Here is a 114684-nt window from a genome sequence, read left to right as displayed (position 1 = left end):
TGTTCCACAGCCTCTGGGTCAGGTTTAGGACATCCTCCCACAGCTTTAGCAGAACATGAAAATCCCAGGCACAGGGTGTGAAGTGTACATACCAGGCAAGCAGAAAAGAGACTTTTCTATCACTCCAGGCAGGTCTGCTCTTTAAGTACTGACACAGCCAGAAACTGCTGATATCTGCCAACATTTCTATTAGTGCATAATGTGCTCACATTAGTTCCTCCTCTCATAAGCTTTCTATTAATGTTTGCACCTGCTCTTTCTTGTCTCCTGCTCCTTTTTGTCCTAGTAAACTCCTAGTCCTCTTCTCTGGAGCATCACCCCTGTCCCCTCTTCACTAAAAGTTATCATTATCCTAGTGTCCTGCTATCCCCTCTATACCCCACATAGTGATGTGTTCCCAAAGCCTTTTAAGAGCAAAGAACCCATTCCTTCGTAGTTCACACAATGCAAAACACAACCATTTCAGAGCAACAGAAAAAGCGTGCAAGCTGACACATAACCTGCAGTGTCTTCATCCAGCACTGTGGTCCTCAAGCTTTGCAAAGCCACCCTTCCTCTTCTTTTAAAAAGTTTCGCTTCCCCTTCTCATCTTCCCAGTTTCTACCTGACAAAAGCACTATTCACTCTCTAACTTACCTCAAGCCCACAGAGCTCAAACATCAGGGTTGTTTTTTTCTGCGCTATGAAACAGTTTGTACTACCTATTTTCTTCTCCCAAGATTTACATTTTAATTTTCAGTAAAACTGAACCTCAAACTCTACCTGTGTTGTTTCAAAGGATATACTACACTCATCTTGGAGCTGAAGAGGTTGGACAGCTTTTGGGTGGGATAGTCAGAGACCAGCACATCCAAACACAACGGCTGGGGAAGTTTTTTTCTGTGGCTCCCATCTCTAGTCCTCCAGGTACAGGATGTATTCTGACAATCCCCAGAGAGAAAGACACTGCTCTTGTAGAGAAAGGAAAAAAATGAACAAGACAACAATCTGATTCTCAAAGTCATTACATCATCCAAATAGCAAACTTAGTTTATTTCTAAAACAGCTGGAATCCCATATTTGACAAACTTGTAGAAAGATGGGAGCTTTCAGAACCAGGTTGACACTGAAGGAAAGTTAAAACACTTTTGCTGGCAGAGATACAGTAGTGAGGTGCCAAAGTCCCTGCCAGACAGAGCTGGTGATACCAGCAAAATCTGTGCTTTTCTTAGTAGACGTTTCACAAGGAGGATGTGGGGATAGTGAGAAAGATTTGGCAGCAGAGATGTCAGTCTTCCAGCCTGAGAGTATCCTGCATTAAGAGCATCTGGCGGGTCTATGGACCCAGCACTGTCATAACAGCAAAAGCTGCAGGCATACCTTAGACCTGTCAATAGGCACAAAAACCAAAAGGGAACTTGTAATTTACTTCTCTTGATCCAGTATAAACAAGTGCACTTGCAGCAAAACATATTCTTTGGACACAGATCATAGTTCAGAAATTCTTTGGTTGTCAGACTGCATGAAATTCCCTCTATGTTTTTTTTTTTTTTTCCCCACATGGTGACAAGTGACAGAGTTATGTGGGAACCTGGAAAAAAGATGCTAGTGTAGTGCCAGGAGAAGGGGCATGATTCCAGCAGAGTAGAAACAGCCTTTTTCCAGAGAAAGCTCAGGCTCCAGCCCCAGTCCTTAGCAGGTGCTTCTCCCCCCTGCCACCGCAGCGCTGAGGTCTCACACTGTGTGCAGCAGAACACTGGTTTCCCACAGGATTGCCAAGAGGCATTAAAGCTTGTAGGAAGGTGCCTACTATTTATCAGAGGTGGTATCTCAGGAGGTGAAGGAGAAATAGAGCACTTCTCTTTCCTCCAGGGGAACAGAAGAGGTTGTATCCTTAAATATCTACTCTATCAGTCCAAATTAAAGTCAGAGTGCTGGTTTCCAAAAACCATAGTTAAGTCAGTCTTAGCAGGAGAACTGGTGATCAAGTACCCCCGTTGCAAAAAACCACATACATACATATATATATGTGTGCATGAGTGTGTGTGTACCTTCTTCTGCAGGTATTTTTCACTCAAAGTGCCCAGAATCAAGTCCCTTGTCATGTATGTCCTTTGGACTGGTATTGTGCTGGCAGGGCAAGCAAGCCTGAACCATTGCTGACTCTGCAGACAGTGGATTGCTAGCCAAGAAGGAGGTCTGTTCTCTTGAGGCATGCTTAATTCAGGTCACTAAAAAGAAAAAAAGTGACCTGGAGGAAAGAGGGGCCCAAGAAAGCTGGTTGATATTCAAGGATCACCGAGTGATGCATCCCAACAAAGATTAAGTCAGGTAAGAACACCAGGAGGCAAGCACGGATGAACAAGGAGCTTCTAGATAAGCTCAAACACAAAAAGGAAGCCTACAGAGGGTGGAAGCAAGGACAGAAAGCCTGGGAGGAATACAGAGAAATTGTCCAAGCAGCCAAAGATCAGGTTAGGAAGGCCGAAGCCCTGATAGAATTAAATCTGGCCAGGGACATCAAGGGCAACAAAAAAAGCTTTTACAGGTACACCAGTGATAAAAGGAAGACTAGGGGGAAATGTGGGCCCTCTCTGGAAGGAAAAGGGAGACTTGGTCACCTGGGATATGGAAAAGGCTGAGGTACTCAACGATTTTTTTGCTGCAGTCTTCACTGGCAAGGGCTCCAGCCACACCACCCAAGACACAGAAGGCAAAGGTGGGGACTGGGGGAAGGAAGAACCACCCACTGTAGGAGAAGATCAGGTTTGAGACCATCTAATGAACCTGAAGGTGCACAAGTCCATGGGACCTGATGACATGCATCCATGGGTCCTGAGGGAACTGGTGGATGAGGTGTCCAAGCCACTATCCAGCCTATTTGAGAAGTCGTGGCAGTCCAATGAAGTTCCTGCTGACTGGAAAAGGTGAAACATAACCCCAGTTTTTAAAAAGGGAAATAAAGAAGACCCAGGGAACTACAGGCCAGTCAGTCTCACCTCTGTGCCTGGTAAGATCATGGAGCAGATCCTCCTGGAAACTATAGGGCACATGGGAAATAAGGAGGTGATTGGTGACAGCCAACATGGCTTCACTAAGGGCAAACTGTGCCTGACAAATCTGCTGGCCTTCTATGACGGGGTTACAGCGCCAGTGGATAAGGGAAGAGCAACTGATGTAATCTACCTGGACTTGTGCAAAGCTTTTCACAGTGTCCCACACATCTTTGTCTCCAAACTGGAAAGGCATGGGATTTGACAGATGGACCACTCGGTGGATAAGGAATTGGCTGGATGGTCGCACTCAAAGAGTTGTGGTCAACGGCTCAATGTCCAAGTGGAGAGCAGTGACGAGTGTCGTTCCTCAGGGGTCAGTGTTGGGACCGGCGCTGTTCAACATCTTTGTTGGTGACATGGACAGTGGGATTGAGGGCACCCTCAGCAAGTCTGTTGAGCACACCAAGCTGTGTGGTGCGGTCGACACGCTGGAGGGAAGGGATGTGCCATCCAGAGGGACCTGGACAGGATTGAGAAGTGGGACTGTGCAAATCTCATGAAGTTCAACAAGGCCAAGTGCAAGGTTCTGCACATGGGTCGGGGCAATCCCAAGCACAAATACAGGCTGGGCGATGAGTGGATTGAGAGCAGCCCTGTGGAGAAGGACCTGGGAGTAGTAGTGGATGGAAAACTAATGTGTGCTCACAAAGCCAACTGTATCCTGGGCTGCATCAAGAGAAGTGTGGCCAACAGGTCGAGGGAGGGGATTCTCCTCATCTACTCTGCTCTCGTGAGACCCCACCTGCAGCACTGTGTTCAGCCTTGGGGCCCACAACATAAGAAGGAGATAGACCTGCTCGAGCAGGTCCAGAGGAGGCCACGAAGATGATCAAGGGGCTGGAGCACCTCCCTTATGAGGACAGGCTGAGAGAGTTGGGGTTGTTCAGCCTGGAGAAGGGAAGATTCCAGGGAGACCTTATAGAGGCCTTCCAGTACTTAAAGGAGGCCTAGAGGAAAGATGGAGAGGGACTCTGTATCAGGGCATGTAGGGATAGGATGAGAGGTAATGGTTTTAAACTTAGAAGAGCATAGATTTAGATTAGATATAAGGAAGAAATTGTTTACTGTGAGGGTGGTGAGACACTGGAACAGGTTTCCCAGAGAAGCTGTGGCTGCCCCCTCCCTGGCAGTGTTCAAGGCCAGGTTGGACGGGCCTTTGAGCAACCTGGTCTAGTGGAAGGTGTCCCTGCCCATGGCAGGGGGTTGGAACTAGATGGTTGTTAAGGTCCCTTCCAACCCAAACCATTCTGTGATTCTATGATTTCTGACCAAACACAAAATATATCATCTGAAGATACAGGGCAAAAAGCAGGCCAAAGTGGGACAGTGTGAAGAAATAAAAATTAGTCAATATGAAATTAATAGCATTATAACTGCCTGTTATATAGTTTTATTTGAATAATCCTCTATAGTAATGTCAAAGCAGTTCATCTTGGAGTGAATATATATATATCTTCACTCACAAACAGCAGACTTTTGCACTTTCAAATTGTTTCCTGCTCTATATTGCTGTAAATAGGGCACTTATGAAAAGGAACAGCAAGAAGAATCACAGAAACTGTGCACCATGAGGAAGGGGATTTCTACCTTTCCAGGTTATCTGCTCAGTTATTTTCATCTACTTAGTCAAAATTTTTGACACTTCAACAATGGGCCAATTTCTCTTGTCAGAGGAAAAAAAAAAAAAATAAAAGTGAAGACAGATATATTAGGATGGGAGAAAAAAAAAAAGGTGGCAACAAATGGCAATGTATAATGACCTGCTATGAAGTACAAAAAGAATTTTCTGAGAGGACCATTAAATTACTTAGCAGTATTGATGCAGAATTTCAGACAAATAGAAAAATGCACAGCAGGCCAGAAAATGCTGGTAAACTGTATAAATGCTACTTTTTGCAGAAACCAGCTGCACCATCATGCAGTTGTCCTGACAGAAGAGACCAGCTTATAAGTACAAGTTCTACTTTACAGCTAGACATGAAAGGGGAAGTACCAAGGAGGAAGGGCCTGCACTTCCCTTTTTCCTGCAATGAGTTTCCAGCTCACCAGAGATGGACTGCAAAAGGAAAGAAAGACAAAAGGGCCCAAGAAGGCACTGGCTCAGCTGCAAAGTTACATACAACTTCATGACAATACCAGTTTTGGACAGAACTGTTCTGCCTGTCCAGGCTCTGAGCAGTCTCCAAAAGCATGGATCCCAGCAGAGGCAGAGGAAGGGACAAACCACATGTAAGAGAAAGTGCATTGTTTCTTTCACAATGGGCTTTCCATAAACACTGTTAGATTCCAAAGAGAATAATTTATACGAAATGCACAGAAATTTTCTACAGAAGGTCTTATAAATACCCATTTTACAAATGACTATTTGTGAAAAGGAAAAAAAAAATCCCACAAAACATTAAACACATACTCTTGGGTATGTATTTTCCTGTATTTGGCAAAGAGAAGGTTTAAAGAATAATCTTTCATTGCTAATAACCTGTAAAAATTCACAGAGAAAAAACCTGATTTCATCATGTACTGTTGGGGCTAGGAGGGAGTGTTTGTACTGATATATTCAAGTTGCATTTCATAATTTTTGATGCTGGCTGAGCTGATGTTAGAAAAAGTCCACAGTTCTGATAGAAAGAAGTAACAAAGACTTGGGCCAGCTTATGCAGGCACAAATCAGTTTGTAACAGTTCCTTCATTAAACAAATCATCCTTGGAAGTTAAGAATCAGGTAGGAATTTGCAGGATTTCCCTTCTGTAAACAGATGGAGGAAATCAGAAACAATTTTTCCATCCCTCTGAAAGAAGAACCAAATGACTCTCCAAATGAGTTTTAAATGCTCTTATTGCAAATAGCTGGAAATGACCACAGCCCAGCTTGTGAGACAGAAGTTGTCTTTCTCTGTAAAGCTCATAAAAAGCAGGTTCTCCATTATAAACTTCTTGGGTAGGGGGAAGTGGGGGGAAAAAACTTTGGTTCACAACATTGTTTTGCATAGGCATTCAAGTACATCTTCAAAAGGTACTGGCTGCCCAGGCTAGTTACAAAATACCCATGCTCTCTCCTCAGTAGTGGACGCTCCTCTTTGGTATCCTATTTTGTAAGGCAGATGTCTTGCAGAGGTGAAGAAGTCATACGGATGCATCTTTGAAAAGGAAGACAGTGTCAATTGTGTTGCCACAAACAGATTTACCTACTTGATTAAGGAACACATAGGAAACGTTCTTTTGGTAGGGGGTGGGGGAGGGAGAAAACACTGATACATTCACTACTTGCTACAAGCAAGTTATTTTGCTCTTGTAGTTGTTAACAGCTGGCAGTAGCTGTGATATGTCTGTCTTGACAGAAAATACGGATTTATTGCTTTGTGAGTAATTTTGAGTAATAAGGAACAGAATGTTAATAAATCCTTCCAGGTAGACACAGCCCTGTGGCAGAAAATATAAATATTCATTTTGAGAAGCATTCTGGCAGTTGCTAAGCATGATACTTACTTGTTGACTGTGTGATGCACGAAACCTTGTAGGATGACCATATGCTTAAAACACAGAGGATCGTAGCTAGGAACCCGAAAGTCTGGATGAGAAAACAAACAAACCACAAATACTTACAGAGCATTAGATGACACATATTCCATGAATTATGGACACACTTGTATATCCAGCTACATATTTTATGATGTTAACAGACACAAAAAAGTTTTTTTTTTTTTTACTCCATTCTGCCAATATACTAAAAAATTGTTTCCATACTATAATAGCAGCTTATGTCTGGTCAAAGCAATGACTAAAAGATAGACTGAGTGTCATATACAAGTAGGGAGAAAAAGCTGGACAGCAGCATAGAGTCTCGCCTTCTAGACTTCTCACTAGGGTTCTGCAACAAAGAAAAGACTTTTTCTAACACCTCTGATTACAGCTTTTACTGCCCCATTCAAACAAGTCTTTCCCTGCAGTCTGCCAAATAAACAAGTCAGGTAAGTCTTCTAGTCCATTTGAATCATCTGGACTAAGTTTCTGAAAGTAATTCTTTATTCTGGAAGAGTTGTATTTCAGGTCCTGCTACTATGAAAATACTGTTGCCCACACTCAGAAGTCATGCCTGTCTCTATAAAGCCCTCCAGCCAACAGAGGCAGAGAGTATCTTCCAGTAAGTCAGCCCAGGACCCCAGTGGGTTTTAGCTCAGGAGAAACTACCTATCTTGAACAGGGCTATGTTCCGGAGCAGGCAGCATCAAAGGCTGAAGACTGGGGTGAAATCCTTTAGGTAACTTCTAGATGCTAGAACAGCCATTTGTCAAAACTGAATTGTCTTAATTCTTCCTCAAACACATTAGTTCCAATGAGTTAAAGCAGGAGCTTTTGGTTTCAACTCTCTGACAGGGCAATTACCCACTTTAGTGGTGAGTCTGGAGTCTCACAACAAAATTTTTTTGTTGTTATTGTGTTACAGAACATTCACTGAAATGAGCTAGAAGGTCACACAAGCAAGGCAAGTCTGTAAGAAAATAAAATTACAAGTAATAGATTTCCAATGCCCTACTTAATATATATTGCAAATAAAAAAGTGTCAAGACTAATAAACACAGTCTTACCGCTCCAGCCACAAGTCCAGACAAATTATAACTCTTGGATGCTGCTACAATTGATGCAATGAGAAGCAGAATTGTACCGATTAAATAATGAAGAAACTCCTGTAAAGACAAGCACAGCCTGCATCAGAAGGGGAAACTTATCAGGAAAGCATTTCAGTATGCCTCAGAATGAGAAAAAGTTGGCAGAGGTTACTCAAACCCAGAGGACAAAACACTGGTCAAAAGAAAAAAAAAGTTAAAAAAAACCCCAGAGCAGAAAAAAACCCACCTTGTGAGGAGAGGACCAATCTTCAGGCCTACTAACATCACTGAAATAAGATCTACTTACTGGGTATGGATGCAATCCTTTCAATTCAACATGGTACTGAAGGTGAAACGTATCTTTATTGCATCAAGTATGCACCTTACTTAGAGACAGTTGTGGAGGAAGGAAGAAGCCTTAAAGATGTATTTCTGTAGCCTATATGAAATGGCAATAAATGGCAGCACATGGCGTCAGTGGAAAACCAAATGCTCCTACTTCTGATAATCTTAGAAAGTAAGCAATGGATCTACTGCTGGATTTACTTACATCAACCAAGACTGGAAACAGGAGGGAAGCCATGAAAAGCACAACTATGCAGACACTCAGAACCAACACCCAGGCTCCTAAGTCTGTAAGAGTGACTGCAGCTGTTTTGCAGTAAAACACGGTGCCACGGGTTTTTCTGAGCGAGCACTGAGGCACCACATTTAAGCTCTTTTCTAGTGTGATGAGTATCGGTCCATTTTACCTTGTTATGAGCAGGGGTTATCTGTGGATTTAGATTTTGAATCCTCACAAAGTTTATGGCAACTAACATGGATGTTTGCAAACTGATCATGGGTTGTTTCTTTTGCACAGTGCAGTGGGCAGGAGAGTATCTGCTTATTTTATCTGCATTGCACTACCAGCATGAGCCAAGCAAATGCCATGTATAAGGGAGAGGAGAGATTCTGTCTCAAACCAAGGGAGAGAGAATATAGTCCCCAAAGGAAATTGTTCAAGGCAATCCCAGAAGAGAAATAGTGTATCGTACGATAACACAGTTTCCCTCTGCTCAGATGTTTTTTATAAACAGCTAAGGAGGATCTTTGCCATAAAGTAGGCTCTGAGCATGCAACTTGCTTTCCTCATTTGTAACCTTGTTTCAGGTAATTGCAATCTCAACCCTTACTTTTGCTAGAATAAATTATTTCCATAAGGAGGCTTCTCTGGCTAGTTCGTGATGCAGCAGGCTAACCAGGCATGCCATTGCCTCCATAGAGGCACCAAATAAAACAGTGTACACAGGCCACTACTTCAGAGGAATCTGAGGGATGGGCAAAGGTGCAAACAAGTCATCAAAGGCTAAATGAGGTGGAGAACCAACCCCTGGCAGGGCCAGGAGAGTGCCCCTCTGGAGAAATACTTCCCAGCTTTAAAAGGTGTCAGTGCTGAACAACTTCTTGAGCTGCTGCAGCTTTACTGACTGCAAACCACACCCCTGACTGCCATGCAGAGATCTTGCCAGCAAACTCAGCCAAACACTAGCTGTAGTTTCCCAGAGTCTCTTACAGGTTTTCCTATTCTGTGCTAAAGATACTTAAATATATGACTGAAAAGGAGGTTGGTTGTAAAAGAGCAGCAATGTTCAAGCATCACATCCCATAAAGCTTCCTGAAGCTGAGCAGCAACAAACTGCAGTGCCTTAAACTCACTGGTGACTCTGGAACATTTAGGAACGATTAAGCACACAACAAAAAACAAAAGCAGCCTATGCAGAGGTCAGAATGGCACAGTCCTGTTACAGCAATGCATACATTAAACACTGCTTTGTAAAACTGTCATTTACTAGCTTATTTCAGTCCCTGCATCTGTATTATCTCTAGATAAAGAAGTACTTTCTAGAGACAGATAGAGGTGGTACACATTTGAAAAAACAAAAAGGGGCACAAGTCTAACCATATTCTTCAGCTAAAAAGAAAAAGAAAATTAAATTTTTCTCTCTGGTTAGAATGGATGGATGGAAAAATGTTATCCTAAATCTGTAAACTACTTACATAGCTTCCATTAAACACCAACCACTTCCTGGACTTCAAAATCCCTCTATATCTCTCCAAGCTGGCTGTCCCCATCCCTCTGGTCCTTCCTCTGTGGAACTAAAATGTCACTATGCATAAGGGAGACATGTTCTAAGAGGTTATTAAAACCTGTCATCCCACACTAGGATGCCGGACTCTTCTGTTAGCTGACCTGACCCAAAGCTACTGAGGAAGTTCAGGTCTCGCATTTTCTGTGCTGCTTGTTAGTTCTCTGCGAGGATATGAGAGATGGATGTGCAGCGGAAATGTGGGAATGAGGCAGGAACATCCTGCAGGATATCCCAGGAATGGCCAGGCTATGGCAATCAAGCTGATGCTCCTATTTCTTGCTATTGTTTAAGTTACCTAAAACCATACCAAAAAGAGACACATATGACTTAAATAGCACTCATAAACTTTATTTTGGGACAGGATGTAGTACATGAATTCTAATGCTATGATTTGGTACTCTAGCGATCCCTTAGCTGCTATAAATGACCTGAGTTAGGACCCATCTGCTGAAGGCTTGACAATCGGTAGCTTCTTTTCATTTGTCTCAGAATAACACTATTGCCTTCCCTGGAGTAAATCTGGATTTATACCTGTATAAAGGAGGGCAGAATCACATCCAAATAAACTAAAAAACTTACAGCATCTGCTGAACTGAGTACTAATAATAAAAGCAACAAAAGGATTTGTATACAAAGCAAAAAACAATTATGTGAAAGATGGCCTATCACTGTGTGATAGCACAAGAAAATGGGCTAAGTAATGGAGACATCAACCAACAAGAGAGGCAAGGAACCCAGACCATCTAACAGACTTACTGCAAGTGGCCAGCTAACGCAAGTGAGCTTCCTGTAGATTCTGAAAATGTGGATAATGTAGAAGAACAAAATCATAACCAAGTCGCACATGGTGACAATCTGAAAGTAGCTGTATGCACTGTAATCCGTCCACGGAGAATTATTTACACTGATGAATCCAATCAGCAGTGAGATCTGAAAGAAAAAAGGGACATTACATTTTTACAATGGTGCTCAGAGGGCCGTGGAGATTATTTTAAACACAACAAAATGGCACTTAAAAAGGGAAGACAAATACCTAATGTTAAACTGGAGGATCCCAACGAAATGAAGAACAAAGTAACGAGCATGGTAACAATGTTTTAAAATTTGTGGTTAAATGAGCATTGGGAGTGGGGCAAGAGCCAACTGCAAGAAGGAAAGCAGAGTTTCAGCCTGAAGAGTACAACCTGAAGAAGTCTCTATGTACAAGAGGTCTCAAACAGAGAAGAGGCATTGGAGTGGCACCAGCAACTGAAGCATCTAAATCCCACTGACTTTCAGAAGAAAATCACTGAAAGCTGTAAAAATTAAGGTGCCCATGAACACATGCATCTTTACTTCCATTTAGTGAGATTTCTCACATGCAAAACTGGAGAATCTGGCTGCAACTGAGCTAACAGTTCTACCCTTCCTTTTCTACCACCCACAGAGCAGAAGTAGTAGCAGACTACAAGGTAGTATCATAGTAAATAATATAAACATTTGGAAGAATTGATTAATTCACCCCACCCCCAATACAATATTTATAAAGCTTTAAATGTTAACATTGTCACATAAAACTATAAAGCATTATTGTACAATTTCTTTCAGTTGTAGGCTTGCAAAGGATGAAAGCGATTTTATTTTTTTAATCTAAAACTACTTGTTTATTTTACTAATCTTGCTGCTTCTACCAGCCTGGTTAGTCTGGGTGACAAAAATAAATCCACCTAGGATATACCCAAATATTTTCTTATTACAGACTTTGTCAATGCATGCTTTCAGCCTCTGTAATTTTTAGTTCATCCAAAGTCAGCCAGAAGCAGTAATGATTCACATTTTAAGTGTTTCTCCAAGAAAAAAAAAGCCAGAACTTCAAGACTGCACTATCCTTTCCTGCACACTCATCTTCCAAACTCCTAACCAACTGTATCCATTATCAGAATAATTTCCTTAAGATTAAAAGGGGAAAAAAAAAACCAACACCCAAACAACATAGCTTAGATTCTCCCTGCTGTAATTTTAACTGAGTTTCACCTGCGCAGTTCTAAGCAGACAGGCTAAACATGCATCCTCAAGGGCAACCAAAATATCTATACACACATAAGAACTTCACAAGAAGTTCAGGAGAACCTGTCACCTTGGCCAAACTCCACCCAAACAGCCACATCAATGTCGTGACAGTGAACCACTTCAAAAAGAAAAGTCAATGCTCCAGGATCCTTTCCCACACAAGTGCTAAGTTATTGTTAGATCTAGTACAGCTCTATTATTTTCACTGTGGTAATCCAAGTAGTTGATATTAGCATTGTAAGTGATGCTCAGTCCAAGCCAGTGACAGGCTTCTGCACTAGAGTAAGCCTACATCTCCTCCCACCTTTGAAATAGATACAGGGTAGGAAAGACTGAGGTGCAGGGCTGGATCATGATCAGTGTGATTCATGTGCCTTTGAAAATGCATAGTATTGCCCAGTCCCCATCTCCCCAAATATGTTCCTGCCCTCTGGTGTGGGAGTGTAACATCATAGCAGCATCCTGCATGTTTAGTGCTTCTGCTGTACCACGCCTGTTCTCTGGGTCTCACGGCCTAGCCACTGAGGAATCCTAAATGCACAGTCTTGCATCTTCTGCATGGCAGAACTTTCTGAGGTGCTACATTTCTTAGAAGACAACAAAGCAATGTTCTCTACAATTCAGCATTTAAAGACTTCTGGCCCATTTCTCTAATTCTGAGGTAATTAATGAAGTTTTGTCCAAACTATGTCTACATACTCCAGGTCTACATTAAGCTGTGGTTTCATGAGGGGCCATGGCCTTTGTTGTCTTCTCCTTCCCACCCTGATTTCACTCTGTCACGTACTGGCTCCTCCACTCATCTGTGCCGAGCCACCTCAGTGTACCAAGCCAGCAAAAAAAAAAGCAAGCAGCTTTACTCTGACTCTGCAGTCACACAAAGCAGGATCAGGTGAGCAAGGGAGTGTTAGGGAGAAGCTTGGACTGAAACGGAAGGACTGAGAAGGCAGGGTGGCAGCAGCCAGTAATCACGCTGGCTCAGGCTGCCGCAGACCATCCATCTTGGTTCCTGGAATCTTACTGTCAGTTAAGCGAAGAGTCATCTGACTTTGCTGTTGAATAACTTGAACAATTAGAAGGAGATCAACAGGTCATTTACCCTATAATCTAGGACAACACCTGAAGTGATGCAAGACACACAGCTATTATTTTCATGAGAAAATGAAAACTAAATTTAATGAAATTTCATTCTATAGGAAGACTCAACAGCAAGTGCTGAATCTTGCCTTGGATAAAGGTGGGATGAGGACAACACTTCTCAACCACCAAAGGCTAAAAGAGGTCTCCCTTATTCAGATATCTTCACAATAATCAGCTCTCAGTTTCAGTTACATTGTACAAATCAAGAAAGAAGCGTTAATTCACAGAAATATTAAATCACACATTGGCTCATTTCATGCTTGAATCATTAACTTCAGCAACTTTTTTACTGTGTACAAAAGATAAGGAGGACTGGATCCTTAAAGTACAAGCACCATCCAAATAATAAGAAGTACTAGTAAAAAAACCTCAGTTTAAACTAGAGCAAGTTCTTTCAACTTCATGTAAACAAAAAAGGTGGGTTTTTTTTCAGTTAAAAGGTATAAAAAAAAATTGAGAAGCATAAAGAACATGAGCCATCCAAGGACAAGGTCAGAAAATTCATCTGAGGTGTTATATTCCTCAGAAATAAGAAGATACAAGGTATCAAGTAGTCAGTGAAGAATCTGCTCAGCTCCTAAGAACAGGGTAGAAATGCGGATTTGAACAAACATGCTTTCCATTTCAAGCATACTTCACAATTAAAATAATTCCAAAACCAATTAGTAAAGATACTCCCTTCTTTGATTTTAGATGTGCCTCAGCACACAGGTAGAAAGAAATCACTGTGTCACAAGAGGTATTTCTTTCAATGATTTCCCTTCTTAGCATAAATTTCACAACATGAGATTTACATGCAATTTCTAAAGGGGGTTCTCTGATTGGAGGCACATAATGCTATTTCACAGGACAGTTACAAAGGGGACCATGTCAACAACTTTATTTAAACCTATGCCACGTTTGCCACACTATATGTACTCACCACACTACATGCATTTGCCCGAAATGTCAGAAATGGAGCCACATAATATTATTTGTACTTTAAGAATGACAAATACCAAAGTTCCTACATCAGATATTGGTTTATTGTGATATACTGGGTGATGACTGTACTTTTTCCCCCCCTGGAATTCCTGTTTTCAAGGAACTTGAAATCAAGCAATAAAATGATTAATATGTAACTGTCTGTGATACAGTTCAACATGTATATTAGAAGTCAGTTTGTGGCAGAGAGAGAGAGAGAAATGAATGGCAAAGCACTAAAATGATCAAATGTTATGAATGTTCTTTATGCATCTGTGCTCAGGGGAGCAGCTTAATACATACTGAAAATAAAACCTAGAGGCACAAAAAAATTAGGACACTGCCATTTCCATTTCGATATAGTATTTCACAGATTGTGAAAGCAGCAGACATGTGACCCATAGCCAGCAAGCCAGTTAGACCAGAAGTACAGGTCAAATGATGGTCAGTCTCATTAGAAGATTTCAATGTGCTCCACAAAATACACCCAGGCTTCAGACCTGCATTAAAAAAGGGGTGAGGGACACATTGCAGGACACTACTATTTAAGTGCTTTCCAGTTCCTGAAAAGCAAAACAAAGAACATATGCATCAATCAATTCCAAGGAGGGATTTTTGGATTTAAATGAAGTTCCGTATTTACTCTCACAGAAGTTTATCGGCTTAAACTAATCCACTTCTTGACTTTCTATTGGACCAGATATTTGAAGTGAGTCATGAAATGTGCTTAGGAACACTGGCATATATCAGGAACTCTCTCACAGTGAAGCCAACATGAGCTAAAGGCAGTCAGCAATTGCCAGGAGGCACTCAACACCTTACCAGACAGAACAGACAACATAAAAGAAAGATGGTAAGAGTCTGATTTCTCTTCTCTATTTTGAGCTGGAGACGAGGCAACCACATCCTCTGCAATGTGCCTGTGGAAAATGTTGGCTCTTGAATAGCACTAACATAAGCTCCCAAGCCTAAACTCCATTCTGATTTGAAGTGAGCACAGCTCTACTGAAAATGAAACATAATTTGCTCTTTCCTGATACGGTCTTCCTTCAAAAGCCAACCCATGGTCCCTAAAATAGGGTGAACAAGCACAGAACTTTCAAGGCTGTTAATGGGAGATGGGACATGGGCTGGGAGATCTGATCCTCACAACAAAGAAGGGCCAGGTGTTACAGCACTGCTGCCTTTAAGTGATGAGGGAAAGGCTCAAGACCCTTTTTCCCCTGTTTTATGACATCCCTGGCTCAAGGTGCCAGGCATAGGCCAGGCCAACCAGCCACACCCAGGGCTGGGGGGTGAGAGTGGGGCTGCAGCAGCACAATGTGTGTCCCAGTCATGTGGGAAATGTAAGGTGTGATCCAGTTATGTGTCTCGTGCACACAGCAAGGATCACTGAATTGGAGAACGGTTGAGGTTGGAAGGGGCTTCTGGAGGTCATCTTGCCCAATCCCCCTACTCAAGCAGGGACATCTAGAGTTGGTTGCCCAGGACTGTGTCCAGCTAGGTTTTGAATATCACCAAGGATGGAGGGTTCACAACCTTTCTAGGCAGTGTTTGACCATCCTCATGGTGAAAAAAGCACTTTCAGATGTTCACATTGACTTTCCTGTGCCCATTGCCTCTTGTCCTGTCACTGGGCACTACTGAGAAGACTCTGGCTCCCTGTTCTTCACTCCCTCCCATCAGGTATTTATACACATTGGTGGACTCCCCCGAGCCTCCTCTTCTCCAGGCTGAACAGCCCCAGCCCTCGCAGCCTCTCCTCACGGGAAGGATGCTCCAGAGCCTTCATCATCTTTGGGGACCTGTGCTGGACTCACTCCAGTAAGTCCATGTCTCTCTTGTACTGGGGAGCCCAGAACTGCACACACCACTGCAGATGTGGCCTCACCTGTGCCATGTAAAGGGGAGGGATCTCGACCCGCTGGCAACACTCTTCCTAAAGCAGCCCAGGATGCTGTTGGCCGCCTTTGCCACAGGAGTGCATTGCCGGCTCACGGTCACTTGCTGTCCACCAACATCCCGAGGTCTTCTCTGCAAAACTGCTCTCCAGCCAGTTGGCCCCAGCCTACCCACAGACGCAGGACTTTGCATTTTCCTGTGTTGAACTTAATGAGATTCCTCTCTGTCCAGCCTGCCAAGGTCCCTCTCAACGGCAGCACAACCCTCTGTCTCATCACCCACTCCTCCCAGGTTTTTTGGCATCTACAAACTTGCCGAGGGTGTGCACTCTGCCCCGTCGTCCAGGTCATTAATGAAGGTGTCGAACAGTACTGGCCCCAGTGTTGACCCCTGGGGTACACCACTAGTGACTGGCCTTCAACTGGACCTTGTACCACTGATCACAGCCCTCTGGGCCTGGCCATTCAGAAGGTTTTTAATCCACCTCACAGCCACTTAGCTAACCCGCGACCTGTCATCTTATCTATGAGGATGTTATGGGAGACCATAACCTTACTAAGATCAAGGTAGACAACATCCACTGCTCTCCCCTTGTCCACCAAACTAGTCACCTCATTACAGAAGGTCAAGCTGTAAATCCATGCTGACTACTCCTGATCACCTTCTTGTCCTTTATGCGTTTGGAAATGCTTTCCAGGAGGATTTTCTTCATCACATTCTGAGGGACTGAGGTGAGGCTGACCAACCTGTAGTTCCCTGGATCCTTCTTTCTGCCCACAGAGATGATATCAACCTGTTCAGAATGGCACCCTTTCCTTCTGTACCTCTCAGGCTAGAGAGGATAAGGAAGGACTGGACAAGAGCGATAAATTCTCTTTCCCTGTGCTATAAAACGCTACTCGAAGTGTTCCCTGAAAATGCTGTTCCTTTTTAAAAATCAGCTGTTTTCCTCCCTGTTTCTTCTTGTTCCTGTCAAAGAGTGAGCATCTGAAGTCCACTGGTCATTGATCACACTCAGTAAAAACCAAGCAAAATGTGAATCAAGACTTCAAGGAAGTCAATCTTCCACTGCAGGAAAATTCAACACCTTCTTAGGGAAAGGAGAGGAATCACACCTTTGTATTATGAAGAGATTATATACAGGAGGCAGATCCAACTTCCAATTACTCCTGAGGCAAATGCACACTGGAGAAAAGGCTTGTGGCATTAAACTTAGATGCCATTGTACTCCTGATTTCAGATGGTTTGAATTCCACCTAACTCCCTGCGATTACTCTTGGCTGGCTGTAGTCCTGCAGATGCAATTAGGTTACAGAGAACGCTCAGCTCCAAACATCCTAGTTTTACAGGAGTGGACTGGGCATGAAGCTGGGACCAAGAGGAAGCAAGCAACACAATCCTCGGCCTCTCTGGTGGCCAGATCCTCCTGTGGTTTCCAGACCTGTCATTAGTCACATGGGCCACCATGAAACTGCCCAAGAGCTGCCTGCATCTCAGGACTAATAGGCTGGACTCCCCTTCGCTAACACAATCGTGCTGGAGTGTACCAGCAAAAATGGAAGAACCTGGACCAAGCTGGCAAGTTCAAAGCAGCTTAACACAGAATCACCTGCTCCAAGGAAGGGGCAAGCACAAGTGCATGTCCACCAGTCAAGAGATTACAGATACAATTTTCCTCACTAGTGCCCTGACGGTAATGAAGGAACCATAACATAAGAAAGGACTAGTTTTGCTCTCCATGTACCCACAGGCCAGCTGGCACCGCTAAGCATTTTCTGATCAGGTGGCAGAAGACTGTAGTTTATCTGACCACAGAACAATTTTATAACCCAGGAATCAATCTGTGCAAGTGCCTTGTATGATCTTTTTCTACTGTCCTGCTTTAATGGATGTAATAAATAAAGCTCTGGCTTTATTACCAATACTTAATTCTTTTATAACGTTTGGAGAGAACTAAATTTTCCTCAGACACAGCTACCTGCACAACCTACTCTAAAGGAAAGCCTAATGTTCTGAGCATTAGAGACACATTTACACAGTCAAACACTGATACAAGGGAGGAATTGAACGTCACTGTCTCCTGAATACTGACCCCAGTTTTGTAACCATCTTACTGTCTGAACTTCAGTAAATTATGTATTTCGCTGCTTCAGCTCCCCCATTCACCAAATGAGGACTAATAAAGACTTCACATGTGTTGTGCTAAAGTTTTTCACCTTCAAAACACTTTAGACATGCAAAATAAGGCAAAAATGTGGAGCACTGCTAATAAACCTCTAGGTCAAGATGACTGTTTTTCTTTAGTGTGAATGACAATAATGCCCACTAAGAAAAAGAACAACTTGCAACCCCCAAAAAGCCCAAAACAACAACAGACCACAGATGTAACAGACAAGCATGGGTGAAAATATGTGTGGGAATGACCCTAAAACATCCAAGGAGGAAGCCACAGAACAAGTAAATGATAGGAAAAGTTTGGTCTATTGGGGGTTGCTTTTTGGTTGATTTGTTGCCATTACACCACACAAGATAAACAAAAATTAGAGTCCTAGCTCACTGCAAAATGGGAATTAGTATTTATTTCCTGTCACTTATTTACTTACAGTAGACTTTGTTAACATGTGTTGTAAAAAAACCACCACACACGAGACACTGCAAATAAACGTAGCGTAATCTTTAATGCTAAGGCTACTTTACTATTCATCCTCTTGACCATTCCTGACTGTTCTGTACCACACATTATCACTTGCCCGTATCCAGCTGTTCTTTCTCAATTCTATTAGGATTACCCTTTCCCACTGTGCCTGTACAGTGGTGATGTACCGGGTGTGACTGGGATAGGCTTAACTGCCATCACAGCAGTTCGTATGGTGCTGTGCTTTGCATCACTGTTAAAACAGTGTTGATAACACATCAGTCTTTTGGCTGCTGCTGAACACTGCTTGCAGGGCAGCAAGGCTTTCTTTCTCTCTTCTCCCTCCCCTCACCCCAAAGCAAGTAGGGTTGCAAGTGGGCAAGACACTGGGAAGGGACAGAGCCAGGACAGCTGGCTCCAACTGACCACAGGGATACTCCAGACCATATGATGTCACATTCAGCAATAAAAGCTCAAGAAAAAGGGAAACATTGGAGGCTATGGTGTTTGTCTTCACAAGCAACCGTTACACATGCTGAGGTCCTGCTTTCCAGGAAGTGGCTAAACACTGGCCTGCCGATGGGGTGTAGTGAATTAATTCCTCTTTTTGCTTTGCTTGTGTGTGAGCTTTTGCTTTCCTTATAAAACTGTCATTATCTCAACCCATAGGTCTTTTTGCCTTCCTTCTATCTTCTCCCCATCCTGCAGGAGAGGGGAGTGAGTGAGATGCTGGGTGGGTGTCTGGCTGCTGACTGGGGTCAACCCACTGAAGGTGGCCTACTCCTTGTCTGGGACTTTTAGCTGCTGCGGTAGTACAAAGAATAATATTAAAAATCTTCATTGCAGAAAGGAACTGGACGTGGTTTTTGCAAATCCCAAGATCATATACTGAACTGACAGGCTAAAACCGCTGTCTTACTGTGTAACTTTTAACTATGGATAATAATTTTCTTTTTCTATATAGAAATAAGACATGAAATGCCAGCTAAACTGCAGGGAGGAAAGATAATGTCAATAAGAAGCAAAATTGCCTCAAGGTGCCCAGTTCTAGAGAAACACTATAACTCTCATCTCAAAGATTTACCATAATACTGTGACACACACGTTGTCATGTATAATCCACCCAGCACTGCATTATCTTTTCATTGAATTATTTTGCCATGCAGTGTACAACCACATTCTTGCTTTTCTCAGAATACTTTTTTCTGGATTGTACTCCCCTCTGCTACACTCTCCTGTAAGAAGTTGTACTATCACTTTTGTCTCCAGTGTTCCCTTTACTTTTTTTCTGCTCTTTATTCCCCTTTCCTTTTCTTTGCCTTCATGACACTCCATATTTCTTCTTTATATTTCTCATTCTCTCCCATCCAAATTTCCCTCGATACATGCAAACACACCATAATTCCGTCTTTTAATGTTTCCTAGCTATCTTCCCCACTCCCTTGAATCATGACAGGGACTGCAATTAGCTAAGTAAAAAATAGTACCACTCAGGGGAAACAGGTCAGGGGACAGGATTCAGCATAGTACTACACCTGTAGAAAGATGATAGGCAGCAGCTCTGGTTTACCAGTCTCCAGTTGGTAGTTGGCAATACCTGAAAGTGCTTTTCCTTTCCATCCTTCTCTGGCAATTTAACCTTCTAGAAGACAGAAACAACTTCCCCCCCCCCCCCCCCCCCCCCGGATGCTGTAAAACAGCACTGAGAGGAGAGCTTCTCCACTGAGCTTGCTGGAGCACTGTTGAACCTTTGTACTGCTTTAACATCCCTCCTCCTGAATCTAAAAAGAGGAGGACCCTGAGAACTGTCCTTGAAATTGATAAACACTGCTTTCCACTCTCTTAAAACTTGCCCAAGTTCTAGTACAAGCAATAGGACAGAAACTGTCTGTCTACAGATTTGGAGCAGGGGACAGCACTGACTCATACCCAGTTTTATCACAGCCTTTCCAAAAAAGCAATATAATAAGAGCTAAATGCTTTTTGTATTTGAACGAAAAAAAGTCAAAGTTTCCAGCTTGTGACACCAGCCTAGATAGTAAGTGGAATTTTCCATCCCTAACCGAGCCAATCAGGATAACCATGCCCTGGAGAAATGTCACCAACTGCAGCTGTACGTTTCTGAATATTACACCTCAACACAGTGAAGCAACACCCACATATTATTAAGTACATATTTCTGGACAGAATAAAACAATTTTTTTAACAGCCTCCCAAAACAGAAAGATGAGCAAAGTGCAGGCCAAGGTTACCATTGTAGTTCATGCAAGACTGGTTCAGCTAATTTAAGCAACAATGTTGACTGCTGCTGTAATCGAGATTTTCTTCTTCCAGGGCGGTGTTTGAAATGCGAGCTGTAACAGCCAAACCCCTACTAGAATAAGAAGATAAAAACCCCAGTCCATTTAAAACTTCACTAATGACAGATGAAATCAGCTGCCTTCAAGTGCATGGTTCTGTGAAGCAGTCAGTCTTTGGTTGCACAATAATCTCGCAGCCCCTGCGTCTGGGCAGATTTCCTTCTTGTCTGGCTGCTTTACTAAAATAAGGAGGCTGCCTGGCCTCTGATAAGTGACTTCTCTTGTGCACCACCATCCATAGCCTATTTATTGAAGATAAAAATGGCGGGAGGGTGAGAAAAGGCAGAATAATCTTATTCAGACCCTCTACGACTCAGATAAGAGGACAATCCTAAGTACAAGCAAGTGGTATTCTTTATCTATTAGTAAGAAGTTATATATCTGCTCAGGCACAGGCCTCAGCGGTAGAAAAGGATGTGGGGTAATCACAGAACCAGCATAGGAATGACATTATTAAAAAGCCCTTGTTACAGGGCTGCCATAATCATTAAAAAGGCAATTCTTTGTAATGACTAGCTACAATTAAGTCCTGTCTACCACTGATCACAGTGTTTGCAATACTTCCATCCCACCACTGAGAGTTTAACTAGCTGCCTGCCTCAATCCCCACAGCTGCCTCCACCACCACGCTGAAAGACACCACACAATCCTGTACGTTATTAACTGAGAGCTGAGAACTTCAGTTATATGGCAAAGAATATGCTGTATTTTCATCAGGCAGTGAATTAATTAAAAAAACCAGCCACAATCCAAATTTGTTACCAACAACAACCTCATAATTTTATTTCTTTTCTCTCCAATCCAATATTAAGAGATTTGTTTTAGAAACCAACTTAAATTTAAAACATTTCAACTGTTAAAGCATCATCAGTAAGTTTTTCCAATCTACAGAAAAGATGCACACCTAACACTCAAAATACTGCAGCAATGTAAGTAATAATTGAGTAACATTGCACAAGTGCCACATTCAAGTCACAAACAATTCCCAAAACACATAAAACTCATTGCAAAACAGTATTAATGGCACAGCTGACTGTTAGCATGTCTGCAAAGGAACAGGATTTTAAATACCTAGCAGGGTTTTAACTCTTGAGAAAAACATCTGCTTTCCCTCTAACTCTCAAAGAGGTGCTTATGTCTTTCTAGACACCTGTAATGACTGAACGTACTATTCCGGACAAAGCCAGGAGACCCCTATACTTTGTGAGCACTCAGCTTGTCCATCTATTAATAAGGAATTACTTCCCCATGCAGGCAATAGCCCCCACCTAATAGCTAGCCTGCCACCCACTCCAGTGGTCTCTCCCATCTCAACTCAAGGCAGAATCCCCAAATCATAGATGAAACTAATGTTTTATGTAAGAGCAGGGACACATCCTCTATAATTGGTTTTCCCTGCAGATACAACCACTGGCTCAGCCTGTGCTCTCTGCGCTCCTCCCAGGCAAGGTACTGGCTGTGGTACTTGCTGGGAACCTGTGTCCCACACCACCAAGCCAATTGCCCGTTTAGAAGAATACTACCTGATTGCTGCAAAAAGTATGAATGCATGTGGCTCCTGCTGTAATTCACTCCACTGTAGAAGACCATCTATCCTGCATGGTAGGGAGAATCCCTATATCACAACCCAGGAGATTATAGGAAGTAAAAAACATTGTAAGAGACTTGAATCTCCAGAGTCCTCTAGTAAAAAGGGGAGGATCTGGTGACAGCAACCAAAAATGTAGGGATTAATATAACCAAATCTCAGCAGATTCAAAAAATTGCACAGCAAGCTGTGATTGTTACCTCTCTCCCCTGCAAGGCAAGCACTTTCAACATCTTAGATCCTCCTGGAGAGCCATGTTAACCGTTCTCTCAGTCTGGTAAACCTGAGAGTCAGACAGAATGACAGAAGATGGTCCACAGTGTGGGTAGGTTTGTGTAAACGGAGAAAGACTGCCTTAATCACACAAAGTGTTTCTGAGTCAAGAAAAAGAAAAGGACCGGGAGGAGAAGAGAACTGTAGGCCAACAAAAGTGGGTTTGGCAGAACCTAAAAATTAAGAGGTTTGACCTGTCTTAAGGAATGGCAGAAAAGTGGCTCTCAATGGCAGAAAGGAATCCAACAATGATGTACAGGAATACATATGCTCATGGAGGTACAAAGACACCTAAGGTATGTAAACACTGATGGAGAACTTTGTCCTTTGAGGCTGTTGCTGCAAAAGCAGCAACAGAATTCACCAACCCTGGTCCAGAGAGGGAGCCCTCCTTGAGGGCAGGAGATGGCCCACCTCACCTGCCATACTTCCTTTTAGTCAGCTGGGAAGAAGAGCTCCTTGTAGGAGCAAGACACCTCTGAAACCACTGCTCTGAACTGTTCTCAGGTATATTGTTTGGGTTGTTTGCCCTCTAAATAGTCAATAAAGTCCCATATTGTCAGTGATATACAATATAGAAAGAGCTTAATCTTTACTTGTGAGCTATAGAGCTCTTGTAGATAAAGTTCACAGCTGTCTAAAAATGGATTTACCAACCACGCATGGCAATACCACCTACAGAGAAGGAGCCCACGTTGGCTGACCAGCCAAGCTTGGCTCAGACTGGCTGGCTGCTTGAAGCCCAGGGTACACAGTTATTATTATTAATAAACACCCACAAAATCTGCACAGCAAGCTGCAAAGTTTCCCCCTTGACCTGGATATCCAATACATATCTAACAGCACACAGCTACTTAAAACTCAAATAGGAACATATAACGCAAAACCAGTACCTCATGGCAACGATCACTCTAGGAACCTATCAAACTAGATGCACAAAAAAGCATATGCAATCTCATCTTCCTGAAAGTTGTTAGTGAGATAAGGAATACCTTGCAAACTGCTCAGTAGAGTCTCAGTGCCTATGCCTGCTAACCCTCAGCAAGCAATCCGTTCATCACTCGCCCTTACAGATGCTGCTCACAACACAACCCGTTCTCATTGTCTGAGGCATTTATTGCTTGACTGATTCAAATTTTCAGTTAACACCTGCCGTATCTCTCCCTGCCCCAGAGAACACCACACTGACATCTGGCAGTCGCACAGACAGCAGTTTAAAAGTTTGTATCTGTCAACTCCAGCAAAGGCTTTGTTAGCCATGGCAACAGAGCCTTGAGCGAGCAAGGGCTCCCCGAATAAGAGGAGGACTTGTTTACATCACCGAAGCCCAGGTTGTTAGCTGTGCTGGCACGTCATAATTTTTATCAGGAAAAAAACAGTGAGAATTCCCAAAAATGCTAATGTCTTGACAATTTCCAGACCAACTGGCATCACCACAACTCGGCTGCTGGATCAGAGTGGGCCTTAGCACACAGAAGAACGACCTTTCCTAAGTGCCAGCACCTGATACTTGGCAAGGTGCCAGAGAAGTGAAGGGTGACAAATGAGGGGGAAAAATGAGAATAGATGAGATTCCCCAGTGGCACTGTCACAGCTGACAGCTTTCAGTGACCGCCTGGAGACTGGCTGGCCTCTCAGACACGCTGGGACAGCATTCCTGTGTCTACTAGGAAGCTTCACTCAAGCAATTGATAAAAGGCTCAATTAGCCATCAGGTGACAAGCAGCAACTGGGGACTGTGTTTTTCCCAAACAGATAAAAGAGCTCTCAAAGTGGCCTTCCCAGGGTGTGATTACAGACTTGCAGCAAAGTATGCTAAGTCGTTCTGTAGTTCTGCAGCTGCTGCTGGTCATCTCAGGTTAACAGCATACTTCTCTCCCAGCAGTCAGTACTTATTTCTTGAACTCACTGATGGCATTTTTCTTAAAAAAAAACCCCCAACAAATCACCAAAAACATTCTAAGAAAATTCCCCCTCGAAACAGCTTCTCAATCTTGTCATCCTCGCATTGCCGTTTCCCTTAAGGGTAGCTGTGAACAGGAGAGGAAGCCCTAAGTGTTGCAGCTGCTGCTATTGTTGCAAGAACAGAAGCCAAATTTGCTTTGGCTTTGAAAGCTGCAGTCACCTAGCTTTGACCAGACACATCTGTATTCGCCATTACATTCATCAAATTACCAGCGTCGCAGTGCAGGGAGTTGCTTCAGCTGTGATGATCCCTTAAGAATCCGAGTTATGCAAAAAAGAGGAAGCTCAGAGGTGGGTGAAAAGAAATCACAGCAATTTTAGAGCTTGATTTCTGTGTACAGAAAGTAGCAATTTCTGGCTGCTATATACTTTACATCTCACCACAAAATAGGATGACCAGGCCACAGTGCACATGATGTGACAATAGCGCAGAGGAGACAACACAACCGCGTACTGAGCAAATACCTCGCAAGGACTCCCCAGGGAGGGGAGCAGAGGAAACACTTACTCATAGTAAGCAAACACTGTCTGGCTTTTGGGGGACAATACTCCATTACCCCAGTAATGCAGAGCAGGTCCCTAACAGGGCCATAGGGTCAGGTATACTGCTCTCACCGGGGTACGGCCACAGCTCTACTGGATCACAATGAGACATAACAGATCATTCCAGCATCTGCAGCCCTGGAACCCAGTGAAGGATGCTTGGCACAATGTCCTTTACCATTTATAGGCTCTTTGCAGACAGAGATCACACTTGAGAAGAACTGATCCCCTGGTTTCTGTTTCTCCGTGGCAAGAGAGGATGTTCAGAGGGACAGCATCTCCAAAGACAGCAAAGACAGGGGATACACTGCCCTTGGATGTCTTAAAGGAAAGTCACAGAGCAGTAAGAATCCATGCTTTTCACCACATCTTCTTATCCACAGACACCATGTACACCTGATTAAGTTTTTTAAATGGCATTTGCAAATCTAACTTCCTGTAAAACAAATGTGCCAGGAAACCACTGCCAATACTTCACTCTGCTCTTTCAAGCATACTAAACACATCTCAGGTGATGTGGTCAATTTCTAGGCTTCATTTCCTTTTTTTTTTTGTTGTTTCAGAAAATGTATTTGCTAACCCTTGTTCAATCGCCTCTATACAAAGAGCGCTACACACACTCAGGTTGCTAATGAATGTACTGCAACAAATCCTAACGGATAGGTCAAATAAGCAATGAAAGATAGCTCAAACTTTGTGCTTTTAGGAAGCCTCTTTTAAGATACAAATAAAACATTCACTGACACATTCAGAACAGAGATTCCATAGTGTTTAACAATGACAATAATTGTCCTTTTACAAAACATACTGGAGTTGATTTTTTAGCCTTCTAGAGCAGTTTCAGCATCAGAAAAATTACTAGTTTCTTTTTTGCTGAAAGAGACAAAAATTAAAACAGATGGTACAAAACCTTCCCCTGCCCAAGAGAAAAAGAAAAAGGACTACATTCTCAGCTTGTGGTTTGAAGCACATGGAACTACTTCAGGCTTGCGTTGTTCCTGCCCTTATATACCAGACACTTGCTCTTGCTGTCAGTAGTCTCTATGGCTGCACTGTTCTCTAAAAACTGTTACAGAAAAAAAGAAAACCAAAGGAGAGCTGAAGTAAAGCTACATCACTTCCTTGGTTTGGTTTACTGTGTAACCTTCTGAACAGCTGCCTCACTGCAGCTGAGAACGGCTGCATGGAGGTGAGTCAGAAAAGGAAAATTCCTTAAACTGGTGTTGCTTGTGAGGTTCTGTCTCATCAAATAAAACTGTGTCAGCTTACCACCAAGCACTCCTTGGTTAACACACAGAGAACATACTGTTTGCTCCCAGCTCTTACACAAATACCTGGGCAGAAATTGTAAAATCGCCACCAAGAGCAGAGGCATGGAAAAAATACAACTGGCCAAGCCAGCCTGTTTCAGTGATCTCAGAGTGGAAATAACAGGACTTCCCAGACCTATTGGTTTTAATTATTAGACTTGGACATTCCTCGTTCAAGTGCTTCTGCTTGCTTTGGAGCCACCTAAGACTTAGATAATTTTTTTCTCTCTTTGCTCAGCCTGCCAAGCAAGGTCCTTTTACTGCACCTTGTAGCAGAACAACAAAAATAATTAGCAGCTACAACACCCAGCTCTGACCTTGGCCTGAAAATAACTTTGCTGCTAAAAGACATGTCCCACTTCTTATTGCTTAGCCAGTAGTTTATCACATAGTTGCAGACTGAAGGTACCTGCACATTCTTGGGGTGGTTCTCCTCAATTGTTATCTTTTTCAAAACATAAAATGCCTCCTGCATGCCTCAGAATAAAGACTTTTTGTGTAATATGTCATGACATCGCTGATAGCTATTACAGCATCATTTTTTGTGTTTTATCAGTCAGATGAAAAGTCAAGCAGAACACAGAACTGTTTGAATCTAAGCTTTGCAGGTTAGCATCCGGCAACATTCACCAAACTTGTTACTTCTGGCCATTGTTTTCCTTTGGAAGAACCATAGGCAGAGTGATAGTAGGGGAATGTTGAAAGTGCAGTCTACACAGGACCCAGAGACAGGCTTAGTTTCAGCATCTCTATGTATCACCAGAATCCCTCTCTTCTGACTGAGCAGCATTATTACCATACAGGCAAAATCATACGTCACTGATGTGCTGCTGCAAAGAATTAGATGTTTTACTTCAACCACCTCCATGGACAAAAAGATGTTTCAGGCTCAAGATCAAGTTAGAAGACAGAGTAGCTCTCAAATCATTCCAGGCATCATTTGCTTTTGTGAATTTCCTTTTCCTGTATCAATGGTTTTGATTAGGAATTGTTTTCTTCCACTAACAGATTTTGCTTGCTTTTCATATTTTAACTTCATATGAATTTAGCTCCCCAGTAAATCTGTCTGGTATCATCCAACACATTCAGAAATTGATCTTGGCTCCACAACCTAACTACCAGCATCTTCTAGCTTTCAGTGTTAGACATATTAATATTCTCTTGAATACTATTATCCAACTGTACGTTAGTACATGAATAACCCAGAGAGGTTTCAGCACACTTCAAAATTACTCAGAATTACAGACTATCTTGTTGGCCATTCACTTACCAAGTATGTAATTGCTCTTGTCAAGACATACCTTGGAAATTAAATAGATACTCAGCAGAAAAACTTTAATTACTGCCTTAGCATATTTAACAAGTTAAAATGATATTGTAAAGTCAACTTTTACTGAGTTTATCCTTTTTTACCTTGCAATTGTTTCTTCAGCCTTGAGAAGGTAATTTTTATTTTCTGTCTGGTGAAACTGCTCTTTCTTGGCTCATATTGAGCTGAAAGAATCACCATTGTTTTTAGCTTAAAGCACCTTGTATTCTGAGGCTGTGCTTACTGTGCCAGCACTACTGTTCGCTCAGTAACAACAGTGTTGTCGTGGGAACAAACACCTTCAGTCTGAACTGTGGTCAAAGTTAGGTTGGCCCAAACTGAAGGAGGTGAAAGAGAGGCCAAAAAGGCCATGGGCCACCTCTGCACCTCTCAGAGTCCAGGAACAGTTTGAGAAGCCTGAGAGACCTTCACAAGCATGTGCTGTGCTGTGACAGCTCTCCTTCTACGTGTGAGCTCTCAATGCTTCTCTTCCCTCTTCAGTCTGTATTTGTCACTCTCTTGCAAATTTCTGCACTTTGGACAGGTGATACAATCACAGCCACTGCTACCAGCTACTGCCTCAGATGGTGGGACACACATATATAAGCTCCACTGTCAAACATGGACTGTGCTGAAAGCAGGACCTAGTCCAATACAGCATCTGTGGCATCCTCCAGACCTCAGTTGTAAAAACAAAAAAGGCACATAAGGGCTCCACAAGAAATTCAGCTGAATCGGACTTGTTTCAATCTATGAACACTTGCCACTTGAGCCACCCTGGTGACAATACGGATGCAAATTCATACCACTGTCTCTAACAGCACAGGATGCCTCAGGCTGCTCCCAAGAACCCATCTAAGAACTCGCTGAGCTATGTAACATGGGTTCCAAGAAAGTCTTACAATAAAACAAGCCAGCAGTAGCATGGACACAGAGCAAACATGCTTCAAACAAATCAGCAGAGTTAGTGTGGCACACTGAAGACTGCCACGTATGTCGATTTTGCCACACTGGCTAGAATTCAAGTTACTTAGCTTCTCTGGTACAAGAGTATTGTGCACACCGATACACACACACTTACTTAGTACACTGCTGCTATAGAACCAAGGTGGTCACAGTGAGATCCTGCATGTATCCCCGTGAATACAAGAGATCTTGGCAAAGCTGCAAATATAAAAAAAAAAAAAAAAGAAAAGGAAAAAAGAAAAGAAAAAGGCAAAAGCTATATTAATCACCACCAAGTTAAAGCAGCTGAAGTGGGTCAGATGTTGAAGATACTTCATAACTTCCTGTTAAAATCAGAGCGTCTGTTCAGACTGGATTTTGAAAATGGAACCCCTACTAACATTAGTAATACTCATGCATGAAAACAGCTTTCAAACTGTCTTAGTGCCATGTGAAATACACAACTCACAGAACTATGTTTTCTCCTCCATTTTATTTTCAAAATATTTACAGACCATTCCCTAAGCATTAGAAAGCCAGGAACTCTATGCATAAAATTGAATTGAAATCTTTTCAAAGCTATAATCATTCTGCAAGGTTAAAGAAATTCTTTAGCAAAAAAAGGAATTTGTGTAGGCTTACAGGCAAGAAACACATTTTTTACTTCCTAATTTCATTCTATGCTAGACACCACAGAACCCAGAATTTGAAGAGAAAGCACTGGTAACATTTAGACACTAGCAACAATTCAGTAATCATCAGATTACTGCTCAATCTCTTTATCTTGTCCAAGATTGCTGAGTTTTAGTTCTTCTGTCATGATTTTCTTACAGAAGAACAGCTGTAACATTATCTTCTATTTCCTTTCTATAATTTCCATAGCATGTCATTGTAATCTATTAGAATTATTTCATGCACATATATATACAATCAAATTATTTTTTTAGCTTGCAAGCACTGCAAACAGCCCTTTACAGGAAACGATGAAATGTTTCTCTTTCTTCTTCTCTCTTCTATCATTTATTTCTTGGTAAAAGGGACTGAGGAAGAAAAACAAACAGTAATGTTCCCTCTTCATAACCACAACCATTCAGAGGCCCAGTACGCAATTTAGTGTGATATATGCCTAACCCAAAAGACCTTACCTTTGTCCTCTGCCAGCATAATGGTTGTACTTCTTAACAAGACTGCAGTCCCACCAGTCACATTAACACTAGTGCAGAATATTTATAGATTTAGCATAAAGAATTCTTTTCAAAGACAGATACTGCCAACACTTCTTACTAGAAGAACTGAATGGTGATACAAATGGACCCATGGATATAGTGGAAACTGCCTGAGAAGAGATGAAAGAGAATTGAGAAAATATGCGACTCTCCATATTTTATTGGGTGCAGGAGATAATCTAGAACTAACCTATCCTGGTTATTTCTACACACTGCAGCACAAATGTTTAGTTTTCTTAGGGAATTACTTGAGAAGAAGACACTATCGTGATACCATGTTAAAAGATGTTCATTTGCCCAAAGTTCCTTGGATACCTGAGGTAACTCCTACTGATGTTATATAGAGGCAAGCTGGAAAGCAGAAAAATGTAAGGAGGTGAAGCTGAAAGAGTGCTAAGGGGAAAAAAATTTACACTATTTTAACTTCTGTTAAAGTCACCGCAGAAAGCCACTAGCTTAAATTCGATGAATTTGATACTGAACGGCACTGATAAAATATCACTTGATGTAAAGTATGTGAAGAATTACATAAAATTACATACATTACATAAAAATATGTAAAGTATGTGAAGTATACACAAGCACTTTACATGGGCACCGAAACCTGAAATTTCAGCACGAATAAGCATGCTTGTGCTAGCTGCAAGAGTCACACGTCCTAGCTGTAGTGACACCACAGCACGATGGAGAGCAGAAAGGACTAGGTATTTCTAGTCCATAAAAGGAACTGTTCTTTCCACAGCAGTGAAAGCAAAAGGATAAATAGACTTTTAGCTAATCAGCAAACGGCAAGGTTTTAGGACCACAGGTTCATTTGCAATGTAGGCACATGCTCAAAAGAATGTCATGTCTCCTGCAAAGATACTCCAGATCCACGTCATGGTTTGGGAGTAACCCATGCGAAGGGCAGGCAGCAGACAACTGTCTGTACTCCTGCTGAATTCACAGTGAGGGACGACTGGGAGGTGTCACAAGTGCAGTACAAACGCTCAGCAGGTGCAGGTAGCCATGCCCAGTCACATTCAATTACGTCTCTTGCTATCGAGGCTCACTGCGAAGGGCAGCTGATGGCTATCAATGAACTGGAAGAAACTGGGCAGTTTCTAAAGAGAAACTTTAGGATCTGATACTACTCCACAGTAACCGCAAACAAAAAGACTCCTAACTTCTAATGTCAGTTTAGGACTCTAGATGCTAATAACTTAGACAAGTTTAAAAAAATGACTACATGAATAAAGGCGGGGGGGGAAAAGACATTGGACTTTATAAAAAATGAAGGCAACAACTCCAGCACAAAATGTTGCCAAGGTACAAGTTCTTGCAGGCTGAGAATGTATGTGAAGAGATATTGCTATACGTTGTCTTCCATGCTCTTTCCTAGCCATTATTCAACTGCCATTTACTGGAATTAAGCTGAAAAATCACTCCATGGCCAATTACATGCCACAGAAATGAGAAAGAGTTTATCCATCTGGGAATCCTCTCCACATCTGGACGGCGCAAAATCTATTGCACTGAGTCAAGTTACAGCACCAGTTCCAATGCCAGCAGCGCCCTGCTATCGACTTCTTCCGAATTTCTGCTTTTCAGCTGTATGTACCCGAGATCCCTCCGGGGGTCCCTGGGTCACTGGTTGGAGGTCTCTGACAGACGGGGCATGGAGCCAGCTGGACTAGCAGTCTAGTAGTGGCCACCCTTACCAGTCCACTGTCGGCGCCGGCACCGGGCCCCGCTTTCCCCCCAAAACTTACCCACACTAGAGAACGAGGTGTTCCACCGGGGCCTGACGCACCTTCCATCACGGTGTCACCGTTATTAATGGCAAAGAGTTGCCAATACTAACAGTTACCATGAGCTACCGTGACCGAACGCTATAACAGTCACCATTGCTACCACGACCAAACCAACACCGCGCTGCTCCCAGCGAGTGGTGTGACCCCGCTCCCCCCGGCAGCGCGCTGCCGCCTCGGGAAAACGCAACGGCGGCTCCTGCCAGACCTCAACGTTTCGCCTTACCGGAGGAACCGGGGCTTTCTCTTCTCCCCGCCAGCTGCGAGCGCCGAGGAGCAAAACCGCAGCGCCCACAACGGCAGTGAGGGGCCACCCCAGCGCCCCCCGACGACACCCTCCAGACCCGCCGCCAGGGGCGGCTGTAACGCCCGGGCGGGCCGAGGGTCCGGCCGAGGGCCGCGCTCGCCCCTTACCATCTGGGCCACCTTCAGCATGCCGGCGCAGGAGCGGAAATAGGCGCCGTCCATGAGCTCCGCGTCCGAGCCCGCCGAGGAGGAGGCGGAGGCGGCGGCCGGCGGGGCCGCGGGCCCCCCGCTGCTCACCCCGGTGCGGATCACTCGCGCCCCGTGGGACATGGCTCCCTCCCGCGCTCCCCTCAGCGACGCCCGGCCCGGGACAGGGGGACGGGACGGGACGGGACGGGACGGGGAGGGGCTGCCCGGGGCCGGGCGGAGCGCGGCGCCTCCCCGCCCGCCCCCGCTCCCCGGCCGGCGGGGCGGGGGGCACGGACGGAGGGAGGAGGAGGAGGAGGAGGAGGAGCGCGGGGGTTGCCCCCAGGCACCGGGCCGCCCCCCGCCCCCCCGCCGCTGCTGGGTTACGTGCGAGTCGAGGCCGAAGCGAACGTTTCGAAGCAGAGCGAGGGGACCCCTCAGGGCACGGGGTGGGGGGCCGGGGGGGCAGCTCCGCTCTGCAGCGGCCCCCGCGGCGGTTGCAGCTTCACCCGAAGCGAGAAAAAGCCCCGGGCCTGGCGGCGGTGGTCGGCGGCGGCGGTGGAGGGGGCAGAGCTGCGAGCGGCGTCTGCCCGCGCAACAGTTATTGCCGCCAAAAAGCCCCCAAACCTTCCGATTCGTGGTCTCGTAAGAAATAAAACATTTGCATTAAATGAGCAGCGACAGGCAAAACCGTAGCGACTCTCCAAATGTCTCGATGCCACTGTTGGAATTAAATCATGCAGCGATACTAACAGAACTCTGCAAAGGAAACTATATATTTCCTCAAGTTTAAAAATAACTTGTTTTGCTTTCTGACAAGTGAGGTAAGAGCTGGCCCCTGAGCTAGGCATGTGCCGCTTTTTAGAGTAGTAACCCCACCTGCTGCTGCTCTGGGCTGCAGTTGGATGCACATTCTGTTCGTAGTTGGTATTTAATAGCTCCTTCAGCAACTAAAGTTCAGGTAAATTCAGATAATCTCCAGCACAAATAAGGGACTAGTACAAGTAATTTACATGAGCAAGGCAGAGTTTGCCCGTGTAGGCAATGGTCTGTAACAGACTAAGCAGTACATAGTTGAGGGCTTCTATTAAGCCAGCTAGTAGTTGCAATAAAAGATACTACCCGTCTCACCATATTTTATCTCATTTCATTAGATACCAAAGCTACAACATTGCCAATCTACAAAAGAGTACAATGCTAGCTGCTGAGAAAGAGGTTTTGTTTGGGTTTTTTTAAACAGCTGCTTTTTTCCCCCCTCTTTTCTTCTTACAGTTCAAGTTCAGAAGCAGGCACAGGTATAGCTTCTTGCAAGCCCTGCAGAAGAAGGTTCTAGTAACTTCTGTACTTCCTGTTAAGAAATACATTTTTCTTACCCACTGATTCAGCTTCTTTAGTTCTTCTTTTGAAAGTGTGTATATGACTGGGGCCCTGCTGATCCGAGTTCAGCCCAGTGAAACAGAAATACCTTTAAATTAATAGAAGTAGAATAACAAGTCATATTTTCTACTCAGAAATACAAGCATCTTCTGTAAATCACTGGCACAAAGTCCATCTAAAACACTGCTGAATTTGAAGTCTTTATTATAGTTCTCATGCTATTTACCTCATCTTAAGTGCTTCATGCATGATGATGATAAGAGGTAGTGACAACTCCTTAATAAATGAAATTTGATGGCCATAAGTTGGCATCAAGTATCCTTTATATGTGTGGGTGACTCAGATTTTTCAGAGAGACTTTGTCTGAAACAAATTATTTATGTCAAATACCTTCATTCTACACATTGATCATTTTGTTTATTCTTCTTTATTATCTGTATTAAGAATTTCACTAATGATTTAATCACCAGTTCTTTTAAATAAGGTTTCTTTCAATCTTATGAACACTAAGCAATGCCTGCAGCCACAAGTCTTGTTTCAATAGTTACATGATAAACCACAGCTAGCTTATCTTTTTTATCAGTATTAGAACATACAAAGGCGTAAGTCATAGTTTGCAAATCAGTATTTAAGACTAATACGCTGGAAGAAACAGATAACCTTTTGGATGCTTATGCCTTTCTTCAGGCCTGAAACAGAAGGAGCAAACTTCAGAAGTAATTCTCAGCTTGTCCCGATTCCTCCAATTTTAACTAGATATTCAGAACACTTGAAAAACAGACAGTTGGTACCTGGGGAACAGCTGAGAAATGAGACAGATGAGAAAGACTCAGAGAGGCGGTAGATATTTTGCCAGAATCATTCCTTACCTGGTAATAGTGTGGTTTTGTCCTCCATTAATAGGTTTATTCTGACATGTAACACACCGTTCCCATGACAGTTTTTAGTAAACTGGATGAAAAATATTACTCACTCTTAGCTCTATTACCTCTGTCCACAAATGTTGTCTGGGTTAGGACCAGATCATCACAGTTACCACAAAATCATGAAACATTTGTGCATAGTCACATTCTTTGGAGACAGGTATATCAAATACCATTTGAGAAAGAATTTCTATTACTACAAAAGCATTTTTACTGATGAGAAATCATTGATGAGATTTTAATTCTGGCTATATTTCTAGTCACATTTTATTAGTTGACATTTGGATCATTTTTATGCCTTTGATTTTTTTCCAGCAATGGAAAAGAGCATATGGGATTTTAATGGCACATTTTATCTGTGTAGATAAAACGCATAGTTGGTAGCCCTTCTTCCTTCTCACAACTGGGTAATTTTAGCAAGCAGCAGACAGCCTGACCTTTGTTGTACAGGCCAGATGCAATCTGCAGACAAATATAGGTTTTAAAATAATATCTTGGCTTCCCTTGCACTGAAACCCTGTGACTGGACAGATAATCAAAAACAAAACAACGTGATTGAGAACAGAATTAGCTGGTTGCTGCTAAATCTTCTTTGCTGCAGGGCATGCACATAAGTAAGCACACACTATTTAGTTACAGGGAGAAATGAAGTTTTTTTAAGCAGTGAGATTTCTCAACTACCATATATAATCATCCAAGTAAGTTTTTGAAGACTGGAAGAGAGTTCACATCTTAATCCAGGAACAAAAGATTTACCAGGAGTTTTACACGAGGAAAACTTTATATAATATCACGAAACAATCATGGCCTTACACTCTCCACATAATTCCTGGAAAAAGTTCCTTAGGAAATTTGTATTTGAAAGTAATTTTCAAAGGTATCTGTTTTGAAAGTCAATCTTCTGTCATACTTCTGCTTGAGTCAAAGATATTTAAATATAAGCATCAAATGAAAAATTTCATTTGTTAAACTAAGAACTCACAGATGATGCCAGCAGACAAGAAAAGAGGGAGGAAATTCTTTGTTTCTAGCACTGGTGTCTTGACAATTCTTCTATGGATTTAATCTTTCTATCACTTCATAGGATTTAGAAGCCCAGATTTTAATTAGGACAGATTGATGGCCTAATCGGAGGAGAAAAAAACACAGTCCCCTGAGAAACAAAATGTATTACCTTTAGTAGGTGTTTTGTGATATTCTCAGTAGGTTCAACACTGAGCACTAAGGGACTGTTGTCTAGACTTACACCTTGGAGCCTGCTGGATTTGAGAAACCTGTTAAGATAATGTGTTTTGGGCACAACTTTCGTTCAGAGAGCTTCAGACCTACACTAACAGGCTCCAAAAGCAATCTCATGATTGTGAGAAGCTGTTAGAATATGCAAACTGACAGGATCATCAGAATTCTTAGTAGTACATATTTTACTCTGAAAAAGAAATTTGAAAAGCAACCTTCTATTCCCAGTTTACAAAACATGCACAGTTTGGTCAATTATTTATTTATTTTTAAAGTTTTGGGTGGGTTTTTTTCTGCACAATGTCACTTTTTACACATAACAGTAAGACAGTATCAATCTTAGTTTTGATTTGTAGCATTCAGTATCAAAAGTATACCTGTAACGTTTTAAAAGTTACATTTACAAAATTGGCACATTGTCTGAGTAAGCTTTATTAAAAGTTTAGTAATAACATCTATACAATGTCTAGAAAAATACCATGTTAATTCTAAAAGAAGCAGTATGAAATTTTATTATACAGTACAAAGTCAGTGTTAGATGTCTCTAAAGATGGAATTGTGTTATAAATAATCATTTAATCTCAGTTTAAAATATATTGTGTCAATCCTAACAGAAGCATTCAGAAAGACCTTATCCCTCTTCCAAGCTTTTGTCAAAAGAGTATAATCCTCAAGACGTTTTATACTACATAAATCACTTTAACAAAATATTTACTGCAAAGTTCGTGATCGCCAAGATATAAAGCTAAAATACGTATTTCCAGCATAGCAGGAGGTAACCACGAAGGCAAAGAACTGTAGAGAGAGGGGAAAAAAAAAATATGTATTAGAAAAAAAAAAAAAGTATTTGAGAACCCTGTCATTTCTATTAAGAAAAAAAGTTACAGGATTTGGAAAAAGGAGAAATAGCAGGCTGACTAAAATGGCACTGTTTCACCTCCTTGTACTTGTGTCACCATCACAGTCAATGCTGTGTAAATAAGCTTATACTATGCTTGGAAATATGGGTCTAGAAACAGACAAAACATGGCATATTCCAACTCATATCTTCACATTATAACTGCCTCAGTATGAATCTTACAGATTGGACTCTCACAATCCTGTACTTGCTGCTTTTAACATCAGTTGCTGGTAGTTGCTGAGGGATAGTCCATGGGACAGTGTGAACTCAAGGTAACGCTCCTGCACTGCTGCTATGTTCCAAGAATTGCCTACAGCCCACCTGTACCTCAGTGTGCCACACTGTGCATCAAAATAGGTTTGTTTACAGAGAAAACTTGGATTCAAATGCAGGCCCAGCCATGTTCTCGAACAGCAGTACCGATTAGGTTCCCAATTCCAGAGGTCCTGATGAATAAAGGTACTTCCTCAGCGCAAATAACAGTGAGGGCAACCACGCTGAGATACTGCTACTTTGTCCAAAATTGATTACAGAATAAGCCTTCGGTAGCAGGCTAGATTTATTTTATGTTTAAAGATTAAAACTACACAGTATCAGCGGTGCTGCTTCTGCAGTCCTTGCAGCATACGCACAGAGAAACCAAATAACAGCTGTGAACTATTTCAGTTGTACTGATAAAGTCCAATTCAGTGCCAGTGGTTAAGTTCCTGTTAATCACTGCATGTTGTTCAAAATAGACAATGTTCAAAATGGTCGTATGATAAGACCAGAATGTTTTGTGCTGGTAACCGAACCAAATAAAGCTGACACTGCAAACGGATTAACACTACTTTTCTTAGAGGTGGGCAATGATAGGACAAAAGGGAACAAACGCAAGTTACAAGAAGTGAAATGAAAATTAAATATTAGGGGAAAAAAAAAAAATCACAGTGAGAGTAATCAAACATGGCAGCAGAAGTCCAGAGGCGTTGTGGAATAGCTGTCCTTGGAAATACTCAAAACTCAAGTGGACAGGGCCCTGGCAGCCTGATATGAGTTAGCCTTGCTTTAAAGGGGGAGAGAATTGGACCAGATGACCTCCAGAGGTCCCTTCCAACCTAAAATATTCTACTAATGTTTCTTGCTTATATACCATCATTGGCTTGGGTGGGCACTTCAGCTGCGAGAGCAGGTCGCTACTAAGCATGCATACAGACAGTAAATCTAAGCCCTCCAACAGAGGGCTCTTGGTGAGTCTTGTCTAATGTAAATTTAACGTGTGGCACCAAAAATCATAGATGATGATGTAAAATATTATTACAATAGAAAATTGTAGCATTCTTTCCCAACAATTTTGTTTCTTATGATATAAAAGCTCCATCTAAAATCTTTCTAACAGAGAACAACTGTTGGGGATAAATGATTTGCTAAATTCTCACAAACATCTATCTATGAAACCCTCAATGGGTTCAGAAAGCAACAATCTACATTTAATAGTTTATTTAGACAGTGCATTAGATAAACACCATTAGGAGGTATTAGAAGAGATTCCAAACATCCCACGAGACACTGAGCATTCATGCATTTTGCATAAAAACCTGAATCGGCATGGACGCTTATCTAGCAGCAAGCAAGCGCCTGTCAACAGCAGCGGCTGAGTAACAGATCAATAGTTACGAACTGCCAAGGGGAGAAGTCCCTGAACACCACTGAAATGACAGGGACGTTGTTATCCAATTCCCAAGACAAAAACTGAGCAGGTGTTCAAGTCTCTGTGTTCATGGCCATATACAATAAGCTTCAGACAGAAGACGGGATTTGTGAATAGTCCAGAGAGGACAACTGCACAAGCATGAACAGTTAGCAAAGTAACTGTAGTTCAGAATTGTTGTATACAATTGAATTTGACTGCTCTTGCCACAACATGTGAAAAGTTCATTTACAACTCCCTTAACTTAGCTAGACAAGGTGTTCACCCACTCAGAAAGTGACAAGGCTGTTTAAAAAAAGTTGGTTTTAACCCACTTTGGCTGCCTGCTTTGGATTTTCAAATCTAAGTAGTAAGACAGTAATGTCAGACTAAGTGATTTGCATTCACTTTAAAACACTAGAAAGTTACATGATTTTTCAGGCATTGTACACCCAACTCATGGAGGTGCATGGAGGTGACTTGGTGCTCACACAATCTGTGTTGTCTACTCTGATGTGCAGGCTGTAACTTCTGCCAGAGAGGTAGTAATAAATGGGGCAGGGGAGGGGAAAAGCAGTATGATCTTAAAAACATTACAGCCTTCTCCGGTGTGACTGTCATCTCCTCGTGGAATTTCTAGTCACCTTGAGAAACTATGAACCATATTACAGCTACCTGTAGGTTTTGTATGCAGATGCCTGCAGATTTTCAAAATCCAGGATTTCAACCCGCACTTCCAGCAAGCCTTCACTTGATATAACTTTATTGGACATAGAACTGATTTAAACAAAAAAAATAACTCACTGAAGAAGCTGCCCAGCTGTTGTAATTGTGACTGTCCAGTTCTTTGGTAACTGAAGATGCATCTACAATGGCAGCAATGAGGTACAAAATGAAGGCACTGCCATTAAAACACAAACCCTGTTGAAAAAACAAACAACTTAATTACTTAACATGTACATGCATTTGTTACCATTTTCTATTCCAACATTACAAAACTCTCCTCTGAAATATAATGTACACAATATGATTCTTAACTATTTTTACCTTCTTCCAAGTTTCTATCTGCAAGATTAAAATTTAACTGCTTATTTTGAAGATCCATAAACATTAAAGCACATTTTGGACAAACTGTTCTCTCCATCATACTAAATCCAGAAAAGTCTTAAAGCTGGTGTGCTGTGATTTTCCATACGTGAAAATAAGGACACAGCTTGGATATCACAGTCTAAGTGTTAGGCAGTAAGAATATGACGCAACATGAAAAAAACAAAACAAAACTGCAATTTGATTACATTTCTAATCTACACAAAGATACACTGTAGGAATCAGTAACTCATGGCATGTGAACAATGTTTATAAAGCTTCCAAAACTTCGTTTTCTCCACTTCTGAAGGAGATAAAGAGAGTGTAATCTTTTCAGTCGTATTCTTTCACCTTTCAGTACCCTTCCCTTCTGCCTGTTTTTGAAAGGAGAAAGAAACAGATAAAACCAAGGAGGAAAACAGTCTGAATGGACTACATGGGTCATCAAAACCCATCCATGGCAGATGCTGCTTTTTCTCTTCCAAGGAGCAGAGTTAAATGTCTCAGGGTACCTATGTTCATTACTAAGGAAGAAGCAAAGCAGATAACCTTGATCTCTTATAATGCTATAGAGAACAAACAAAAGCATTTGTTTGGGTTTTGCATGTGAGAGAGAACAGAAAAGGAAGAGAGAATGGAAGCCTAAGAAGATGAAAGACAGATAAAAAGGTATGAGGGTTGGTTTTTTCTGAAGTATGTAATTTTAATACTTTGTCCTTTAACTTACTCACTACTTGGTCATGGCTATAGGAAGTTCATTCTTATTTAAAAAGAATAAATCCCCCAAACCTCTACCCTGCTACTTGTCTAAGGCATATGAATTTGGCCATAAACTATACTTTCAGTTCACTGGTGCCATGTTTAAGTGGAATACCTGTGACAGGCTTTGCACCTAGTTACAATTGCAAGAATTGATAACTCAATTTAGGCCAGGTCCTGATGCTGCACGTGATCTGCTCCCTTCAGCTTCTGGCCCCACGTTTGCACTCCAGAGTGTCACACAAATACCATAACCCTAACTCTATTGCCCCAGTTGTCTCTAAATGTTGCCATACAGGTGCAGCTCCGACATTAATTTCCATGGTGTGACTCAGTGGATGCTAGGAATATATGTCAATTATTCATTATTGAATTCACTAGTCACCAACTCTCGCAGAATCTAAAAAAAGAGCTGCAGCCCAATAAGAGAAGTTCAGAAGGCAGCGACAACAGCTGTATCCACATCAGCAATTCCCTCAGTGCACTGAAGCGTGGATCAACAGCTTGAAGTGGTTGGTATGGAAGCTCCTCACATCCATCTCCAGGACATTTGGTTCTGGCAGAGTTTACTTCAGACACGGTGGAGTCTGCCGCACACTCCTGTGACACACAGGGTTCAAAATGTTCTGAAGAGAAGCCATTTCCCAAACACACGCTTTTGCAACTGCAGGCCCCTCCAGAGAGCAGCATGCTGTGCTGTCATCTGTCAACATGTCACTCTTCAGGGTCACCACTGCCTATATGAGACTTCCCATGCAAAAAGCCTCCTTACAGTTTTCAGAGTAGGCTGAAGGGCATGCACGTCCTCCTGTGGCTCCTAAGTCCTTCCAACTTCAGGGCATTTGGAAAAAAGCCACTTAGCCACCTTTCTGCAGGGAACCATGGGCAGTGCCTCAGCACTCAGATGGAGTCCAAGGCCTGGCACTTGAGGGTTGATTCATGCACTTATAAATGAGTGGGGTTTATTTCACCTATATCAGCTGATCCAATAAAAGGTATTATCTCTATCCACAAATCTCACCTCTCTTGTTTTATCTGGGCATTACAGTAATAAAATACCAAACTGTCAATTTTGGGATAATATGCCAACAATTGGCAGGTTCAGGTGAACTTCTGTAAAGCATGATTTTCAAACTCCAAATTTGATTGCCTACAGTGTTGTTGTTGTTATTTTTAGATTTCCCGTTCCAAAAAGACTCAATTACCCTGGAAAGCTACAAATCCCTGCAATATCTTGTCATGTAGAAAAGAAAAAAGCACATAATTTTTGAGAAGTGCTGCTCTGGGAAATAACACTGTTGGGGAAGATGGAATGCAATGCAAGCTGATTGGGCCTTTACTGCCAATATATTACTCAAACCAAATGGTTCATGCTAAATTACCATCTGCTTCTTAAATTCAAATTTACCAGATTTTAAAAGCTTCCATTGATTGTTTTAGCAAAGAACTTTCACTATTAAGGAGAGACAGTTTTGAAGCACATCCTTTGGGTTAATTTGCAGTAAAAGTAACTGCATCTTAAGCAATTTGATAATGTGCTTAACCTGCAAAAAGTGAATTTATGACAGAGAAGTCCAGATGTAATTTTGGATACTGCATACAATAGGCACAGTTTGAGCTAAGTGTTGCCTAAGGAAGCAGAGCAATAACTAGCTGAGACTGAAATTCAGAATACTTCAGAGAATAGGGGGAAGGTGGACAAACTCACTCACTCAAAAAGGTTTGTGTTGTGCTCTTTTGAATGAAGACATTAACAACATCTCTCTGAAGAGAGACCCAACATTCCTCTTGGTCAGCCAGGAGCAGCAGAGGTCCAATTCAAAAGCTGCTCCCAACAGCTCTTTTAATACCTCAGGGCAAAACAAGCTGGAATGCAGCATCTTTTATTTATTTTGCATTTATTTTCTCTTCATATTACCCTTTACTACAAAAGAAGACTACCTTTTGGACCTACATTTATGGGATCTTATCTACAGTATGTTTGGAACTCAGAGCAAGAAACATACTCAATATGAAGTAGAAACAAATCAAGTACTCCAGCTTGTCTACCACATAGATCAGGGGCAACTCATTTATATGCAGCTGTTGTCTGATAATAGTGTTAAACTGATGAAAGAGGGGTAATGACTAAAGCTGTATCCAAATGAATACAAAGATGCTTTCCCTTTGAATGTACTTTACTTACATCTACTGCAATGGGAAAATAAAAAAATCCACACCTTTAAATGTACCCAGACACATTACTGCTGTAATTGAAATAATCCAACATTTCTATAGCAGTGTTATAGCCTTAATGGTAATTGCTGGTCATGAAACCTGAAAACAGGGAAGCTATCTGAGCATAATCCTGGTTGTTCTTATTAGTAATTGCTATAGCTGGCTATTTATTACAGCAGCAAAGGGGAAGACAAAAATAAAAGAGTATTCAATTTTAGTCACGTACACAATATAGCTGATAACAAGCTGTTTGCAACACAGAAGTCAAATGTATTTTATCATAAAAATAACAGAACTCTAGTCAATAATCTTTAGCTACTAAAAACCCCCAAATCAGTATCTCAATGTATCAGACAAATGCAAAGCTAAAATTTATCATAATTCTTGGATGGGTCACAAATAGCCAGTTGGCTGAGATGACAATGAATTTTAGGATCTATTATCCTGAACACCAGCCTGTTACGAAAATCTTGTTAAAATATATTGTTGAGAGGTACAGCTAGCTAGGCTTGTTCAAACCACAAAAACTGGATCTGAATTTTAAGTGCCTGTGAATTTTTCTGTAATTACATTAGCTGTTTATCTGATTTGCATTAAGTCTTGAGCTAAAAGCAAAGGATTACATGGCATGTATTTTACATATAAATAACACTAATTTTCAGCACCATTTTCACAGTAGGCCATATGTGGATTGTCAGACTGTTGCTGCCTCTGAACCACCTTTGCTTTTACTTTAGCAGAGGAAGACTCATGTTTTAAGACCCAGGGTCCCACTTCCAACTCATGGTGTTGATTCAAGTAGGGATTTCTGCTGTTTAAGCCATACGGCCAAGTCTGTTAGCTCAGAGACAGCAACAGACTTATTCTTCATGGGATGTAATCACTACAGGGGAAAAAAAGAGGTCACTGTGCATAAGTATCAGTCACATACACATTATTAAAAACCAAGTCACTACATCAACTGCTGAACAAAATGACAAAACATTATAGGAAAAGTGTTTTAAAAATGTCTGGGTAGTGTGAAGGTTAAACACTGCAGGTACACAGCCACAGAGTAATTAGGCAAAAGTCTGCATCAAGCACAAGTACAGTTGGTTAACTACACCCATAGAATGTATCAATATTTTATTCTCTTCATAACTCAGCAAACCTGAAACAATAAAGAATGGGTGTATTTACCACCGTGGTCCATGGCACCTGGGGGATCCTGGTGTAGGTCATTGTCATGTAGATGATCAGAAAGAAGACGGTGAGAACCCAGTAAAACACAGCTACAAACATCACCCAGCCAAAGGCTGGATATAGAAAGTATTCTGTTCCAGCAATCAGGGTCCACACCAGCAGCCCCAATACCTGCAAAAGTTATGGAGAAGAAAACTGTTACACACATACATTTGTTCTAGGTCAAGGAACGTCACCACTGCCATTCACATCACCATCTGATGACCTGAGTTGGGATGCTACACTGACAGAATACTAATCTAACAAAAAAACCCAAACCAAACCAAAAAAAACCCCACCCAAAACATATAAAACTGGTTCTGTTGTGGCAGGGTGTCACAAAGGGAAAGGCAGAACAAGGCATCTCAGTGTTGATTTAGGTCACCTTTAACTATTGTGGAGCCATACTTGCAGTGGTTTTACAGCTAGCCCTCAAAACGATTGCTTATTATAGCCTACTAGCTTATGTGCATGAAGGTAAATACTACTATTTTGCAGTCAGCAAAGTCACTCTAGAAAGAGAAGCTTGTGAAGGACCACTGGGATCTTCAGGTCCCATCTACCACAGTCACAGGTAACTGAGTAGTTGGGGTCTAGTTCAAAATGGTCCACACCTGTCCTGTGGACTGGCAGGCACCATAGGCACAAAACAACTCCTAGGACCTTGTTATAAACAGCAGTAGTAAAATATCAACCAGAGCAGGTGAAGTTGGGAATGTCATTATATTCCGTAGTTCTTAAAACATCTCCCAAGTGACCTGACCCTAAGTAGCAGACAAGAACTCACGCTCAAGCAAAAGTCCTCAAGCAAACCAGTCTGGGGGAAAAAAATACCCCTCTGATCCGGAGTCTGGCAATCTGTTCACATTTAAGATATGAAAAAATACATGAACCAGATATTTTAACATACTGTCTCCAGTTTTCTGTAGTGTTAGGTGATCTCCAGTGCAGTAAGAGGCATGAAGGGCAAACAAAACAAAAGTCAAGTCATATGCCACGGGAAGAAAAGCGGAGTGTTTTGCAAGTTGTCCAGCAATTAGAAAAGTCTTAATTATAAAAAGAAAGGGATATTTTATACCTTACAAACAAACAAAACCAAACCCCACCACAGACACTTTACTGGAGTCAGATGTAGAAACTAAAATTACTGTATTTGAAACAAGGCTCATCTCTCTCTGCTATTTGGATGCTGGTAAAACTGCCTAGCAGTGAGAAATGGAAGGAAGACAAAAATTAAAGCAAACAGCAACACACTTATTTAACAGACACCAGCCATAGCTGGACAATCTAAAGAACTTTCTACCCCAATATTATGTCTTCAGCAGTAGTTAGCAACAGATGTCTGAAGAAATACATTAAGAATAGACCATGCAATAATATTTCCTTGGATTACCTTCCTCAACTTTCAGGAATGTGCAGTGGAGGGACTCCCTGAGCCTACAGTGGTGTCTTCGTAATCAATAGCCCCTGACAGAAAATGATGGTTTTGCTACAGCCTCATTTGCACAAGAGCTAATCCTATTCCCATGCAATTGTTGGCTGTGGTCCCATTTACTTTTCTGTTGCAGAATTGAACATGTAAACATCAGTGATAAATCTCTAAACATTATATACAAGACAAAACTATAAACAAAACAGTTAAACAAAAGTTAATTGTAATTGGTCCTGGTAACTTTCAGCAGCTACCTGGTATCTGTTTATTTTGTCTTTAATTCATCCTCCAAATTGCCACCCAAACTTAACTGAGCCCTCGATTTGTCGTCTTGTGCATTCACCATATATTCCTGTATGTTGTTCGTACATTCATCCACATCTGCACCATGCATATATAAAAAGCACCGCACAAATGTTGTTACACTTTATGTGTGTGTGTGTGTCTTGTAATAAAGAAGGCACATAATAGTCTTTTTAAAAGCATTTTTTCACCGTTTTCACCAATTCAGCAATTTCTCTTTAATAGCAAGCCCTAGAACTTGGACTGGGATAAAAATTCCTACTTTCCGCAGCATACCAGGGGAGGGCAGCATTGCCTCACAAGAACAGTTCGAATAGCATTAACTGGGCAGTTTAAAATATGCACTATAATGCAAAGTTATCGGTTCAGCAGTGCTTCCCATAGTTCATTTTAATTCTAGTTCCAACAACAACATTTTACTAATGGTAGCAATTCAGTTAATAATGCCTCAAATTGCACGAACTACTCGAGATTAGATTAAAAACAAACTCAATTTTAGTGTAACAACTGCTCTAAGATTAAACAATCTTGATAGACTATTTAGCTAGCAAAATACCATTTTCTTAGGATGCAAAGTTGCTTTTCATTGTCCCCACCCACTTTAATCCAAATTTAACTTAATCATCCAGAAATTATACCAATGAATAATTAGTCTCATGCTTGATAAATAATTATTAAAGACAGATGTATCCTAGATCTGAATATCTAGTAAAATACCAAGAAGAGAAACTTCGAAGATGAGACAAAGAAAACAAAGAAATTGAACATCATGAAACACCATAACCTACTGACAACAGTGCTGGTTTTTAGAAAGCTTTTAAAAACAGAAGTAGAACTTTTTATAAAAAGCACAAGACTAGAAAAATGCTTAACACTAAATTCAACACAAATAAGATTGATAAGGACACCTCAGCTTATATAATGGATTATTTCTGGAAAGAGTAAAAACTTCATAAGCAGCAAATTATTAAAATTAAAAAGGAAAATTTTGAGGTTACATGAGACCACTGATCTTACATTACCACACAACAAAGCTAGCAAGACATTAATTAGAGCGCTGGCATTCTCACTGGTCACTGTTTTTTCCAGTAATATTCTAACCTGGTGTTATCACCCCTCTTTCAAGATCATTTTAATATTTAAGTGGCTGTACATCTCACATATATTCCAAAGAATTGCTTTTAATGCATGTTTTCAGCTAGCCTGTACCAATGGCAGAACAATTTATCTAAGCAATTGAGATGCACCATGGATGTTACAGATTTATATTCTTAACCAGTTCTTGGTTCATATGCATCGTAATTTTGATGGGTTGCATATTAGAGCACATCTGACATTTTCAGTTAGATCCAGATACTCTTACTGCATATTACTGGGGCTGACAGGCTGAAATAGTATTTTGGATTTCTTGATTAGACCTGAAAAGGTCAGATCAGCTCATGGTCAACAATTCACTCTCTGTGTAGTTAAATAATATGGCAAATGGTTTTATTGCATATGTAAACATATGCAATAAATTGATTTGAAGTTCACACTGGCCGTCAGCATCTACAAAATCCCTAAGGAGTCAAAGGAACATAGACATCTAGACAAGTCTTTCACGAATAGCTTGTCTTCCCAGCATGTTAAATACTGAGATAGCTTCTGCGGCGTTAAAAGCCTGCCTTGTAATGTAAGGGACAGTCAGAATATTACATGTTTGCTGTTCAACAGATCACTACAAACTGGGTGACACTTGTGCATCTGCTGGAGCCGAGAATGACGCTTTTCCTGCTGATATGATAACAAACCTGTCCACTGGGAATAAATGGACTATATTCAAATGACATCTCAATGAGCATCTAGTGTACAGAATCTGGCAAGTGAGTGATAGGATGCGATACCATAAAGCAAAGACCAGCAACCACAATACCTGGGGAGTGCCCACAGTAATTCAGCGTGCACAGACAGTACACAGCTACCTTCACTGCTTCAGAGCAGCTGAAAGACAAGGGAGGAAGCTCCACTCAGTAACTGGGAAAAGCCTGGATCTCATTATAACCACGTATGCTAGACTGTATTAGCAATAGCTAAGTGTTTGATTTTAATTTATGAGCAGGTCAGAATATGCTTATTTAGAACTACAGGAACACACTATAATGCTGTCAAAAATGACTCTGAGAAAGGGAGGAAAAAGCATCAAGAAGACCAAAGAAAATAACGCATGTGTAGTCAATGACAGAGAATGCTGGGTCCTAAGACTATAAATGGCTCCTCCACCAACTGTGTCCAGTTTTTCAAGTCAGATGGGAGAGAGGGATTTCACTCGTCAGTACATGATAAAGGCAAGCAGTTTTTCCTTGTTTATTGCAGTCTCTGATTTCACCTCGGACATTTATTTTCTGACCATTGGGCTGCTGCTTGATCAGGTACCTCCATCACTAGAATGCATTAATATGCCAAATGCACTAATGCATACTTCAGCAGTTGGCAGATACCATAAAAAGGAAATAACTTTGTAGCAAAGTCCAATATTATTGAGTGTGCAGGTTCAAGATTAGATACTTAATTGCATATTCAAACCCTTAAATAAGTGCCATAATTTTTCTGCAGTACCCAGAACTTCAAAGGTATCTGACTCTTTTTTTTTTAAAAAAAAAAGCTTTGTTGCCTAGTAGATGAGATACATCTTGTCTCATGTTGCTGGTACAAGTCAGCAGGTATGAAAGCAGGTGTGAGCTTGAATCTATATATCCAGTTTCGCTTTTTGAAGCGGCTTAAAAACTGAAGAACTGAATTTGTACTTTCAAACTGTATTTAAAAAGCCTATGGTGTAGTGACTCCTCTCCAGTGATGCTAAAGCTACAAATTCTGCAGCATTCATCTGACTGGGCAACTCAGCAACACACTTAAAAATGTTTATGCATCCCTTTCAAAGGAAAAAGAAGTGTCATTGTGGCAGAACTGACAAGGAGAGAAACCCAAGGCTCATGGAGTTTAATGAAATTTTTAAAATCCCCACTATTTGGCATGTTTGCCTGAAGCTTTTCCTATTTTTTTATCCTAGAGATGTTTCCTCGGATTTCAGTTCTCTGTATGAGTAAGTATTGTAGGATTTACACAGAGTTGCTGCTGGCACAGATGGAAATGATGGTAGAAAGAAACTAGAAGAGCTGTGCATTTGCAGCAACAGTTGTCTCCTGTATTCAAACCACCTAAACATGGACAGAATCCAGCAAGTAGAAAGCAAGACATCTCGCCTCTCCTTCCCAAGAAAGAAGATTTACAACTAGAGAGAGAGAGACCATTCTAAATTATTGCACACCATTATTTCCGTACTAAATCATAAGGTAGGAGCTACCTCAGCAGCAGCACAAGCAGCCTGTCAATGTCTCAACCTCCACCCTCTTCTTCCCCTGGCTACTCTGCAGGAAAAAAAACCACCCCAGGGAGTCTTCTGTGGGCAGGGAGAGCACAAGCATTTCTCATGCCTGCTCCCTAGTATCTCATCTCACCTTTCATGGCCCTTGTTCAGACAAGGTTGGAGATGCTTTCCATCAGGTACTAAGGGGGTAAGCAAGGATCCCCAAGGGCAGCCAGACCAGCGGTTCAGCACTATAGGGGCTCCCCTTATTTGATGCTGATTAGTCAATCACCCCTTGAGTGTTTTTAAGAATTTGGTGAGATTAAGAAACCTTCTTCCAAACCTGTCACAACATGGGTCACACACCAAAACGTAGGATCTTATATTGTGAATCAAAATATCGGGGCAGGGGAATTTATTTAAAGGGGAAAAAAAAAAAAAAAAAAAAAAAAAGAGGGAAAAAAGGACATTCCTCTTCTATTGTTCCTGAAGACATGCCCAAGACAAGTCAGTCGTAAGAACAGGCAGATTTAATTGTCTTAGATTTGACAGATACAGGATGTTTTTTTTTTTCTTCCAGCTATGGATAAATGGAGTAAATGTTTGCACTGCACTTAAAGAATATCTTTAAATCTGAGGTTTTGTGCTCTCATACACGATCCATGAAGTGACATACAACAATTCCGCCTTCTACCACTAGAGTGAGCACAATCATCGCTTTTTTTAGAAAAACGCTGTAGAAGGGGGCACTTGCGCAGGCTTCGGGTGCCCAGCAGAAACATCAAAGGGGCGATTCGCATACAGTGCCAAACCCCTCCAGATTGAAGGGGAACGCTCGAAAGAAGCGACATATATAGAGAGAAATCTTTCACAAGGGTTATGCTAAGTTAAGAGTGTCTGCACGAATCAACTTGGATAGGTTCAACTTCCATACTGGCTACGAGAGCAACATCAAATGTAGAGGCTTATCCACAAACTACTGGAAATAAGGATCATTTGTTTTACTTAAAAAACAAAACAAAAAATTAAACAGAACAAATCCCACCAAAAGCAACCAAAAACAAAATAAAAACCCCAAACCCACACACTCTTCCCCACTATTTAGAAAATTGTATTTTAATGTCCATGGAGGAAAAATGTCTAAGAAAAAAAATAATGTGAAAGCCTACATGTACTGGATAAATCAGTCAAATATCAATCCAGACTGAAATACAAAACATAGAAAACTTGTTTGTGCTGCAGTCAGAGAAAACGTGATAAACATGTTTTAAAACTTAGCTTTTAAAACTAGAAGGATTCAAACTTAAGTAAGACTTCTGAGTAAAGATACAAAGATGAGGAAATTCAAAAACATCTTTCAGCTACATTTTTTAGAGATATAAGAACCTTACTTAAGTGTCTGAAATTTCAAGGACCACATTAATGTACTCTGTAATAATCTAAACAATACATTGCCCTAGCCTGCTACTACTCTTTCTCAAGAGAATAATAAAACATTACAAGAAGTTGACATCAGCCAATCACTACCATCCCCCTCCTCATTACGGACAACACTGAACATCACTTTTCCTCCATAAGCATTCACTGTCATCTGCGGTTGGAAGCACTTATTTTGCTAAGGGCTCCTTGGTGGAAGAAAGCTTTCTGATTCACCCAGACAGTCTTCTGGTGAGATAGTCCCGCAGAAGAGAACTCAGGCTCTACATACACACAGGAAGAAAATTCCTTTGAATTCTGCCTGTTTTTGTAGGTTGTACACCAAATAAAAGGCTAGTGTTTTTTCTGAGACTTTTCAGGGATTTGCCTTCCAAGTAGAATTTTTAAAATTCACAGTGCTCGCAGAAACATTCCAGTGGTCATAATGGACATACCAATGAAATATTTTTTCATTTATACAGTACAACTCATAGTGTCAAACTGAGTAGCAGCTACAGATCTTAAGTCTCTCCCACCTTTGAAAACATTTATATTCGTAATAAAACTGCAAAATTCAGTCTCTTCTACGTTCAGAGAATTTCTAAAAATTGTCTGAGTACTTTTAAAATTATTTTCAAGCAACCAGTTTCACTGTTGAATCTTCCCACAAGTCTTCAAACTTTCTGTCAGGCTCTTGTTCCGTGGCAGCACCAGGAAGCCCTCCTCACTACAGACCAAACCCAAGGGCTCAAAATACTGGCAGTACTAACCATCACTTGAGAGAACTCCTCCACAGAGTTGCTTTTCAGGATAGATTTCCTAAGCAAGAAAACTACTGGAAGCAGCATGTGCCAAAATATGCTCTAGAAGTAAGTCATCACTAAAGACTGAACTCTCTTATTCAAGAGTTTAGTCCGAATCCTATTACAAACCACACAGAAAAACTTCCTGACCCAAGACTGAAATGGGCCAAGGCCCACTGGCAGACATTTCAGTCACTAGGGAGCATGCTATTTTCCAGTGAAAATTCAGACCGAGCCCTTCAACAGCTGATGAACCTCCAGTGCCTTTCTAACAGCTTCACAGAGCTCCACACCTATGCCAATCCCCCAGGAAAGAGTTGAAGAGCACCTTCACCTAAAAAAAACCCCAAAAAAGGGACCAGACCTTCCCACACCCAAGCCAGTAAAGAAGGGCTAGTCCTGATGTTCAGACTGTGACACTCATTATCCATATCAGCCATGCAGTGAGGAGGTACTGAACTGGCCGTGGCATCCGTAAAGAAGGGTATCAGCTTGCACTTATAAAAGGATTCACACTGAGAGACAGAGCCAGCTTGCAGGAGTGCCCAAGAAACTATAAGTAAGTCTCATTGGAAAGAGCAGGGAGGAGGCAGGTAGTAGCTGGCATGCGAACGGGAAACTTATTTTTCTGATCAGAATGGGTACTGCAATACTGCAGTGCTGCCTAGGTGTAAAGACAATAGCACCTGAGCAAAATGCAGTAGCATACCCCAATTTCATGTTACCTTAATGAGTCTACCGCCTGCTAAAACGAGTAAATCACAAAGGTACTCCTTCTCTAGCCTCCAGTGTTGACTCCACTGACCACACTGCAACTCATGCACGAGGAGTCTTCTGTGATACAGTGCTCCAGCTCACTGTAACTGGCAGCTGAGAAAAATAACTCTGTAGTGGGAGAGAGTAAGGAAACCATTCTGTGTCCATCCCAGCAAGGTATTACAATGCTCAAATGTTGCTTCACCTGAGAAATATGCATGGAATGTGTGAGACCAGAGCTAACACCAGTAACAGACCAAAAGGATGTAGCTTAAATTTAAAAAGCAAGAGATGTTTTCTGGAAAACACACTGTCCCATCTTCCATCAAAATCATAAAATCACTACAAAAGAGTTTATTTCTTACCGTTTCTCAGGAAGTTTTGTCTGAAAAAAATAACTAGAGGTAGGGTAGTGGATATTCAGAAGGTAAACAAGAAATAAGACTGTGCTTGGGTTGTAAATTTTGTTCAGTGTGACCAAAAACCTCACAACAGAAGATTAGAAACTGTTAGAAAAGGAATAAAATAACAAAAACTCCACCAAAGAGAAGATACCACAGTGCTTTATAAATCAATTGTCTACCCACACATTGAGTATGTTCTGTTCATTTCTCTCTCCCATTTCTAAAATGATTCAGTTGGATTATGCAAGGCACAGAGAATGGCTCCTGCAAAAAAAAAAAGTTAAGTTGGAAAAAAGATGAGACCAATTTTCTACTGAAGACTGTAGGATATGACAGAAGTCTGCAGAATGGCAGGCGGCATAAAGAAGGGAACAACGACTGGCTGAGGACAGGACTCGCAACACAAGAAGCATGAAGCTAAATTATCAGGCAGAAAGTCGAAAAACAAACAGAAGGAAGTGGTATTTAAAAAAAGAAAATCAAGAAGAAGAAAAAAACAAATTACAGAATTCATTGCCACAGGAAACATCATACACACTCCTGGAGGACAGGTCAGCCCTGTCTGTATATAATATCTATACATGATAGTCAAGATGCAACCTTTAGCTCTGGAAATTCTTAAATGTGCAGTTTGCTAGAAGCTAGAAAACTATAGCAGGGAAGAATCTTGCCCTATGTGCTCCTTCTTATACTCCTCAAGTTTTCAGTATCAGTCATCATCAGAGACTGAATGCTGGACTAAACAGACCACTGACCAGATCCATTACAACCACTGTTATGTTTTAATTTGCCTTACTTTCCTGCAGGAGACCCTAGCAACCAAGTACTGGAAGCTGCAAGTGTTAACAGAATAGGATAGGATGACTACATGCCACATCAATATACCGTTTGTTTCTGAAGTAGAGTTATGAGGAATAATCTCAAGCAATGGTGAAGAAACTGGCTTGAATTATCCTAAAATCTATCTTCTTGGCAGAGCAGTGGTTGATCATTAACAGGTCATTAAACCGTGTACAAAGCATAAAGATTGGTCCTTGTCCCAGGGCACTTTCCACATTAAATGCTTTAAGGTTTGAGGGCTGCATTCAGGAATACACTACTGTTTACTGATGTCTGCAAATTCTAATTTAATGTTTGTGCTTTGCCTGAGGATCTGCACACACAGAGACATTTATATAGGTTACTGTGCACTGTGCATATATTAACTTCTGCACCCTCGCTAGCACAGTGCTAACCCATCATCTTACCTGCATAGCCACAGCAGAAGACACAGCCTCATCTTTGCCCATAACGTCCTATTATCTGACGAAAGTACCTTTACACAGAATACAGGGCGATGGGCCCGTCCCAGGTCAGTCGGGAGAAAGACCTGCAACCAGGCTCAGAGCTGCTGCAGCTGACCAGGAATGCACTGGTTACTGCTATCAGCGGTTCCATCGGGGCCACAGTTTAATGTAAAAATAAAAGAGGGGTGGTGCAAAACGCCACTGAAGACAAACAGCCTGTCCTAAAAAGCACTTACTCACCTCTCCGGAAGGGCATCCGGTAAAACAGTTGAAGGCAATGACCTCCACAGTGCTTAATCTCTAAACGTGACCTCAACGCAAGGAGGAGACAGCCTGGCTTCTTATCTAGCAATCATGAGGGATGCGAATAAAAGGAATGCTGCCGCTGCTCCCTTTTCCTTCCACTTCAGCAAGGCCCAGCTGTGGGAGGGATTACTCCCACCACCTACCATTTCCCCAAAAGAAATACCTTGCTATTGTGCAGCAATGCTGTCGATTTCAGATTCACTGTCTCCACAGTTTCCTGACAGAGTTGGAGAAGTGGTACTGCTACAGCAAACACGGCAGTATCATGGCACTGGAAATTACTCACTGGAATTCCTGCTATGCTTTGCTCTTCAGCAGCAGAGAAAGGAAAATGTAAAGTAATAGTATATTAGATCCAAACACAAAATAATCTGCCTTTTCAGTTACTTTCTGAGGAAATTTTCGCTGAATGCTGCTTTCAAGTGTGAATTTTAAAGCAGACAATTACAAAGCAAAATAGTCACACAGAGACACACACATGGCACAGGATACGTATTTCTTTGTTTCCTATTGTTTGCTTTTGTTCAGCTTCTAGAGGTGGGTTTTTTTGGGAAAAACCTTCAGATTTAAAACTAACAAATAAATTCCATACTCAGATCATTTTTTCTTTTCAAAAGCCTGGTTATAAATCATCAAGATAAGTGAAACTACAAGGTTAAATGCTTTTGTATTTAACATTGACATATTAATGCATTTTGGAGCTCTAAGTTGTGGCTGATTTCTTCAAGAAGTAACATTCACAAGTGGGTCCTCTAAACAGTCCTGTCTCCATACAAGCAGTAGAGAAGTGAAAATACATCCTATATGACCCACATGAGACGCAGGAGTAATTAATTGAGTTGATTTGTGATGAGTCCTGTCATCAAATTCATACAATGCCATATGATTTCAATTTTAAAAGATCTTCATACTACAAAATTATGTGCAGATTTGAGAGCTCATATTAATAGGGAACATCAACTACTTGGTGGAAGGACTGAAGAGGGCTTGCAGAGTCTATGCAGCAATTTAAATTAAAAAAACAAAACAAACCCCATACTGGCAGGCTTTTTTGAATTCTTACTGAGATTTGAAGCCGAGAATTGGACAAAGGAAGAAGATTCCTCACATTTAACAAGAATTTCAAATGATGATGAATTTCGAATCTCTTTTCAAGAAACAAAGGGTTTCAGGAGTGCAGCTGCAGATCAACTGTGCGATAGGGTCTGTCCCCTCCCACTTTAGGGTTTAGGGGTTTTGGGTGGGCATTTTTTGGGTGGGGCAGTTGACAAGCTTAACATACTACTTTTTGTTTCTGCAAATGTAGTACCTGGTTCACAAACATATGGAAGTTTTTCTGAGAAGGGCCACAGGCTTTCAAGTCAAGTAGTAGAGACATATTTCTGGAGGTTAAGACTACAATATACCAAATACAGTTTCACCTTTATAAAGCACACATACAAACTGTGAGTGCGCAAGGTTAACGTGCTGTGTACACTGAATACATGCTTGTTTTCATACTTTTGGGAAATACATTGTGAGGAAATTATTTCTGTTGTACAGAAAAATTAGGAAAAAAGACTATTAGCTTCAGTAATCTCTGTCAGTAATCTCTTTTTATTATTTAAACTGGAAAAGCTCAGAAGTAGATTCTGAGTTCAAAAGATACAGGGTCATATTTGTCTGAATGCATCTTCCCCAATGTGGCTGTTTATTATTATTTTTATTACTACAACTACCATTGTTTCTTAATGGAACATGACAGTAGGAAGGGTTTGCTCTTTTGTTCTAATAAACTCATATGAGTGAAAAGCATTCTTCTACTTTGATCTTGCCTCTTTATCTACATATAAACTCTTACTTTGGAAGAAGTTTTATAGCACTCTATCTTCCTTTTTCCTATCTTCCCTGAAGGGATACAGTTTCTGAGGGTAGAAAAATACCAGCTTCTCAATAAATGGCAATGATTTGTGCAAGTTACATTTAACATTTGGTCCATGTGTCCGCATAAAATACACACTCCCACATTCTGCCATTAATAAGGTGAGCTATTTTTAAACGAGAATTCCTAACAATGGTTACTTATGAATTATGACTGATTATTTATGTAGTCCACTTTGTTTAAATGGTGTCTATGTTCTTCAAGAGAACAATGCTGTATACAGCTGCTTTATTAATAATGTCACTGGCTCTTTGTTGCTATTTTTACATCTCCACCTTCCTGTTAGGCCATGTAAATAGAGATGCCTATAATTAGGGGACACACAGCATTGTTTCACAAATCTTAGCTCTTACATTAAAATAGAAAGCTTATTACTTTTTGGGGAATAACTTTTATTTTGCCCTGTAGTTAAGATATAGAGTCATAAAAGCCAGATACGATGCAATGGAAAAATCAAAGAGAGCATCTGCTAAGAATGCCTATTGCTGCATTCTACATCCATTTAAACATGAGGAAAATGTTAACTGCTCATTCAAAAAAAAAAAAATTAAATGTTTAGAATAGAAGTATCTTTTAATTTCCAGCTGAACACCACAGAAATTGGTGTTGTACAATACAAAATTTTTTTTTTGCTGTGAGACAAAATCCTCTAGTCACCAAAAGTTGAAACAGTTCCTCTTACCTGGCAAACAGAAGACACGACAAAATAAGTCTGCATCCAGATCTGTTGTTGTCTGCCTATTTAGATGCTTATTGTACCTCTTGACTATTTCTTTACTGAGTCTCAAATATAAAAGTCCAACCGCAAGAACTGTTGTTAGCCATGTTTTTAGGTAAGGATTAAGGATTTTTCAAAGACTGATCCACACATTGTAGAAGTATCTCATAGAAAAATCTTTTTCCTTCTCTGGCAAAATTGCTTCTTTCTGAATACATTTTGCATTAACAACATAGAACAGCATGCCTATAAATATTTAACATTTGCATATGCTTTTCTGGAGGCATTTGTGCTCACAGACTTCACAGTCAGAAAGGACCATTATGGCCATGTGGGCAATGATACAAAGATTTCAACCTGCAACATGCTTTTTGGAAAGAGATGATGTCTTGGCATAGACATTGCAATGATAAGATGCATCTTGTCTCTAAATAAGCTGCCATAGTGCCTACTACTCTCATTGTTGAAAAACCTCAGCCCCACTTCTCATCTGAATATGTCTGAAGTCATTTTCCAGGCATGTCCTTTTCTGAAATCTCCATCTGTCATAGATATATCAAAGATAACTTTGTACTAAGAGCCATATTTAAAATTGTTGACAAGACACAACTGAACAAGGAGGTAATCACCAATACTAACATTGCTTCTGACAACAAGCTATGTTCTTTTTTTCCCCCCTCCTTTTTTTCCTTTATCTTTTTTCTTTTCATTGTAGTAGCGGAAAGAGTTTACTTTGAAGGAAACAAAAACAGAGCAAATCCAGAATTAAGTTTTCAATAGAGATCTGTTTAAGAGTTGTTACCACTGTCCCACAATTAATGTTTGCAGAGAAGTTTAGGGTACAAAAGCAACTTTAAGATGAAGAATTATATGCAAGTAAAAATATTAATGCCAAAGGAAAAAAAATTAATTGGACAATCGTGTAAAAAGATACTGCAGATCAGTCATGCTTTTAGAGAAGTCCTTTTTACTGTGCTCCATAACTTTAAGGTTCTGAAGAAAAAAAGCCCACAAGCCTGAAAGACTTCCCACAGCCTGTCTGCTCTCCATAATAAATACTCAAGTGGTGCATGCAGCATAAGAGAACAAAGTAAAAAGCTCCATGGGATACCTGACACTTGAAATTCAAACTACCAAAGTCATAAATTAAGTATATATGCCTGTGTGTGAAGCAGGGTATAATGTTCTCCAACTGCTTCAATGGGCCTTGTGTAAACAAAGAACAGAACAACTGGCTACAAATGTCAGCTTTCTAGTGCAAGGAAAAAAAAAAGTCTCCAATCAAGAAAAAAAAGCCCCAACTTTCAGGGCCTGAAGACATTGGCTTATTCAGATTTAAGTACGTGAGCAGAAATGATTTAATGTCCCTCTGATATCTGCTCTGGTTTTCTGCCAGAGGTTGCTGCCCTGCAAGGGTGACTGCATACAAAGCTGCTCCTGAATTACTGCACTCGACTGGCCAGTGTATCCGAAGTAAACAAATCACTGGTTTGGGGTATCACCATATGCTAAGTTGTAAACTGCAGTGAACAGCAAGGTATGGAGACCTTTTTAGCTGTCTGCATTTAAGAGCTACCAGCCTGAAATCAGAACTTCTGTATTTGCCTCCTGTAATACATAAACACAGAAAAGTCAGGAAACAAGCAGGAACAAGTCCTTCTTAGCTGCTGCTCTAACTGCATGCACTTAACGCTTCACTGTCCCCACAATACAGGTAATAGAGTTTGGGGTTTCAAGCATAGTCAATTCCATTTCTTTCTCTAAATCTGATTTTCCAATACAGTTCACAGACGTCAGAACTGCTGCAAACTACACAATTACTATGGATTAGTGGATCTCCCATGCCTGAAAGATAAGTGTTTAGAGCAGTTACACCTCACAGTGGAAAGGTATTCCTCAATCATTCTCCTTCTCACTCCTCTGCAGGCATAGCACCTTCCTCTGGGAGAGAAGCATGTTGTTAGACTGAAAACTGGTACAACCCCCAAACATATCTAGCAAAGTGTACCCACAGTCCTAGCACAGGCTAGAATTTTGTCCTAAAATTCAGGCAAATCTCCTCAGCATGAGATCAAAATATTGATCTAAAATATCAGCACTGCTTGCTCTCCATCCCATCCAACCTCCCGCTATCCCCTGTATTACAGAACCTGAGTCAGCAGATCAGGACACTGGCTTTGTCTCAGGGCACAGTCTCATGCATAGGCATAGACTAAATTGTGAGAAGACAGGACAAGGCTACTACACCATCAACCACTGGCAGATCAGTAAGGCAGATTACTAGAGGGCAGACACCTTGGCAGCCTTCAGCACCAAATTTGCAACTGCTTACCAGTCAGCAGCCTCTGCAGTACTTGGGTCACAGTTCATCTTGGTTTAAGGTGACGGGAACTGTGAGTGGGTCAGCTGTTGGTTCAGTGGAGGCGACCATGACCTGACCCGACAGGCAGCCGGCAGTACCAATATCCAAAAATGCAACAACTGACTTTGTCAAAGGCTATCTGCATCTGACCTGCAATTTATTAGCAGCAAGTGATGCAGCACACACACCAAACTTATAAGGAGGAGAGCTCTAGGCAAGGTAACAAAAGCCAAGGAGTTGAGGGGTTACAGGCTGAGGGCATGCTCTGTGCTGGCAGCAGGCTCCCTTCCCACCCAAGTGGTTCTTCTGAAAAACCCAAGCCTTTTCCTGTAGTTCTGTTTGTATTATACCACCCCAATATACACAACCAACTAAATTATATTTACTTAGCTAACTTCCACACCTTTTCCCCTTTCTCTTTCCGCAGATTTGGATCACAGCTTTCTTCTGCCCAGTATTTTCTTCCCTAGAATGACAATAGTGCAGATATAATAAAGAGGTGTTACCAGTCTTTGTTCAAATACTCTTTGTTGAGTATTTCAGCTATTTACCTCCTGCTCAGAAGTTCCTGTTTTCCCACTGAGAGGGGAAGGGAAAGCTGTAAGCCTGTATAGTGATATGGTAGCCTTTTGTTTAAAAAGTCTGTGTGAAGAGATATTTAGTACCTTTTTCCCCCAAAGCATGATATTACTAGTTTCAAATCAAAGAGGGACAATTCAAATGAAAGAGGAGAAATTCTTTAGAGAACTGAAAAAAAAAAAAAATCTTACTCCAAAAGCTGTATTTTGCAGGTACCCCTTTGTTCAAGCTACCAACTATTGCTATATCAAAATGCTGAAATCCACACACATTGAAAACCCGTCCCACTATCATGAGCTGTGCACACAGAGGCATGTAATGTAATCTCCTACTACCAACAATATTACAGGTCTTAGCAAATAAAACCAAGAAAGCAGAAAGGAATTAGGCCCCTGAAAGACATCACTAGCTGGGAGCTTTCCTAGTTCACACAAAGGGAAAAGGAAGAACACAGCCTGCACAGTGATTTGCCTTTGATACAGGAGAAGGTATACATTGTTTGATAATCCAGCGATAAGGCAGGAAAGCTATGGGGCACACTCATTTGTTGGACTGAAGAAGTATGTTTAGGTTGACATTTGTGATGTTGAGCTGTTTTGACACCTAGGATTTAATAGTAACATGAGGTTATGGTGATGTGGCTGTAACAAAATGACCAATGCTTCATCACGAAATAAGATATCTCCTTGTACTGTGGGACACATGACTACAGGGAGCTTTAAAGAAATATGTAAATTAGACATCTGGGTTATAAAAGGGCATGTCTGAGGAATGGATCTGCACAGCTTCCCCTTTTATCATCTATCAGCAACTCTGTTCAAGCCAAACAAACTGCGCATATGAAACAGGTAAACAAACTGGTAGCACAGCAGTGCTTTGTAAGAATTTTGGGAGGAATCTCGGTAACAAGTAGATTAACTATGCCTTTCGTTTTCCCAAAGTCAATTTTAGCACAGTAGGTCAACACAAAAAAGGTAGAAAGTGTTAATTAGGCTCCTCCTAATCTCAGTATAATTTGACAGTAAGTACTCCGCACCAGGGGTATTGGAGAGGAAAGGTCTTACGGGAGGTGATCTCTTTTATTAGACTAACCCATGGAGTTGGCAAAAGAAACAAGTGAGGAAAGTTTCTGGGCATACACTTTTCTTCAGCACTGAGGGGAAGGAACAACAGAGCCACCCCTTCAGCAATGCTAACAAGTGGAGAGGAAATGACTATCGGAAAGGAGCTGCTGATCTTTAAGAGCCTGGCAACCAATATAAGAGCCAATTAGCGCATACAGCTTTCACAGTAGGCAGGCTTTCACGTTCTTCTCATTTCATGTGCGGCTATGTTGGGATGACTGAAGTCAAAGGGAAATCTGCAACAGGTTTTAATAGCATCCATCATTTTAACCTTCTTTTCATAACAATATTATTTGTGTATGTTAGATCTTAATCTGATTTCACTCCCATCAACTCATCTGGCCTCTATGTGCATCTCTTCTCAGGGTCATCTTGTTTGTGTACATTGTCTATGTAATCTTACAGAAACAGCAGCCACCACAAGTCAAAATTAAGTGTTCTTTTAAAATGCACTTCTCTACCATTTTTTAAAACCAAGACCTAAACTGAAGAGGCATGTTGAAATAAATCTAATTTTTTAAAGTGAAAATTACTTCAGACATATTGTGGGGTGGGGTGGGTTGGATTGTTTTGGGTGGGGGTTTTTTTGTTTGGGTTTTTTCCTCCGTGTTTTCCGAGTCTTGCATTCCACTGTTCAGCTTAATAAGAAAGTGAAAATTAGATGTAACCAACCTTAGAGAATTCCATCTCATTTATTGCTGTGTACTCTGTTTAATTTTAACTTGACCTAGTAAAACACTTTCTAAGAGACCCCATCTCACCTTTAACACATTATCTTGACTTGCTTACTCCAGGCAAACATTTGCTAGATAGGTTACTGCATAAAGAGACTGTCGAGTTCTTTGTACAAGTGTCTGGTCATGCTTCATGATTGCAAAGTCTAGAAAGAAACGCCAAGTTTGAACAAAATGTTTGGAAACCTCATTCTTCTGGCTAAGTTTCCTCCCCTTTTTGCTGAGAAGATGAACAGGGAAAATTCTTTAAATATACCAAACAGAACAATGAAGATTTAGTTACTAGCATAAAATGTTGTTTATCATTATTCCACTCTTGGTAAGTCTCATCATTCAGTTATAGTTCTGTAGGCTTGTGCTGTATGTTCAAAACTGGTTTTATACATTTTCAGATGGAGGTCATAATTCAAACAGAAAACACACCACAAGAGAAGCCATCTCTTCAAGTAGGTCTGTCCTTTCCTCTTACACACTGCCTTTTAAAGTTCAGTCCCATTAATGCAAGAATCTACTCAAAAGAGTAAAATAAGTATTGTGGTTTTCCAAAACTAAATATAGTAGTTTCCTAATGACAACTGTCTTTCTGTCCAGTATGAATTTTACCTGACACCCAGACTCTGTCATTAGCCAAATTCCTGTGCATTAGGAGAAGAAAAAGAAGAATGCTAATAATGTATTCATTTATACTATGTTATATCTTAGTAACACCACAGGGAAGTAGAAATATTTTCATCTTGGAGGTCAACTGGCAATACACAATAGTAAATAACTTGTAACTACTGCACAGTCCAATGAACATGGCTTATACACACAGCAAGGCTTCAAAATATCAATCAGAAATCTCAATAGAGATCCTGCTTTTCCATGCATGCCAAACTTCTTCTATTGAAGAACTTTTCAGCTTTTTTCTAAAAATCATTCATTGAGGTCATCACAAGATTGTGGTAGGTCTGACAAAACCCAAGTCTGTCCAACCTGCTCTATGATTAGGGCTCAGCCAAAAGCATTTGTTTATTTAAAAGAAAGTCCCTTCCACAATGCAAGAACCAAATATGTCACAATATTCACCAATAACCTCCTAAATCACTGTATCACTATCAGTATTTCTAATATTGTTCTAAAATACTACAGTATTTTTCATAGTTTTATCTACCTACAGCTTTATGAAACCATTAAAAATGGATGTCTCATATCGAGCAGAGCCTGTTCTTTGAGTTGCCTCACACCTCCTCTCCTAAGACACCATTTTGCCAGATTCTTACGGTGGGAGCTGCATCTTCTATGTTGATTATCTGTGTCAAGTCTGAAGAAGAGCAGACTGGATGAAGATGATGCAAAGCAGGCCTTCAGCAAGTTGCCCTGAGCTGCTGGGAAGAAGTCTTGAAGGAATGAAGGGACAAAAAACCCCAAACCCCACAACTGAAGGAGTTAGAAAATTAGGACTTGGGACAAAGAGACAGAAAAGTAGACAAGAGACAGGCACAAACATATGTTGAGATACTTTCAATTAAGTATGCAACACTGCTGGAAATAAGTTCTTTATTAGTTAGATATACATTATGGTATAGTCTGTAATTACCTGACCACGTACTTTCCCCTTCTCCACAACACCACCTGCATGCAGCAACAGAAGGGAGAGCCTTCTTCAGAACTAATGCCTTCCACTATTTTGCTTTCTCCTTGTTTAATTATGTGGCCTGCAGACTTGCTCCTAGCCCAGAGGTTTGTGTCTACTTGGGCTCTTTAAGAGTACTTTGTTACCTGAATTATGTCACAGGTCATTACTAAATTATTAAATACATCTCTGTGAGATAAGGAAGTATGGTATCCGGATTTTACAGACAGTGCACTAAAATTAAGGTCAAAATTCTTGCCAAATTCCACTGGAAAGCTCTTTTTTCCCACAGCACTTAATAGGGCATTGCATTTTGCCTCTTCAGAACATAGCTCCTACTGACTCCAGCTACAACTGCAAATAATCATTTCTTTGGCATCTCAGACCCAAAGCTAGGGATCCAGAAAACAAGGAGAAAAGCGAGCACACTGAAACATAAGGCTTACCTGCCTTATCTAGCATCCCATAGGAACACTGTGGTGCAAGCAGAAGATAAAAATCAAATTTTCCAGAGAAGCAATTAGCCAGGAGACCATCCTCTCTCTGCGAAAGTCCCTTTCCTTACTCAGGTCTTCCTCCAGTGCTGTATGCACTATATCCCAGTCGCTCCCAGAAACACTCTCCTGTGCAATCACTGTGACAGAAGTTTCTTGATAAAAAATAATGTGATCACGCAGGTTTTGACTGGATTCCAGCACCTGCACACAATCCAATACCAAACCAACACTGCCAGGGTAAACGTCAATTCTGATGCTTCTTAATTTCCAAGGCCTTCAGCTATAATAATATTTTTTTTAATAGTTTTGTATGTGCCTATACACATGCTAGCTCTTTGAAACAGCATATGATGTTACCGGTACCAAGGTACATCATGGTTTAGAAATTAAAATCAAATCAAATCAATGCAGATGCTGTCATTTTTGGTAGTTTTTTTCCCCTCTAAGGACTGAATAAAAGCACCATCCTCCCCAACATGTATCACAGTTGTGCTCTGAGCCTGTAAAGGACAATTGTGTATTTGTTTATGCTTTCCAATCTACAGCAGTAGCAACAGGCATCCAACCACGGACTCACTCTCCCCTCACCTGATCCTTGTCAGAGTCTGCCCTACAGTGGCTGTCTCCAGTTGGAGACAACCAAGGCTGAATTTATCAGTTGAAGTGTCATTCTAAAGACACATTGCAGAGGCTTTCCTTTTGTTGGAGGTTTTCTTGCCTGTTCCCCTGCCCCTCAATGCTTAATTCCTGCCTGCAACACTCTCCATGTCTCCATTTTTAAGTTTCTCCTACAGTTCCTCATATTTCTATCAAAACTGCGCTGCCATATTCAGCTATTACCTGCTGCAGGAGCTGCAGCCTTGGGAATAGCACTACTGTTGAATGAAGAGAGCAAATGCTGCTAAAATACGTATTAAAGGGACTCTTTCATGTAATCACTATACACACATACAAAGGGGAAAAAAAAAAAAAGGAACCCTATTAGTGGCTGTACAGCTTCCAGGTTAAATTATTTAATTCTGTGTGAAACAGTGTTACCTTGAATATATTTAAATCCAGGCCTGGACATAGTCACATTTGAAGATGATGATACAAACCAACGTTGTTTCCAGGTATGAAGCAGAGGTTCTTGACAGGTTTCCTTTCAGGTTTTGCACATCAGGCCATCAGCTAAACACAAACAGCCATTACCAGAGTATGATCAGACAGGCTGCCTTCCCTACATGGCCTCTTTCCAGTCCTACCTAGGATTTTTCAATATAGTTATTCTTTGTAACTATATTATATCTCAAGACTGACAACATCTTGATAATTATTACCATGCTTGCTTAGTTTGCCTCAGTTCTAAATCTGATTTTAATGCATCTCTCATTGTACCAGAACAAACTGCTGGGACAGCATCCCTCTAATGACACCGATTTGTTGAAACTGGTTTTGTTTTGCTTTGAAGATTTTTGTCTTGACAAACTTGTGGTTGCATCAGCAACATCTGCACACCCATACCTTGCAAAAATGAACAGTGTAAACACTCAATATTGTGCTCTGATTTGGCAAAAATGGAGTCATGCCCAGGACTGATCCAAGTCTCTGTAGTGAAGTGATCTGGTAAAGCCTCAATCCAGTATTAGGTGAATACAGAACGAAGACCCCAGCCTCTTTCAGTTCACTAACTTAAGCTTAACGCCAAGCCCTCCCTGGACCAGATCCAGCTCCGACTGAAAGCAGTGACTTGATTCTTTTCTTACTCAGTCCCTCCTTCACTGGTGTTTTACCAGTCTTATACCTGAGCCACTTCTTTCAGAGACAGGTGAATCAGTGCCAGCAGCTTCTACGGGAACCAGCTCAGGCCACATGAACAGAACTACCTTGCCAGAGGTCTAATGAACACTAAAATCTATTTGCTACTCGACCCAGAAAAGAGGGCTTCATCCTCTCTGCAAGGACACACCTTCTACTACTTCTGTGGAATTGAAACAGGAACAAGTGCAGAAATATCATGTTGTTTCAATATGTACTCTATCTGAAAGAAAAACTAAGCTAAAAAAATACATACATTTTTATACATATATATACAAAGGCAAAGCTGATATTTAAGTATGTCTTTAATGCATTCTTCTCATGAAGAGATAATGACATATTCCACCTTAACCTTGAGGTATTGAGAATACTTCGCATTTTTGACCTTTTGTAAAATATCTGCATTCAATTTGAGAGGCATTTTCAGCCTCTTACCATGTCAGTTCTAGTACTGTTACTATCTGCACTTGGAGCACGTTCCAGACAAGACTTCCCAAAACTTCTGTTTTCTTGTGTGCCACCCAAACAGTTCTCTCTTCCCGAGGAAACACCCTGGTCTTGTCCAGGAAACCAAAGACCTTTAAGGAAACAAAACTTTAAACAATGATATGATCCTAGAGGAAGATGGAAATCATATAGATGTGTGTATCCACCACACTAAGGACAGTTACACTACGGGTTAGCATGGAACAACAGCACCTGAAAAAGGGAGAACTGAAACCTAACGTCAGCAAGACTTCTGTCTGATCAAGAGTAAAGGAGAAAGCTTAGACTTTATATTGTGTGTTTTCTTATTCATGCACAGGAAGATGAAGCTACTGGATGAAGTGACTGACTAGTACAGGATACTTTTTTTTCACTCAGTAATTCAAAGTGAATCATTTTAAGACCATGCTTATGTACACCTTCTCTAGGCAAAGCACTTGTTCAACACATCAGAAGGTGCCTCAGTGTTGTCAACTACATGCAAGCAGACACACTGTGACTGGATTAAAAACTGCATTATAAGAGGAAAACAAAAAGAAAAAAATCTCTGCTGCTCCTGATAGAACAGAAAGTCTTCCTGCTACTCAGGTGAGGAAAGGGGTTTTATGAAATTCCCTCTGTGTTTCTGAGTGCTATTTCAAGAACTGGGCATGCAAGAGTAGCATGGGATCTATACACAAAATTCTGAACTGCAGTCAGAGAGGTCATGACTAAAAGAAAAAGCTAAATGCAAGGAGAGCTTTAAAAAATAAGTACATTTTTTGTCTTTCAGCTTTTTCACAGTAGATGGTCCCATTGTATTACTTCTGCTATTCTTCACATTTATACGATTTTATTGCTAACTTAATTCAAAACCTGAATATCTATAGAAGATTTTGATGCATCTCTCCGGAAAAAAAAAAAAAAAGGGGGGGGGGGGAAGCCTACTGAAAAAATTTGGACATGTCCAGTTGTTCTGGTTTTGGTAACCTCAGTATCTTAAATCTGACATAACTTTCAATACCTATTTAATACACTGAGGCTCACCGCTCTACTAGAACAAATTCAACAAGATTTCTTTTCTGAATTAGGCCTTCAAAGGTCTTACATTTGAAAAATAATGAAACAGTGATCAAAATTATTTTTATTGTCCAGAAATGTAAATTTGAACCATAATTTTATGTGGTGCAAATAACATAAATAACCTCCTACGAAGTCTTCTATTTCAAGTACTTATTCTGGGAATTTCATTCAAAGAATAATCTGAGTAGAACATCACGAAGAAATGCAACTATAACCACAATTTATTAAAATTTACACCATCACAAGATCTCACTTGCAGCAGCAGTGTAACAACCTTCCAAACCTTTCCAAGCTAGGTAGTATTTGTTTTTGTTAAGGACAAATAGCCATCACAAGCCTTAAAATTAGCAAGGCAAGTTTTACAGGAGACTGTATCTAGCAACACACTGGTGTGAAGCAACAATCTGAAGGAATCAATGTCATCGTGCTAGAAAGTAAATATTTTTACAACCACATCCATAGCAACGACCAAACTCTCCACTTCTCCAAAGTGATCCATAATACTTGACTTGAGAAGGTGATTTAAAGCTCTGAGAAGATATCACTAGCCATCATTTATCTTGGCCATGGAATTCCCAGGAAGACAAATATATTGTCTTTCTGGGCCATCATTGTACAGAAAGGAAACACTCAAAAGACATCTCTGGAAATTGCTGTACTTGTTTCTTTTGAAACTATAAATCCTCGGGGGGTGGGGGTGTTTACACTATAGGAATAAGTATCCCCTATCTTCCATAGGATGTATTTTTACTGCAGTGATCGACATCTGAATTAAAGACTATGTAACACTGCTTATTGTCTTATATACTACTTTTCACCAACAGATCTCAGTGTGCCTTACAAAGATTTGTATCCATATTCCATGGACAGAGAAGTCATTCAGAGCAGTTAGAGAGATGCAGATAAATCCACCGTCAGTAGTCACTGGCCAACTAAGGCTAGTGAATCCAACTCTCCTGAGTCAGAAGCCCCCGCACTGCTCAGCGAGCATCATTACTTCTGTATATAAGCAATCTGGATAAGCTTCCACACACTAAAGCTGTGTTTCATGCCAGTTCCCAAAGGCCTCTCAGAAATCCAATGGCATTTTCTATTTTGCTCTTTGCACTGAAAATAAACTGACCCCAGTTCTTTCCCAGTGAGCGGCAGGATACCTCACACGCTCTCTGGTCATGGGGGCAGATGTAGAAGGCAATGGAAATCTGTCAGTGCCAGGTAATTTAGCCTACACTTCAGGCTACAGTTCTGTGTTTGTTCATACTAGATGTGCGCAGTGCTAGACCAAACAGCATTACAAAATTAAGTTGAACCAGGTCTTGGTACATGACTCCATTACTGCTGAATATGCACAGTCAACCTCATCCCAGATTTATGCTGGCTTTAAAGCAGCTATGTAAAGGACAGATAATACTTGAGCCATCATAAAAAATGTCTTTATAAAGCTAACTCATTCTGAACAAGCTGGAAACAGCAGACTGAGTTAATAGCAGACCAACGTTTTGCAGCATTGCAAAGAATCTCTTAGTAGGAGCCGTTAAGCTGAATTTACTGTGTTATTAAACCACAGCCTCAGTGCAGAAGTAGGCTGGTTACCAGCGCACATGGAAATCCACACAGCAGTCAATTCATCTTCACAGCACCCCAATTAGAGAGGTAAGAGCAAAACCTGATCGAGATCCTTCATTTAAGTGACTGAAAGATTTATGTGGTAACTTTGTGCTTTTCCATTCTCTCTGGTTGAAGAATAACACAGATTTGCCCTTTGCCTGTACAGAGAAGAACACTCCAGTTTCAGAGCCCGGAGTCACAGACTGCACTCCTCTCGCTGCATGCACATCGCTGACTGACAGCAGCAATAATCAAATATTTATGCAGTCCCACAGCGCAAACTCTCAGAACATTTAGCACTGTTGTTTAACACCCCTAGCTTAGCTTTAACATAGTACCCTAATGAACACAGGGTCTGACAGACAAGTAGCTGCAATGATAAACAGATACTGCTAAAAACAGTCCTCTCCCCTGTCCGTCTCACAAGTGTCTCCAGAGCAGGGGCAGCCAAAGCAAAGGTATGCTCTTACCACAGCTGCTGTACTTCAGAGCTTGGTGCTTAGACTGAAAATGATCAGGCTGCAAACTCCTGAGCCTGAAACACAGACACACATATGAGCTGGTCCCATTTACAGGTTTGCAAATCCTTAGCAGGAGGATCGTGCTGTGAGCTGGGCGATGAGTACTGAGGGTCAGAAATATCCTGAAGAGCCAATCTGTGCAGGCAAGCCAAACTTTTACATGTAAAGGATGATCACAACAGGAAGGAACTGACTGATTTAGGGTACATAACAATTACTGCTGAACATGCAGAGCCAATTTTGAAATAGAGACCTTGTGTAAAGCTAGTCATGCTCTCTTAAAGCACATTTCTCTTGGAAAAAAAAAAAAAAGAACATACAGAATGGGTGGAAAAGGTTTGACCAAAACCAACCACACACGCATATAAACTCACTTATTTGATTTTAATAACTGGTTTTATTTCAGCTAATTCCATATCAATGTATTCACTAACATGTTTTTCTTTTCCTTTAATTTCACAGCTACTCTACATGCTTTAAAAATGTGGGGTTAAGAACCACAAGTATTTCTTCAAAGGCAGTATCTAGCAATACTCTACTTCTGTAAGACCTGCCTTACTGCTTTCAACTTTGCATTAAAACTGTCCTCCATTCTCTCAAATATGTCATCACAAACCAGTGTAAGTTCATCTACATTAGATCCTTCTGTAGTCTCCTTTGGGTTGGCCAGGAACTGCATATCTTCACACAGTTGATCAATAAAAATACATACATGGAAGCCTGTAGCACAGACACAACTCTACACTAGCCTTCAAAGTCAGGTAGCATTGAGGTTCTTTCTGAAGCTGGTAAATGTGTTATCAAGTACTTACAAAACTTAAACCAAAGCTGTCTCTACATGTCAGTATTAATGGACTCAAGCATTATAAAATGATGGCTGAAGAATCATTTTATAATTACTCCAGGAGTCAGGAATGTCTAATAGGAAACAAAGTCCCCTAAAAAACATCATCACTTTGTTTAGAAAGGTAAGCTACACAAATATCATCACCTGTCAACACAAACCAGAAATCACACTTCCAGCAAAGAGTAAGCGAGAGCCTGTCCGTGCCCTGTGGCCATGTAGCTCCATGTAAGTGCAGCTGATGCAGTATTCACAGCCAAGCTCAATATACAACATTCCAGCAGGGCTTGGGAAAAGCCTTGAGCACCTCTGTAACAATCTACAGTGCGATCACTCTTCAGATAAAGTACAAGAAAAGTTCATAATTCTGTTGTAATTAGTAACTGAAAAAGAGCGGAAAAGAAAGCAGCTTTTCTTTCAAAAACGAAGACATCTTTATTCACAGACCTACCACAACTCTGACAGTGAAGCATCCCCTACAAACACCTACCTACTAAAGATTGCCAGAATTCCCAACCACGCCGGCATACAAGGTACCAGCTGGTACCAAGCTCTGACTTCACACCCTCACCACTACTCGCCACAGAGCAGCTGGTATCTCAACACGCATCCTCTCTCCGACAGCACTGTTAACTGCCAGAGGTCCTACACCACACGTTAGCCTGAAGCCTCGCTTGGTTATTTTAACTTTGAAGTCAGCAAAACCAACAAGTCATTCCACTGCTCTGGTGAAGCACAATGTTTTCAAGCCTTGAAAATGGATCTGGACAGATAAGTTAATCCTTTCAGCATCATCAAAACGAAAACATCACACAGGAAACTCAAAAAATTAGTTGGGGCAGCCAGCTTTTAAAGTTCCTTAACTATTAATAGTGTAGATGAGCAGACTTAAAAGAAATGTATTATTTCTAAGCGGAGATGCTGCGTATCTATTGCTTAACACACTGAGAGTAGGCAGTCCTGCAGAGGCATCCCAGCGTTGTGCTGCTCACTGCCTACCACTAAGACAAGTGACTAAACCCCATACTGCCTGGCCGTCTGGGAATTTGTTTACACCTTACAAAGTACCCGCAAAAATAGAATCACTACCAAAACCAAAAGGTGTTAGTTCATATCCCGCTCTGCACAGGTGTATCTAATCATTAAGACCATAAGGAAACGGGTTTTTATTGACCTACAAATGAAGGCAAGTTGCCCAATTAACTCTCACATCACGGTTATCTGTGCGCTATAAAAGTACGAAGCGTATATAACCAACGTAGTTGAGGAAAAGCCTCCAAAAATCAGTTCTCGACTTGCCAAAACTCATTTTTCCGCTACGAGAGCTGGTGATGCCACAAACGCTGCGGGACACTACAGACTGCATGTGCTCTGCATTACTTCTGCATTGGTCCACACTCACCCTCGGGGCGGGAGCGCTGTGCAACCCCCCCCCCCCCCGCTTCTCTTCCCGCCGCTTCACCTGCCCCCGGTACGGACCCCGCGAAGCCGCCCCGAGGCTTCCGAAGCCGCTCCAGGTGATGCGGTGAGTATGGGGGGGACCAGTCCAACCTCCAAACTGCAGCGGAAACTTTCCACAGCCGTGACCCAAAAACCTGCTGCCGGGCCGAGGCCCCCCCCAGCCGCCGCCCCCCAGCCTGGCCCGGCTCCGCCAGGGCCGCCCCCTGGGGTAACTCACGATCTCGGTCACCATGAGGAGCCCGGGCAGGGTCCGCAGGAACTCCCGGTCGTAGGCGAGGGTGCTGGAGCTGGCTGACAGGTTGGCGGTGAAGGAACTGCTGGTGGTGGTGACCGTGTGGGAGCGAGGGCGCGGCGGCTGCTCCTGAGGCGGCGGCACCACCGCCGGCGGCGGCTCCATCGTCGTCGGCGCCGCGGGGCCACCCCGCGCCTGCCGTCCAGCCCCGAGCCCGGCGGAGGCAGAGGGCGGCTGCCGCCTCACGGGCGGCGGGAAAGGCGCCGCCGCCCACCGCTTTGTGTGGCCCCGGCGCCGCCGGCAGCCCCGCGCCTCCGCGCCGGGGGGAGGGTGCTCGGCGCCCGGCCCCGGGTGGAGAGGCGGGTCCGGTGGGGGGCCCGCCTGTAGCTGCCCCCGGGGCGCGAGCGGGGCGCTGAGGGGAGGCGCTGGGGACCGGCCGCCGGGGACCGGCCGCCAGGACTGGTGCGGGGGACCCCGGCCGAGGGTTGGTGGTGCAGGGGAGCCCCGGTGCTAGGGAAGGGCCCGCTGAAGCGGCCTCCTGACCTCTGGGACTTTGATCCGCCCAGAGGCCGGGGGACCGTGTCTGCTCCCAGCGTGGCCGAGGAGCCAGGCCAAGCCAGCCACGCTCTGGGAAAACACCCCGCGGGAGGCCATGCCACAGCCTCGTGGGTGAGCGTGGGCTTGGGGGTCCGACCCCAGCCGCTTGTCATCGCCTGGACTGTCACCCCTGGCTCGGTGGGCAGCAGGCGTCGACAGGAGACGTGCAGGCGCTGCGGGTTGTGGTCCCAGCTGGCCACCGTCGCTCATCGGCCGCACACTGTTGGGAGAGGCACCACTGCGAAGTGCCGCAGGCAGCGAACAGGAGGCTGGGAGATAGCACAGACCTTTCTGAGCTGAAAATGGGGATTTAGCTGGGATCTTCTAAACAACCAAGAGGCTCCCTGGTGCGAAAGACTTTTTAAAAGCTGTGGAAGTCACTGGAAATGGAAAGTATGAGGTCATTATTGGCCTACTACCTGACAGTGTTGAGCTGTTCCCTAAGCTGTATTTTGTAGTGCTTTTCCAGCCTAGTCTTAAGTGTTGCCTTTTAAAAAAAAATAATTTCCAGGTCATTTAAGAACTTCTAAAGTAATCTTCCGTTCCACAAAAAGTATGGTGTTTCAACAACAAAGAAGCAGGTTATAGTTTTTTTCAATGTTCAGGAATTCTCATTAGCAAAGCATTTGCATGTGCCAGCTCAGTAGAAATGAAGTGTTTTCCATATGTCTGGTGCCTATTGTCCTCAAAATTGTTTACTGCTGCTCTCCTACTGGCTAACAAAGGATGGATTTTGCAGTATTACCTTTCAGCAGGGATTGAATCAGCTGGGGAGAGAGGAGGAGGATGGCAGAGTTTCTCCCAGAAATACAGGAAACATGAATTACCCAAAGGAACCGGTTCTCATGCATGATTGTACCTCTGCTCGCAGTGTAATCGTGTCACAGCACAGGCTCCATGGGCTTCTTGGAATGTCTGCCTTGGCTTGGGCTCTGTGGAGCCCCTGTGTACTCATAGGCACTAGTGACTTTATTTAAGATGGCAGAAGAAATGTGGTAGAGTTTTGCAAACATGAACTGCAGGTCATAAGAATATGATGCCAGCCACTCAGCATGGTATGATATACCAATCATATAACTTCTTTGTGAGAAAAATGTATCATTAGCAAATCACACACACCATTTAACACATCTCAATCATGAACAAGGAATTCTATACTTTTTGACAAAACCACCATTTTTGTGGAGTTACCAGCATTTCTGTATTGGTTGCATTCCTATTTTATCCCTTTCTCTTAAGTAAGAGAAAGGAACAGAACACAGATTTTAAAGGAACAGAACACATCTGTGCACTGGTCTGTTTAGAGACCTGCTTCAACTGGCTTGCAAATAAAACGTGCTTTATCTGATCGTTCAGCACTGCCAACCTTCCTTCCAGTGCCAGAGCTGCTTTGAGATGCCCCTGTTGCTGTTCGTGAGGACCCTTTGTAACAGCATTGATTTTCTCCTCTGAAAGACTCTTGCCTTTTCAGTTTTGCACCTATAAGATTAGTGAGTAAAAGTGAGTACATGTGGGGCTAAAATTCAGGCCAATAGCAAAATTAACACAAATTTCAAAATGGTTTGAGTTGTTCAAATTACTTTCCCTTTGAAAGCTGATTTATTTTACACTGAATGTATATTCTCGCTGTGTTTCCCGGATGTTTTTCAGCGGTCTCAGTTTTGATGCATAATGCTAAAACTCTCTATTTATTTTGCTCCCTAAACTTCTGGAGGTCAGTGTTGTTTCTCTTCCAACCATCACAATCAGAGCAATAAATTTCACTGCTTTTGCTCTGCACATCTATCATTTGATCATCCCAGGTCCTGTGGGGAAAAAAAAAAAAAAGTAAAACAAAAACATAGATAGGGAAACATTTGTTTTCTGTTTCAACTGTATTAAATCTATTATTATAGCATAAGTTTTCAATGTCTGATGTAGAGCTCTAGTATCGTGGCTAATTCAACAAGAACTGGATGGCTACATTTCTGGGCAACTTCTCTAAACACTGGCTGCCACTCTGACTTCCTTAGCACATTTTTCTCTGGCAAACATATTCGAAGAATGAGTTTCACTTAAAAAGGACAAACACTCCAGAAGCTTTTCTATGTCATTGATATTCCAGGAAGCAAATTTCATTCTTTAACTTGACAACATAATACTTTCCATTTTGAATGTTAACTGTGAGGCTCTAATGTTTTGTTTTGCATCCTTGCACTGAAAGCTAGAACTGGAAGGCCTGCAGGGACCATCTGAACTTAGCTGGATTTTTTTACATGTAGATAGCATCAGAAGCAAAATAATTGAATGCTGCTGCTTGAACAATCAACCTTTTATTACAGAACTACCAAGAGAGTAGAAGGTGGCCTATTTTCTGTATGTTAAATTAACCTTTCAAGGGAAGGGTTGGTGAGGCTTTTAACCACCAGTCAAGATTGTAACCTCTGTTTGTCAACTACTATAATGAAGTAAACTCTGATTAGAAAAAAATATTTAATTTGGTGAAGCCTTTCAATGTAAATGTTTTGGTAAAAGCAAAATAGCCAATGCAAGTATTATCAGGTTCCTGAGTAAAGGGCTTATTCCTGAATGTCTCAATATCTAATGAACAGATTCTGCCATTTAAGCTGGTTTGGTTCTCAGATCCTGAGGTATCCACATTTTTGAGATCATTGTCCCTTCTCCCCTCCCAAATCGTAGAATTTTCAAATGCCAAGGTTATTCAAGACTTTTTTTTTTAGGTAAGTAAAACAAGTAAACAAAAGGAGAGGTCATCAGCAGATTTCAGTCAACAACAAAAGCTTACTGCTTTTAAATCACCTAGGAGTGATCTAAGAAAGCTAAGGGAACTTATTCTGAAGAGGGAAAGCAAGGAATTGTACTTTCTGCGGAACCCAGGTCATGGATAAGGAACGTGGATTCCTGTCAGATGTCCAGGACAGATATTCTCACCCTTGACATCCCACTGTGCTAATCTGAGGATGAGATATTTTTAGTTAGCATTACATCAGTAAATGTCTGAAATAATTCTTAATGGCTTTTTTGAATCAACAAAATGTAGGCTTTGAGCTACAAACATATTTAAGTAAATAATTAATAACATATATTACTCTATGGTGGCTTACGACCATACAGAAAAGTTGATTTATACTAACCCAAACCAGAAATACTTGATTTGTACTTTGGTAGTGACATGTGCTATAGGCATGCCTGATGATCAATCAAGGTAAATGACTCTGTGTATGAACTGGTATTTTGCAAAGTAAAGATGGCTTTCATGATTGAGATACCTGGATCTTCTAATGTTGCTGCAACAGAGTGAATAGATGAGATGCCCATGTTGTCAAAATGGCTGTTCTGCAAATCTGTAGAGGATCTGTGTGTGTTTGTGCATGGGGTTACTGAACATGAGGCTTGTTTGGTTTTGCAGCTTGAGCACCCCAAAATTAATGAACATAAAATCAACACCAATTGAAACTACAGTCCGAGCAGCGACAGTGCATGGGATTTGATCATCAGATACATAAGTTACTACCCTAATGCTGGAAAATGCAAAATTTAGCTGATTTATGTTCTGTACACCTTTTCTTGCAAATATTTCTTTCTTTATGTGAAGTTTACTTGAGTTATATGGACAAAGGTCTGACTGTAGACGCACAGACATTTTACCTGCCGAAAAGCTGTCCTAGAACATACGCGCTGCCATACAGAGAACTAATTTCGTGCTGTGAACAGTAATATACTGACTTTTAGATTTTTTTTAATTTATTTTTTTCCAGTTTTGAAACCCATTATGACACTAAGTAACCTGTTTGGTGATAGAGACTGTGCTAAGAAAAGAAATCACAAATTACATAAGCCATGTATTTTCTGTGCATTAGCCTTTCACCAGCTGTTTTATCTGCTCTGGGAATCTAAAAATCCCTCCCAGCTTTGAAACACAACTGTGTCTTAGATACTGTGCTGAGGAAAAATTGCTTGCTTCTTCCAGCGCCGATCTGTACTTAGAACACCATCCCTGCAAGCTGTATGCATGTGCTTAACTTCAGGGCAGAGAACACATCTACTCAAATTACGAGAAGAGTTCGTAGTGAGAAGTGTGAAGTCTATGCACAAATCTCAGAAGGGGAGTTGTGGTTTTCATACTTCGGGGTCAGGGACCTCAAATCTGTAACGCACCTGCATTACAGATGCCCGTATTGTGTTTCACAGGCTGCTCCTCAGCTGCCCTCAGTTGTCTTTCTCTACAGTGAGCCTACAAGCACAGCTCCGAGCACAGCTGGTGGCCGTGCCTTCTCGCATGTGCAAATCACAAGTCACCTGAATACTCAAGAGTGTCCGGTGTTTATGTGAGGAAGGAGCTTATTCTACCCCTGAGCACATCCAGATACCCTTCCCTGAGGCACATTTGTAAGTTGGGGTCACCAGTCCTCCGCAGACCTTTAAATATTACTACAGTACCAACACATGCTAGTGATTACAGTACTTGAGAATATCTATGTTTCCACTGAAGATGTGTATGTTTTCTACTCATTAAGGATGGTGCTTGCCTAAGTGTTCATGTAAATCATAGCAGGCAATGTTTATACAGCACCCAAGCCCAGTGCAAAACAGCTGGAGGAAAAGATCACCTTCCACAATTATCAGTGCCATATTTGGTTTTAGATAATTAATGAAAGACTGAACAATTCCACCCTGGTTTCATCACAGCATCATCCATGTTTAGGGAGAGAGTTTACAGCCACCTCATAACTTCTGCCATCAGCTTTATTAACAGACAGCTACCTTGCTCTGCTGTGGTTGGTACAACACCCTGAAACATGCCTGAGACCTAAAGTGTGCCTTATATTATGCAGAATTATTAGGAGGTGACTTGAGCTTGCTGTGCGTGTATATACACAGAGAGAAGATACCCAGTAGCTGGCAGGCAAAAACCTAACCAGATACCACGGCTGGAAGCTGAAGTTGGACAAATTCAGACTGAAAATAAAGCATGTTTGTTTGGTTTTTTTTAACTTATCTTTTTAATACAGCATAATTAGCTACTTGAATAATCTATTAAGTAAAGCAGTAGACTCTCCATCATTTTAAATCTATAATTCAAAGCTATGGATTTATTTAAAATACACTCTTTACTAAGTTCACGTTGACAAAGTTTTTTTTGTCTATATTATATAGAACATGACAAGAGATGACCTGAGTGATTTGAGAAACCACAGAAATGAATTCCAGTGAATTCCATAAAGCTACAGTCTTGTTAATGCTCTAGTCACCCAGCTGTACAATACACATGCAGTTCCAATGCCCCACACATCACCTCCCTGTGCTGAAGCAGTAGCAGAATAAAGGATCTCAGGAACCTTGCTGGCTGGGCTGTGCCTGGGCAATAGTTGGGTAATCAAAAGTGCACTGGGAGAATCAGTTTTATGCAGGTGGGCTGTGAGATTTAAAGGTGGAAAATCGTCATCTAGAGAAAACAAGAAGGCCAGTGGGCTGACTACAGGATCTGCGGAGAAAGGCAGCAGCTGGCTGGGGAGAGGCACCAGAGTGCACATGCTCTGTCGTAGGGCACTGAAGTGCTGGAGAGGAGAACTGGGAGCTCAGCGGGGCACTGACCTAAGTCTTGGAGAACACAGCAGTGGAAGGAGAAGGCAGAGAACTGCAGGCACATGTTTTACTGCTCTTCACACTGGTTTGCACAGCCGTTCTGGTACTATGGGATAAAGACATTTGACATTCAACCATCAACAGATGGAAAGCAAAATTTTAACAGAGGAACACATTAGACCACCCAATGGTCTGAAATCTCCAAGTGACTGAGCAATCTGGTACTGGTATTTTCAAATCAGCAATTTATCTTTGCAAGAAGACCAGTGCCAACAGACTTCTATGAACACAAAGAACAAAATGACCTTATTATTTGTATTCATAGAACAGTCTTAGCCCTGAAACCAAACCAAACCAACCAACCAAATCTTCCCAGCACAAAACAAAGTCAAGTTCAACTCAAAGCAGGCACCAGTGTTTTAGAATACACAGAACAATGCTCATGACTATAAATAATTATTGGATGCTTTCATAGCATTAGTGTTACAAATATGCACAAAACCAGCATGCAAAGCTGCTGATACCTGGTAAGTCTTGTGTCAGTGCATGAAAAAACAGATGCAGTGATGCAAGGCACTTAGTCCATTCTTCTGTTCTAGGTTCCTGAAAACAATATTGCAAGAGAAATGGAGAAATAGGAGATAAATAGAAGAGAGAATGATTTTTCTATTATGGCTGCATGTATTTATGGGGAACAGGGTGTGTTTTCTGTTGCCAGTCTAGCAAAACCTGCTGGGATTTTTAAAGGAATCAGAAAACCAAATTTTGTTAAATTTCTCCATTCATCTAGTTTGCTTTGAAAATTGCAGGCTTTGGGCTGTGTGAGAACGGTGCATGGTATCAGACTATAGAGCTGCCAGGGAATGGATATAGGCTGAATTTTGGAGGGACTGGGATTTCCTCAGAACAAAAGCTTATCCCATTAATGACATGTCTTGAGAAAGCTTATCCTGTCAAGTAATTTATCACCCTACTAACTAGCTACTGAGCATGGATAACGCTTTTTTGCTAGATCAGTGAGGGAAAAGAGAATTTCAGAAGAAAAGGTTTTCATTTGGGGATTTTAGGAGATTGGGAGAAGAGCTGATAGGAGTTAGGCTATCTAAGTTCTTTGAACCATGAGAAAAACATACCAAGAAGGATTTTACTAAATGCTCATAGTGCAGCTAAAATACAGCCTTTCTGTTGAGGTCAACCTAATTACCTAGGTATTTAAATTATGTGAATTGGCACAGCCCTGTGGACTGCAGTATTAGATTTGGAGTATGCAGAGGATGCGGCTCTAATTACTAATATCGAGGTTAATTAAGTCCATCATATATTTGTGAATGTCTGGCTTAATGCTAACTATGAGACAATTCTGACATGAGATTTATTATAAGACGTCCCTATAAGCCCCACAATTAAGAAGCTTCATTTCCTATGAACTTTGAGGTTGGCTCATCTTAATGTTCAAGAATGTTCAGGCTCCATTGGAAATGCTTGCTGCAGTCAGAGTCTTTATAAGGTCAATCATCTACTCCATGTACCTTTTTTTCTACTAAGAGGGTATCCTCAGCATGTTTTCTTGGCATTTATAAGAACTCAACATCTTTTGGTGCTCTTCCAATTTGTTATGTTCAGCTAGAATTGTCCAATAGGTTAAAAGACTATGAAGGAAGATGAGGACAGGTAGGACAATAACTTAACCTTTATCTCCTCAGCACATCAGAAAACTGTTTTTTTTATATATATATATGTGTGTGTGTATGTATGTACACAGACATACATACATACCCATACACACAGACATACCCATACAATTAAAGGAATGTCTCCTAGACCCAGAAAATTATATATATATATATAAAAAAGTAATCACTAAATATATCAAATATATGATCTTATGTGTGGTTCTCTGAATATGCCAATCAAATAACTCACTTGCCTTCCTCACAAGGATTCAATCAAAGGCTTAGGAAACAAACTCTATCAGTGCATGCAAATGAAGGTCACGCATCAAACTGCTGTGCTCTCTTTTTCAGTGACATTATGATTACTATTTCAGTGAAGTACTAATCAGGGAGGTCACATTTTTGCTATTCACTGTTCAAGCAGGCAGTACAAGGAAAAACATCAAAGTTAGCAAAGATGTATTCAAACCAGTTGTTACTTTGATGAAATCTGAGATTGTTTCTTGCATACAAGCACTCCTTTTGTGCTAGAAGCCTACTTTTAAGGACTGTCTGAATTCACTAGTGAAGGAATTCCTCATGTAATCCACAAGTAAGAGAAATATGAGTAAGGGGATTACTTAAGTTCATCAGTGCTAAAATGCAGGATTTGATAAATTATCTTCATAAATAGCAATGAACAACAATGGGATATTTTAAGGGGTATTTCAAGGTATCTATCTAATCAGAAGATGAGTTGTAGGTGAAATCCTCCAGCCTGCAAAAGTACTCCTATCTGCAAAGCAACTGCATGTAAGGCATCCAGCAGGAAGAAAAAAACACATACAGAAAAGGGGAGAAAAAAAGATGCTGGTGAAGGCACCTGTAGTGCAAAGACAAATATCCAGTTGTGTCTTCTTGCAAGAGCGCAGAATGGAAGCTGCGAGGATGCGCGACAACTGCCTCTGTAGGAGAGGGGAATGGAGGGACAGCGGAGCCACAGCCTACCTCATCTGAGTATGAGTGATACAGTTCAAGTTCACCTCCAAATTTGGGGAAGTAAAGAAGAGGCAAGACTTGAAGGACTACAACCCCCACATCCTTGGTCTGTATGTATCTCTGCCTTGAAAAAGAAACCATTATTTCACAGTATTTCATTAATGGCATTGAAAATAACTTTTAGCAAGTATCAGCCATAAGATGAGTGACAGCGAGAGGTGTAGTATCTCCATTAACACTACACAGAGAAGCTACCTTTACCCTGTGTGTGTGCGGTAGTGCATCCCCTGACATAAGTAGTGCTAAAAAAAGCCACCAATGCATTATAATCAGTCAACAATACTGGACTGAAGCAGATGCACTCGGCTGTGTTCACTCAAAGGCAGTACAGAAAATAAAAAGTTTGCCAACCCAAACCACCACCAACCCCAAACACTCCAAATCTGTATTAAAGTTCACATGAAGATCAGCTATTTCTTGAAATCTCACTACTACATTTCAATATATTTTATTAATCATCTCAAGCCAGATAATGCTTCTGAAAGCAGAATAATCTTTCCAAAACTCTATCTAGCTACACAAACACTTGTGACTAGGTAAGCCCAAGAAAACTGCACTGAATAGAGATAAATTTTATGTTAACACTAATACTTCAGAACTCAGAGCAGACTGAAAATTAAGCATTTTCCCTGTTCAAGTGTAGTCTGTGCACATGCATGCATTTCCTTTTTTAAAACATGAATGTAACACATGGAGGCAGGTAGACAACAAGCAGTCCTGGGGAATGAAGTCACCGATTCCTTAGGACGTGTTCAGCAGAGTCAGCAATCCCAGGAACTTCCTTGTAACAGTGCAGATGAAATGCTTTCATCCTGACTCAAGCAGGCTGCCTTGAATAGTTTCAGTTCCCTGCTTATTTACTCTATAACTTCTGTGACAATAAACCACATTGTCATTTTTAGTGATGCATTCAAGAGGGACTCATCTGAGGCCTGATTGCCTGGTGCAGAGTTCCCAGTCATTGTAACATAATGAGTTTTAAATCAGTCTAGTACAACTCAGTAAGTAAAACAAGGTACCTGCAGCTGTGCTTCTCAAATTTTCCCATACCAGGCCTTTCCACTCTGTTTCTTAAAGTCCATCTGCCCATCCAGTCTGGGCCTAATTACTGTCCCAACATTAGTAGGGCAGAGATGTTCAAACCTCCCAATACCACTCCTTGGATGCTCCCCTGACCCAGCCCACATGCTGACATGATGGGTTCTATCTAAATGCGATCAGTTCACAGAAGTGCTTTTTGTGCCCCCACAACCCCAAGATGCAATAATTCACAAATCATGTAATCAAGTCCCTTGCTCTTCACTTTAAGGATTGATTACAGTAGCAATGAGAAAATGAGTGATGCTGGCTTTGTGCTAGGGGAGGGCTTGTATACAACACACGAGTTCTCAGGTGGAAGGAACCAGCAAGATTTCCAGTCCACTTGTGGGTCAGGACCTATTTTAGCTTGATAAAAATGCATCAGGAGTCAGGAGTGTCCCTGGAGTGTTCTTGCTCAATTTCTACCATTTAGCCTCAACCTCTGTTAACACCAGGCCACAGCTGCTGGTAGCATTATAATTATTAGGTTGTTAGGATCACATAAAAACCTTAACAGCCAGGGTTATGGGTACCTGGCTATTACTAGGGCTCCCACTTCCAGCTCTGAATCTGCAATTGCACGAGAAAAGGAAGAAAATTCCCTCAGAATTTCAGGAAGAACATTTTGAGGAGCTTTCCTTTGAGAGCTTATCTCTGACTGCTTAGTCAGACCTAATCCTGCTTAGTTTAGCTCTGAGAAAAATCACAAACTGATGGTGGGGTCGCCAACACCTCTGATTATTTCTCACTTGTTTAATGCAGCATGTGCAAGAAAGAATGGGGGTCTTTACCCCAAGGAGGTTGCAGTTATTTCTCTTGCTAGCCTTTCTCATGACTATCAGTGCATTTTTCTGAACTTTCATGATCCCACTGCAAAGCGAGTAAAGTGCATATTTCCTCTGTATAAGCTGTCTAGAGTGCATGAACAGCATATTCTTCTCATCTCAAGAGTTTTCCATCTGTTGCCTCGAGAGCGATACATGGAAGGGAGGGGGAATATCAACAGCAATTGTTATATCTCAGTGCATTTTGATAATACCAAGTGTGCTTGTGAAATCTCTCTTCCACTTGAGCAACTGCTAAGTTCTCTGAGGAGACATTTCCCAGGTTTTATTTTGAAGAGAACATTGCTGCACTAAGCTGTTACTGTGAAGCCGTGCCTGGTACAGAATGATGGGCAAAAAGGGGCTCGAATCAACTCTCAACAGCTTTGTCTTCACTCCTCCTGTATTTTAGTGCATGTTCTTGCATTACCACCTCTTGCACTGGTTAAAACTGACTTGGTCTCACTCCCCAGTAAGTGCAGTGTTTTTAGTTCTGTTCCCTCTCTTCTCCACACCCAGTGTACACAAGCTACACTTAAAACAATTTACCTGTCCAAGCCCATTCCATTCTCTTCTGTCATTTCTAATCTGATCACTTTCAGAAAGCTAATTGTGTCTGCTGGGAAACACCTCTGCTGCTCTACAGTGCCCAGAACTGTCAAGGCAACCGCATTGTATTTTGGAAGAAAAGGCACACCTAGAAATTGTCATACTGGGTAACTGCACATTCCTCTGCCAAATGGTTACAAGCAGCTGAATTACAAGTTTTAGAATATATCTGTGAATAATGTATAGTCATGGATAAATTGGGGACAAAATTTCTGAGGAAAAAAAGAAAGAATTATTTAAATTAGTATGGTAACTAGGTATGCTAAACATACACATAGGATACTATGGCTTTAGAGTAGGAATACATTAGACTCAACTTAAGCAGCTTTTGTTACAAAGTTTAAGCTCTCTGGCTGGGTGAAGATCATTGCTAGCTACCAAGATTTTGGTGTGATTACATATTCTAGACTTAAAGCAACCTGAGCAACTGCACCAGGGAATACCACTAAGAAAAAACCCCTGAGCTTCTGCTGTTTTGAAACAGTGAATATATGAAGAAAGATCTAAGTGGCAGAAGGATTAAACCCAACAGTATGAATGTTTGTAAGACCTTATTCCACACTTAACCTCTCTACTGGGCAACACATACAAGACAAGGCTAAATGCAGATGGCAATATTGCTGACCTGTTTTTGCCATGCTGGCTAAAGCTCTGGAAGTAATGAAAGGTATTTCTTCTCTGTAATAGCCTACAGCCTGAAAAAAATCCAGATGAAGAAAACCAGAGGGTAAGACTAAACACAGACAAAGGAAGACTGGCATGACTAAGTGCTATTGCAATTACCACCTAACTTGAAGGTTGGAGAAAATTATGCTGATGAAGTCTACATTAAAAAAAACCAACCAAAACCGAAGCATCTCTGTCACACTCAAATGCAACTCTGCACAGTAAGTGGAAATTAGAAAAATCCCTAAACTGGGTTTAAATACACCACTAAAAACACTTGTACAAAAATTGGGCTTTAATCCAAAACACAGGCACAGCAGGGCAGTCTCTGCTCAGCTATCACAATACAGAGCCGCTTGCTTTGAGCTCACTTTGCTAAAATGCTTTCAAGTGAGTATTTTGAGCCTTCAAAATCATGTATACATTTTGGTTTATCCTTGATGCAACAATATGGGGATCAGGTACCACAAAAAGAATAACATGTTAAAAAAAATGGCTTACAGTTACTGAGAAGCTGTGGTGGAAGTATTTTGTGTTTGAAGTTTGCATTTTAAATACTAGCTAATGCTTCATAAATGTTTCTGTATTACTATTTACATAGATCAGGAACCCAGCCAGTGCTTGCTAACAGATTTGGCTTGCTTTCCAGTTCCCTCCAGCCTTCAAAAAACAAAAAAGCGAACTAAAAATCCCCAAGGCTGTTACTTTCTGAGCCCACCACATGCCTGTGCTCAATAATCATCAAACTGAAAGATATTCACTAAGTCCTCAAAACAAATTATTCATAAAGAATCTGTCACACTGAGAGCTGAAGTATGTTTCTGTGACAAGAATGTGATGCGGTAGTTTGCAATTTTTAAAATGGGTTTTATAATGAACCTGGATTTGTAGAAAGAAAGGGCAAACTAGTTCAATTAATGTCATTATTATTTTCACCTAAACATGGAATATGCTCTATTTTTTACAAACACAGCATTTCAGAGCTTAACGACTGGTAGCATAGATGTGATACTGTTCCCCTAGAACAGTAGCAATGTTTTCAATTAACCCAAGCTGACTTACTGCCATCCCAGAGACTGTAGGATGGTCTGGGGGAGATCTAAGCACTAACTTCACAACCAAGCAGCTTTAAATGAATGGATGGACACAGCTGGTGCAAAGGCAGCTGAACATCTGTCCTCCTGGTGGCCTTGCTAAAAACCTGTGCAAAATTCCCAGCCCCTTGCAAGGCTTCCTTGTGCATGTAGATGTTCAATAAAAGATAGGTAGGGGATTACCTGTATAGATGAACATATGTGTGTGGATGTACACACAGCCACTTTTAGATATGAAGAACCCTTCTTAAGGTCCACTCCAAAATAGCACATACAGGGGCAGCTCCATAAAGATGAGGGGGAAGCTGGAATACATATGAAGAAAAGCTGTAGGGTGAAAGCCAGTCATGGACTCCCATCCAGCTAAGAAAACAAAATGCACAGTGTAGCCACAACAAGCAGCGCTAACATCACAGAGTGCAATATGGATTATACTGAGCAGACCTTGCCAGTTACCCCCACCTAAACAATCAAGACCGCTCACAGGTCAGAGCTGTGCTTTATTATCCACTAATTCCTTCAGCATGAGTTACAAGAAGGACATACATTTAAAAGCAGTAATTCATGCTGTTTCTAGCAACTTACTGAAATAACATATGGTTCCCAGTGCTCCCTACAGTTACTCCTCACATCATCTCTTTAAAACAGATACTGTAGGTAATAGGTAAATATAACAAATAGGTTAATTAGATTTATGCATGGGGAACTCCGACAGAGATGCCGTTCTGCTGGGCGTCACCCTTCCGTTCTCCTCTTAGAATCCAGTCCTGCAACTGCTTTCAGTAAGAGCAGGACTAGACTGATAGATCGAGAGTATCTGAAAGTCCCTACCCAAAGCATATTGGCAGGAATCTGAAATCAAGTTAGAACAGACTGATAAGAGAAGGAGGTTTCATTTAATCTGAATGCCAAACACCTCTCCTTTGCACATGCTGGGATTGAAGGCTGATACTCGTCTCATCCATTATTCAAAATAGAAGTGTTACCTTTTAGTGCTCAGATTTCTATCAGCTCATAGCAAATCACAGGAGAAAATTCCGTGGGGCCAGGAAACAGGCAGAAGAGAAATAGTTTTACTCTTTCTAATAATATGAAGTGCTCTGTGTTCTGGGAAAACATCTTATTTCAGCATTAACCAGTCCCTGTGATACCTCTGTACTTCATTCATATGACTCCCCCCCTCACAATGAAGTCCAGGGTGGGAATGTTATGAAGAAGCATCAGCACAGGCCATTGGAAACTGGCTTCTTGTCTGCGATGGTTCCTGTATCTCAGGGCCAGCCTGGGTGTTATTTGCAGTTGGACGATCAAAGACACCCAGCCTGTAAGCACGGATTTGGTGAGAAAGCACCACCCCTTCAGAAGATAATGCCCATCTGAAAGAAGTGTATCCATTCTAATTCTCTTGTGATGGTTTTTCCTTTCCTGTTGACTCACTCACTAGAATTAAAAGCCCTTTGGATGGTATGTTTTAAATACCTACATATTATTTCTACTAGTTGATTTCATGCAGCCTTAAAATAAATACAATTTTGAGCAAAAAAGTACAATGAGAAATGACCTTATGGTTGAAACTCTGGCTTAAAATTAGGAGTAAAATGCATCCAGCCACAGGTTTGCTGGGCAGCCACCTATACCTGTCTCAGTATCCCGATTTGCAAATGAGGAATTACAACATTGCTCTCATTTTATGAAATGCTTTGAGGCTTTCAGGTAGACAGTGCATTATTCTGTTCACCAAAAATACCATACTTCTTTTGCAGTATGGTGCCCCACACCTAAGTAGTAGACCTTCCCTTCCCTGGTTAAACACTTGCATCACCTCCCACCCCTTTAGCTGGTGTGAAGGCTGACAAAACAGAGCACAATGTGCTCTCGTAATTTTCCAGGCTCTTGCAAATTCAAGAAGCAACAGAAACAAGCATTGCTGGGCACACATTAAGGGAACCCAAGCGACGCTGAAAGATCTCACAGAACATATTGTCCAAGAGCTGAGATAGTGGCTGTTGCCCTGGTCTGGGACGGTTTTAGACGACAGGCAAGACAGAGCCTTGGGCGGGGGCAATAGATGTTGGGTGTTTTATAGGAAGCTCTTTGTCTCACTTCCAGTGGATCTACAACACATGCACCTGGTGCTGAACTATAACCATCTCCAAAGACAAGGAACAGTGTAAGACAGCTGCAGTCATACAGGAACCGAAGGAAATTCAGAATAAATGGGAAGCAAGGTAACTGTTCAGCGGGGGGAATTGGTCACTTACCCACCAGTGCCCTCCAGTGGCTCACACAGCAACTCAAGGAACTGAAGACAAGGAACCTGTTTCAGGTTCCATTGTGAAACCATAATTGTTTCACTAATGGACAGAAATGAAAATGCTGACTTCTGGATGTCAAATAGCTCTTTTTAAAATTTAAGCTCTTGCATGGCAACCTCATATCTCCTATCATTATGTACCATATCCCTAATAACCTACATTCCATCAAGTGAATAAAATATTAATCGCAAGCCATGTAAAATGAGACAACAGAAACCAAAATGATTCCCAAGACAAAAATGTTTATTTGTACTAACTCTTCAAACGGGTACACATTCACAATCTTTAAACAAAATCAGTACACATGTCTAGGGCAAGCTGAGTATGTATCATTAGAAGATAATGCCTTCCTTAGTGATTAACGTTCATAAACCAAGAATTAGTTACAAATTTACGACACCTTATCCAGGAGTTAATGTCTTCAGTAAGACTACCCCAGTACTAGGCAAAACAGTGTTTGTAGAACAGGGTTCTAGTCATTCAGTTCCAGTATCATATCACAGTCTTTTAATGAGCAGTAAATATTAGTGGAGGAAAAATATCTAGTGCCAAGCTGAATGTTCTCAAGCACTGAAAAGCAAATACAAATGCTGAAGGATCTATAGAAATTTAAATAAATTATTTTAATTACTGAAACCTCATTTTTTGTCTGAAAAGAACAAGAATATCATTACAGACTGGAGGAAAAAATTCCATAAAAACCTTTTCTCTGGATTTGCCTTAGAACAGGCTTCTGTACAAAACAAGAACAATGAAGATGTTGGGGTTTCAGTGGTAGAAGTAGTATTGGAATAATAAAGAAATAATTTTAAAATATATATTAATTTACCACATTTAGCTCATATAGCCCTTTATGTATCTTACAAAATGCTACTGTTCTACATACTGCATGTAAAAAAAAGTTTTTATATATATATATGTATATATACACATATAAAGGCAAAGCCAATCAGCTTGGTATTAAAACACCAACACAAAGCATAAGCAGACACACTGGAAGTGATGCAGTAATGAGGAGTGTATGCTCCACGTGTGCGTTAGTGTAACAGTGCTTCCAATCTTAACGCATCCTTTAAACTAAGCGGAGTGCTTACTCCAAGTCAGCTCTACCAGTGATTTCCTCAATCGCCACAAACATCTGCTGTTACTTAACTTCTAACCATCTGTTATATTTAGCACTAAATCAGAAATAAGGCAAAATAACTTTTCTCATTGACAAATATTTGATGACATTCATGAGATCGTCCAAAAATTAATGCAAAATATTATAGGAGCACAAGAAATGGTACCCCTGAGCTGAAGCACCTTCCTGTCTATACAGAGCTGCCCCAATGCTCGCCTATTTCAGAGTAATCCAGGCTACTTGAGTAAATACGACAATTATTCCCAGGCATCCCCTTTGTTTTAGCAAGTTTTGAATGGCAACTTAAAGCTTCAGGATGGGCTTGTGCTTGTAATTTCTGGTCTATAAACATCACTGAGAACAGTGAACTACAGTTCTGATACTGCTCAGAGGTTGGGAGTGGGTATTCAGAGTGGATGGGCACTCTTGCTGAGCTCTGTAAATCTTGGTGCTAACCCTTGATGCAAGAATGAGTCCACTCTTTATGTACCTATCATATATTTCACAAAAAAAAATTAGTTTAGTATACAAGAAAAGCAAGACGCATTTCATTTATCTATCTTCTCTTGCATCAACCTTCTTAAAAAAATATCAAAAAAACACCAGCCAAGCCAACCCCAACCCCAAACTCCATAAAATCACAAATTATCCAATAACAAATAAAATTAATCTCCATCATAAAGGGAGATTTTTTTTCTCCCTGAAAAAACCTAGTTGAGATACCTGGGGAATAAAAGAGACAGATACCTTTGAGAAGCTTTCTGGAAGATTGGTCATAGAAGACTTGATCCAGCACCCATTAAAGTTTTGTCCAGTGAAAAGAGGAACTTCAGAATTTGCCATTCTTCTGGGGAGACTGGTTCAGGACTACAGTCCAGTTGATGTGTCAGTCACTGACAGGCACTGAAACGAATGCTGTCAGTGTACTGGCATGTAACCCTTCTGACAACACAGGCATGATCTACTAGGGAATTCCCCAAACCATCCTTGGAGTGTTGTGTGGAGCGCAACACTTTACAGCCCATGGTTAAGCTAGAAACACAGCTTGCCAATTTTGAGCGGTGGATACCCCAAGAGTATCCTTCCCCAGCCCCCAAATTACACCATTAAGAACAACCACAGGTACAACACTAAAATGAACCAGGGTTCAGAATCCCCAGGTCAACATCTCCCACTTGTTTTGGGGAATGGGATTCTAGAAGAGCTTAATACCTGGGAACAGGCAAGGGAGAAATACAAAACTGCAAGGATTAAAAAACAGAAGGGGAGGTAATGATCCCCCTCTAGCATATTCCCTTTAAAACAGTGTAATTAAAAACCTCAAATTTGTTTAGAAATTGGTTTCAAAATAGTCTGACAGTTTTAAAGACTTTCAAAAATCAAAATATGCTTCACCAGAATTCATTAAAATACTCCTGTAGCCCCCAAATAACTGCTACCACTTGTTTTGCATTAATATTGCTTAATATAATCATAAGCATGCAAAATGTTAAAATTTCATTGTGTATACAGAATAAAACCAAGTTCTAATAGAAAGACTCCTAATATTTCAAGGTTACAGGCTTGATTCAGTTGCCATCAAAACCAGTAGGATTCTTCCCCCTGTGTCCAGTGGATTTTGGACTAGGCCTTAATAAGAGACAATAAAACATTGTGTTTTATGGTGTAGGAACACACACAAAGTACACTTGTGTATATATACACTAGATATGTAGTGCAACTTTTGCATTGCGCATCTTAAACCAGTTGTATTTTAGCCAGTAAAATGACAATCACCAAGCCAACACTGCATGCTATGTCAAACTAGGCTCTATAACAAAAACCAATACCCCTTCAGAGACGTTCACGCTGTTACTGTTGGCTAGTGAGCAGCTTTGAACGAAGCTTAATGATACATCCACTTGAACCCAGATATAAATTTCAAAGGCAGAAAGCTGCATTAGTATGATGGCCTGATTGATTTTATATGTGCTCTGGATGACTTTGAAGGCAGGATATCATCTCTCTGACAGGCTTTCCCTCATAGCAGATTTGATACACAGCAGTGAATAGTGGAAACCTGAGGAAACAGGGTGGAGAAAGTAAACTCAGTGTAAGTTTATTCTGTAACATTTTTTTAAACAACAAAAAAAAATTAAATGGTGAGGAGAAGGAGGGAAAAGAGAGACTGAAAAAATCGATTTCTCTTAGTATGTGTCAAGTGCCAACACTGGGCTGAAAAGCACTGGATAAATACAGAGCTTACATGCATCTCCAAAACGAATCCCTCTCAGAAGCCTAGCTAGCTATAATGGAGCCCACAACATTCATTATGTATGGCACAACCATTAAGCGATCTAAAAATATAAAACATTAAAAACACTCACATCTTTCCTTGATATTCTTATAGCAGTATTCATCTATGGTTAAAAATGCCAACTGGCACATCAGTTATGCATTATCTGTGAGCAATAATTCGATAAAACAATTGCAGAATATGACACAAAGAGACCCAAGAAGAAACTGAAGGTCAAGTTTTTAATAAGAGTCTAAAATTAAACATAGATTTTGAAACGTCAAATTCTATCTCTTTTTTTTTTTTTTTTTTTTTTTTTAAATTGGCCGTGTTTCCAACAACCCCCAAATTATTCAGGCTTCTCTGATAATCTGAAGGCTTGTTACAGCCAAGATGCTTCACAGAAATTTATATTTGCTTTCTGTCCATCCTGGACAGTGACAGCCAGACAAGTCCCATTTTCATACAAAGGCTGGTGAATTTTACGGATTAATTATCTGTTCACCAAAATAAATATGCCATTTCAGTGCAGCCTTTTATATCGATAAATTTTGACCAAACACACTACGTTATTTTGACTAAAATAAGGAGCATCAGAGATGGTGAAATAGTTGATTTCCAAGTGATTCTGAATACATCTGGACTAGGACTTTCTCCTCAGGAAAGCAGTCCCACCAGTCACTCTGCAGCTTTATTATCTGTAATGCACAAATGCAGCACTGAGCAGAACCCCCAGCCAGTACTGAGCACCATATATGCTTGCCCATACGCTCTGCTGTCGTGTGCTATACTGACGTAACTCTGGTAGCACCACATAGCTCTGAACTAGGCTCCTTCTGAAAGTGAACCACAGGTCACAGGAGAAGCCATGAGCCATTCAGGAGCACCGTTACAGCATGGTGACTACTGCATTCTCAGGGGCAGATGCAGGATTTGTACTTGGCTGAGTGCAATACTTCGCGTTACTGGGGAAAAAAAGTGGGAGAATGGACATGCTTGTGAAATCAGTCCATCATTTCTATGGCTTTTATTACAAGCGCTCAATTCAAACTGTAGAATTTCATTTTTATCTGAAACATTTTAATGTCTTACTATGAAATGCATATCCCTTTCTTTTGGTTTATTTTTGTGGAGAACAAGACAAAAATAGCAGCAATAGCAAAAACTATTTCAGGTCAATCCAATTGACTTGATTTTTCTTTTTATTTCATCGGTGGAACCAAAATTAGCATATAGCCACATAGCTGCTCTTTCAAATTCAATGCTACACTGTTTAGTTTGCAAAACCCTTACTAGGAAACACGCAGAAAAAATTTACACAAAGGCTTCTGCATTTATTAAAAAGCCTCACTTATCACTCACTTTGTATAATATATTGGGCTGGGGGCAGGTCTGAATTTGCTTTTGCCGTAAAAACTTAAATGTAGGCACTAAAATAAAATTTGTTATGCCTATGTGAAATTTTACTAGAGGCAGCCACAAAACATGTGAACCTTCTGAAGCAAAAAGCAAGTTTCACACAACTTTAGATACAGTACTGGCAGTAACTTCTCAGTGAAGAAGTTCCACCACTACAAATCACATCCTGATACATAAGTCTTGCTGTTTATCACAGAGAACATTACTCTGCTGTGCACAGGTCTGCCACACTTCACATGGGGAAAGCAGAATCCAGGCTGGCTGCAGGCTCATGGCCAGCAAACTCAAGTGCATCTTATCCCTGAGCATATTAAGAGGGCTAGTTCTACAACTGTTGAAAGGAAAAAACAAATTGCACTGTAAACATCAGTAGGCATCAACCCTGCTACCAAGGCTCTTCTACTGAACTTTGACTTTTGACTTTTGCACATTTCTATGTAGCCTTGGGACTTTTTTAGTAGGATGAGAGTATGAAATTTTACTCTTACTAGACTCTTACCTCTTCACTTTGAAACCACAGTTATTTTACTGTGTTTTGTGTTTTAAAGCAGTTGCAAGAAAGTTTTGAAAAAACACATTGAAAGTTGCTTTCAGAAGTCTTGTTGAATGAGACCTTTTATGAAGAACTGACACATATATGTTGGTATATCAAACAGATATTAGGAATTCCATGTTTTCATATCCTTTATTAAAAACACAACTCAAAGTCTTCTATAATGCATTCAATTTGTTCTAAGATAGAACAGGGACAAAACCAACCAATCAACCAAAACCCCAAACACAGCATCCTGTCTCATTTAGGGAATCATAAACAGCAAAGACTGAAGCCAACATTTTAATTAGATTTTTTTTCTGCAGTTAGCTTAATTACTGTACACTGCAAAAATAGACTTAGGTGTCTTACATCCAAAAATAATGTTAAAAGGTTAATGTTAGGTACATCAGTGATAAAAGGAAGACTAGGGAAAATGCGGGCCCTCACCAGAAGGAAACGGGGGGCCTGGTTACCTGGGATATGGAGAAGGCAAAGGTGGGGACTGGGAGAAAGAAGAACCACCCACTGTAGGAGAAGATCAGGTTTGAGACCATCTAACGAACCTGAAGTGGCACAAGTCCATGGGACTTGATGAGATGCATCTGCAGGTCCTGAGGGCACTGGTGGATGAAGTGACTCAGCCACTATACATCCTATTTGAGAAGTAGTGGAAGACCAGTGAAGTTCCCGCTGACTGGAAAAGGCAAAATACAACCCCAGTTTTTAAAAAGGGAAACAAAGAAGACCCAGGGAACTACAGGCCAGTCAGTCTCACCTCTGTGCCTGGTAACATCATGGAGCAGATCCTCCTAGGGCACATGGGAAATAAGGAGGTGATTGGTGGTGGCCAACATGCCTTCACTAAGGACAGGTCGTACCTGATAAATTTGGTGACCTTCTACAATGGGGTTACAGTGTTGGTGGATAAGGGAAGAGCAACTGATGTCATCTACCTGGACCTGTGCAAAAATTTTGAAACTGTCCTGTATGACATCCTTGTCCCTAAATTGCAGAGACATGGATTTGATGTATGCACCACTCGGTGGATAAGGAATTGGCTGGATGGTCGCACACAAAGAGTTGTGGTCAACGGCTCAATGTCCAAGTGGAGAGCAGTGACGAGTGTCATTCCTCAGGGGTCAGTGTTGGGACTGGCGCTGTTTAACATCTTTGTCAGTGACAAGGACAGTGGGATTGAGGGCGCCCTTTGCGAGTCCGTTGATCACACCAAGCTGTGTGGTGCGGTTGACATGCTGGAGGGAAGGGATGTGCCATCCAGAGGGACCTGGACAGGATTGAGAGGTGGGACCGTGCAAACCTCATGGAGTTCAACAAGGCCAAGTGCAAGGTTCTGCACATGGGTCGGGGCAATCCCAAGCACAAATACAGGCTGGGCGATGAGTGGATTGAGAGCAGCCCTGCGGAGAAGGACTTGGGGGTAGCGGTGGATGAAAAACTGACTATGAGTCAGCAACATGCACTCGCAGCCCAGAAAGCCAACCGTATCCTGGGCTGCATCAAGGGCAGAGTGGCCAGCAGGTCGAGGGAGGTGATTCTCCCCATCTACTCCACTCTCGTGAGACCCCACCTGGAGTCCTGTGTCCAGCTCTGGGGGCCCCAACATAAGAAAGACAAGGACCCGCTCAAGCAGGTCCAGAGGAGGCCACAAAGATGATCGGGGGCTGGAGCACCTCCCTTATGAGAACAGGCCAAGAGAGTTGGGGTTGTTCAGACTGGAGAAGATTCCAGGGAGACCTTATAGCAGCCTTCCAGTACTTGAAGGGGGCCTACAGGAAAGATGGGGAGGGACTTTTTATCAGGGCATGTAGGGATAGGACAAAGGATAATGGTTTTAAACTTAAAAGAGGGTAGATTTAGATTAGATATAAGGAAGAAATTCTTCACTGTGAGGGTGTTCAGACACTGGAACCAGTTGCCCAGAGGGGTTGTGGATGCCCCCTCCCTGGAAGTGTTCAAGGCCAGGTTAGATGGGGCTTTGAGCAACCTGGTCTAGTGGAAGGTGGCCCTGCCCATGGCAGGGGCTGGAACTAGATGGTCTTTAAGACCCCTTCCAACCCAAACCATTCTATGATTCCATGAAAGAATAAGAAATTTAATGCAGCTGACCCATTACAACTGGACTTCAAAAACTGCTTTGGAAAGAAAAGTAACAAGGCTTGGCCTTCTGACTGGCAGTCATTTATTTTCTGATTTTGCCTCCTCTACAGATAGGAACAGATAGATGCATCCTTTAATCTCATAAGGAGACAACTCCGTGTGTGGCTTTAGGAATCATACGTGTTCTGACTTGAATACAAATGAACAAGCCAGGACAACCTGCTTAATTTCTTACTACAAAAAACCCCTGACCTACACAAGCAGATGACAGGTTTTATCCTAGACCAAACTGAAGTGACATTAGGAAAGAGAACTGTGGTATCTAAACTGGAACCCATGTGGATAGAAGCAGTCACTCTATTCAGGTGATCACCTATACAGATCCTTAATAACAAGGCTCCTCTCCTTGGAAATACATAATAAATTTACTACTATGAAATGAGTTGTAGAGCCTCTTCACAAGTCTCTATAGAAAGCTCAGCTTCTATTTTCATGTATTTTATTCTTTTCACATGTTAAAACACACTCACTGTGCTTTTCTGTGATAGCAGAAGGCAATAATATAGTCTACAAACAGAAGGACATTCACAAATTTAGTGTCACACTATTAGCTCTATCTACAGCAATAGTATTTTGAGGTTATATTCACTTCTCTCTGCGATTTTAACTGGGGATTAAGCTACTCTTATTACAGTGATTTTCTTTTTGGTTATCACCTTCATAAAGGTATCAACATCAAATATGCAGAAAGAATTATGGAGATAAAAAAGGGGTATGTGGAACTTGCTTTATCTGTTCTTACTTACTTCTCCAGCATTCCTTTCTGCTTGAGGATGCGGTACACTTCTGCAGAAGTCTGTGGTCCTTGCAGTTTCTGACCATTCAACATTTCTTGCTCCAATTCTTCAATAGACTGAAAAACAGGGGCGGGGGGGGAAGGAAACAAAGGAGAGCTATATTAACGTTTTCATAAGCCTGACAACATCATCTGGATGGAAACAGCTCAATGTCCAAGAGGAGAGCAGTGACAAGTGTCGTTCCTCAGGGGTCAGTGTTGGGACCGGCGCTGTTTAACATCTTTGTCGGTGACAAGGACAGTGGGATTGAGGGCACCCTCTGCGAGTCTGTTGATCACACCAAGCTGTGTGGTGCGGTCGACATGCTGGAGGGAAGGGATGTGCCATCCAGAGGGACCTGGACAGGCTGGAGAGGCGGGCCTGTGCAAACCTCATGGAGTTCAACAAGGCCAAGTGCAAGGTCCTGCACATGGGTTGGGGTAATCCCAAGCACAAATACAGGCTAGGCGATGAGTGGATTGAGAGCAGCTCTGTGGAGGACTTGGGGGTAGTGGTGGATGAAAAACTGACTATGAGCCAGCAATGTGTGCTCGCAGCCCAGAAAGCCAACCATGTCCTGGGCTGCATCAAGAGAAGTGGCAGCGGAATTGGAACTAGATGATCTTTAAGGCCCCTTCCAACCCAAGCCATTTTATGATTCTATGGAAAAAAAAAAGATGTTACTGAGGGTTTTTCCCTTCTCAAAAGTGATCATACATAATACTCTCTCATATTCTTTTTTGTAAATATTGTCCTTAAATCTGCATCTTTCAATATCTAACCTCTCCAGCTTTTTTTTTTTTTTAATCACCCTTCCTTCTTAACACCTTTACACTCATTCTAGCCTTATAACACACTCAAAAATGAGAGGAAAGAGAAGCGTACTCACTGATTACAGCTAACACATCTAAGATAACTGTACTATTACTCCAACAAACCAGGAGTGCTAGTACTTGCAACAATGGATTTCACCCAGTGAATAAGGTACCTTTCCAGTTTTAACAAATGCTTCTGCTACGCGTCGATTCCGGCCACCGTAACACGTTGTGATGAGATCAGCAACTCCACAGCTCTCCAGGAAAGTGGCAGTAGACACCTGTCCTTTGCAAAAAATTCTAGCAAAGGCAATCATTTCCATTAGGCCAAGGCGAATAACGGCAGCTTTGGTATTGTCACCGCAGCAAAGGCCATCACAGAACCCAGCTCCTACTGCTACTATATTCTAATGAGAAGAGAAAAAACAAATGGGAAACGAGTCAGTTACTGGTTACAGAATCCTGGGAGACCAAAAGACAGAGTGCAGATGTCCCTAAGAACTGCAAACACTTTACTATTGTAAGATTAGGTGGTTGTTTAGGATTTTTTTGGTTTGGGATTTTGAGGTCTATGGGATAACCTTTAAAAAAAAAAAAAGATGGCAAGTCTTACATTACTAAGTATTTCCAAGGATAAAAGCATAATTAAACCTCTGGAACAAGTTGTCCCAGAGGCTGTGGAGCTATTATTATTGACTATCTTTAAGACCAAACAGGTTACACTACACCCAAACAAGGTTTTATCTAGATTAAGCTGTTCCTGCCCTGAGGCAGGGGCAAAGTTAGACTGACATCCCACAGCCCTTTTATCCATATTTTCTTTATGATTAAAGTAATACTGCATCTAAGAAACATTTATTGACTTCCATGCTGCTACACCAAGGGACCAAATTCAGCCAAGCTAACAGTGTGCAGCCCTTTTAAGTATGCAGTTTCCATAACAGCAATAATAAACCAAGGATTCCCAGAAGGTTCATGACACAGGAATACCATTCCTAAGCAAAAAAAATTTTTTTTCTTTCCTTAGACCTGGTGACAACCTTCCACAAAGAATGTACTGTTTCTTCTTGAACAATCAGCTATACAGTCCCTTCTCTGGTTTACAAACATAGAGGTTAGTTGAGACATTTGAGTGAAGTAAAAACTATTTTCCAGCCTGAGAGTCAGACTAGCCATGGTCAGTTTGTCCCTACTAAAAAAAATCCCGAACCTTACCAAAAACCAAAACGGTTCAAAGATGATGGCATTCTGAGGTACTGATAAAGCAATCACAGAAGCAATAGATGTAGTAATACCTTTCTGAATGCAACAACAGTGGCAGTGACCACAACAGAAACCACAGGAGAATCAGCATGATAGCACCTAATGTAGCACCCAATGCAGGGAGAAAAACCCAAACAAACAAGTTTTAACTGTTGCTGAAGAAACAGCAATAGTCAGAAGTTGCTAATGAAAGCAACAAGCTGATTAATAGCCAGTTTCGGTTTGGTTTTTCGGATTGTAAAAACCAAAAACTGCAGGCAGCTGCAGTGCTGTGTGGCCAGTCATGGCTAGGTGACTCTGAATCAAATGAGGTCAGAGGATGAGTCATTACTTTTTGAGCAGCTAGTTGAGGTCTAAAGGTGACCTTAAAAATTGCAGACAGATATCTCAACATCAGACCTGAGGCAGCAAAAGACAATCAGACTTTTAAAGCTGGTACTTTAGATCATCTTGGCTGTGGTGATTCAGTCAAGGTATGTTTTCATCAGACACCTCTCCCAGAGCAACCTCCAATATCTGTTCGCTTGGTGGCAAAACAAGAGGAAGTCAAACAGGTATTTAATAAGTTTTCAGATGGGATAACCCATTTAAATGGAATTTACACATATGTGAAGTCTGCAAGTGCTTAGTGCTCAGCTAAAAACAAAATTATTTTTGAACAACCTCTAGGCTTTTTCCATGTACTTCTTGAACACTCCAATACTACAGCTTCCCCTTCCCTCCAACTTTGCCTGCTTTTACTTTCCTTTCCACTTTGAAGCAGCCTACCTGATCATAATTTACAATATGATTCAGCCTATGGTATTTCGCTGTCTACTACCTTTTGCAATGTTTGTCTTTGGAGAAACAGAAATATTGTTTGAAGCAAGTTATACCAAGACTACTTCCATCTGAGGAAATGGGGTAGGGAAGAAGGGAAGTTGTGAGTCTAATTCTGAAACTCTAAGCTCCTCATTTGTACAACATCCCCATTTGTATGTTCTTACACATAGTTTGCAAACAATGAGGAAACAAGACAACCAATTATGCTCTAGAACACACACCCATGCCTAGGAGACTGTTATATCCTGGTCTACATAACCCACAGGCCACAACTATGAACTTACAAGGTCTATCATTCATCTGGTTTCATTTAAATCCTTGAAGATTCTATGATAACTCTCTCGTGTCTAATATACTGTAGAGAACCGAATTATACCTTACTGAAAGTTATACCTTACTGAAAGATGAGCCATTCTTTTTAAAAAAAAAAAAAAATCTCACAAAACTTGAGACTGACTCTTCTTTCAGTCCAAACAAGACCAAACCAGAAAACTCTGGGTGCAGGCAGTAATCCAAGTTTGTTTCAAGTTTGTGCAAGAGAAGAGAGCCCACATTTCTGTGAGCTCAAAGACTGACTGCATTTGCACACACAACACGGGGGTCTGAGAGCCCAATAAGCAAGGCTGACTTTAGCCTACGGACAAACCTGTTGTTCCAAATGTTCAAAACTACTGTCACAACAATCCCAAAATGACTGCAACACAATGTTCCTCTTGGCCTGAGGGATTCAGAGCTCTCAAAAATCACTTCACGCTTGAGAAAACACATTTCCCCAATCTCAGCATGAACAGCTTTTTACATTAGAGCATGCATGCTGTAAGCAAGATGCACAGGGTGTTTTTATATTGCATATGGTTTTAAGCTACTGAAATACTTTGCACTAACAGACGAGTCTTAGTTGCTCTGGTACCTGGAAGCTGGCATTAGTCCTAGTTCTAGCTATTCTAGAACATGAGCAAGGACTGGATTCAGTTATTTTATCACTGGGATAGTGAAGGTATATGCTCCAGAAAAGAAATGCTGATGCCAGGCAGTGCTCACAGTATCTGTCAGAACAAATGGGAAAAAAGTGTCTTTTACTTGCACATGACCCGCTGCAAATATGCCAGAGGTCACAAACACAAGGTCAATAGATGACCAAGAAACCAAGACTAACAAGTCTGCAGACATTGCTTACGGATTTTCTTACACAGTCAGTGCTCAGAAATACCCAGTTTCCAGTCCTACTCTGTTTACAGTAAGTTAGTGGAGTGCTCATGAAGGCCATTTCTGAGGCAGCCATTACCTCTCCATGATTATGACAGATCATTAGAGAACTAAGCAGAAATGTTAATGCACCTGGGATGTCCAGCCTTCCTTGAGGTAGTGTCAGAGCTCACTCAGCACAGCCTGTCTTCCCTCCTGCTTACACATGAGCTTGGAGAAGCTCATCACTTCACATCATGGCTGAGAGAGGTCAAATGAAGACTCGACAAATCAAAGACAGTATCAGCAGGACTGTCAGAGAGGTTAACCATAAACTGCTTGCTTGCTCCTGGCAAGCTTGAATGTAAATAATAGATTTCATTTCCACTTAAATCTCAGGAAAGAGTAATTAAAACAATCAACTTCTACAGTACCTAGATTGATTATCCAACAGTAACTGCCATAAACATACTTTGCAAGACCACTTTTGTAAATAATAATGCTTGGTTACATAACCTGGTAAACAATAAATCTTCGTAATACTTCTTACTTCTTTGCTTAAGGCTTAGCTGGAGCTGTAAGATTTAGAGATGGGCCTGAAGCAACCTGAAAGGCAACTACAGCTGCTGCTCCTTCTCCTTCCTACAGTAACTGTCACAATCATCTTGGTCCTTGGCTGCTGCCACTTGAGGGTTTTTAACTCTCCAGATCCCTGAACATACACATCAGGCAGCTGTAACATGGCCATTTCGCCAGATTAGATTCTCACTTCTTCCCTCACACTCACCCCCCAGCACCACTGCACTGGGTAAGTGATTCCAGTACAGTTTACACCCAAGAACGCAGCTACCAATGTTTATATTGCCTCTCAAGTATGCTGCTAGGTTTGTGCACCAGCTCAGTCTTGCCTCACATCTGTGCTGTTTGATTGTAAAACCACACACTGGCACAGGCGCTAAGGACTCTAAGGACACCTCAGCGGTGATAACCTTGGGTCTGTGCTACTCCGTGGTATCACATCCATCAGCGTCCCAGCACACGTCCATATGTATGCGTAGCTGCACATCCTACTTCTACAGTGGTCTCATAACCTTGAGGCACTTCCTAGGAAGGCCCCTTCATCGCCTGGCAAATGGCAGCTGGAATGTGTAGGTGGCCTTGGGTCAGGCTGCCTGGAAAGCCAACTGGACACCTTGAAACTGAACTATCCAAATTTGATATTTGTTAGTTTCTGACCTCAACCCTTAAGAAAAGGTCAACAAGTAAGTGTGAAATGTGTGAAAAAAATCCTGGTAGAGAAGAACATGCCAAGCACTTTTTGTTCCTACAGCCAACAAGTTACTGTAGACAGCTGTTCTTCCTCGATATCATCAGATTTTGTAAAGTGACTGCCATTGCCTATTCAGCCAGTCTCCAAGCTGACACAAGACTGCAGTTTCACTGTGCTGATTTCTATATTTCAGTACATCTCCATCAGCCCATTGTCACACAAAAAAAAAGTAAATGAAGTGGATATTCAATATGTATATGCATATATATGTATATAAATAGCAATCAAGCACATGTTCTTTCATGATCACACAGCTGCAATACCTATTATTACAGTCTGAATTTAAATATGCTTCAAAAAACAAATTTCAAACCTAAAATTATCATTATTGTAAGGGAAAGCTGTGCTCAGAGCACTCTCTGTTACCATTCTGTACTTTTTCTGAACCTTTAGGCAACCATCCATACTGAAAATCTTCCCTGCTTAGAAAGGCTTGCAGAAATAAAGAGCAAGGGAAGTATAGAATTTTAACAAGATCTAGTCTATTATACCACAAATACCAGAAATGTCTCCTTTTCCCAAGCTGGTATTTATAGAAAGATGCAGAAGCTGGGAGAATATACTATTTCTCATAGTGTACTATTTCTCATTCTTTAAATACCAATACAGGAGTTGCTTTTACTGTTTCCACATCTAAAAGACAGTGTGGACTGGCATGTGTGCCTGCTTACTTCTGTCCTCTAAGCTGTAGTTTGCAGTGATGCTGCTGGTATTTTGAATTGGCACTGCTATAGAAAGAGAGTAGAAACTTTCTTTTATACCTTTCTCTTCACACAACACTGTCATCTTCTGAAATAGGGACTTCCTTCTTCCAGCAAGTTAAATAATGCTAATTTTTACTATTTCTTAATGAAGTAACTTTCCAAGTTTAATAAAGTAACTGTCAGCTGACAGAAGCTATACTTTAGATTTTTCCCTAAAAAAAATCACATGAAAAGATGTTTTTTCACATTTTTTATTACAAATATTATCAGATTAATCATAAAAAAAGCAAAGTGCTTGTTGTTACCCTTGGCAAACAATCCTCCTAATAAGAAGAATGTACAATTTCTAAGAAAAAAAGCTCAAGTTTACATTTCACAATTCACATCTGAGCTTTGCATTTTGCTTTGCGCAGGCAATAAAAACATATCCATCTGTTTAATTTTAGCTTCTTTATTTTCTTTCAGAGGCATACATGTTCCCAATGCATTAATAAAATTTTGCAATGTTCAAATTAAAAACAGCTCAGGAAGTTGTTTGCATGCTATCAGCACAAGATTTAGGATTAAGCTAGGAAGGGTTTTAAATGAAAAAATACTTTTAAAAATATGATTTTAATAAAATTTTCTTTGAGATTAAGGAAGAGTTGTATGTTTAAAAACATCACCTATACTAGCATGACTGAGCTATGCTGCTTTATAGCAGTTCGTACCTTTTAATCAGGCAAGAAATCTATAGTATTTTTAACCAAGTTAATCTATCCTTAATTCACTTTTTTTTAGAGCTCATACCATGCATTTCTTTGGAAGTCTGGACTCAGTTAACAAAATACAGTGCAATCAAACCCAAATGACCAGAGCAGACAGAATACATACAGCTTTTTAGAAATGCAACTAGAGTTCAGTCTGCAGGACACATGATTAATAATGAAGCAGGAGGGAGGAACAAAGTAAGGCTACAAAGAAAATACACAAATTTCACCTCAGTATCTTTCTAGGTCAAGAACACAAGCCAACTCTCAGAACATGCTGCTCCCTAATTTCCCATGTGGTTCTTTCAGAAATGTTATGCAGCAGTTTTACATATTATATAAAGCACACTAAAAATTCTTTAAATGAAAATACCCTCTTTTTTTCTGCAAGGATCACCATTCCATTTGTGTACCAACTGCAGCCTGTTAATCTTACCTTCAGAGCACCACAAAGCTCAACCGTATCTGCATCATCTACTACAGTTATTCGGAAGTTTGGAGTCTGCAGGAGTTCTTTGAAGAGAAGGCCATTTTCCAAGATTTTGCTGCCTGTTGAGAGATAGGAAGGTTAAAAAATGAATAATTTATTTGGGTGTTATTTAGCCTTTCCTGTGCAAGCCAAAATACTTAAAAGCAGAGAAAGGTTGTTCTATATTCATCCTAAAGAGACTCCTGTTTTAAGTGACTAAGGACATGTCTACATTGCACTTAGGAGCTCTGCACTGAGTTACTCTGGACTTCTGCATAATTCATTGTCTGCTCAGCAAAAGATTCCAAATAACAATTCCATTAATTCTCTATACTCTCTCTTTTTTTTATCATTCTTTTTCAAAAGAACAGTTAATAATAAAACAAAAAATAAATAATAAAAAATAATATAGCAGGTGGAATTCTACGGGTTATTTTAAGGTCTGCATTCCAGAAAAATACCTACTGATAAAGGCACATCAAGGATGTTTTATTAATTGAGTGTGCTGCCACTGACAAATGTGTCTAAGAGGTAGATACTACTAAGAGGTAATTCAACCATTCAAAAGTAAGTTCAGTGCAAAAGCTGTTAATGATAGGTTACAAAGCTAAAAAGGCATAAAACCGTAAAAATTAACACTGCAAAAGTAACGTGAACTCTGTGCTATTATGTATAACCACCTGTATGCATATACCCACACACATATGCCTATCTAAACACTGAAATCTGAGACTGCACACATCTTCGTGCTGCAAAGGTGTGCAGACATCAACACAGAACTAAAACCATGTCTAGCTTTTGGGGGAACTAATTATTTTCAGAAATTAAAATAAGATATTGATACCTTTAAAACAAAACCAACCCAAACATGCATAAAGGTATGATCTGTGACCATTACACCCGAGCTGGCGCACAGAATATATAATCATTTATCCATATAAAGCCACGCAGACCCAAGAAAAACCTTAAGCACAGCAACAAAATAAAGCTGTTTGTAACGTGGAGGGTGATAAAAAGCATGCTTAGTATTTCACCTACTAAGGTCACAACCTTAGTGAGACTAGGTAAAATTGCACTCCTCCCTGTCCCTCTATTCCTGGTATTGTCCTAGTACTTTCGAAAGAGTAAATATTCTAGGAAATTCAACATAGAAGAACCCAACAATTTCTGATAACAGACAGCTAATGTTGAAAATGATAACATTTGAGCTACTTGGTGTGCAACTGTGAGGACAGGAGCATATTTTGAACATCCTTATTACTTGGAACAGTACCTATTGTGGTTTCACAGAATTTCTCTGCTGCCACCTCATTGGCAATGTTAGCTCCCATCAGCACACTGATGTCTATTCCCATCTTCTCTCGAATAATGTCAGAGATCAGTTTGAGTCCCTCCGGGCCTTCATCTATTCCCTGCAGCCAACATTAAATGGAATTACTAAAAAGTCATTCATTAGACACAGTAGCACGTCACAATTAGTCTTGTCCACGGGTGAGAAGTGCAACAAAGCCTACTCAGATAGAGACTAAAGATGACAGACTTGCTACTAGTGAAACTTCTGCTATTGTCTTCTTTTCATAGGACTTCTACAGTTATTTTCAATCTGTATTTATAATGCACTCTTAACAAAGCATGAAAGTAAGGGCAGAAATAGGACCTTAGAAAAGATCACCCTAGAGATTAATGCTGCAATGGAGAAGAGAGTCTGGTACCCTGAATTGTCTGAACCAAGAACTCCAAATGAGACCCTTTTCACAAAACCCTTTTCTCCTAGCCTGCTAAATGAAGATTCCTTTTGAGTTTTTAGAACAATGGCATAGCAGACAAGCTACTGGAATGGTCTTTCCTTCCCACAGTATACCACATTTTATACAGTACTATTTTTTAATGTTGGGGATTTGGTACTTTTGGGGGTCGGTAATTTTGAATTATGACTTAAAGTCAAAAAGGCAGTGTCAGCCTTTACTACTTCCACGTAGACGTACACACACACACTTGTATGTTGTCAGTAGTGACATTTCAGGCAGGCCATAATCTGCATTTCCACAGATCAGAGGTGCTATTCCTTAAATAACATTATGCAATCAAGAGACATGCAGAAATGCCTGTATAAAACCAGCCAATTAAACTAGTGCCTGCATTTCTACATTTTCTTCAATATGTATCAATGCACAGCTCTGCCTTCTCATCTTTGATGAGCCATACAGAAAGAATCTGAAAGCAAGCACACATACACATGTTGTATTTTTCCCTCAGTGTCAAAAATGTCCCCACAAAATAACTGTAAGGTCCGTCCCTCCCTCCTAAGCAGGCAAATAATAAAGAGAAAAGCATGCACGCATTGGGAACAACTCCAAAAATGTGAGTATGTACACAACCATTATTCATCCAAGTGAAAGGAGATCAGAGAGTCTTGGGTGCCAAATTCAGCTCTGCTATGAAACATGCAGCTTCTGACAAAAGTCAAGGAGAGCTGCACCTGTTTCTTGTAGAGTTAAATCTGATATTGAATGGTAGATGACAGGAGAAAAAACAAACACCCCTCCCTCCCCCAAAATCCAAGGCTCCAGCATGGAAATTTCCACTAGGCAGCAGTGATCCCCAGGCAATGCAAGTCTAAGTCTGTGGTCTTATCGCTTGAGTCCTAACACGCCTGCCAGAACAATCCCTGGGGCCTGTATCTAGGTAGATGAAAATAAGACTCATGTTGAGGCTGCCTGAAGAGTATTTTGAACCACCTCCACCTACCCTGCTTCCTGTGCTCACTGCTGTACCTCATCGCAAGCTGTGTAGGGTTCCTGCCCTCACATCCGCACAATGATTTGTTAGGTTTTCATAGACACCAGTGATCAAAAAAGCAACACAACTGCAAATGTTTCAATGGTAATGCAGATTAACCGGCAGACAAATGTCTTTTATTTCCCAAAGACTCAGTTTTATTATCAGACGCTAGGCTCTGCTTGAAGATTAGACTGTCAAAATAAGAAAAAGAAAAAAAAAGACTAAAAGATGACACACTGCTATCTTGCCAAGCAATTTAGAAAGCATGGAAACAAGATGTCCCACTAATGATATTTTTCAGAGCAGAACTGCACTTTAACTGCCAAAGTTAACACAAGCCACTTTAATAGCATTAGTGTTGAACATAATGAGACCACTAAAAATATGACTTTGATGAAAACAGAATGCATAAAGCTGCAAAAGTAGAAGAAAGAATGCATTCCTGCCTCTACTACTTAGCTTCATTGTTGTGTTAAATCTCTGCCCTTTCTTCTTAAATGATACTTTTAATGATGCACAGTTATGCCTTTTCATAAAAGCTAACATGTACTTTGCATTTTGCAAAAAAATTAAGGGGCCTCACACCATTTCTTTCAAAAGACTGCCTACTGATGCAGTGTCGCTATGTGACAGTGGGAGGATGCCTAGTAATCAACTCTGCTTTGCATGGCAGGCGCCACTCTTTTACTTACACTACACTAAGTACAGGCTTTTTGTTCTGTTGGGTTTTTTTTTGTTTGTTTAGGGCTTGGATTTTTTTTTTTTTTTGGTAAAGATAAGTATCCCCTCCACTCCTTTTTTTTTTTTTTTTTTTTTTTAAATATAGCCATTAATCCACACTCCATTAAAACACTGGCAATCAATACCCAGAGCAGTAATCCCAAGTGAATATAGGCCCAGACTCTGACTTCAGATATGCTGACATAAATTCTCATTTACTCCACCGATTTCATTAGTTATTTCTACCTCTAAGGACATGAGAACGTAACTCACATTTAGCAAATTAAAGCAGAATAAAGTTTATCCTGAGCTTACATAAGAAAGAAGCATAAATGGACAACTTCAAAGCAACAAATTTAAGGGCATCTAGGACAGTTGTGTGGTTTCAGTGCTATGCATTCAGCTCTTTTAACACTGTCTTCTATAATATGAAAAGTTTTTCTACAAAATGCAGCAAGTGCACTTGGGAAGCATTACTTTTTCATACATCTCAGAAATATATCAGGTCAGCACTGACAAAACAATACAGATTTGATGGGTTTAGATAGCCAAACTAAAGCAACAAGCTTGCAGTAAGTAGTGATAGGGGGTTTTTGTTCTTTTTAAGCACAGATCCATAAATGTATCATTTTCCAGAAATGACAGTAAACAAGGGAATGTGTGCTGAGAAAATGGCCCACTCTCAACTAAGTACAAAGCAACAGCAAACCAGAATCTTCCAAACCTTGTGGGAATACCTTATTCTTTGAGCTAAACACACAGCAAAAAAAAAAAATTAAAAAAGAAGCTCATCCGCATTTAAAAATTCTCCTGCCACCAAAACGAGAAACACTCCAGTGAAACACTTCCCACACCTCTGAGTGCCTCTGATAGTTTGAGCATAGGAAATATGCTCAAACTATCTTTTTGGGCCATGCTGAACAGACTCACTTATTGCAACATGATATTTGACATGAACAAGAACGCTATCAGTCACATGAAAGTCTCTCAGTGGTTCTTAAAATGATCAACTCAGCGTGTGGGATGCGCGTTAACAATCAAAGCATTATGCTTGTGCTCTGTTCTTCATCTAATGATGCATTTAGAAACAATAAATAAAAGATTGGAAAGCTTGGTCGTGCAAATCATATTCACTTCCTCCTTCTTTTTGAAAGTCTTGTGAACAGCCTCATTCTCCTCTTCTTGCAAGTGCTAGCCTAAAAAAACACCACACAACAATCCACTAATGACCGAGACAAATTCCAATCTTTGGTCTAGAAAGGTTTAATGGAACAAACAAGTGAATAATGCAAAGAGACTTCTCATATCAAAATATCAAGCCATCTTGTTTTAGAAAATTCCATGACACATTCTTAGTTATTAATGCATAGGATTTATTATACCTTTATGAGAGTTATACCAAGTGCTTTCTTGGGTACTCGTCCTGTGATTTCATCGCAGACTTTATGAATGAACTGATGAGGAATGACAAAAACCAGCAAGTCTGCATCCCGTACAGCTTCATTGAGGTTTGGGACAGCAACCTGTGTGGTTATGGGAGAGAAAGGCCATATAATTTCTTAAAATTAACACTACACACAAGTGTTATCTGATAAGTAAAAACACATTTTGGCCTTATACTGAATGCTACAAATTACTGTGCTTCATAATTGAAAACATACAGTAACATAAACTTCCCAGAAAAGCAAAAGAATTTATGCTTTCAAACAAGCTATTTCATGTTTTGAAAGGGGCATCTTCACAGCCACCAGCGTGGTTAATGTCACAAAAATTCACAATGTTCCGTAACATTCAAAGAAGTACTTTGAGAAAAAAAATATAAAATAAGAAGCTGCCTTCTCTTTGACGAAATAACCTCAGTTTTTGATAAATCACTGCATGTAGAAAAGTAGTTTCTTTACTTAGTTTCTTATACACTCAAATTTCTTCTCCACACCCCTTATATCATCTAGCTTATATTCTCTTTCTCTGTACTCACAGATTTTGTTTACCCTATAAGATGGTGACCTACTTTGAAGCCACTTGCCAAACTCCACTTTTCCTAACACTTGATGACCATCTTAAAATTACACTCAGGTTTAAAATGTAGCAATAAGCTTGACCTATTGATAAAGAGAACAAACTTGAATGAGCAGGTGGTGGACAGCAGAAACACCATGCTTGCTGAAGGCTAGGGAAATGGGATTTCAGCATTATTGTTAAAAAGAAAACTGCAATGCACAGCAATTCATGTTTTTCCTGCCCAAAATCTCTACTGAACTGTCAGCTGCTGCAGTCTCTTCCTATAATGTTTTTGGGGCAAGAGTCACCACCTGCCCCCCCACCATCATGTTACAGCAACACAGAATAGATGTGGAGCCCCACTGTTCTGCCCTGGCAATGCTACATCTAACATGCTGATCTGACTGCACATAGCTGAAATGCAGCTGAGAACCAGATAAACTGCAAATGGCTTGCAGTTTACTTGAGAAATCCTCTAGTTCTCATCCTGTAATACTTTATAAGTTTCGGAATACTTGAAGTCCCTTCAATTCTCACTGACCAGCCAGCTCCCTTCCAAAGTTGAGGCCATCTTTTTTTTTAGTGGGTATGGTCAGAGCTGTTAATCTTGCCCTTGTTTTCACATTTGCTTCCCTATACAGAAGCTGAAGTAACATAAAGACAACAGGGAGACCGCAAGAAAAAAAAAAAAAAAAAAAAAAGAGAGTACAGTGCATTGGAATCGCATAATTTTACTTGTTCAAATCTCTGATCTCATCAGTAAAAGAGCATCTAGTCTGAAATATTATAAACCCTAAAGGTGTTAACAAAACAAATTTCTACTTCCATTCATAGCATGAGCAATATTCCCTCTGCTCTATAACTAGAATTTAGCTTCTGAGCCTTACCACGTTATCTGGCAGCTTGTATCCGGGGAGATATTTTACATTTTCATGTTCATTATTTATGATATCTGTCAGTTTTCTCCCATTAATATTCTCCTCGAAGACCCACATCTTCACTGTGGAAGCAAACTTTTGCAATTTTTTTACATTACTGCCTATTATTTTGGCAACTGCAGAACCCCTGCAGGAAAGAAAACAAAAATATTCTTAAAAAAATATAATTTTGCTCTAGGAGAAGGAGAGATTGTCTTTAAAATAAACAGAAATTCACAGGTTATTGGACATTACTATGTAGCATTTTTGATCTAGTAAAACAAGTGGAAAAATACACCAGTCATTCACACCTGCTGCCTTCTCTTAAACATATCCAGAGTTGGTTGGATTGAAGCATTTACTGAAACCATTCTTACTTTTTTTTGTCTGCTTTTTGGCTATTCAGTGAGAGTTTGGGTTACTGTATTTCCACAAATTAAATTAATTAGATCTTCAAAGCTGTGGTAAAAGTGACACACTTCATTTTTAAAAAATGGATAATTTTCACCTTTAAGAAACAGGAAGCTTTCTTTGCTAAGATGACTGACCCACCAATTGCTGTACAATACTGATATATGTTTAAAGCCAAGAAGCAGTTATATCTTGCATAAGTTACAAGCTTTATGGTTATGCTGCCAACTCACAGACTTTGATGTTGCAACAGCATCCTCTGAATTTGCAGGCAGATAATTCCATTGCTGTTAGCCTCATTTTCTCCCCAAGAACAGCACACAGTAAAACCTGTAGGATGGTGATCAATTTTACTACTAAAATCTCTATGCAACTATGAAATTAATCAGAATTACTGAAGCTACATAAATGAAGAGGAACAAATGCAACCTTCCCTTCCATTCCTAGCCTGAATGCTATACGGAAGAAAAAGATGCAATTTATAAAACCTGTTAACCTAACTTCCTTTCCTGGGACAAGAAGGTGGCTTCATAATTACTGATAACCTACTAAGCAGACAAAAAAAGTTTAGAAAGATGTGATAAAAATACACAGTCTCACTGATCTGAGGCTTATGTGTGTGCATGTGTGGAAACTGTACACTTTATTAGGAGGTAAGAACACTTAAACCTTTCAAATCTAGTTATGATCACACACGCCCCTAAATTTATTATGGACATTGCTTGTAAGAAACTCACAGCTGGCAACTGAACCAAATATTCATTCTGCTCCGAGAACTTTTAATATGGCACAACTCGCTATGCTATATTAAAGATGTGTGCTATCACTGGCCTAAGGTCACTTTCTAAGTAGCAGCAGAAAAAAATTATAGTATCCTAAGTAGACCTTCTTCAGCTAAACCATAAAACTGTATGCCTTAAAAGACTGGAATTTATTTCTCCAATAGCACTTCACACACTACCAATTCCCCTGGGTTCAGGAGGTGACACAGAAGCCACAACTGTCAGGGATCTCTTATCAAACTCACATTCTAGATCTGCATGCACACAGAGTGCTTTCTGCTGCAATGGTAGACAGCTCAACCCCCAAATTTCAGATCCACACAAACAGTATGAATAACGTTCAACACAACACAGGTATGTGTTCCACAGAACGTGCTTTGAGTTCCTTTAACAAAAGCACATTTACTACTGCAGATTTATATACAAAGGCTGGATCCTGGAAAAATCACTGTCTTCAGTTTTGAACTTCACTACACATTGTGTGTGCTTAGTGTTGATAAAGACAGAAACAACTGATTCAGCAACTGTCCGGCGGGGATTTTCAGCTTGCCAGCATAAACTTTGGCAGCGTGCGCCACTTGAGAGAGACATTAATTCCATTACTATTTAACACTTAAATGCCTTAGCTGTCTTTTGTTCAGCCTTTGAATGTAGTATTAAAAAAGGGAAGATTTGCCTAGTCTTAGTTCCTGAATTCAAGAAGATTCCTGACTGGCTTCTCTAGTTCCTCATTCCCTGTTATGTTGCAACAACTGTTGGAGGACTGAATTAAGCAAGGTCAAACAACTGACACCGAGTCTAAGATTGCTCTATGCAAGGTGAAATACCAGTTCCCCACACCTGTTAATCCAGCAAGCAAGCCTATATACTCTCCCGTGCCCTAATAATCCTCAGTGTGTACTCTGAAATAATCTTCTAGGATGTCTGGCTCATCTTGTATACTCCTGACACATTGCAAGGCAAAGGAATGGGAATTCTTGCCAATTTATTCCTAGCAATAACAGTTTTAGTGGGAGCGAGGTTGCAAGACTTCATGCCTGCAGCAGTTCAGTTACACAACAAAAACCATAGCGAAAGATTCCTTCATAAACCTTAACCCTGACATGCTCTGAGGGGTGGTTAATGCTATTCAAGTAATACAAGGTAGTTGCATGCCAAACAGCAGTTCTCTTCCTTGCAATGAGTATCAGAGGTATGCCCAAATACAATCACATACGCTGATTTAACACTTCTGAAGAACTGTATCTGATCTCACTGAGCAAGACCACCCACTTTGTCTCCTGCCCTTCACTGTTACAGTGTATTGCAGTTGGTCTGCTTTCCCCTCATCCCTTTAAAAGTAAAGCACAAAACCCAGAAACTCCTAAACTTGCCCAGATATCAGCATCAGTGGAAGTCACAATATGAAAGTGCAAATAATATCATTAATCTCTTGTCTTGCTCTACCACTTGTCCCTGTAAAATAACCTCAGATAAACCACAAGTTTCACCTCCCATTCTTCTACAGCAAGTCCTAGCTGTAGGATCCCCTGTGTCCCTGTAACTTCCCATCTCTTCCCAAAGTCTTCAGTTTCAGTTCAGGTTGGGCAATCAGATTAATTTACAACTGGTTCTAGCAAAACAGACATGGATAAATTCTGGCCGTGCCCACCTAGTTAACCTGCCCTGGAAGCGTTATCAGAGAGCGGGCTATAGTACATGTCCGAGGCAGCTTTTGCAGTGTTTTAAATTAATCTGGGCACTGTCCTTGAATTCTGAGGTTCCAAGGCATATTCCCAAGGTGTACTCTCTACACATTCAAGGAAGCTTATTTTATCCTCTATCTTAACGATCCTAATACAATTACTTATCCACCAGCAGAACAACCTACATGGGCAAGGTCAGCAAAAAAACATCTGGCCCATCCCGTGATCTTCCATCAGGTGTGGAGTGACCCCTGCCAAGTCAACTTCATTGCTGAAGTGACCTTCCCCCTACCAAACCGACCAAACAAGTCTGACTGGAAGTAGTTTATCATCCAAGGTGATTGGCTCAACTGGTCACTGCCCTGCCAAGCTCCTTTAGCAATTTTTTTCTGGCCAGATATAGGTTAAAGGGCTGTGAGAAGGCAAAGATGATCATACAGTTACTGGCATTTGTCAGACAGAATCATCTCAACCCCACTCTGTTCAACTACTTACAAGCTTACAATTTAGGCAATACCAGTCAGATGGTCCAGTGATCCAGGCTTCAAAAACATGTAACGCCCAAAATATCAATGGTAAGATGCATGAAGTGCTTCATTTTCTTCCTGTTTACCTGCTTTTGAGCATTAAATGATTCCACTTTAGGACTACAGGCCCCAGTTCAAAAAGGGACTTACATGCACACGGGTACACAGTCCAAATTAAGTACCATTTAGTTCAATGGTTGCATATATTATTGAATCACGGCGCTCTTTGCAGTCAGGATTTGGTGTCTGTCATCCCCTGGACTCTGAGGAAGAAATCACCTACCTCTCCAAGAATTATTGATTTCAGAAACATTTAGGGGGAGGAGGGCAGGAGAGCTGTTGCACATCAAAAATTTTAAATTGCAAATGATTTGATTACTTTGGTTTCTGCTTTCCTGCCACAAAAAAAATGCCACACTGCTATCAGACATGAAATAAGCTGTCAGTTATTTGAATACATTTATCCCCAAAAGAAAGAAAAAAGCTGATGCACAGTAATAGCATTATCTCTTTCTCTCAGCATCACAGATAAGGGCATTTTGCCATTCAAATATCCACACCATTAGGCAGGAGTTTTTCTTGCTATTAAACTGATCCAATGAGGTGAAAATAAAATATATATGCACATGGTTATTGCTAGTAGGTAATATCTACAAATCCTTTTGCTTCTGCAAGTGAGTTTCACAGTTACTCAAACATAAATGCAGTCAAACTTCTGTAAAACTTTTTGCTAGATTTCAAGTATGGACGAACAGCAACAATACTCCTAAAAGACCGATAAGTTTAACTACACAATTTCCTTCTGACATATGTTGCAATGCACAGTATCTCCCCATTCATCTTACAGGCCAGTGCAAGGAAAGCAAGAGATGCTACACTAAAGTGTCAGTCATTCCCTCAACAAGCCATCACAAAGAAAAATGCAACTTGGCAGTTGCTGATATTTTTAACTATGCAAAACAGCACCAAAAGCCAATTGCAGGAGGGGGCAGGGGGTGAGCAACAAGTCTAAGATCACCTTGACAAAAGGCTGTTAAGTTTTGTTTAATAAACTGCAGTACCTTGCTCTTGCTCTACACCAAACTCTGAATTTAGATTTAGTCTTAACCAGAATGTATCAGAAATAATGTATGCTCAGCATTAGTAATTAAAGTGACAAACTGTGAAGATACATTTATATAAAAATTGTACTTAACTTATTCATTGTAAATAGGGTTCCAGGGTAAAAAGAGTGATCAGGAATGGTAGAGAAATTGAAGAAGCAAGCCAAAGGATTATTAACATGATGCTCCTCTTAGAGAAATAATTAGTAAATCTATTGCTTCCAGTGGACTCAACAGTAAGCCTATTTAAGTGTAATTATAAGCTAGTGATAGATGCATCAATAAAACCTTGTCTCAAGCCTTCCGCGTGCCTCAGCATAATCAATTTGAAAAGAAAAAGGTATTTCAAATAACCTAGCGTCTCACAATTCTTCTCTGAGTTACTTTGAAAAACAGCTAACATAGGAAACCCCAAACAACACTTTCGAAGTGGACTTGTTACAGAAGCCCTACAGGCAGCGCCTAGTTAGCAATGACCTGCTGAAAAAAAAAATAAGTGTCCAGTATCTTTAATGTCTACGTCACCTGACATCGGCCAAACCACACAACAAATACCAGGTTAAAAATATCCTTAAATAACTCCTTCACAGAACAGACGGGCGCCCACAAGCACGCCAAAACAGGGTGCTGGGTTCTGCCGCTCCTTCCTCCGTTCCCTGCAGGGCAGTACCTCCGCCTGCCAGGGACACCGAGGGTGGGAGAAGCCCACCCGCACGGCACAAGCCATCCCAAGAGCCCGCCACAGACCAAGCCCCGCCGGCCACACCGTGCTTCACCACCAGCACCGGGGCCGTGGCCTCCGGGGCGCGGCTGCCCTCACCGCCGCCAGCCCTGAGGGGAGAGCGGCCACGGCGCGAAATCCTCCGGCTGCAGGCTGGGGGAACGACAGCGCTGCGCGGGAAGTGACAGCAAGGCCCGGGCAGGCACCGCCTCGGGGAAGGTCAGGCCGGGGCCGCCGCTGAGGTTTCAGCCCCCTCAGGGACTGCCGCCGCACTCACCAGTTCCCCGAGCCCACGATGCAGACCTTGAGAGGCGCCGCCGAGAGCGCCATAGCAGCGCCACCCGCGCCCCGCCAATGGCGGCGGCGACGGGCTCCGTGAGGCCACCGCCTCGCGCTCCCCCGCCTCCGCCGTCCGGGGCTCGCCCTCACCGCCCTCCGCCCCTGCGGCGTGCCGGGAAGTGTAGTTCCGCCCCGCGTCGCTCACCGCCGCGCCCGTGCCGGCGCTGGGGAGGGGTCGAGGGCGCCCGCCAGGGTGGGCGAGGTCCGGCGGGCCCTTGCCGTTAGCTTCGCCCTCCATGGCGGGAGCCCTCGACCGAAGCTGGCAGTCCCGCAGGCACTGTGCCATATCCTTACTGTCACAGTTTTCTACTCAAGCAATACCATACATTTCAGTCATAAATGTCATGACAAACCTCTTCTGCTCTCTCC

General features: G+C 41.1%; 3 protein-coding genes and 1 long non-coding RNA gene across 8 annotated transcripts; all 4 read right to left on the bottom strand.

The window, feature by feature from the left end:
- Positions 1-988: 988 nt before the first annotated feature.
- On the bottom strand, positions 989-32416 carry CMTM7 (CKLF like MARVEL transmembrane domain containing 7). Of its 4 annotated transcripts, XM_074839424.1 has the most exons (6): positions 32187-32325; positions 28893-28975; positions 10531-10704; positions 7622-7720; positions 6522-6603; positions 989-6172 (listed from the first exon to the last, which is right to left on the bottom strand). In XM_074839424.1, exons 3-6 carry the CDS (start codon positions 10618-10620, stop codon positions 6159-6161), a joined length of 285 nt encoding a protein of 94 aa, XP_074695525.1. In that variant the 5' UTR covers positions 10621-10704; positions 28893-28975; positions 32187-32325; the 3' UTR covers positions 989-6158. The 4 variants fall into 4 exon arrangements, with proteins under 4 accessions (XP_074695525.1, XP_074695517.1, XP_074695544.1 ...); XM_074839416.1 differs by lacking the exon at positions 28893-28975 and having other exon boundaries at positions 32187-32416; XM_074839443.1 differs by lacking the exons at positions 28893-28975; positions 32187-32325 and adding an exon at positions 19999-20093.
- A 3570-nt stretch (positions 32417-35986) lies between these two features.
- CMTM8 (CKLF like MARVEL transmembrane domain containing 8) lies at positions 35987-71984 on the bottom strand. Its single transcript, XM_074849601.1, has 4 exons — positions 71189-71984; positions 43552-43725; positions 39115-39231; positions 35987-36535 (listed from the first exon to the last, which is right to left on the bottom strand). The coding sequence occupies exons 1-4, from the start codon at positions 71366-71368 to the stop codon at positions 36452-36454; spliced, it is 555 nt and encodes a 184-aa protein (XP_074705702.1). The 5' UTR covers positions 71369-71984; the 3' UTR covers positions 35987-36451.
- Positions 71985-76868: 4884 nt separating this feature from the next.
- Positions 76869-78905, bottom strand: LOC141934246 (uncharacterized). Its single transcript, XR_012626295.1, has 2 exons — positions 77911-78905; positions 76869-77492 (listed from the first exon to the last, which is right to left on the bottom strand). It is a non-coding gene; the product is annotated as an uncharacterized LOC141934246 (long non-coding RNA).
- An 8005-nt stretch (positions 78906-86910) lies between these two features.
- GPD1L (glycerol-3-phosphate dehydrogenase 1 like) lies at positions 86911-114404 on the bottom strand. Of its 2 annotated transcripts, none has more exons than XM_074839345.1 (8): positions 114254-114404; positions 108718-108895; positions 107212-107352; positions 103602-103740; positions 102296-102408; positions 95980-96213; positions 94962-95068; positions 86911-89867 (listed from the first exon to the last, which is right to left on the bottom strand). In XM_074839345.1, the coding sequence occupies exons 1-8, from the start codon at positions 114304-114306 to the stop codon at positions 89771-89773; spliced, it is 1062 nt and encodes a 353-aa protein (XP_074695446.1). In that variant the 5' UTR covers positions 114307-114404; the 3' UTR covers positions 86911-89770. The 2 variants fall into 2 exon arrangements, with proteins under 2 accessions (XP_074695446.1, XP_074695454.1); XM_074839353.1 differs by lacking the exon at positions 114254-114404 and adding an exon at positions 109392-109488.
- Between the last annotated feature and the right edge of the window lie 280 nt (positions 114405-114684).

Source organism: Strix aluco, chromosome 1 (genome assembly GCF_031877795.1).
Source record: "Strix aluco isolate bStrAlu1 chromosome 1, bStrAlu1.hap1, whole genome shotgun sequence".
NCBI classification, from domain to species: Eukaryota; Metazoa; Chordata; class Aves; order Strigiformes; family Strigidae; genus Strix; species Strix aluco.
The sequence above is the reverse complement of the archived record's forward strand: the minus strand, read 5'-3'. Positions and strand labels throughout refer to the sequence as shown.

What these genes read in the sequence shown, in the direction of transcription:
- CMTM8 (XM_074849601.1), bottom strand. Translation starts at nt 71,368, where the DNA reads ATGGAGCCGCCGCCGGCGGTGGTGCCGCCGCCTCAGGAGCAGCCGCCG. An exon ending in TCCTCATGGTGACCGAGATC is followed by an intron (nt 43,726 to 71,188) that starts GTGAGTTACCCC and finishes TAACTTTTGCAG; the next exon opens with GTATTGGGGCTGCTGGTGTG. An exon ending in ACAGCTGGGCAGCTTCTTCA is followed by an intron (nt 36,536 to 39,114) that starts GTGAGTTATTTT and finishes CTCTCTCTACAG; the next exon opens with TTCTTTGCCTTCGTGGTTAC.
- CMTM7 (XM_074839416.1), bottom strand. Translation starts at nt 32,348, where the DNA reads ATGTCCCACGGGGCGCGAGTGATCCGCACCGGGGTGAGCAGCGGGGGG. An exon ending in TGCTGAAGGTGGCCCAGATG is followed by an intron (nt 10,705 to 32,186) that starts GTAAGGGGCGAG and finishes TTTTTCTTTCAG; the next exon opens with ATCTCACTGCTGATTGGATT. An exon ending in GCGTTAGCTGGCCACTTGCA is followed by an intron (nt 7,721 to 10,530) that starts GTAAGTCTGTTA and finishes TTGTCTTTACAG; the next exon opens with GAGTTTCTTCATTATTTAAT.
- GPD1L (XM_074839345.1), bottom strand. Translation starts at nt 114,306, where the DNA reads ATGGCGCTCTCGGCGGCGCCTCTCAAGGTCTGCATCGTGGGCTCGGGG. An exon ending in ATTCTGTGAAACCACAATAG is followed by an intron (nt 102,409 to 103,601) that starts GTACTGTTCCAA and finishes ATCTCTCAACAG; the next exon opens with GCAGCAAAATCTTGGAAAAT. An exon ending in CAGAAAGGAATGCTGGAGAA is followed by an intron (nt 89,868 to 94,961) that starts GTAAGTAAGAAC and finishes CTGTTTCCTCAG; the next exon opens with GTTTCCACTATTCACTGCTG.